Source organism: Octodon degus, unplaced genomic scaffold (assembly GCF_000260255.1).
Source record: "Octodon degus isolate 3935 unplaced genomic scaffold, OctDeg1.0 scaffold00004, whole genome shotgun sequence".
Lineage (NCBI taxonomy): Eukaryota > Metazoa > Chordata > Mammalia > Rodentia > Octodontidae > Octodon > Octodon degus.
Window position 1 is genome coordinate 30,235,356 of NW_004524580.1, and position 133,498 is coordinate 30,368,853.

Sequence of the window (133,498 nt, forward strand, 5' to 3'; positions counted from 1 at the left end):
ATCGCCTGACGTGGGCAATAGGCCAATAGTCAGCTGCCTCGCAGGGCTATGCGAACCAATCAAATCTTGCCAGCAGGGACCAAAAGCTATACAGGAAACAAGACTCGTAGCAGAAGCTCCAGCGGGAGGGTCAAGGCTGAGGAGCAGGGTGCCCCCGCCCGACACGTAGTTGGTCCTGAACTCTCTACGTAGCTCAGGCCAACCTTGAATTCACAGGGATCCTCCTGCTTTAGCCTCCCGAGCGCTGGGATTACAGGTGTGCGCCGCCAGGGCCAGCTCATATATTTCTGACTATGCTGGCACGCTTAACCTTGCCTTTCCTTCAGCTGTTCGGATCCCCGGCCTCACTCTGTTCTTTCTACTAGGTCCTGGTGACTGTCCCTGATGATTGTCCCCACTCTCCCCTACCCCAACAGCATTTTTCTTTCATTCAATCTTTTTTGATAAAATCCAAACATGGTATTTTCTTTTTTTCCCCCAAATGTATTTGGTATAGGGTCTCACTATGCAGCTTGGACTCAGTAATTTTCCTGTCCTCAGCCTCCCCAGTGCATGTGCCATCATGCCCAATTTTGGTGGCCAGTTCAGTGTGCCTGGGAGCAGGGCTGGCGTGGCACGTGGTGCTGGGGATCAAACTCTGGTCCCTGCATTTGCCTAAGCAGGTGCTTAGTCCACTGAGCTCCCTCGCCGGCCCCACACATGGTATTTTCATAACAAATATCAACTCCACTTCTTTAACTTCCCCCCAAAACTTCTCAAAAGATGGTCTACCTGCATGTCCTTGGCTCTCTTCTCTTGCTGACCTTCTCTGGTAAGTCCCACTTGCTGTAAAAGCTGGTGCTCTTCAAGCCCCCAGGAGCCTCCCTTGCCGTCTCAATCTACTTGTGGTCTCCCTGTCGTCACCCTGGCCCACCTTCCCGGTGTGTCTGCTGGGTCCTGCTCCTTTTTCCAGCATCTGCTTTTCCATATCGCTGTTGCTTAGCTACACACTGTGCGAGAAGCCGGCAAAGCACACAGTGGGAATGCTGCTGTCTAGAAGGCAGGTGAGGCCCTGTCACGCACAGCTTGGCTGGCTGTGGGAAGAAGTGGGGCTTTCCGGGGTGAGGTAGGAAACCTAGGAAGAGCTGCGGTGGAGGAGGGAAGCCACTGGAGAGCTCGAGTTCCTGGAGCCGTGTGCGAGTGTGTGGCCCACAGAGGGTTCTTTCCTTACCCGGAGCACTGTCCCACTGCTTTCTTGGTGACCTTGGGGGCAGGGTAGAAGCTGAAGTCTTATTTTTGTGACTTTGGTCTTTGTAGACCTGACAACTGATGCTACTGGCCAAGCCTCAGCTTCTTGCACCACAGGGGTCCCATGCCCTGCCTGTGCCTAGTCAGGCTCCTCTCTCCTATGACAGGGCGGTGTCACCCTCCCTTTTCATCCTTGCCCTCTGCCTGCAGCCACTGCTTTTCCAAGGCCCCAGGGAAAAGAGTTTTGTTTGCATGGATTTGTTGGGCTGCCTCTTACCTTTCCAGATTTTTTTTTTTTTTTTTTTTTTGCGGTACTGGGAATTGTACTCAGGACCTTGTGTTTGCCAGGCAGGCATTTATGCCACTGAACTATCTTCCCGGCCCATCCCTTGCACATTCTAACTAGGCCATCCTCAGTGCGTCCCCACATGCCACCCTCCTGCACACAGGCGCCCCGAGCACCCTGCGTGACCTCAGCAGGCATCTGTTGAATGACTGAGGCCCACTCACCCACAGGCCCCAGCTCGCCTTGTCTTGGTGAGCTCCTGAGTCAGGCTGGGTATCCAGGCCGACTTCTGGGACACAACGCCCATCTCATCCTGTCCAGAGCCAAGAGGCTCCTGGTCAGATGGCAGGCAAGTCCCGGTCATATGTAGGGAGCAGGTAGATTTACTTCTGTGCAGAGTATAGGACCACTAGAAATAAGTACTTCTCAACTGGCCAAAGGACAGACAAAACAGGCTTTAAAAAAGCGGTTTGGTTACTTCAAAATAGCATCCTAGCAGATGAGGGCTTGAGTGCAGGCCAGAGCCAGCTTTCCTCGCCCCCAGGGGCCTGGATTACTGCTGGTCCCAGCTCCCACCAAGGGGCTCCTGTCTGTCATGCATACAAAAAGAACTGAGCTTCTAGGAAGAACAGAGACAATCCATAGCTAAGAGTCTTGGTGAACTGCCAGAAATCCTCGCCAGCATAGACCCTCTCCATTAGGCTTTCTGTCACTGGTAAGCATGTGACCAGCTTTCACTAATTGTCGTGAGTTCCAGAGGCAAGAGGAGTGGATACGGAATACCGAATAATACATACTAGTAGCGCCCCTATGTGCCACTACATATACCCAGGAAAATACCTTAAAAGAGGTTTCCAATTATCTGCTTTTCTGACAATGACTAGAAAGCTGCTGTCATTGAATTCCGTTATGGGTAAGTTCAGAGGTGAGGACAGGAAGGAGAGGGGTGCTGTTTCTCTTGGGTTTCTCTCCTCCTCCTCCTCCCTGGCACAGTATTGGTTCCTAATAAGTACCCACTGATGTCCCTCATTCTTTTCTTTTCCCCCATAATTTTATTGAGAAACAAATAGCAATGAGACAGTTTCAAACCAAATTGTTAGGACAGTTTCAATAATTAACACATTGCATACATTCTTCCTAGTAGTTAGTTGCGGTACAAGATGCGGACTTGATATCCTATTTACAAACACCAGTGTCCCTCATTCTTATCCCTTCTCCAGTTACAGTCCCCTCAGTAGTGCTGGAAGTTGCTGAGATTGGTTAAATGCAGCAGCGGTAGCCAAAATAGTCCAGTATGTCAGGGATTCCCTGCTTCTGGCTGCTCCTTTCTGGCTTCTCTAAGCTCACAGAGACATCGGGTTGAAAGCTGCTATCCTGCAGGCGGAGACTCAGCTCCTCTCTAGAGTGCTAACCCTCACAAGACCCAGGGCTACTTCCATCAGGGGAGTTCCTCCAAAAGCAAGAGCGCCTCGTGGCTGCCCTTCCCTGCGGGGGCTGGGAAACGTGCCTCCCGGTACTCCTAGAGTTCCCGTGTAGGGCGATGACCGCACAGGGAAGGTGCTGGCTTTGAGGCCGTGTTTCTGCTTCCCACGCACAGATGCGGCTGACACCGGCTGTCCAGAGATAGAAACAGCAGCGCGGGGACGTCGAGGCTGGAGCCTTTGGGGTTCTTGCTGGGCAGGACTGGAGAGCAGGGTGAACAGCACAGGACTGGCTGCTCTGAACAGTTCTCATGGACTCAGGAATAAAAGGGCTGCTGTGCCTAGTTCTGGGCCCTGCGCTGATTTAGTGCTGGCCAGGCCTATTAACGCTGGCTTGTTTTTTTTATTCATTTTAATGAGGAAAAAAAAAATAAAATAGCAAAGAAACAGTTTCAAAACAAGTTTTTAGTAGGACAGTTACAATAACATGTAACACTGGCTTGTTTTTTCATAAGGTACCTGGGTCAGGTTTGATGGGCTTGCCTAGGAAAGGACTTGCTCCATAAGTAGTTACCACCTTTAGGATAGGCCAGCTCTGGGAGGGTCTGCAAGGCCACCGACGGCCAGGTGGGGCTTCATACATACACTCGGGGAGGCTGAGGCAAGAGGCTACCGAGTTCCGGCTCAGCTGGGAAACTTGGTGAGATCTTGCCTCTAAATAAAAAGCAGGTGAGGGATGCAGCTCAGGCCCTGGGTTCAACTTCCAGGACCACAGAACGAAAGCAAAACAAACAAAAGCCTCAAATGCCGGGATACCAAGACGAGAGAAAAGAGAAAACCACCGATACCATGGCCCCGTGAGGCGGGTGTCAGGCAGGCGGCTGTGGCATTGAGCGGGCGAGGCCCCCTTACTCTTGGGTCTGCGACTCATGAGGTGGCCCGTGGGATGCCACAAGGTACTCGCTCGAGTGGCAGCCCTGATCTCTCAGGAAGTGACGAGGGGAGGGTGCAGCAGGTGCCCGATTGGTCCTGATCTGCTGCCAGCCCTGAGTCACCGACCCAGAAGCCCTGCCCTGCCTGGGACTGGTCACCTGTGAGTCCAGCTGTCTCCACATCCTACCTGGGGGAGGACTAGGGAGCCTCGTCGCTGTCCTCTTCTGGCCTGTCCCTGTCCACAGCACCCCGGACACCGCACACAAGCTACCGCCGTCTTTCTGTGAACTCAGGGAATTGCCACGCTTCGCTTTGTAATGTGAGACCCGAAGTCAATATTCCTTTTGGATTCTTACACCCACAGTGGAGCCAGGTAGTAACCTGCTAATTTTAAAATTAAGGACTTATTACAAAAGTGAAATGTTTTGTGGAAAACGTAGCAAGAAAATGCATAGGAAGGAAACTGCTACACACTCCTCTTGGCAGCAGCAACATTAGTATTTTTGAGAGTTATGGTTCTGGATCTCAAATTCACTAAGATTTTCTTTTTCCCTTTGGTCGGAGGTAGAAAGGACATAGGCTTGGTCAGGCATGGAGGTGCACCTTTGTAACCCCAGCACTTGGGAGGCTGAGGCAGGAAGATCACTGCAAGTTCCAAGGCTGCCCTGAACTACAGTGAAACCCTGCCTCAAAAAACACTCCCAAAAAAGAAAAGAAAAACAAAAGAACTACAACTGCTATGAGTCTTTGCTTACCACTGTGTAACTTTTTTTTTCTGGTTCCCAGGGATCGACACTGAGATCCTGTGCTTGCTATGCAGGTGCTTATCCACTGAGCTATATCCTCGGCCCACCATGGTCTGGCTTTAATAGCATTGCCTTTTTTTTTTTTTCCTTTTTGAGACAGGATCTCATGATGTAGTTCAGGATGGTCTTGAGCTCACTTTGTAGACCAGGCTGGCCCTGAGCTCCCAGGGATCCTCCTGCCTCAGCCTCTCATGTGCTGAGATTACAGAAGTGTGCCATGACGCCTGACCTGCCCTCTTCGAGGAATGCCTTTCTCTACTTATTTAAAAGACAGTAAATGAGGTCTCTGTCAGCTGCTTCTAATTATCCCTGCCTGCCTGTTTCACTTAGAACTTGGACTTCTTAGTCAGGTTACCTTGAATCACAATCACATGAAATCATTAAACAGTATGCTAGGACTTTGACATCAGCGTTTCTTCCTGAAGCCTTGTTTCTGGGTGCCAAGATTATCTGCTATTACCTTTTAAAAAATGACCAGGGGGCCAGCCAAATAGCTCAGTGGATTAACACACCTCCAAACAGGTGCAGGGGCCAGTTCAATCCCTGGGCTTGCTGTGCTGGCCCCCCCCCAGGGCCCACCGAGATGGCAATTGAGACTGGGCGTGGTGGTGTGCGGCTGTAATCCCAGCTCTTGCGAGGCTATAAACAGGTGGGTCACTAGAGTCCATCTAGTAGTGAGACCCTGAATACCCTGTAGATCCTTCTCTAAAAAATACAAAGACCAGGACAACCAGACCTGGTGGCACCTATAGTCAGCACTATAGGAGGCTGAGGTGGAGGACGGCAAATCTGAGCTCAGGCTGGGCAACCTGGTGGCCTAGCAAGACCCTTGTCCAAATAAATACAAACAGTACACAAGGACTGGAGATGTAGTTCAGTGTAAAGGTCCCGGGCTCAATCCCCAGTGCCCCAAAAGAAAAAGAGAAGAAAAAAAGCTATGCCAGAAGTTATGAATGCTAAAGGAAATGGTTCAGTGTTTTTTAGCACGGAAAGCCCCCATCCCTCTTCTGTGATACAGATCAAAACCGAGGACTGTGGCCAGGGAGACAGCTTGGTGGTCTAGGCATCTGTCTGGCAAGTGCAAGAAAGGACCCAAGTTCGGTTCCTGGTACTGCATGCCATGAAGGCCACTGAAACCAGGCGTGATGGTGCACACCTGTAATCTCAGTGCTGGGGAGGCTAAAACAGGAGGATCGCTATGAATCCAAGTTGCGTAGTGAGTCCCTGGGCCAAATAAATAAAGACTAAGAAAAGCGACCCCCCAAACAAAACAAAACAAAAAAGAGAAAGCCAAACTGAGGCCCTTCTGCGTAAGCAATCTACCACTGGGCTCTAGCCGCAGTGCAAGAGGCCGATGTAGTGTGTGCCACACACACGTACACACACACACATAGTGCAGGGACTTCCTAACTGCTCCAGGCTTCTGCGTGGGCTCTGCAAAGGCCTCTGTCTGAGCTCCCAGCACTCATTTCCCCTCTGTTAAGGTCTTCTGGGGTAGGAAGCAGAGAGTGTCAGGTCACCTGAGGTCAGTGACTGGTAGAAACATGTCAACAAGTCTGACTTGGGGGTGTCTATATACGCTCAGGACCCCAGATTTTTAAGAAAGGAGGGCTCTGATGGTGGCAGTCTGGAGCAGCAGCCACTCCACACCTTTCCAGGCATTTGGCATCAATAGGCTCTGCAGATTCCCCACACACGTGGATGCAGTTTAGGTCAGTGGCAGTGGGTGACAGGGACAGGAACAGGTCAAGAACATGACATGACTGGGTTTGTTCTCCAGGCCTGGGGTCTGGCGTGCCTGTAGGTAGACGCAGGATGGGCTGAGGCCTTCTGGGCAGCGAGGTACACCGGCAGCTCCCAGACTTGCTCCCGAGTGTCAGGAAAGTCTTGGTCGGCAAGTCTAGCACCAGAGCTCCATGGTGTCCTCCAGGAGCGAGGCAATTTGGGGAAGCCACTGGCTAGTGACCAACTCGGAGAATCAGTCCTGTAAAACACTGGTTATGAGCTGAAACGCCCAGAAAATTTGAAATGCAGAGAGAAATGACTAATCTTTTGGGTAGTTTGGTTATCAAAATGATTATTCAGTACTTATAAGAAAATATGTATCAGGTATTGTCTTAAAGTAAGCACCTAGTGTTCATTAGCACTAGCAGAAGACAACAAACATCACATTAATAGAAAGATGTTCATTAGAAGGTAACAGAAAGGCCCAGCTGAAACTGTACATTAACGCCAAGCCTTCTCATAGCTGGAGTCAAGCACAAGTGAACCAGCATGAACTTATTTGGTTGCACAATCTGCATCTTCTTTAGCGCCGTGGTATAATTTATCATCAGTCGGCTCTGGCTAACCCTAAAGGTTAGTTGTCTGAGACTTATTTTCTTTGTACTCTGTCTGAAAAATAGAGATTTCCTAAAAGAGTATTAGAAAGCTTTTACTTGAGATAGCCGCAAAGATTATGCTTAATTCTGGCCAGAGTTGAAATCTTGTCCGGATTTGGCTCGATGACAGGATAACAGCTGTGTTTATAAGAAAGATCAAAGTTTTCCCTTAACCAGCATTAGAAGCAAAGAGGCCAGTGGTATTTTCTATCTCTTCTACAAAGAAGTACACACACAATGCGGCACTATAAATGCAGTGGTTAGAAATGAATATTTCATAGATCTTTAAGTCCATTTAGTTATTCAAAATTGTTTGGCAAGGCTGAGGAAACTGGTGACTTTTTTAAACTTAGCATTGTTCACGTGGATTTTGTGAGCTCTTGCAAGCATTACAGGACCCAAGGCACTCTGTTACAAGTAGGTGGAGAAGGCAAACAACCATGCCCCAAAGAGCAAAGTTGAATGGCAACCAGCAGATCCACAGAAATTCCCGGACAGATGTCACAAGGCTACCTGAGGGCAATAATTATTTTACTAATGTGGTTCAAAGAACAGCCAGGAAGGTCTCAAGGCAGGCTGCGTGCTTCGAGTTTCCCACGAAGTCTGTGTGCCCACATGCAGAGGCTGTGCTCGCTGCACCTGTGCCGTGGACGCATCCTGAATTGGGATGTGCTCTTGCTTTTATGAAATGACATCTGCAGAGCGCAGACCTGATTACTGCATGGATGTTTAGGTAACAAATTTCTACATTAAAGTCTTGGGAATAAAGCACGCATGGCTGGGAAGGGCTGCCACCTGGCTTGATTCGCTTTTCAGTTGTGTGCTGAAATGAACGGTTCTGCATCAGCGAGGTGTGATGAGCAAGGACAGACTGCCCTGCACTGGCCGGCACCTGAGCACACAGGAGGCCCGCGAGGGCGCACTGCGATGCTGCGCTGCTTTGCAGGGCCCCAGCCTTTCCTGAGGATCCCGTCCAGAGCAGTCACTTCACCCCTGCGGCTCTTAACTCGATGCTGAGCGCAGGCTGCCGGGCAGGCGGGAGAACTCAGGCTCCAGTCAGAGCTGCAGAGCCATGGACACGGCTCTGGCCCCACACCGCATGGTCCTGTCTCCCAGCTGTCTCATCCACATCCCTGGAAGGAGGTCAGATTGGAGATAATCCTAAAAACCTGACACAATTGTGCAAACTGTCTCTCCATTTCTTCTCCTCTGATAGGAGATTCAAAACCACACGGGACCATTTCTAGGGTGGTGGTAATATGCAGTCACAACTGACTGAAGAGAGGAAGCTGGAGTCGGTGGGCGTGGGCTCTGGGCCTTGACATGGGAGGGACATTGAGACATTTCTACACAGAGGCCAAGTCACAAAAATAAAATGGGACTTCTGAGCCTGTCATTCTGACAGGAGAGGAATTTGCCCCAAGATCTTGTGACTTTTGTTTCAACAACCTTAAATAATATACGTTTAAGCACATAAAAGCTTTTTTCTTTCCACAATGTTTGTGTGTGAAGTAATCCTGAGGAAAACGTAATTTCAACAGAAGAAAAACCTTCTTAGACATATTTATAAACAAAAATGAAAAAAAAAAACCACCCAGGAAACACAGTATTAGCACTTGTGTTATTTATCAGGAAACAGAAATGATGGCCAATAGCTAATTCCTCCTGTCTCAGTCTAACATAAACATATTTCAAAGAACAATTTACAAGGATGAGGAGTAGCCTTCATACTATCTGAAATTGAATACAGTAAAGTTTAACAGAGTAGATGTTGGGGAGCAGCCCTGTAGCCACATGTACAATCTGAAAAGGAACAAGCAGCCCTGGCTCCTGGCGCTAAGCGCTGTGGGGCTCTCGCGGAGGCCTCCTAGCAGCACTGCACAGTAACAAGTGCAGCCACAACTCCCTTCCCTTAGGTTAACACTCCCTGCCCTTTTGGGCATAACCATGTGTACAGGGACTCCATGCACCTGGGCCAGCTTCCCAAGGGGCTACCCTGGTGATCGATGGCAGTCCTACTGGGTGATGTTGTCAAACAGCTTTTATGTTCTGGACAAACCACATCCATCCCTGGATACCAAGCCCACGTCCTCACCTGCCCAGTCAGCCCTAGGCACAATCAGTTTCTCTATGTAGGAGACAACAATTTTCAAATGCACTGGGATAAGCGAAACCATGTTTTGGATACATCCTTAAGTGACAATTTACAGGAGTCACTCTTGATAATGTACCCCTTCTGGCCTAGCTGATGCCTGCAGAGGTCTCCGTCCCTTCAGAGACTGCTGGAAGGGACCATGTCAAGATGCCTGCCCTCTGCTTCTCCCCTGGTGAGCCCAGGTCGTCTCGTAGGCTTAGGGGTAGGGGCAGGGGCAGGGGTAGGTAAGGCTAGTGAAGGGGTACACTACCATGTTGGGTAACTACATTTTACTGTGGTAAATAAATATAAGAAATTGCTATGCAATATTTCACTGTATTCCAAAGCATGTACTTTACATCAAGCATCTATGATTACAAAAGTTCACTCACTTAATTTTAAATTGCCTTAACATTTTCCAATCCCTTAAAGGATAATTATCTTGATTGCACAAGATACTTTTACGATACTTTATGAATAGAAAAATTGAGTAAAAATATTTACTGACAATAAAAAAATCTTCAAAAAATAAAGTATACAACTCTGAAGTAAGTCACACACACACATATCTGGACTGTAGAAGAGAGATGCTGGTATTTTCACTTACCTTTCGACCGTGTCACCCAAGAAGACAGCAATCTCAGGCCCCATTTACAAAAGACAATGGCGCAACAGAAAAGGCACAGACTGTGGGACGTGTGCGCGCAAAGTTATTGGCGTCTCTGCCGGACGAGGACCTAGGCATCTTATTCTTTCTGAGCCCATCACGACGTGTCAGAGCAACACAGGGTGGAGCTGGGCTCTCAATGGGCGAAGCAGACCCCACTGCCTCCTGGAGGCAGCCCCAGCGCATGAAAGCCTCCTGCCAAGAACGGTGACCATCCGTGAGGGCGGCGTGGGCCCGAGCCGCTCTCTCAGGGCTTCTCCATCCTGACTTGGAGATGTTCCGGCAGGGGTGGAGGACGTAACCAGTCACTTTTGGGGAACAACCTTAATCTTTTTTTTGTGGTACTGGGGATCAAATTCAGGACCTTGTGCTTGTGAGGCAGGCACTTATGCCGCTGAGCTATCTCCCCAGCCCTCCACTCACTTTTTAGGGAAGCTGCCAATCCTTCCATTCTTTGTGTTAAACTGCGTAATAAATTCCTAAGGGTCTTACAAAGCCCTGTGCGTATAGACTGTTAGCACAGTGCGCACATGGACACAGCGTCAGCCACTTCCACATACACTGAGAACGTTCCATTCTCCCTTTTAAGTGTCTGTTTCCTGAAAATCAGGAAATCATCCTTTACTGAAAGAACAGAAGACAGAACACACTTGGAATAATCCTTTGGCAAAGTCGAAAGTACTGTCTTCCTCTCCATCTCTTCTCTGCAGGTGAGCTACATGAATTGCACAATCACGAGATGATTAACATCTATATACCCAACAGAGTAGGAAAGCAACTGTTCAAAACACCTACATTTTATTTAACAAAAGCAACAACAGAGATTTCTAAAATTTACAGTATACTTGATATAAAAATAAGGAATTCTCCAAAGTATGTTGTAGAAACACGAAGTTTAGGAACAGGAAATCCAGAGGCCGTTTGCGTCACACCTCAGTCACCCAGAAGGACAGCTTGCGGTCTCCTCCCAGCACGCACAGTGGGAGGGTCCTGTGCCAGGACAGGCCGGCTCCCACGGCGACCGAGCCTGCGAGGATGGGCTGCAAGACAGGGGCGGGAGCAGCTCGGTGAGCCTCGCAGCTCAGGAGGGAGACTTCAGGAACAACAGGTGCACTGACTGATAAATTATCTTTGTTTCCAGAAGAAGCACAATTTAAAAATGCGCGGGGTGTGTGTTGCATGCCTGTGGTCCCAGTGCTCAGAAGGCTGAGGCAGGAGGATCGCAGAGCTCAACGTCACACTGGCCTACATCGTGAGGCCTTGTCTCAAAAACAACAAAATGCACAGTGCCTGCCTGGCAAGTGCAAGGTCATGAGTTCAATTCCCAGTATCAAAAAAAGAGAAATGAACAAAATCCCTCTAAAGGACCCCAAAACAAAAATAAAACAAAAAATAAACAAAAGCAGTAGACTAGAGACATCTCGGTATGAATATTCTGCATTCAATCCCTAGCACCACAAAAAGAAAGGAAAACAAACAAACAAAAAGCAAGGGGCTCCAATAAATAAAATAAAAAATAAATGCTTCCTCAGAGATGAAATACACATCGTGTAGTTGTGCACGTAGATATAACTCTATAAATACGAATAAGATGGTCCAGACTGAAAACACAGAGGCAACAAAAGAAATAAGCGGGGCTGGAGAGATGGCTCAGTGGTCTAAAGCACCTACTTAGAACAAGCTTAGCAAAGCATCAGGGACCGCGGTTCAATCCCCCAGCACCACATGCCAGCCAGCCCCGCCCCCTGGTGGGCTGAGCTGGCCACACACACACACACCTCTCTCTCTCTCTCTCTCTCTCTCTCTCTCTCTCTCTCTCTCTCTCTCTCTCTCTCAAATAAATAAAAAAATTAAAAAAAAAAAAGAAATAAGCTTCTTACACAAATTTTGGCAAAGCAAAAAGTGCTGCCACAGGTGAGATAAACACCAAAGACACAAATCAAAAAGACACACAAGCCACCAAGGCAGCGCCGCTGCGTTACCTGAGGGTGCCCTAAGTGGTGAATCTGGAACTGGCTGGCCACTTTGCCCGGGTAACCCGTGGTTGCAAACAAGCTCTCACTGATCGCGGACCACCTGGGAATGAGCACGCTGAGTCAGCACGACGTCTCGCAGGTGGCGACAAGCTCGCCAAGGCGAGTCATTTCTTTTTGTACAAAAACCATAGCTTTTACTAGCCTGTATTTGTTCACATGGCTTAAACGTTAGACTGAGAAATCTGGATTAGTAAGTTATAAAATTTTCCCACTTTGTGAATATTCATTTAGTGCTCAGGCATCTATCATTGCATTGTTTCAAGTTAACACAAGGCTGACTCGGTCTCTTTCTTATAATCTCTTTCTTACAATCGAAGCATCGCGGGTGACACAAGCCACCAGACAGATATAAAGTATTTCACAGGGCAAAACACTATGCAGCCACATGGGATGCTTACTGACATCTCTTAGGAAGTGAGTGACACCCAGGTGTGTGTACATTTCTTGGATGAAAGGAACGCCTGGAAGCACCGTGGACTGTGGACACTGCAGCTCACCGAATTAGGAGTCCTGACAACGTGCCTGAGTGCAGTAAGTACAGTGGGGAAGACCTTAACCCAGGTGGGCTAGCAGCCACCCGCCCCTTCTCCAGCTGTGCCTGTCCCACACTGGGTGATAGACAAGGCACACTGGGAGTGCCTGCTACCAGGGATCGAACCTGGGACCTTGCACTTGCCAAGCAGGTGCTTATGCTGCTGAGCTATCTTCCTGGCTTCACCTACTCTTCTCTAAGCTCACGGAACATGTGGCATGAAGCTACGATGGCAGGCACTCCCATAGCCATCTCGCAACCATGAAGCAATAACCCTGGGCCCACAACCCTGGGCAAGGATGAAAGGGTCTGAGCGTCAGATGGCCCTGCAGAGCCCAGAAGCCAGCCTTGAGACAGCCCCTCTCCCTGACACCCAAGCACTGTCGAATCACTGACTTGAAAAAGTATTAGTTTAGAATCAATGGCACTATAATGTTCTATTAGTTTTAGCCTGTTATTTGTTTTTCTGGTTATTTAAAGCTGAAAGCAGCTTAATAACTTATACAATGGAATACTATAAAAAATAAACAGAAAAGAACAAAAAGTTAACTGAAGTGAAAAAGCCAGCATGTAGCAGATACGTGCTAAGTGCACATTCTCATCGAGAGGGAGGCAGATACATCAGTGGGGGCCTGCTGCAGCTGAAGTCCCTCCAGCCCGGGCCAGCAGGAAGCAGGTGTGCTCGGAACTGCTAAGGAGGTACTCGAGTGGGAATATTGCTTCTGTGAACTATGAAGTTTTGTAAAGAAAATATTTAGAAAACAAATTCACTCCTTGTTAACTCCAGAAAACAAAAGCAGAGACTTAGTTGAGAAAGTGAGTTAACCCTTAAAATAAATCTTATGAAACAATGAGGGAAAAAAAGAGGTCAAGTGTAGAAGTGAGGACTAGGAAACAGTTCAGTGGCGCAATGTAAAAAATGCAATGGAAACACCAACAAACACGTGCATTACCTGAACAAGTAAGCTCGGTCCATGTGCACGGGCCGCGTCTCTTGAGGATAACTGGAAAGCAGAGTTTTGTATATTGTGAATTACGTTTCAAGACTCAACGAGATACATTATTTCCAGGTTTTAAAGTCATTTTCTCTTTAGGGGCCCAATGACAAGGGTCTGAGTGTTTGGTGGCCCTGCAAAGCCGGCCTCAAGGCTGTTCCCGCCCCTTCACCACTGCTATTCATTGCTTTAAAAATGCATTTCTTGCTGACATCTATGTAATCAGGATGACAGTAGCAGCAACAGGATTCCAAGTCAAGCCTGGTGGTGCACGCCTGTGATCCCAATACTTGGTAGGCGGAAGCAGGGGGATTACTGCAAATCTGAGGTCAGCATGGACTACATAGAGCATTCAAGGCCTGCTCAAACTAGCTAGTGAAACCTTGACTCAAAAACCCTACGAAACAACAACATTCCAAGTGGTTCTCAATCAAAGCAGATGTAGTGTGAGACACACGTCTCTCCAGGGCACCAATGCTCAGTGGGCCAGTTCTGTTTCTAAAAGTGTAAGTAAGTGTTGCCCAGGGCTGGGGAGATGGCTCAGTAGAATAAGTGCTTCCCTGGTAAGCGCAAGGGCCTGAGTTCAATCCTTGGTTACACAAAAAAAAAAAAAAAAAAAAAAAAAAAGGTGTTGCTCAGGCCATGGCTCTTGCCCTGCGCTGCCCTTTCTGGGTCTCTCCTAAAGCAGTGGGTAATGCAGTCATGTCAAACCCCACAGCTCTGGCGCTTCTGCCCGAGACACTTATTTTCACTCTATGGGGCCCCGGTACATAAACATCCCCATGGATCATTTAGCAAGATTAAGTTAGAGAGACACTGAGAGGAAGTACCTGGACCGAGTGATATCCCATATCAGCCAATCATTTCCTGCAACTGCCCCAACCTTGAAGGTGTTTTTTAAACACCAGTGTGCTGACATTAAAGGTATCTGTTCTGATTCAAGAGACAAAACAGCCTGATGGGTCACAAGATCGTAAAACCGGATTGCTCCATTCTTCTCTGCCACCATTAGCTGTGAGACAGAAAAAGCAAAGAGAGCTTAGCTACTTATCTCATAACCCAACTTGAGAAGCAATACATTGCGTACTGTGCTTAACACGCGCAAGATCAAACACAGTGAAATAAGTGAAGGCTATGTACAAAGCTGCCACCAAAGGCGGCGTGGTGGCGCGTGCCTGTAATCCCAGCACTTGGGAGACTGTAAACAGGTGGATCACTACGAGTCCTGGACACCCCATAGACCCTTCCCTAAAATTAAAAAAACAAACAAACCCAAAACCTGCCACCAATTATAAACAAAATCATAGAGAACAGTGGCCAGAGGGGACTGAAGAGAGCTAAGCTCAAGAGTTAAGTGACGAGGGATGTGATATTGGGTCAAAGAGCTTGGCCCAAGCTTTGCTCCTGGGAGGAGGCAGTTACTGTGCCTACAAAGTAGAGGCAAGCACTCCACTTCTGTCACACCTCCCTACCCAGGAAATCTGTACCCAGTGGGAGGCAGATTGGCACAAGGAAGATCACAGGCGGGTCTGAGAGCAGACAGCTACTCCCATTTAAAAACAAAGAACTCCAGGGCTGGTGAGATAGCTCAGCGGACTAAGCACCTGCTTAGGCAAGTGCAGGGGCCGGGGTTCGATCCCTGGTACCACATGCTGTGCTAGCCCTGCTCCCACTGGCATGCTGAGCCAGTGTTTGAGTCTGGACGTGGTGGTGCATGCCTGTAATTCCAGCACTGGGGAGGTTGAGAACAGGAGGATCACTGAGTTCAAGCTGTGTAGCGAGACCCTGCACAAATAAACTAAACCAACCCTCCACCCCCCAAAAAAAAATCCAAAGGGCTCCGTCATATGACCGGCAGCTTCGTTCCTAGAATAGATGTGAACCACAGCCGCTGCAGGGGCTGTGGTGACGGACAGAGGTAGGTGAAGTGCCCAGTCAGCACCTGACCCAGAGTAGCCTCTCATGACTAATTCCTTTTTTTTTTTTTTTGATGAATTCCTTTATTTTAAGATCTTGCTAAGATGTTCAATAAATTAATCTATCTGTGAAATGTTATATCTAGTGCAAAAATTCCTAAGATAAATCTTGATTAATAAACTATGACAATATGAAAAAAGTGTTAGGGCAGCACGGCCTGGTGTATGCGGTGGTGGGAAGACTGGAACAGACCGCCTCAACGGAGTGTGTGAGCTGCTGATGCGCAGAGAAGGCTGTGAAAATTTCTCTCTTCTGTAGAGCTCTTGAATGATGACTCTTGGGGAAAGGGAGGATTAGGCTCCCCAGAGCCTCTTAGCAGGCTCCTACGGCAGAGCCCACACTGGCCTCAACTCATGCTCCTCCTGCCTCGGCTTCCTAATGCAGGGACTGCCGGCACGCGCCCCCCTGCCTGGCTCCTTACAGCACAGCTGCTACCTGTTCCATGTGTTGCTTTGTGTTTCTGTTGAGACAGCTGTGTAACACAAACAGGTGACAGCAGTGCAGGCCTGAAAACAGCTCAGCCAACTCCAGTATCTTCCCAGGCAGCACTTAAGGTGCTTGACAGACCCTGTGCATAGTGACATTACCAAGAAAAAGTGCAGCGATGTAAGCTGTGCTGCACTGAACAGATTGCAGCAACACTCTATTTTTAATGTATTTGGTTGTCACAAGGTTTCACTATACAGCTTGGACCCATAGTGATCCTCCTGCTTTCAACCTCCCCAGCGCTGCGATTACAGGCGTGGACCATTATGCCAGGACTCTGTGGCTGGCTCAGCCCACCCTTGGGTGGGGCTGGTGTGGCATGTGGTACTGGGAATAGAACAGTAGTCTCTGCGTTTGCCAAAGTAGGTGCTTTAGTCCATTAAGCTATCTCGCTAGCCCCATCTTATTGTTAGTGTAGGGCAGAATGTTGTTTTGTTCTGCCTCAGGCGGGGCTGACTGCACAGTACCTGCGGCACATCTAAAAAGTGGTGTGAATTCTGATTTTGGGCTACAGACAAATTTTAATGAGTAAATGAATTTGCAAATACATAATCTGCATTGGAAGCATCATATGAATCATGCCTAATTTCAAATCAAAAATAAAAGAACTAAAAATAAAAGATGGAACCAGGCATGGTGGCACAACTTTGTCATCCCAGTGCAAGGGAGGCTGAAGGAGGAGGACTGCCAGGAGTTTGAGGCCATCCTGGGCTACAGAGTGAGTTCAAGTCCATCCTAACTACATGACAAGACCCTGTCTAAAAAAAAGATACACCTTAAGCTGTTAGCTGACATTGTTTCATGCTTTCCAGATTATAAGGCTCCTCTGTACAGTTTGTGATTCAGGTGATTTCAAAGAACTGTAGGATGTAGGTAACAGGGATGTCTCCCTCCCTGTCTCACTCTCACCCAGACTGTGGTCAGAATGTGACTTCTGGGTTTGGTCTGCTGTGGCTGCCCGGTGAGGGCTGCGACGGCAACTGACAAGGTGAGGTACTTGGTGTTGGCTGCTCACCTCGTGCCTTTTAAAGGATCTGACAAATGAGAGCGCACTTCACAGTTACACACCATATACAATAAGGAAGTGAGAGTTTAGGTAACTTGCTGAGGGTCACCCTGAGGGTTCCAATGTCACTGTGCTCCAGGCAGGTAACCCCAGTCCACGTTCTTAGCCACTCCCTGTGTGCTGGTCTCTGAGGCTGCAGGCGACATAAGAAAGTAGAACTTTCAAGAGTATTAGTTGAGTAGGCAGGAGGAGCGAGCGCAGGATTTCAGAAACAAGCTGAGGTTTGTATGAGTTAGCTCTGAGAACAGGAAGGGGAAGACGGAGCTCAACGAAGAGAGGGACACCTAGAACACGTAACAATGAAGGGAAAATTAACAATGAGCAAAGTGTGTATGGGAAGGAAAGAACTAAAGGTAACTTCAGGTTTCTGAGTTTATATGATTCAGAACAGAGACTTCCAAACATTTGGAAGTCATGAAAATATAAAAAGGACATGGGAGAGGGGGGCATCTTTAGAGGAAAAATAAAAACTTAAAGCATATGGAAAAAAAGCTTGAAATAATAACAAGTTAAGCATTAATATATAAATGTGGGAATGGCAGTTCTTAATAAATGTTCTTGGGGCCAGCCAAATAGCTCAGTGGATTAGGGACGGGGGTTTGATGCCCAGGCCTGCCATGCTGGCCCTGTTCCCAGGGTGCCCTGAGAAGGGCAATCGAGACTGGGCGTGGTGGTGTGCACCTGTAATCCCAGCTCCTGGGAGGCTGTAAACAGGCGGATCACTATGAGTCTGATCTAGTGGTGAGACCCTGAACACCCTGTAGACAATTCCCTAAAATACAAACAAACAAACAAATAAATGTATGTTCTAATTTCTTATCTAGGTTAAAAACTAGCTTATTGTATTTAATGGGGTGATACTAACATTTTGGTAGAATTCTCCATTGTTTTAAGTAGACTCACTGCTTGAGTACAGAAATCTAGGCATAAAATAAAATTTAGGACCTGGATTCGTATAGGTATAATGGATGCCTATACATTTCATGTGAATAAATGAGAACATGTCATTCAGGTACAATGACAATAGATCCCATCTGGGCATCAGGTTTCACACTGGAACCTGCCCAGAGTCAGAATGCTTTTGCTTGAAGGCCAGAGCGTCTGCAGAGCAGTGACATGCACGGAATCCCAGGTTCGGAGAGCCCACTTCTGCTGTCTGAGGTGGGTCCTCCAGAAACACGGTGAGAACACCTGATTGGTCCTTCTCTGTGTCACTATTCTACTAAACACATTACTTTATTCCAACACTGTTATGGTTTGTGTCTGGATGCCCCCCCGCCCAGCCTCATGTGGTTATGGGGGACAGGCTTTTTGGAGGTATCTGAATCATTTTGTGATAGATTCTTGGTCTAATGCTGAGATTAGGCTTGAATGCCACACCTACCCTACAGTGGGTAGCCTGCATAAATATAAGGGACAGCAATTGTTTTTGTTGCTTTTGCTATCTTCTGATGCCATGAGCATTCTTCTGCCAAGTGCCACCCTGCTTTGGGTGAAATTATGGACTGAAAGCTCTACAAACTGTGAGGTAAATAAATCTTTTCCCCTTTAACTTTGGGTGCTGGAAATTTTGCCTCAGTAATTAGAAAAATACTAAATCAGAATTTGGAACCAGAGAAGTGGGGTTGTCGTCATTGTACCTGCCCATGTGGTTGAAGATCCTTTGGGAATGGTTTGTGGGAAGTTTTGAAAGGGGAGGGAGATGCTGGCTGAAAACGTAGAGCTGGAATGCCTTTGGCTGTTTCGTATGGGAGACTCTGGTCACAGCCCAAAAGACCAGAAGGCTGAATGAAACACTGCCAGGAAAGGTCGGGCTGTGGAGGTTTTTGCTGGGAAGGACTGCACTGGCTCTTGCACTCCAGATGATATGTGTTATGGTTTGGCAGAAAGTTTGTCTGCATTTTGCTCATGTCCAGACTTTGCCTGAGACTGAGATTAAGGGTGGCAGACTAATCCTGTAGAAATTTCAAGGAAGTTGAAGGTTGAGGTTATGGCCAGATCTATGTTGAGAAACAAGAGTGAAGAGCCCAGAAGAGTGACTTACAATGTTGTGAATTTGGCCAGAAAGGAAACTCCAGTAAAGCTGTGGACTGCAACAGCAGAGGAGAGATCTTGATTACTAAGAAAGAACAGAAGAATATAAAAGATGGCCTGAGGGCATCAGAGGAAGCAGCAGGATTCTACTCTCTGCAGCCTCAAAACTGTAAAACTGATAGATGAGAGACTGGGAGTGGTGACGCGCCTGTAATCCCAGCTCTCTGGACTGTAAACAGGCAGATCACTACGAGTCCGATCTAGTAGAGACCCTGAACACTCTACAGGCCTTCCCTAAAACCAACCAAAAATACAGGAAAAAAAAAAAAAAAGTAAATAAAATTCTGGAAAAGAAAATGCATTAAAAAAAAACCCCAACAAAAAAAAAACCCTGATAGACTTTGGTTTAAGGAGAAAGCCTCAGGCATCAGGTTCTAGAATGGCAGGGGCCTAAAGAATTTGTTCCTCAGAATTAGATTCAGAGTGCAAAGTAATCCAGGCACTCAACCCCTACAGCCCAGAGAGGGAAGCCTGGCTACTGCTCTAGCTGGCAGCAGACCGTGGCACCATCCACATGGGGCTGGTTTTAGGTGCATGCAGAATGGAAGAGCTGTGAGGTCAGGGAGGCTTCCACTCCAATTTCAGAAGGCCTGGGAGCCCTGGCGGTATGCCCGAGAGGACAATGCATGAAGCTGGGTGGGGTGGTGGGGTGTGGAGCCAACAGTGCAGTAGAGTCCTCAGAAATCTGGAGAAACCAGGAATGTGGATCATCTGAGAAAAACTACAAGGAGGGAGCAGAGTCAGCCCAAGAGGAGCCACGGGAGCTCCAACCACCAGAACTGCCACAGGAATGGAGGCACAAGCCCTTTGGAGTTCGCATCTTGGCACAGATTACCTCAGATGCCACACAGTGAACTACAAGACTTAATGCATGCCCTGTTGGATTCTGGACTTGCTTCGGTCCCATTCTTGTATATCCCTGTTTGTAACTTTTGCAATGGAAAAGCCTATCTTGAGCCACAGAACGTATGCGGAAGTGTTTAACTTTCATCTGCGTAAGGGCTCACAGATAAGAGTTCGCCTTAAAACTCAGAGGAGATGTGGGCCTTGGACTTTTTAGCAAAGAAAAGTTTGAAACTGGACATTGGGAACTCTTAGAGATAGACTAAATGTTTTTTTGCATAAAAGGATGTGCAAGAGTCTTCGGAGGGGCAGGCTTTTCAGAGGTGGCCAAATCTAGAGTTTGTGGGCGATTCTTGGTCCAATGTTAGGATTAAGGGTGTGCACCCCGGGGAAGGTGGCCTGCAAACTATGTAAGTGGCAGGAAGAGTCCTCTGTCTGTAGGTTGTTGCTTTTATAGTCTTCAGCCACCATAAACTGTGCCCCTCTGCCCTGTGCTACCCTGTCTTGGAGCCAGCTGAATATGGACTGAAACTTCTGTAAACTGTAAGCTAAATAAACCTCCCCTCTTTTAACTGTAGGTGTTTGTTATTTTGTATCAGCAACAAGCAAAGCAACTAAAACAAACCCTTAGTATCTGTGTTGTTGCATTTACATGGTTTTGTTCTTTAGAATTCAGTGTGAAACTTAAAAAAGTAGAGATCTTATTTAGTTCTTTATCCCCTATTACAGTAATAGTACAGTATCACCAGAACTAATCCTGGGAGCAACTCACAAATACACAGCCTGAAAAGAGCTTGCTATATAAAGAAACAAATTTGTTTAAGAACAGGGTAGTGTAGCTTGGAGTGGCAAGAAGTTTGACCAGTGATGTAAAGGGTTGGCCTGGGATTATGAAGGAAGTGAAAGGCCACTGCAAGTGTGGCCCAGTAATAGTACTAGTGGTCATGGAGTGAGATTATGGTTAGACCAAGGGCCAAGGAAAGCAGAACTAAAGTTTTGTAGGCAATGGAGCCAAAGATTTAGAAATAAAGGTGTGAAAAGGCTAGTTTCTATGTTTTTCCTTTTATGTGGGACAGTTGATCTTGAGCCTGTGGAGAACAAGCCATCTCTACATGTCTCCAATTCCCCATTTCTTTGGCTCCAATTCTTACATGTTCAAAGTTGGGGAGCAAAAGACACGCCTGTGTAGGAGGACAGAAGAACACAGTAGTTAAGAACAAGAGCTTCTTGGCTGGGGAGATGGCTTAGTAGAATAAGTGCTTGCCTGGCAAGCGCAAGGTCCTGAGTTCAATCCCTGGTACCAACAAACAAACAAACAAACAAACACCAACCAAAAAAGAACTCCTGAACCAGGCTGCATGGGTTCCAATACCAGCTCTTTCACTTCCTGGCCCTGGAGCTCTGGGCAGGGTGTTCAGCCGAACCTTGCTGTCCTTCTCTGTAAAGTGGGGATTATCAACCCAAGCGGTTGGAAGAAGATAGAAAATACTCTGGCCTGGCATACTTGAATACTGTATTTTTGCTTCAACAACACAAAATCAACTTTTATATCAACTTGAGGAAGGAATAGTCAGTGGAGGGCAAGGGCGGATGGACAATGTGAAGGGGGCTGTAAGAGTGAGGCACATGGCATGGGCAGGAGCTCTGGACAGCAGCTAGGGCGTAAGCTGAAGGTGAACATGGCATGTTTGGCTTTCTACAGAGGCTTAACACTCAGCAGTGCTCAAGCTCCTGGTAAATAAACCACTGTGAACAGCTACTGTTCTCCCAATGCAACAAACGTTAGGGCCAGCTGATGAGAACTCATGCTGGGTGATACTTTGCAAAGCTCTCTTCTGGATGGAAATGAACACCCCTGTGGCCAGGGCAAATTCTCCTTATGCAGCCAAAGTTCTCCCTTTATATGCATTTGGGGACACGGTGTAACGTTTTGTTTTCTTTTTAACTGTACACTGCTGCTACCAGACTACCTGGACATGAGTTTTAGACTATAATCTGCCCAAGGGTGAGGAAAAAATGAACTTTGAATAACTGCCATTTGCAGATGATGGCTGTCGAAAACTTTGCCAGTTTTAGAGAATCTTGTCTGGACCTCTAGACTAACACAAATGTATCGTGCCATTTGGACTCTGGGTAGGAAAGGGATGGGTTTCTCTCCTAGGTGGGTGTACATGCTGTATCTAGGTTTTCTTTTCAGTTGGATAAAAGTCATAAAGAATAACCTTAAAATTCTCCTCAGGATGCCAGCACACACTCATTCCAGGGGAATGAAGAACAAAATGAGCTGTTTGCCTTCCTTCCAAGTTCCAAATCCTATAAAAGAGTAGGATTATGTTAAATATGCTTGCCAAATCACTAGCAAAACATGACATGTCCATCATTGTATTCACAATTATTAGCACAGGTTGTAAGTAGGCATTTTTACATAATACATATCTTCTGAAGGAAATTACAACACTATGCTGGGAACCGGGAAAACAGCTCTAAGAACTCAAGCTTTACCAAACTTATTCTTGGCGAACGGAGAACTTATACACGTCTTTCCTCTGTGGGCTAAATCCGGAAGCTTTTAGGTCACTCCTCAGACAGCCTTCCTACCCCGGCAATCATCTAAGGATCATCCATCCACCAGGCCTGGGGCAACATGGCGCCAGTGGTGGCTTGGCTCTTTCCCAGTCAGAGGCAGCAGGATGTGAGGACCACCTCCTCTCCTAGGTACCCCTACTTGTGACTCTCCATCCCAATGGCTGGTTGCTGGCCATGTGACTTCTGTCTGGCTCCCTTCTTCAGCAGGACCTCGAGCAGCCATGGGGGACAGCTACAGACAGATGGGTGCCCTCCTTGGCAGCTACACTCAGCGAGCAGGACTCACTGATGAAATTCTGCTTGTCACCCTGCCTGGCGGCCACTGCTGTGTCAGCCCCGCTGTCTCCTGTGGCCACTGCATGGCATTCTGGCACAGTGAGACAGAAGGTGGCAAGGTATCCCTGGAATGTGGCTCTTAGGAACTGAACACCTTCAGGGTTGGGACACAGCACTGTGGGGTGCATGCTTCACGTATGAGGGCCTCAGCACAGCAGACTACGCTGTTACTGACTTTTCTTCTGTTTTACACGAGTCATTTTAGGACTGTAAAATTGTTTAAAAAAACTTCATATATATAAATTCAATAATACACATAGGCAGAAATTCATTTCAAAGAAAGTTGACATTAGATAATGGTGTGCTGTGTCAAGCTACGTCATTTTAACTATTTTTCTTTCAGGTAAAAATCACAGCATTTCATACTTTAAAATACTGTTACATACAATGTAATACAAATTTTTTCATAATTACCTATGTTAACTATCAGAAGTATACTCTTTTCAAATCAATAGTTTGCATCCAAATTTCCAATAAAAGGAAACACTTACAAGGGCTGGCAAGATAGCTCAGCGACCCAAGGACCAGGGTTTGATCTCCAGCATCACATGCTGTGCTGGCCCAACAGGCTGAACAAAGGAGGACCACTACGAGTCCGAGCTGCATAGTGAGACCCTGCACCAAATACATTAAACAAAAAGGAAACACAACTTAACTGAAGAAAGGATCACATACACTGAAGGGCTGGCAACCGCGTTTCTTCCCCTGCAGTGAGCGGGCAGATTAATGGCGCCGCGGCAAAGCCCTTCTTTCAGTGCCGTGTGCATGGTAATGCGCTCGCTGCCCACACTGGAGCACTACTGAGGTAAAACTAAATTTTTCTTCCAAATGCAGTGAATACCAGAAGCCTATTTTACTATGTATGGGTTTTTTGTTGGACATTATATAAACTGTGCAAATACATACAAGAACATTTTTATGATGTCCCTTCTTCAAATGAAGGAAACAAAATGGTACAAACGCGGGTAGTGATATATAAAATTAGGTCAACCAATGAAGTCTATTTGTGTGCAAAGATCCATGTTCTGTCTCATTTTCAAGCAGTATTTTATCCCAAATAGAACTGATGCTGTTTTAAAAACAAACTTAAACAAGAGCAGGGTAATCGAGAGCACTTTTCAGGGAGGTAGAATAAAGATGATTTATGGTTTATAATTAAATGGTTATCAATAATCCTCAGTGGTCGCATAAATCTAAGCATTAAGCATGCAAGATACAACAAACTGGGCCAAAAAGTTATCCTGACTAAATTAGCTACAGATGGTACAATTTAACTCATTAAGTCTTATCTCCCTTTTAATAGAATGCTTAATGAAACCTTTCTCAAGTATTTCTGTGGGGCTTGACTCAATTTGTGACTTTACTAGATGGTTCATCTTCCCACTAGTTCCATCAGATATAGTCACATTTCTATTATTTATTTAGGTATTTGGTACGGGGTCTTACTATGCAGTTCAGACTCATAGCAATCCTCCTGTCTCAGCCTCCCCAGTGCTAGGATTACAGGCATGTGCCACCACGTCCAGTTTCGGTGGCTGGCTCAGCATGGAGACTGGCAGGGCATGTGGTACAGGGATTGAACCCGGCCAGGTCCTTGTGCTTGCCAGGCAGGCGCTTAGAATGCTGAGCTATCTCCTCAGCCCTACAGCCACATTTCTAAAAAGTGTATCATGCACAATATAGTGTACGGAGCTGGAACACAAAAGCCAAACAGAATGTGCTCAGAGAGAGCAGCACCCACACCCGAGGTCTCTACAACCGTCAAGGGGCTCTGGGCTCTCCCTCCTTCCCAGGCGCTCCTTCCTTTGCTCTTTCACAAGAAGTGCCCACAACACTGACAGCAAAGCTGACTTTCGCCTGTTAGTTAATATCATATGCTATGTAGTTGTTTTGATGTCTTTTCTCATGAGGTTCTGTGTACATTATTCTGTGAGTCAAACACAGCATGATGTATTATCTACACTCCTACTGCTGACAGACATGGAGTGTTTCCAAGTTTTGAGCATTACCAGTAATGCCACTATAAACCTTCTTGTACACATATCTAATACTAGCAAATAACATCCTTTAGTCTACACACACACAGGCACACACCTGCCAGGTAGATACCCAGGGATGAGCTGCCAGCTCAATTTACCAATGTGTTCATCATTAGCACATAAATATGGTCAATCAGCTTTCCATATTAACTGCATCTCATATTCCCCTCCCATATTCCTTTTTCTGATTATACTAGAAAAAGCTCAAACTTTTTCTTATTTTTAGACAAAAACAATCTTGCAACAGTGACCTGTCCGAATGGCAAAGGGTACTATTTTTCAGTGTGTTTTCACTTTGTGAGATTAATTTCTTGAATTATCTTTTTCTCTTGCATTTTGTTGTTTTCAAGCACATAAGAATGGACATCTCACATATAATTTAAACTGCAGGGAGTACAGCACACAGAAGCCTTCTAAACTGACCTGGCCCCAGACTCTTCCTTCCCCCACAGCAGAGGCAAGAGCTGTTTCTCTAGTGTGCTCCCACGTGCGCTGTGCATACGCACGAGAGGGAGCAGGGTTCCACTTAGGGAGCTACTGTTAGCTCAGCAGTGTAACACAGTTCTTAGTGTGTAAGGTGACAAAATGTAAGTGTGCAAGAGTCTCAATGACAAGTTGCTGGCAAGTCAGGATAAATGTAACATAAGGGATGGCATCCAGCATCATAACCTATTCACTTTTACAAGTAGAAGAAACTGAGACAGAATCAATTTCATCTGACCCCTGCCTGAAGTATTTACATAGAAGGAGCCTTGTCTGAATTACCCCATTCCTCACTCCCCTGCACTGTCAGAACTTCACAAACAGGAGATCAGGAGGAGACAGGACCCATTTAGTTGGGGCAGTGAGAGACAGACTATTTGGCCACACTTAACCATAAATTCCTTCACTGAAGACCTCGCACCTATAGATACAGGGGCATCACATTCCTGCTGTGACCCCATAGCAACAAAGAAACTACAAAAGCAGGCGGAGAAAGAAAATTGGGCCTTTTGTGTTTTCCCAGATGGGGAGGGGAGCACAGTAGTCCTCGGCTAATTATTGAATTATTAATTGATTAATTATTAAAGGCTCTGTAATTCCCTTAATTTGGTCTCCTGTGGGCAATATATTTAATCCCAGCCATTACATTAAAACAAAACATCTCTCAATGTCACACAATTATAAAAGGTAAAACAAAAATCAACAAAATCTAGATGTACTCTGAATTTAGATGTTTTAAGAATACTGTTTTTATTGATGACTTTTTATTGTGGTTGCTACTCATGCGAAAAAGAACACAAGTAAAACAAAAAAAAGAGGTACAATACCCATAGTTGAACTTAAAACCTAAGGATAAAAACAGTCCAATGTCAAGATTGGCAAAGGAGTTTTTTTAAAAAAATTTTTTATTATGTGCGTGTGTGTGTGTGTGTGGCCAGCTCAGTCCACCAGGGGGCGGGGCTGGCTGGCATGTGGTGCTGGGGGATTGAACCGAGGTCCCTGTGCTTTGCTAAGCTTGTTCTAAGTAGGTGCTTTGGACCACTGAGCCATCTCACCAGCCCCTAAATTATTTAATTACTTATTTTTATTTTTTATTTATTTATTTATTTTTGTGGAACCAGGGCTTGAACTCAGGCCCTTGTGCTTGCCAGGCAAGCACTTATTCCACTGAGCCATCTCTACAGCCCGGCAAAGGAATTTTTATGTACTACGTATGTCACAAATTAAAATAAGATCCGCAGGTATGTCTATAGAACAATTTTATGAGTTAACTGACTTGTTTTTTAAAGAAATTACTAGTCCACATCAAGTCAGATAAGAGGTTCCTACTATAATAGAGAAATTCAAATTTGGAAATTCAGGTTTCAGTATTTCTAAATTTAGTTATTTATTGATAACTTTATTTGTAACAAATAAATTACATGAAAGTCAATTAGGGGCTGGTGAGATGGCTCAGTGGTCTAAAGCAGCTACCTAGAACAAGCTAAGCAAAGCACAGGGACCGCGGTTCAATCCCCCAGCACTACATGCCAGCCAGCCCCGCCCCCTGGTGGGCTGAGCTGGACACACACACACACACAGACACACACACACGCATAAATAAATAAAATAAAAAAAAAAAGAAAGTCAATTATGCAGACAAATGCATTTTTCAGGAAAATGGAACATCACAGATAGTATTCCTAACATAAACACATAAAGAGTTAACAGACCATTAATAAAAGTATGGTATAAATGTTACTAGGTTAAATTATGCTGGCCCCAAATTAGGAGCTATATGAACTGTACATGTGTGAGATGAGCATGGTGTAAACCCGAAATCCCAGCAGTTAGGATGCTGAGGTAGGAGGAAGCCCATGGGTTTGGGGCCATCCTGGGCTACATGAGAGTTCAGTCAGTCTGAGCTACGCAGCAAGACCCTGACTCAAAACAACAAAATATGAAACAAAACAAAAAATAGAAAAATAAATCAAATATACATGAGTACATATACAAGCTTTTTCTTTTTAAATATATTTGGTACAGGGTCTCACTACACAGCTCTCATTTGTAGTGATCCTCCCGTTTTCAGCCTCCCCAGTGCTGGGATTACAAGTGTGCACCACCAAACCTGGTCTTGGTGGCCAGCTCTGTGTGCCTGGGGGCAGGGCAGGCAAGGCATGTGGTGCTGGGGATCGAACCATGGTCCCTGTGTTTGCCTAAGCAGGCACTTAGTCCACTGAGCTATTTCATCAGCCCTATAAAAGCTTTTAAGGTGAAGTTCATCTGCGGCTATTTTGGAAGCCAACACTGAAGGAAAAAAGGTCACTGGATGACTGTAGCATCGTTCTCCAAGACAAATAAAATGATGTGAGTCAGCATTTTAATAAACAGCATGCTCATCCCAATGTTGGTCCTTAATAGAACTCTCAAAAATTTAGAGTTCTCATAAAATGGAGAAATGAAGAGCTAAATGGATCCCAGATTATGAATTATGCTTTAGTTTTAATAGTTTTATTGCTAAAACTAATTCCTCATTTCAAGATGAGTGATTTTTAGAACAGTAAGTATCTCCACCGTATGGTATTTAAGTGCTATTTGTTCCACCTAATTAATTATAAGGGCCCATAAATGTAGTACTGGTACAAGCCAGATATCCTAGTCTTTTAATTGACAACTAGTAGGGATAGACACTGAGAACTCCAAAGAAAACTTCCTAGGTGATACTCTGTTCTTCTTGTTTGTTCTTCATTTTTATTGGCAACTCATCATCTGCCAGGGAGGTCACTGCAAAAGGAAATTTCTGCTACCAAAATTGTTGACAACACAGACAAAAAGAGGAATGGATGACATTAAATGACACATCTATATCCATTTGGCCCTCTCTGAGGGATAAAGTGAAGCATAAACCATGATCTTTCTCAAACACATGACTAGATCCCAGGAATCAGTGTACTGATGACTAAACAGGAAAGCAAGACAAAATAACACTCGAGGGAGTTACCAGGACAAGAAAGGGCTTTCCGATTTGTCAGGGACAGGAAGGGGCCTCCAGTGTTTGGACAAGCAGCACATTCTGCACTGAACTTGTGATAGTAAAATGCAGATTTCCCCTCTCATTCCCAAAGAAGTGATCACAAGTCACTCATCCCATTAACAGGTGGCCTCATAAAATCTAAGCCATGGTGTATTTCCTTAGTAAGTGAACACACAATTACAAAAAAAAAAGTGAAAAGTCTCAAATCTAGGTGTTTGACTTGCTACAGATGACAGTGGGTTTGGCAGGTTGCAACAGTGAATCAACTGTGCAGTTTCAGTGTCAGTGTTCCAAATATATTCCGGAAATAAGGGTGGACTTTAAAGAAAAAATCCTCTATTGTGCAGTAACAATTTTAATATATTAGTGTGTTAATTATAGAACACATGGATTATTTTACTGAAGTCAGATTAGGTACTATGTGATGTGTACAGTGGGAACTAATGGCATATGCTTATCATTTTACCTTTCAATGGTCAAAAATGAGTCAAAACCAGAGGTGGTGGTCAAAGGCTGTATTTGAGGGTCTGACAGGGAAAGGAGTGGCCTGCCTCAAACTTCACGCTGACAAAACCAAAACAACCCCTCCAACCCTTTATTGCTTCTATCTTCATTGAACCATGAAGAGATAAAATTATTTAAGCTAACACAGTTACTTCATTGTAATTTCTTGAAATTATGACTAAGCAGCAACAACACACTTATCACCACAGAAGCGAGACACCAAGCCGCACCACCACAGAATTATTAACCTCTTACTTACCTTACATTGAGTTTTAAAGGATGGTAATTGGGGAAACTTTTGTTACATTTAAAAATAAATCTCACCCCTTCTCTGACGAAACTAACCAAAAAAGGGGGATATAAATGAACGACCATTTTGCATCTGTATATTTAAAATAGGATAGATATACAGCTGCATTCTCTTAATTCAATGAATAGAGATTTGTTCTAATAGTGTTTGTGGACAGGATATCATGTCTGTATCTTGTACAACGAATAATCACTAAGACAACAATATGCAATGTATTAATTACTGAAACTGTGCTAGTAATAGGTTTTGAAACTGTCTCATTGCTATTTGTTTCTTAATAAAATTATTAAAAAAATAAATCTCACAACCAAACTCTGAACTGCAAAGAAATACCATGTGGTAGTTTTCAAACAGGTCGTATATAATGATCTAATTTTTGGAGGAATTCAGAGTATAAGGACTTTTTCTTTAACACAAACACCTAGGAAATACTAGCATTTACTTCCAAGAAAAAAAAAATTTTAAGGGTAGAAAAATTTACCAGGGAAAACGAATGGGGAATAGGAATGGGGGAATGGGGACTAGGAATAGGTCCTGAGAGACAGGAGGGGTCCCAAACGGTGGCCAATGAGCCCCGCCTCTCAAAGGCAGTTTTATGGAGAAACATCATGAGGCGGGTACAACACGGAAGTACAATCAGCCAATAAGATGGCAAGCATAGTCTCTTAGATCATTGATCCAACGGTAGCAGGGGTAGAAGAGTGATATCATTAACTGTGGTCGATAATCTAGTCTTAGTCACATCTTTTAGTGTTAGCCAAGAAAAATTTCGACAAGCTTCATAATTTATCCTTTGACAAAGGGCTGAGTATTACAGCTATGAGAGAAAGTCCTTAGGCCACAAGCAATGGACTTTCAAAGTCAACTTGAAAAGTGTTTATGTGTGAGTTCCACCGATATAATTACTTGCTACACCCACACAGGGCCACATTACTGTAATCACTGATGTGCTGACATGCTTTATTATGCACTGGTTTTGTATTTCAGCTCCAAGGGCACAAGAGGAAGAACAAAGTGTTGACTATGCTTTGCGTTTGTTCCCTGAGAGTGGTGTTAGCAGAACACAATCACATGAAAATTTAGAAAATTATCATCACTACTCATTTTTCCTCTATTACAACCCTTTTATTACTATTCTGTTCATTCAATTAAAAAGTGTGTACAAATGGGATCAACAGGTTTTCATATACTTTTCAGTGCAGTCTTTTATTTTTTATTTATTTTTTATTTTTTGGCAGAACCGGGGATTGAACTCAGGCCCTTGTGCTTGCCAGGGAAGCGCTTATTCCACTGAGCCATCTCCTCGGCCCCAGTGCAGTCTTTAAACACATAGAATTCTTAAGTTATATTCATTGGAGGTAAAGTATTACCAACCTCAACACCAAATACCAATTTTATCCCATTATCAGGCTCTTCTAGAACTATGCAGTAATTGTCCCTGTTTTGTTGAGATGGTGTCTTACTCTGTCTCACAGGCTGACCACTGACTCTGGGTCTTCTTGTCCCACCTTCTGAGTGATGGAAATCACAATGTCATGTGTCACCATGCCAGCAGAGTAATTGCTCTCAATTAAATATGTTATAAATTAGAGGGAAGTTTAGAAGACAGTCAGAAAATTTTATTTCCTGAATTAGTTAAAATTACAATGAATAACAGGAATTAATTCTGATTTCCCTTTGTGCCTGTGTTACTTGGGCAAGGCTGACCTTCCAAGGACCTGCTCACTGGCCTACCTTCAGGAGGCTCTTGGTCCTCTTTTTTATGCTTTCCACAGGTATCTAAAATATAACACGTATTTTGTAACCTCAGTTGGAATGGGGGGGATGCTTTAGGGTAATTACGGTTCTGAGACTCTCAGATTTACATAAATAGGTGACATGGCCAGGATGCAGCTACTGTGCTACCCAGGCTATGTGATAAGCGTCACTTTCCTCTTGTAACAGTTTTCAAAAACATATATTGGCTTAATGAGCATCAAAAGGTAATATATGGGCTGGGGAGATGGCTCAGTAGAATCAGCGCTTCCCTGGCAAGGGCCTGAGTTTAATCCCTGATTCTGCAAAAAAAAAAAAAAAAAAGGTAATATAAAATTTCCCTTTCCACTGATTCGGTTACACTCCTAAAAAATAAACTTTATTCTTTGTTATAGCCTATTCTTTCTCCTGTTGTTGACAAAGAGTCCATGTTTTTATCAAGTCAGTGGCACATTATATGTCTTTAATATATTAGCCTTAAAATAAGAATTTCCTGGTTTTTAGAAGTTTTTCCTTTGCCATATTTTTTATTTAACATTTTAAAAGATTATTAAAGGTTACAGTGGAGGAGGAACGGGATCTTTTGTAGTTACAGCGAGTACTGGGTTGTCTATTTCTTTTGTATCTCCCAAGAACTAAATGTTGGCTATATTAAATGTGTTTAATAAATACTTGTTGATCCGACCTGTTCTTACAGAAAGGTACTGTTTCTAATATACAAGAACATCTGTTATTAGGCTTTTTCTGGGAATGAGATGTTCTGTATTTGTGAGTTTTTAAAATAATAAGCTTAAGCCATTAAATACTTAAAAACCACTTTTACCTTCTTTTAAAGGCAATAAATCTTTCTAAATGAAATGTACTTCTTTACCTCTCTAAGTTCATAATTATTTTAACTTTCTTTTGATGATACCAGGTCACAACTTCGAACACCAGTAGGTATATTTACTATATGTGTGCATATACAAACAAGCACACAGAGAGCAATGGCAGCATTCACAGCAGCCTGTGTGTGTGCCTGCGCACACACATCAGTACACATGTATGCATGTGTGTGTGTAGTTGGCATCTGCACATGGTAGAGACGATGAACCAGACAGGCAATAGCATAGAATGTGAAAGGGAACGGCAGCACTCCATATTACTTGGGAATTAATTTCCTTAAGAAAACACATCTGGGCAACACTTTTTTCTGCTGGGAATAGTACCTTTTTTCTAATAAAGGGGACAGATGACCTACGGTGTATCATCCATTCCTCTATGCTCTCCTTCCTGAGTGCCTACCCCAAGGGCAGACTCCCATGAGACAAACCTGACTGTGAGACCCCTGCTGGCGAGGGCTCAGAGTGGCTCCCCCAGGACAGCTTTCTTGTCTTTCCTGCGGAAGAGCCTGCTCCCAGCAACGCTCAGACCCTCTGCGCTGAGGCCTCTGCTGAGGCCACTTGGTCCTCTGTGGCAGCTCAGAACTTACTCTTCTTTATCTGAACTCTGGGTGGAAGAGCAGGAAGGAGTGATGGCGGCCTTTCTGGGCAGTAATCGGCCCTGGAGTGCTCTGGCAAAACTCTTTCAAAGAACTATAAATTCTTCACCAACAGAAGGTAACACTGCAGACATGACTAAACACAATTATTTTATTACACTAACTTAAAGTAGAAACAGTATACGTTAGAATTTAAGAACTGGATAAATTGGGTTTCTCCTCTAAAATGGGAACAACAAGCAAATCTATACAGTAAGACTTTTGAAGACTAAGTGAGTTAATACATATGAAATGCTTGGAGCAGTACCTGGTCACATGTTATGCCATAAAATCACAACCACTGACCCTCAGTAAGGGGCAGGTCCAACACTGAGGTCGCGGTGTTGGATGTCCTAATGGCTGAGCACCACAGGCATTCAGAGGCGATACCAGCAATACTCACTAGCCACGTTGTACGACCTCTGAGTGACAGACACATTTTAGAAACTCAGTCAAAGGGAAAATTGCAAGGAAGAAGTTTTATGCGGTGCTTGTTAATGATTCATTCCACAAAGAACAGAGAATTCTTTTATATACATACACCAGCTGGCTGATCTCCAAGAATATTCCATACTGTATGAACGTGAGAGCCTCTTGTTTGTTTTGACCTATTACGCCTATTTTAACATTACTTCACTCTTTCACCTTTCCTACTTAATTTCGTTCTACTGCTACAAATAAGCACTTTCACTGAGCTCTGCAGGTTTGCTCAGGGCTCTGATACTGCAGAACTCCAGATGGCACCATCTACACTATGCTCCACTCCAGCCTCGGAGCGACAGAAGCTTGGTCCCTCTCTGCCTTACATGGCCTGTTGTTTTCTTTCTTTCTTATTTATTTAGGAAGGGTATACAGGGTGTTCAGGGTCTCATTACTACATCGGACTCATAGTGATCCGCCTATTTACAGCCACCCAAGAGCTAGGATTACAGTGCCTGCACCACCACATCCAGTCTCAATTGCCCAGTCCCAATTTTGGTCTCAATGTGCCCTGGGGGAGAGGCTGGCATGGCAGGCCCTGGGATGGAATCCCTGGACCCTGTGCCCTCTTGCAGGTGCTTTAATCTGCTGAGCTACTTGGCCAGCCCTCCTGAACATTCTTACAAACACTATTTTGCACTTTTAAAATTACAGCTCTTAGTGAGTATAGGGTGGGGCTGCATTGTAGTTCTGACTTGCAGTTCCCTAACAATCAAGGGTGTTCCGTCTCTTTTCATGCACTGACTGGTCATTTGCAATTCTTTGTGGAATTGGTGATCCAAATCCTTTGCTCATTTTTTATTTGGTTTGTTTCTGTTGTCCAATTGTATGTTATATTATGAACACAATACTCTTACTAGAATAAGATTTGTGAGTTTCTTCTCTCCTTCTGTAAGTTCTTTTCACTGTCTTGACAGTTTCCTCTGATGTCAAAAGGTTTTTTCATTTTTTTGGGACAGGGTCTTGCTATGCAATTCAGGCTGGCCTTGAGCTCACTTGTACCTCAGGCTGGTCTCGAATTCCCAGCGATCCTTCTGCTTCAGCCTCCTGAGTGCTGGAATTACAGGAGTGCGCCACCATGCCTGGCCCAAACGATTTTTTTATGAGGTTAGCTAGGGGCTTATCGATTTTATTTAATCTTTCAAAGAATCAGCTTTTTGATTCGTTCTTTGAACTGTTTTCTTCGTCTCAATTAAATCCATTTCTGCTCTAATTTTTATGATTTCTTCCCATCTTTGGGCTCTGGGTTTGGGTTGCTCTTCCTTTTCTAGTTATTGGAGGTGCAGCATTAGGGTGTTTATTTGTTCCCGTTGTTTTCCTAATGTGTGAGTTCACAGCTATAAATTTGCCTCTGAGAACTGCTTTTATCACATCCCATGAATTCCGACAAGTTGTGCTTGAATTTTCATTGAATTGCAGATATTGTTGAATTTCTTGTTGAATTTCATCTGTGACCCATTGGTTGCTGAGTAGCGTGTCGTTTAATTTCCATGTATTTAGGTTTTTTTTTCTGGTTTCTTTTGTCATTTATTTCCAGTTTCATTGTACTGTGGTCAGATACAATATTTAAATAGCAATGGAATACCCATCTCTGACAAAACTAAATGAAAAAGGGGGATATAAATGAAGGACCATTTTGTATCTGTATATACAAAATAGGATAGGTATATAGCTAGTTTCTCTTAATTCCATGAGAAGTAAGATTTGCACTAATTGTGTTTGGACAGGATATCATGTCTGCATCTTGTACTATGAATAACAACTACGAAGACAACAATATGTAATGTACTAGTTATTGTAACTATCTTACTATCCTGTTTTGAAACTATCTCATTACTATTTCTCAATGAAATTAATAAAAAAAAAGACACACAAAAAAGGATTTTTTGATGCTTTCCAATTCTTTTTTCCTTTGATACATGTGTTTTTTTACTCTTATGTTTTTGAAGCCACTTTCAAATCCAAGATCATGAAGATCTGTTCTTATCTTTTTAAAAAAAATTAACTCATTAACTTTATTGAAAATCAATAATTATATAGCAAATTAAAAATTGTAGACAAATACTGAAATGTGAAAGATATAAGATGCAGACAGAGTGAATTTTAGAAAAATATTTCTGAAATGAATTTTATCCTTTCTTCTAAGAATTCCTTAGGAAGACTGCAAGGAAAACTGGTCTGGAGTTTTCTTGTGATGTCTTATCTAGCTTTGTGATCAGATTGATGCTGGCCTCATAATGAGGCAGAAAGGAATCCCTCCGTTTCTGTTTCTTCTGTTCTTGTTTGAGAAAGACTAGTGTTAACTCTTTACTTACTTGTTACAGGGTCTCCCTATGCAGCGCCACGGTGCCCGCGGCTGGCACAGCATGATGTAACAGGAACTGAACTTGGGTCCTTGTGCTTACCGGGCGGGTACTTAGACCACTGAGCTACTATCCCAGCCCTTTTGGTGTTAATTCTTTAAATGTATGGTTGAATGATTTTATGCTAGGTTTTTCTTTTGGCTGGGAATTTTTTAATTATAGATTCAAATTCTTGCCTTGACTAGTCATAAGTCTATTCAGATGTCAGTCACTATATTTCTGGGAATTTTTCCATTTTATTTGGTTTATCCAACTTGCTCGTATGTTAACAGTTTAAAGTATCATTCCAGAATCCTTTTCATTTCTATAAGGCTGGTAGTTAATATAGCTTATATCTAGATGACCCCCAAAGCCTCATGCACTCAGGGGTGGGCTTCTCAGAGCTGGCTGGGGTGAATGGCAGTGAGGTTAAGGGGCAAAGGGTGTGTGGCACTGTCTGGAATTAGCACAGTTCTGGGCGTGGCTGAAGGATTCAATGAAGACAGAAGCCCCACCCCGGGTATAGGTGGCACCACTCAAAAATCTTGTACCCTGCATGGAAAAGGGGGAAATGAAGATGGAAGGTGCAGAGGGCTCACCGTGTTGCTTCAGTGGGGCTCAAGTCTTCAGCTTCACCTTCGACGTCATCCCCTGGCTTCCAGCGCAGCCTCCTCAGCCTCCAGCACACAGCTTGCAGCCTTCTGATGTGGACACCTGGGTCTCCTGATAGGGACTGTCATGAGACTCCGAGGCGAGCTCCAGGCCTTTCACCTTTGACTGGACCCTTTCGATCTCCAGCACACCGATGACCTTTCGCCTTCTTCCACACTTGATTCTACAGGTGGCTACTATGAGTCTACATCGTAAATCTTTACATATTTGTGTTATTTGCATTACTCTTTCTCTAGTGGGCAATGACTGGTAACAGCAGTGATGCCCTTACTTCTGATTTTGCTAGGTGGAGCATGTTATCCTTTTCCTGTGTAAGCTAACAGTCTGTCAATTTTGTGGAGCTTTTCTAAGAACAAAGCTATTTTTATTGTGTTTATCTCTTCTCTGATCTTTACTTTCTTTGATAGTTTTGGGTTTTACTTGCTATTTTTTTTCCCTTAGTTCCTTAAGTTAAAAATTTGGAAACTGATTTGAGACCTTTTTTACACAAGTTACGGGTGTTCAGATATAAATTTCTTTCAGAGCAACGTTTTTGCTGCTTCTTTTCAGTTACGTATACCCTATTTGTTCTTATTCATCACAGGATATTTTCTAACTTCCCTCATGATTTATTCTTTCACTTATTGGATAAGAGGAAAATAGCTAATTTCTATTAATTTGTAGCGTTTGCAATATTTCTTGATTTCTGGTCTTATTCCATTGTAGTCCAGAAAGATACTTTGCATGATTTCAATTTTTCTAAATCTATTGGTTATTTGTTTTGAGGATTAACAAGTGGTTTACTCTAGAGAAAATTCCACATTCCCTTGAGATGACTATATCGTGCTGATACTGGAAACATTTGGAGTGTTCTGTCTATGTCTAGTAGGACTGCTTTATAGTTTTCTGTAAGTTCTCTGTCTGTCCTTGCTTTTATTTTGTTTCACATATTTTATAATAGTATGACCTGTATACAGAACTACTCCCAAGATGACAAAGGCTTTGACCAGGTGGGACAAGGACCTCACTAATGTCCCTGTATCACCAACACATAGACCGAGCACGGGTGGTGCCACTTCTGTAAAGTGGCAAGTCCCCTGCAGGATGCAAACAGCCCCAACAGTACAGTTCCCATTTGCTAGGTGTCTTTTCTTAAAGCCTGGCAATTCTACAATGAAGATTGTACATCCAGTGTTCTATTTTAGAACAGTCCTTCTTTCCTTTGTTGTGAAAGCACAGGATATTACTATTCTTTCCCTACTTTTTTTTTTTGCAGAACCAGGGATTGAACTCAGGCCTTTGAGCTTGCAAGGCAAGCGCTTATTCTACTGAGCTATCTCCCCAACCCCTTTCCCTACTTTTTACCCCCATCTCTGCTGCTTAGATTTGGGCCTGAGGGCTGGCTTTCATGTCACAGTTGAGCTTACTTCTGTCTAGTGACTGAGCTGATGAACTGTGTATCTACCTCCCCAGCTAGAGCTATTGTGATGCTGTGAATCCACTTCAAAACCCAATAGTGGCTTACAGAACTATACCTCTGCTTTCTGGGAAATGTTTTGTTATGTGGGTGGCCCACACCTACCCCATGTCTCACACCCTGGGGCCAGGCCAGCAGGGCTAGGACATGCTCCCTGTCATGCAGGTGGCAGAACACATGAGGTAAAGTCCAGAAAGGCACAGCTTCTGCTCAGGTCACCCCTGCCAGCATGAGACACACAGCTCAGGTCAGCGGGGTGGAAATCCTGCTCCACGGGAGGGACAGGAGCATGAAGAGCTGCCACAGGGGAACACGCCTCAGCAGGCTGAGGCGCTCGGGGCACGGGAAGGGGTTTCTCCAAAATGTTAAATTTATTTAAAGGACTTACTCTCTAGTTAAGCCCTATCTTCGAAAGTAATAAAGTCCTTTCTTAGTAAGATAAGTAGAAGGTAGTAAGACTTTTAAAAATGTTGGTGATTGCGGGGGAAATCGCTCAGCGGCACGGTGCCTGCCTGACAAGCGTGAGGTTCTTTTTTTTTGGTACTGGGGATTGAATTCAGGACCTTGCACTTGCCAGGCAAACGCTTATACCACTGAGCTATCTCCTCAGCCCTAGCATGAGGTTCTCAGTTTGACTCCTGGTACCAAAAAAAATGTTGACAACCTTGTGTTAATCTCCAATATTTTTTGGGAGAATATTACTAATTTGAAACAAAAAAAAAGAAAAAAGAAAAAAACGACACTCACTCCAACCCCTTTCAGCTTTCATTATTCCAAATGCTTATGATGTGGAAAGTTCTTGTTTTAGAGAATTGACATTCCATTGTTTATTCCCAGTGATCTAACTACCTTAAAATTGGTCCATTTAGTCTTCATGTCTCCACACAGATGTGGCTTTGTCAATACATGGGCCCTAGAATCTTAATATCATATAAGTCTGTCATATCTTTCACAGGAAAATTTTAACAGACAGCTCATAAAGATTAACTTCAACTTTAAGAAAGTGAGATATACAAAGACCAAAATTCTAAACAGTACCTGCCAGCTCTATTACCAATGTGAAGTGACACACATTTAATAGTCTTACAGGTATCTATATGAGTATAAGTAAATCTTAATGATTTTGACACAAATTCAGCAAACATTTGCACTGCACAAAACAGCAGAGATGCAGAATAGTTAGGAAAGATATACAGCTACTTTTGCTTAATTCAATGAGAAGAAAGATTTGTACTAATAGTGTTGGACAGGATATCCTGTCTGCATCTTGTACTATGGATAACCACTAAGAAGATAACAATGTACAATGTATTTATTATTGAAACTGGCTTATTAATCAGTTTTAAAACTGTCTCATTGCTACTTGTTTCTCAATAAAATAAAAAAAAAAATAACTTGTTGAACCATTTTATGGTTTGGTTTAATGTTCAGCAATTAGGCATGATACATATGTGTTTGTGTACCAATTCACCTAAATGAATGTAATTATTATGTATCTAGTATGTATCATGAACATATACCAACAAAATTAATTTTAAAAGCAATTAAATACACTATTAAAAAAATGTTAACTCAAAAAACAAACAAAAAACCACAACAAAACAGCAGAGGGATTCTTTTTGCTCCTAGAGTTACGGAAGGAGGCAAAGCGAGTGTCAGTGCTCTCAGCCCAACACCTAGCCTTGCTGAGCTCACTGCCCTCCCCTCTTGCTGCACTGCTTCTGCAGCCTGAGGCACCCTCAACCACACTCCTGAGGCCTCAGCCGTTCTGAATGGAAGCGGTGAGCAAGGACACAACACTCACCTGCACCTACAGAAAACCTCTCGAGAGGCCTCAGGCTGTCAAAGCTCTACAGTTCCCACATGTCTCATACTCATACCAAACACTAACTTACACAGGATCTGAGAAGTAACTTCAGAATATGGCTGTGGCCTTTTATTATGCTCCCCATCTTGCCCTACGTTAGAAAATTCAATCCAGTGTATAGTCAGATTTTATACATGTGCACCTCTACAATAAGAGGCACAGAGATTGTCAACAATCAGCAAGAGGAGATTCCATTACCTGGGATGTAAACTCAATTCACTAGTTTTGAAATTCATGTTTGTACCTTACCTGAACTTTTAACTAAAACATACTTCTTTTATAACATTTTGTGAACTTTATATAAAAGATATACTTTCTCTAATCTAAAAAATATAATTCTCATTAAAATAAAATGAAATTTCAAAAACGTGGTTGCGACCTCAGCAACATACCTGCAGGTATGGTCGTCGCTTACGCTTGCAATTTCCTGGCCTTCTTTGGGATCAAATGCCAAACTATTGATGAAATCTGAGTGGCCCTCTAGAACCTGACAGGAAAGAGAAAGTCAGTAAGAGGACAGAAAAATAATCAACAATATTCCCACCTAGTATTTCTCCTCTTCAGTCTCAAAAGCTTTTCCTGTATGCTTCTTTTTGCCTATAAATATTTTTGAAGCAATCTGCTATTTTTAAATTGCGATTTCCACACCCATTTTCTGGAAAGTTTACCTTGGAAAGAAGTTGATCACTCAACACACAACTATCAGCCTCGCTTTGCTTTTCTAGCATGTGCAGCTTGCAAAAGCACACTTCTTGACTCTACCCGTCCTCACATCACCTCCCTTCTCCCTCATGACAGAACTTACACAAGAAGTAAAGCAACCTCGTAAGACATGGAGGCAGCCACCTTGCTGGGTTTTTCACCCGCACCCCCTGCTTCACACACTGACTCCCTCATGCATGAACACGAGCCTCACCTCCTAACATCTTTATTCACACGCGCTCTGCAACTATCAGTGCTAGCAACAGGGACACAAGCCACAGCTGAAACAGAAAGCCCTCTGCTCCTAGAAGAAACAGATGGGCAGCTCGTCTCACAGTAGACGCGACTAGGACAGTAGGCAAGGGGTAGCTGGTCAAGATCTTTGTAGCTAAATCCTAAATGGGCCAGGGAGCTGTGGATCTCTCTTAATGGCTACCTTTCTTCCTTTCAAACACTTCAACTGGATCTCATTCAGATGTTAATAAGGTAGTTTCATATAACCATGTAGAAACGTGTGATGGGAAAAAAACCACAGGTTTGAACATTTCTGTGTAACTTTCACAAACCTACGGACTTGCAATAATTCTCCAGAGTATCTACAAGATAAACTAAATTAACATTAAGTGTGTACTATTATAACAAGCATAGTAACTTTCAAAAGCTAAAAATTTTATGTGCCATTTCTGTGTGTGGTTATTCATGAGTCAGTCTTACCCAGTATGGACCGCACTGCACGGTCACCACACAGAGGCTAGAGCACACTTACTACTACCTTCTAAGTAACTAGAAAGGTTAGCTTGTCTTTGCTTTTAACATACTTTTAGTTTATTAGGAAGTCAAGAAAGTGATCCTGTTCTATAAGCAAACACATTTCAGCCCAACCAGAGAGCTACTGCAGGAACAGAAAACACACAGGCAGGGTTCTTCATGTATGAAGCAGGGTCCTAAGTGTCTTAAATGAGTGCACTCAGTAAAAGGGGAAAGCCTCATGAGGCAGAGGCCAGGACTGTGCTGACCACACGGACAGGAAGAAGACATGAATCGTTAGGGCACGCGACCACGGCCACACTGCTCCTGCCCCGCAGGGCTAGACCAACTTGTGGGGCGTCCTGTGCCTACAAACGCTGAAGCCTGGCTTGCGTTCTGCGCTGACTCTGTTCCCTGGAGGTCAGCACTTCACGCGTGCATTTCTCATTGTACTGTTCTACCTAGCTGCAGATTTCTAGTTCTCTAATTTTCCTAGTATTTTAATAACAAGTTGTATTAGGTTTATAATCTGCAGCTGAGACTAAGAACCTAGCTTTTTTTTTATTTTTAAAATCACTAATTTATTTGCTTATTTATTTGGTACAGGGTCTTGCTATGCAGTTCAGACTTATAATGATCCTCTTGTCTCAGCCTCCCCAGCACTGGGATTATAGGTGTGCAACACCACACCCAGACTCAGTGGCCAGCATGGTGCAGCTGGGGTTCTGGGGTGGCATGGCATGTGGCACCAGGGATCAAACCCAGGTCCTTGGGCTTGCCAGGTAGGCACTTAGACCACCAAGCTATCTCTCCAGCCCAGAACCCAGCTATTAAGAGTACATGACATAGGAAATGACACCCTAAATTACATCTGGAAAGACGATCATGAAGTCATTTAAAGAGGGATAAAGACACCCAGGTGTGGTGGTGCACACCTATAATACTAGCATTCACAAGGCTGAGGCAGGAGGATCACTGTGACTCTGAGACAAGCCTGGGCTACACAGTGAACTCAAAAGCAGCCTGAATTTGCACAGTGAGACCCAGCCTCAAAAAACAAAAATGAGGAAGAAAAAACATGGGATAAATACAATAAAGCAGCAGATAATAATCAGATATTTTAAAATGAACTATGATTTATACCTACCAACATACCTTATATTCATTTTTATCTTGAAGATCTGAAGTAAATAATCTGATTTTCAGATCAGAAGCTGATGTACAAAATCTGGAAGCAAAAAACCCAAAGCAAACTTATTTTTAATCTGTACAAGTAAAAGACCTCCCCTATCACCGGCCTTCCCTCTAGGTTACCAAATCGCTTTACTGTAACTAATAATCATAACTAATAACCTTTGGAAGGGGGTTGTAGATCCACTGGGGGGGGGGGATAACCATTTAAAGAAGCAGGAAGCAAATTAAACATTTTATTCTGAGAACACACAAAACATAAGCACATCCTTGACGTGTCTCCTTGATGAATACAGCAAGCCCAATTCTAAGCCAGGACGCGAGCGCCAGGTGCTGCTGCGCTTTCCCCTGGATCTTTGCTCCTGCAGGGTTATCACCTCCTCACAGCACCGCAGTGAGGCGTGGCTTTCTCTCCAGCCACCAGGAGAGCAAAGCTGGCAGCAACACGAAGACCAGGCTGGCAGGGAAAGCGCAACACAAGGAAGCTCAGGCTGCGGACAGAGCAGCAGGCAAGGCTTCCTGCCAAGCGGAAGCTGACCGCTAGCGACGGCAGGACACTCAGTTAGACCTCAGCCGTCTTGCTCCACTGCGGTCATGAAGAAGATGCTACTGGTTATTCTGGAATACTATGGGCAAAATACAAAGCAAAGCAAAGTGTCTAGAAGTTGGATCACAATTATCTAGAATTCTGTGTAAACAATTAAAAGAGTACTGGATGTATTAGTGAACCTTTCTTTTCCTATTTCTTTTTCTAATTGTTTTTCTAAATTTTATGTAAGCGTGTGTTATTTTTAGAATAAAAATATATAACTTATTTGAAAACAACAAAATTACCCTATGAGCTTATTCTAAAAATACTGTCCTTTGGATAGAACCCAGGGCCTTGTATATGCTAGGCAAGCACTCTACTAGTAAGCTATACCCACAACCCCTTGTCTTTAAAATTAATGGCTGGTTAACATTTTCTGAATTTATTACTTATATTAGCATAGTTCCAGGAAGGATCTGAGGCAGCTTATTAAAAAAACCACAAAGCAAACAAATAAAAAAAAATCTCAAAATGATAAATTGCAGCAAATGCAATAAAAAAAGGTCAGGAAAACAAGCACCAAGCAATGAGGGAACTGTAGGACATACCAAGAGTACTTAGGTCAAAGCAGTGTCACAAAACTTAACTCAAAATCCAGGAAAGCCAGATGCAGGGCGCATACCTGTAATCCTAGCACTCTGGGAGGCTGAGGTAGGAGAGGTTCAAGTCTGAGCACAGATGGGGCAACTTAGAATCTTTCAGAGTAAAAAAGCTAGGCATGGTGGTGCATGCTTATAATCCCAGCACGCGGGAGACTTAGGCAGGAGGATGGCCTTGAGTTCAAAGCCAGCCTGGGCTACATAAGCAAGCTTAAGGCCAGCCTGAAATATAGAGCAAGACCCTGACTCAAAAAACAAGCAAAAAACCCTGCACAACAGTAACAACAAAAAAGGAAAAAACAAAAACAAAAACAAAAACAAAAAAACCCCCAAAAACTAGGAACAAGCTGGGCATGGTGGTGCACGCCTACAATCCCAGCACTCCAGAGGCAGGGGCCGAAGGAGCAGCATGAGTTCACGGGCAGCCCAGGCTATATACACAAGTTCAAGGGCAGCTTGTACTAAAGCATGAGACCCTATCTCAACAAACAAACAAATAAGCAGAGAAAAACAACAACAAAAAACCCAGGAAGACTGTTTCCTTCTCTTTTGAAATTGGCTAAAGAATGCAAAGAGAGTAATTGCTCTTGCTTATTTCCAGGTACTGTGAACACTTCCTTGTAATATAAAGGGAAACAAATGCCCCAGCAGCTGTTGGCAATGACACATGCATGCTGACAAAAGCTGTTACATCGATTATCCAAAATTAATACAACCTGCATAAGCCTCTAATAAAACTTTGTTGTAGACAAGACTTCTTAGAAGGAAACGATCTCAAACAGAATAATGCTCAGTGGCTAAAATCAAAAAGATTGGCAATAATAAATGCTGGAGAGTTGGTAGAGCAATCCAACAGCCCGGGATTACTGGTGGGCACAAGAAACAGTGAAATCACTTCAGAAACTGGCCGCTCCCTCCTCCCTACCTCCTGTTTTTGTAGTGTGTACTGAGAGTCAAACTCAGGGCTAAGCGTGCTTGGCCAGTGCTGCAGCACCAAGGGCAGTGTGGTCCACAGCCTCCAGTCCTCCAGAGCTGGTTGGAGGCACGCCCTAGCGGCCCAGCCCTAGCTACACACCGAGCGTTCTAGCATCCACTCACAGAACTGCAGGGATGGGCTGTGGGGCAGGCACACTGCATAATGGAATGCTGCTCAAAAATAAAAGCAGCCAAGCACAGGTACATAACCCAACACAATTAGATCTTACAAATAATAAGCAAGACCTTCTCACCCCCCCAAAAGCCCCACATTCTATATGATCTCATTTCTATGAAGTTCTACAATTTGCAAAACCAACTTCTGATCAGAGATATCAGATCAATGGCTCTTTGGCATGGAATGGAGTTCAGGGGTCAATGCTGAGGAATATGTGGAAATTTTCCAGGGTGATAAGTGAGGGGTTATAAAAGTATATGCCTTGTCAAAACTCACAGCATTTAACAGCTGAGAATTTCAGTGTTGGGTTGTCCCTTAATTAGAAAATTATCCCAATAGCTGGCTGTTTACTAAATGAAGATTTATCTTTCAGATGTGACATTTTTAAGAAACAAGATTTGTAACAAACCTTAAATGACCTAATATATTTTTGTACTTATGAAGGTCTAAGCAGGGTTCAAGATTTTTCTGAAAAAGTAATCATTATAAATGCTTTCCCAAAACTGAAGCCCAAAGAACTACAGATTTTGTGCTGTTAACACACGAAAATGCAAACTTACCCTAGGTGTGGGGTAGGAAGGGTCAAAAATATTTCAAACAAATCTAGTTCTTTTAGCAGAGCTGTATTTCAGTAATCAGTAAAGACTGAATTTCAGGTAAAGAGTTTTATAGCCTGGATCAAAACCAGTTAAGGTATCTCTGCAGATGCACACTGATGCCATGAAGACGGTGACTCCAGAGTGTCAGATACAGCAAATGTCACACATCTAATCATCTGCACTTGTGGGTATGGAAGAAAAAAAGCATCTATGATCACACCTGGGATCATTCAAACACTTGAAAATACTGCATTTCAAACTTTGAAACTTACTTGCTGAGGGCTGGGGGTATAGCTCAAAAGTACAGTGCCTGCCTGCTTGGCAAGTTCGAGATCCTGAGTTTGATTTCTGATACACACACACATAACTTACTTGATGACTGGTGGCAATGAATCAAGTCTAGTCTCTGGGCTCCAGGCTATGCCATCGACTCTTACTCCATGGTGAAATGTTCGTAGTGTTTTATACTGAATGCCTTCAATATCGGCTTCTTCTTCCTACACATGCACAGTAAATGCTGTTTTAGGGAGTCATGAGGATAATGTATTACTGTGGGTTACAGTATACTGAAGAAGCTATCAAGAAGTCACGTACCTGTATAAGCTTTTGAAGAGCTCAGAAGCAAATCAGAATTATAGTATACTTATGGTATAAGCCAATTTACTTCTAATACTAAACACATTTCATAACAAATTGAGTAAGCATGGGATGTTGTAACTCATCTATGCCCTTGTCTCTGGCCATGTAGACACTAACTGATGATGCTCTCCTACTACGACAACAATGCAAATATCCAGATCCCGAGAAACTGCTGAGCACAAGGGAACACAGCCATCCTGCGGGCACTGGCCTACGCCCAGGTATGGAGGACAAAGCTCAGGTCCTGCACAGGCGAGGAGGCGGCCTTACTAGAGACCTTGATCCATCCGGGGCCCTGAAGGGGGATGTGCATGGTAGGGGGTGGGAAGGTGCCTGCGTAGACCACCTAGACCTGGCATGAAAATGGGGCTTGAGTTCCTATTCACTACACAGTTCAGACAATGACAAAGATCTTATTTTAAAGTGGCTATATGTTGGTAGTGGCCTTAAGCACCTGACAGATACAGAGACAATACACCTCTAGGTGAACTTAGTACAACCCAGGCAGCAGAAGTCTCTAAAGATACAGTTAAGTACCACAAACCAAAACAATGCTTGATTAAATCAAACTTATGAAGACATCAAATTTCAAGAGTTATCAGATATGAAAAGACACAGGTTTAAGGGAATAAAAGAGGCAATTAAAAAGTATCAACAGGCCAGCAAGAGATTACTAAAACAACCAGACAAATTTAAAAAAGAACTATAATCAAATCAGCACAATACTAGCATAAAAGGACACACTAAGAGAAAAAAATAAAAACATTCAGAAATAAACCCATGCATTTATAGACACCTGATTCTGATAAAAGTTCCAAGAACACATATGGAGAAAGAAGTCTTTTCAATAAGTGGTGCTGGAAAAACTGGGCATTCCCATGTGCAAGAATGAAATTGAAACTTGACCTCATGCCACATATAAACATAGTGGTTAAAACAAAAAGAAAAGTGAAAGAGAAATAAGATATTGGACAGCAATAAATCTGGAGCAATGACATCTGAAATGGGAGAGTCCCTATCTCTTGCATGAAGATAGTACCTTTGATACTAATGACACGTGCATGCCCAAATGTCTTTGGTATCATCAAAAAAGAAGCAGCACATAAATCTTCCAAAGAGGAAGAAATGAAAGGAGTTACAGAATCATTAGTTGAAGACATGACAAGAATATACATATTGGCAATGTTTTTAACACTGGAAAACTTAGGATATCCCAATAATACACAGATGAATAAATGGCGACACAGGCCTATTACATCATACAGTGGCCCAAAAGGTAGGAATCTAACAATATATCATTGAGCAATGGTGCAAAGTATAGAACAAAGAACAGTATCATTGGTGTAAAATTTTAAACACAAAGAACAATAGTGTGATTTGGGATCCCTGCACATAATTTTAACACTTATAGACAGAGTCATGAACACAGAATTTCCTCACAGCTATTTCTGAGGGGTGCAAGAGGAAGGCAGTAAAGAAGAATCCCTAAGGTCTTATTTCTTAGACAAAGTGGTGGAAATATGGGGATTCATTGTATTATTTTGCACACCTCCCACATATCTTTTCTCATGTACCATACTTAAGCTACCCTTTGAAATTAATTTCAGATGAATTTACATCTAACAGTAAAAAAGTTCCATATATGAGATGAATCAGAAATACATCTATCGGGGCTGGTGAGATGGCTCAGTGGTCTAAAGCACCTACTTAGAACAAAGCTAAGCAAAGCACAGGGACCGCGGTTCAATCCCCCAGCACCACATGCCAGCCAGCCCCACCCCCTGGTGGGCTGAGCTGGCCACACACACAAAATAATGAATAAATAAGTAATAAAAAAAAATTAAAAAAAAAAAAAGAAATACATCTATCAAGGAAAACAACTGCCAATTTTTACTACTTCCCAATTTGTGTGCATAATAGCTCTGCACCTAATAGAGTGGTACCTTGGTTCATAACCTCAATTTGTTTTACAGTTTGGGGGAAGATGGCCATGGTGGTGTTTATCACCTTATTTGGTGTTAGTGAACACAAGCAAGTCTGCTGAATGCTTATTTGTACGTAGAAGTGTTTGTGAACCCAGGCATCACCCTGGCAGGCTACACCAACGCAGGAGCCATTCAGCCATTGTAGAACAAGCTGAGGAGGCTAAGAATAGCTGACTGGACAGTTAGGGTTATATCTATTTTTCTACACATTAATCGTGCAAAAATGGAGTTTTCACATAAAAAGACACGCTTTTATGCTACTGTAATAACAGTGGCAAAAATTAGCTTCTGCATTACTCAAATCATTTGTGGAATTCTTACTTGGTGATCACAGGGATAACAAAATCCCAGGAACTGTACAGCTTGAGCTTTGTGTACTGCTGAACCTTTTTTTCCTGGCAGTGCAGCCTGCCACTGCGCCAACGAAAAAGGCAGTGTGTGTGCAGCACAGGCAGTGATAAGTGCTGTTTCAGATTCAGGAGGGAGGCTGGGCAGAACTGTACAAAGAGGAATGCAGAGCCTTCGGAAAGCCTGCCTGTGCCAGGCTCCACTCAGCCAGCTGAAGGCAGGCTGCTCTATGGGTTCCACATGGCCCTCCCATCACACCCACTGAAGGCCAAAGGCAGAATTTCAATAGGACAGACCCAGGTTTATCTTTCACCCAAGGCTTTCACCTCTACTAGAACACTTGAGAAAAGGTTGCTCAACTCTTGCTCTCAATCATAGGACTTTTTATGATCCTTATCTGCTAGTCTAGTAGAAAACAGGACAAGGGTCAGACCTAGATTAGAAACACCTCTCCCTACCAAAACAGCATGGGATTGCCTAAGGGTTCTCACATTTACTCAGGCCAACAAACTAAATCCTTTCACTCATATTATTCCTTAGAATAAATATAAATAAACACTAATTTTCTGTAGCTTTATACATGGTATATTCTAAAATGCTAACTTGAATTTTGATGTTAAAATTAGCTCCTTTTTTTTTTCTTTTTGGTCTTTTCAAGACAAGGTTCCACTGCACAGTTCGGGCTAGCCTTGAACTCATTTCTGTAGCCTAGGCTGGCCTTGAATTTACAGTGATTCTCCTGTCTTAGCCTCCTAAGTGCTGGGATTGCAGACATGCACAACCACACCCAGCAAAGAATTACTATCTCCTAAGTAAATAAGCAAATCATGTTTCTAGTAACGTATCACTTTAATTCAGTAATAAAGTTTCTTCAAATTTTTGGTAAATTGTATCAATTACAATTTGAGAAATATGGTTACATGACCGATAGTCTAGTATAAATCGATTAACAAGAGACTGAGGAGAGTCAAATCATCATTGTTCAGTCTCTCACAAGCAGGATGGCTTTTCTGTAACAAAACCTGGCACGTGGAACAGTGGGCTGTGACTATCGCTCTGGCTAAAACACACTGATTATAATGTGCCAGATTCCTTCTAGGACCTTACGTATACTGACCCACCACAACCTCACAGAATCCCAGGGAGCATCATTCTTTCTGTATTTATAGAAGAAAGGCCAAGTACCTGTTCAAGGTTGTGCAGCCATTGAGAGGAAAGGCCTTGCAGAACTAAACTCCCATGCATTCTGTCCCCAGAATCCAAGGGCAATCCTGAACTTCCTGCCTAGCTCACGTGATTCCAGTTCATATGCTCTAGACATGTGCTTTAGGTGTGTAAAAAGAGTGACAGCAAATTGATAGGAAAGTTGAGTATCATTAAAGCAGAAATGTTCCTGAAGATCACGTTAGGGTCTCAGTATTACCTGCTTCCTACGTCAAAGCAGGAAATTTATGATTAATTGGATCTAATTGGTATTGTCCATATATACTGATGTGCAGGTATTCATAGCCTTTAGTTATCAGAATATTCTACTTTTAATCATGAAGCAAAAGAGTATTTTCACCATCTATGTTCTTTTCGCACATATCTCAAGGGTATGTTACTGGGTATGTCCTCCTCTGGGCCTTCACATAATATCCTTTCTTTTTTTTTAACAATCAAACTTAATATTTTCATGGTTAAGTTTTCAAATCAGTGCAATACCTTCACCGTCTTTCACTGCCATTTGTTGACTAACCTGAAATGTACATATGCCAATCACCACATAATTATTGCCACCATATGCAATTAGATTTCCTGAATCTCCACTTTCGAAGGGATTAAATTCTACCACATGCACAAAATCTTCACAATCCACAGTGTAGGCCGGATTCCTTGTGGCGTCTTGCTTCATTCTGATGTCAAATGATCAGTTCTAAGAATAATTCTTCCACTGGTTAACTTCAAGAAAACTGTGGATTACTGCAAATCCAACAGAAACGGGCATTAGTCATTTCACAAATGAATCAAAATAAATTCAGGTATTACAACGTTACCGAAAGTTCAAAATAAAACACCTCAAGTATCTATCAAGGGACAGAAGCTGCAGGAAAAAAATCAATCTGTTAATAATTCAGCATTTGCTCCATGGCTTTCTTCTTTTCCACATTTGAGATACCTGCAGATACAACACCACAAAATTCTGTTTTGATTAACTAAAGGATATAGCCAGCATTTCAAGGAGGCTCATCTCAATACAAAAGCATATTCACAAAAATTAACAACAGTTAATATACACATGTATATATGTATATATACACACACACACACATATATATATTTTGTTTGTTTTCGGCAGAACTGGGGATTGAATTTAGGCCTTGTGCTTATTCTATTGAGGCAAGCGCTTATTCTACTGAGCTATCTCTCCAGCCCCCAAAATTTAATATTTATGAAGTGTACACATTGTTAGGCCATTTACTGTCACACCAACACTTTGCAAAACTCTAAATGCAGGTGCTACTTATGTTATCCATTTTACAAATGAAACTGAGGCCTTAGGGAATTAATTTTCCAGATCATAAACAAGTTAGTATCTGGAAGGCTCTGTTACGTATTGGGCACCAGCCTCCTGCTGCCTTTAAAGAGATCACAATGGGGCATGGTTACACCTCAGCGAGAAAAGCACTACTACATAAACTGGTAGGAAACGTAGGACCTGGCTAGGTGTGGTAGTGCATACCTGTGATCCCAGCACGGGGGGTGGGGTGGGGAGGGCCGAGGCTAGAGGATGCCGGCCTGGACTACATAGTGAGTTCAAGGCCTGCAGTGAGATCCTGTGTCAAAAACAAGCACCCCAAAATACACGATCTGGAGGAATATTAAAATGTTATAATTAAAAGCAATACTCTGGGCCGGGGAGATAGCTCGGCAGTCTAAGCGCCTTCCTGGCAAGCGCAAGAATTGGAGTTCGATACCAGGTACTGCATGCAGTGCCAGCTCCCATGCCAAGCCAGTCACTGAAACCTGGCATGGTGGCGCACGCCCGTGATCCCAGCACTGGGGAGGCTGAGACAGGAGGATCACTACGAGTCCGAGCTGCGTAGTGAGACCCTGTACCAAATAAGTAAATAAAAGATTTTAAAAACAGTAATATTCCCCAAACCAGGTACACAAACCTGACTGTCAGGGCCTGGTGTGCCATCCCATGAGAATGCCAAATTTTATTAATTACTGTTATCGGCTAGGTGTATGCGCTGTCCTGGAAGCAGGTGGGCTTGGTGACAAACGTGCCCAAGTGGAGTCTTACTGAAAATTAGATGAGTCCCAGCTAAGGGGGCCTCTTAAACTAAACGCACCCGGGCTGGGCGGGGAGACGCCCACTTCCGCGGAGCGGCGCGGACGCGCAGGACACCCGACGAGGCCGCTCGGGGGCCAGCCCTCCCGGGTGCTCGGCGGCCCGGGGTCCTCGCACTCACAGGGCCGGGCTCGCCCCCTGAACCTGCCAGCGCAGGAAAGGTGGGTCCCCGAAGCGCGCCCCGACGCCTCTCCCCGAGCCCTCCCGCTCCCGCCTCCCGTGGCCGTAGGTCAACCGGCAGGACTGCGGCCTCCCGCGGACAGGGCACGGCCCGCAGGGCTCCCCGTGCAGTACGAACCCGAGGCGGCGAGAAAGCGACCCACGCGAGGCCCTCCGCGCGGCTACTGGGCGCGCGCCGGATCTACTTCCGGGTTGCAGGGCGCGAGCGGCGATTGGTTCCTGCGTCTTAGCGCGAGATTTGAAAAATCCTCCGCGGTCGCTCGAGCCGCCGTCGGACAGCTGCTGGCCTCGCCTCTGCTCGCTGGGCTCTGCGCCTCCCGGGTGTCCCGCAGCCAGGTGGGTCTCGCTTCCTCCTCTCCAGTCTGTCGCACTTTGAGCGTTGATCCAGGCTGCGGCTTGAAAAGGCGTTTCGGGGCCAGCTGGGTGCTGGGCGTCCGGCCGGGGTGTTACTGCTGCCGTGGCTCCGCGCCCGAGCCGATTTGGGTCTGGTGGCGTGGTACGGGGCGAGGCTGGCAGGCCTCACGGTCGTCTGTAGATGAAGCCCGAGGTCCACAGAGCCTGCTGGAGGTGCCGGGACAGGCAGGACACCGGGACTGACCCGGCCTGGGACTGATCCCGCAGCTTCGCCTCTTCAGTGTGTCCGCTGAGGGACGCTTGGGAGCTGCCCTTGTCACCTGACAGTGACAGCATCGATTGCCATTTTTTACTGAGCATTTACCCGCGCCAGGCGGGTTGTATACTTGTTTGACTAACGTCTCCTTTTTTTTGCTTTAGTTTTATTAGTTCATATTTACAGTACACCGTGATTCCGTTCCTCGTGGGGACTGGGGCCAGGTACATAACACACCTCAGTTCTTTCCTCCCTCATTTCCCTCCCACCTCTTCCAAAAGTCATCACTGTTATAGAAATTAGATAATTTATATAGGTGAAGGAGTGTATGTGCACCCGAGGTTTTGAATACCCAAGGACTTGCAGCTAATAGATTTGAATCCAAATCTGACACCAACGTGTTTTTTCAGGCACCTCACACTGCTTTCCGGGGACAGTTTTCTGTTTGACATTCTTTGTACCAGCGTAGCTTCTGTTTCCAATTTTGGACCCCAAACTGGCTCCTTTTTCCTCTTGGAATTGTGGAACCCGTGACAAGACTGAATGAGGTTGAGCCATGAAGGACAGTTTTATCATGGCCGGAAATAGGAAAAGTAGGAGATAAGTCACAAGTCAACTTCATAACGGTTGGGGGTCAGTATGTTATAGATACAGGAATAAGAAGTGAGAAAGATGAATCTCTAAAGGGGAGGACTTTTCATGCTTTTTCTAGGGGTGGCCTGAGGTTTTCTGGAAAATGAATGATGATCATTTTGTTCCTTGTATGGTTCCTGGCATGGGAGAGGGGGTGTTGCTTAGCTTGTGGGGCAGATGGAGTTTTTTCTTTTCAGATGGAATTATAGTGTAGTTAGAGTGTATCTGATAATCACTCTGATAGCCTAGGTTCACTTAGTAGCAGCCAGCTCAACTGAAGAGGGAGGCTGGCCTCCATGGTCCATGCTCGAGGTAAGAAGAGGTTGGGGTAGGCATTCAGCCATGCCATCTGGGGGGCAGTGCCAGGTTGAAAAGCGTGGAATCCAGTTTTGAAAAGCAAGTGTTTATTACTGTTTCTGCCTTCTATGGCTGCTTTTTATTTAGCTCAACCTGCCATTCAGAGTGCCTGCTTCTTCTGTGTCGCCTGGAGTTCTCCACTGCCTGGCAGGTAAGTACAGGGGATGCATAGTTTCTGGTTTTCTCTGTGATGGTGTCTCTCCCAGGGCAGCCAGCTGTCAAGTGTCTCTCACAACCACTGCAAGAATGGCTGGGAGAACTGGGCCTGGCTGGAGGTGTGCAGACCACCCGCACTGCCTGCTCTTGGGCAGCTAGCTCCTGAGCTCAGAATGGATTTCGCTGTACACAAATAGTTGTGGAAGAAATGAAACAAGAATATTTTTATGGCATATACAAATAATGTAAAATATAAACTTTGGTGTCCGCATGTAAAGTTTTATGGAAGCACAGCTGTCTGTGCTCACTTATATGTTGTTCCCAGCTATATTCATTCTACTGGGTCAAGTTGAGTAGTTATGACACGAATGGTATGGCCCACGTGTCTTTAAAAATTACCCTTTGTCACTTTCCCAAATGCTTGCTGAGCCCTACAGAAGATGCTTGGTTTTCTGTGTCTAGTAGCATACTCTTTGTACAGGTCGCTTTCCTGTGTATGGGTCAAGTAACCCAAGACTCACAATTAAAGAGGGGAGGTTTCATATGGCTCATGTGTCAGGGAATTCAGTCCATGACTGGCTGACCCCAAAGCGGAAATGACCTGGCAGAGGTGATGGCAGAGGAAAGCTGCAAACTGCACGGCAGCAGGACACAGAGGGAAGGAGGAACTGGCCTGGGAGATGAGCCTCCCCAAAGACACAACCCTGGTGACACACTTCTACCAGTTGGGTCCCAGCTGCTAACAGCATTTAGCAGTGAGGCCATTGGTTTATAGGATTAATCCACCAAAGAGGTTAGCACCTCAATAATCAGTCACTTCTAAAGACTCACTTTTTTTTTTTTTTTGCAGAACCTGGGGTTGAACTTAGACCCTTGGGCTTGCCAGGGAAGCGTTTATTCTACTGAGCCATCTCCCTGGCCCCAAGACTCACTTCTGAATAAGAGACTTTTGGAGACCTTTTAGATCTGAACCATAGCATACATTCAGTCTTAACTCAAGACATAGTGGGTGGTAACAGCTCATGTGCTACGGCATGCACTAAGTGCTGCATGCACTCAGATCTGCTTTAGCAGATCTTGTGTCTCTGTCATCCGCTCTTCCCAAACACTGTGACATAGACCGTGACTATTTTTATTTTCAGTATAAGAAAGCTGAGAAAGCAGCAAATGATAAAGCTTGGCCAAGATTTCATAGCTGGGATGGTGGAGCGAGGGTTTAAAATGATTAATTCTGGATGAGCTTTCATTAGTAGTGATCTAAACTCTTAATACCTTCAACTAATACCAGTAGATAATCTCCTGCTACAAATGGGTTTTAGGCAAACTAATCTCATCACGGAAGCTGATAATTTGCTTCTTTACTTCTTTTTTATTTCCTTTTTGAGAAATGAAGATAATATAGTAAAGAGAAATATAATGCTTAGCTGTATACAAGAATTACTATTTATGGTTTTCTCAGTGTACCTTTAAGTGGATATATTAGTGTAAATGACATATGTTCTTTTTCTTGAATAAACCCAAAATGCCTAGTGCACAGCTAGGATTCTGTTCAGGCTACATCAAAACAAAAGGATAACAAAAGGGGTGATTGTATATGGAACTGAGGCCTGGACATGTGACTATGTTGGAGACTCTAATAAAGAAAAAAGTGGAATGTAATGCTGCACACCAATAATTCCAGTGCTCAGGAGGCTGAGACAGGAGGATTGTTGTGAGTTTCAGACCAGTCTGAACTGCGTAGCAAGATCTTGTCTCAAACAGACCAAAAAAAAAAAAAAAAAAGAAAAGAAAAGAAAAGAAAAACTTGTATCAGGTTTGTTTATAAAATCAGAGAAAGGAATGGCTACCTTGTAGGGGTTTGTTATATAAAATGTTGACATTGGTGGGTGTGGTAGTGTGGGTCTGTAATCCCAGCACTCAGGAGATTGGGGCAGGAGGATCTTTATGAGTTTAAGGCTAACCTGGGCTACACTGCTAGAACCTGACTTTAAAAAAAAAAATTTATATATATATATAGACACTACATTAAATTATTTTGAAAATGCTTTTGTCTAAATCAGAAGTTATGAAATAGAGTGGTCTTCGAGTCCATTTTATGGGCTAAGAAATCTTGGATTAACCTCTGGCCATGTGTTAGTGGAATGACAGAGGATGTTACTTTATTCAGGTGCAAGATGGGGATAGTGATAGACTTGCCTCAATAGTATGGTTATTTTGTTAATACTTTTTTGAGGCAGAGTCTCACTACGTAGTTTAGGCTGCTCTTGAACTCACTGGTAGCCCAGGCTAGCCTTAAACTTGGAGCAATCCTGATGCCTCAGCCTTCTGAGTGCTGGGATTGCAGGTGTGTACATCACGTCCAGCTATTTTGCTTACTCTTTGCTGTGTAATGCACCACCTGAAAGCCTAGTAACTATTAAATAATAGGCAGTTTATTGCTTCCGATTCTGTAGGCACTGAGGCCCGGGCTTGGCTTGCTGATCCCACTGCTCCTGCCTGGGCTCAATGCATTGCTGACATTCACCTGGCAGGGTGAGTGGGGCAGGACAGCAAGGTGGCCTTCGTACAGGTCTGGGTTGCTGTCAGTTGCCATCTGAGTGCCCCCATTGTCCTTCAAGATCCTGCCCAGCAGTTTTGGAGCAGCAAGTGTGAGAGCCCATGCTTTAAGGCCTGGAGTTTGGAGGTTCCTAAGTCACCCCCAGATTATAGGATTTGCTAGAAGGATTCAGAGGTGTATTATAGTGGAAGAACCCAGAGCAGCATAAGCAGATGGCAAAGTCCACAAGAGGCCTCCTCGGTCACGCTTCTCAAGGTCATGTCCTGGTGATGTCATGCAGGGAAATCTCCCAGCAACAGGGTGTCATAATCCACATGAAGTGTTGTCTCCCAGGGAAGCATCTGAGACTTAATGCCAGCATTTTTATCCGAGGATGAACACACAACACGCAAGTCTGGTCTGTCTGGCATGTACCAGCATCCCAAACTCAAAAGGAAATCAGGTCAAGAACGGTCTAGGGTTTGTATAAACAGTTCCACCCTGGGAGCTATTCTTCTTAGAAACCTTCTGAATTTTCAATTCAGGATGCTTGCTTGAAAGGATGGTTTTTAGATCTTCTGCACAAATCTCCTGAAGCTTAGTTCAGAATTCTCTGCGTGTCATTCTTGCATCTGTTGGTCAAATCGAGTCACAAGACTGTCCTAGATTCAAAGGGTTGGAAAAGTGGACTGCTTTTGGCACAATATAGAGATGGAAAGAAACAGGCTTTTTTTTTTTTTTTTTTTTTAGCACTCTACTACAGATTTTATCATCTATCTCAAAACAAATGTGTTTTCAATCCAGCTTTAATCATTTGTGTATGTTTTATAATTACAAGCCTGCAGAATTTACATGTCTGTTTTGTGTGAAGTTTCATCATTGGAGGTTGGATTTTGTTATTTTAAAAGATTTGGCTTAAGAAAACTAAAGGAGAGGAAAATATGATTGGGCAGAAATTGTATTTTTCTGTTTTCCTAGATGTAATCAAAAGCAAGCTTGGTAAACATGACGTGACCTCTTGTTCACCATGTCTTTTTGCTGCTGGGGTCTGCACATGGCACGCGTTCCCGCGTGTCAGCTGCGCACTCACGCTGTGCTCTGTCCCACTCGCAGAGCATGGCTATACTCCACCAGAAGCCCGTGTTGGCCCTGACTAGAGTGTTCAGGAGGAACTGGCGCGCTCTGTGCAGCTCGGAAAGGACGACTCTCTGTGGAGCCGACTCCATGCTCCTGGCGCTGCAGCTGGCCATGGCAGAGAACAATCAGTTGGTGAGTAAACTGTGTTTAGGTTCACTTTTTTATTTTAGATCAAATTTTGCTTGCTGCCTTTTTGAATAAGCGTGAATATGTTGCTTTCAATATTGGCCTTTGTATAACACACTGTTTTCCGAAGTGTGTTTGTGTATCTGTGACCCATTATTGCAATTCCATTTGAAAGGGTTTGTTTCCAAACCAAGGCCTCGTGTGTCCAGCTGAACACAGTGCGCGCACATTTGGTGTCTCATGGGAAGTCTTAAGATAAACACACAACTACTCTGATGTCTATGGCTATTTTGCCTCTTTAGCAAGTATTCTTTCATTCTCTAAAGGAAGCCATAGAAGACACAGATAATTTTTATTTAAATGTAATCATAAAGTACCAGTCTAGCCTCATTATTCCCATGTCAGGCTGTGTATCAGTTCATGTGGGAAGGTTTCATCCAAACACCAGCTTCTGTGCACCAGTCCTACAAATTCTGGTTCTCCTCATCTGTACCGCCACACTAGAAAATGTCTTTTAGAAATCTCACCGTGTAGGGCTGGGATACAGTGTTTACCCTGCGTGTGTGAGTTTCCAGCGCTGTAAAACAACAAGCAAAACAAACAAACGCCCCAGTGTTTCTTTCATGGGTGGCTTGGGGCAAGCTAGCTAAGGGGTGAGAGGGTCTCATGAGAGAGAAAGATGAATGTAGGTCTGAGTGGCAGGAGAAGACTTCCTGATTTAAATGATCTAGAGGGATTAAAGGAGGGATTAAGGAAAGGGAAAGTCGGGTCAGAAGGGTCCAGAGCAGTTAGAACCCTGGCCTGAAGTTGATGAAGACACTGGCTTACCTGGTGAGCAGGACTTTCAAGGCATAGGATTAGTTTTATTGAGTCTGTTGGATCAAAGATATTCTAATAAATTATTTTATGTTCATAGTTAACAGATTAGTACAATTTCTGAAAGAAAATCAGACATAGATTTGATCTTTTCACATTTTGGCAACATAGCCATTGAGAAAAAATACCTATTGTGCATTATAAGCACCATTTTGAAGAAGCAGGAGTACTTAACACCTAAAAACTAAGAAGCATATAATCTGGAGACATGAGATAATCTTTCTTAGACATGGAGAGTTGAGAGTTCTGCATATTTGAAACAAGTAAGATAAAATTTTGGACATAGAAAAATGTGGCACATTTTTGGATCTAATTTTATATAGCAGACACTAAAATATTTATGGAGTTTTTGCTGTGTGTTAGACATCAGTCTACACAGCAAGTGGAGGCAGTAATGTGCTCAGGACATTGACCTCCTAGCGGGGAGAGACAGACATGCCCTAGTGCATCAGGTAGGTGGCACTTAGGTCTTCATAGATTCTTGAAGAAAGTGAAAAGATGCAGCCAAGGAGCATAGGAGTTTGAAGGGGAGGGCCTTGCAGCTTACGGTAGAGTCAGGAAAGGCATCACCTAGCAAGTACCATTCAAGCAAAGATTTGAAAAACAGGGAGGAAGTAGCTCTGGGGATTTTGGAAAGAAGAAGTATGACTAGGCCGAGAGGCCAGCAGAAGCAAGGTCCCTGAGATTGCAATGTGCCCGGCGTGTTCAGGGAGCAGCAGAGAGGCTGATAGAGTCATCTCTGTGTGTCAGCTTCCTCCTCGTCAGCTCTGCCCCTCACCCCCGTTTTAATTATGCAAGGCATTCATGTGAGCATGGGGGTAATGTGGTGAGCAGAACTGCTCTTGTCTCTGCCTTAAGGGAAGAGCTGATAGCAGATAGCGGAGAAGCCCACGGATAGGAGGAAGGATGGAGGGACACGATGCACAGGTCCCAAGAAGGGGCGGGTGATCGCATGCCTGTTCTGTATAGTCCTTGGTTTTAATCAGAGCTGTTGTTAGAAATCAATTTGGCATAGTATCTTGACAAAACTAATAAGTACATTTTTGACTTATTACTTTGAAAAAGTGTTTCCCACCGCAGTTGCAAGAATAAAAACACTGATTCCTGGGCACCTTTCGGTGGGATTCACCAGTTATTAATATCCTGCCACATTTGCATGTCAGTATCCTTTTTGTATTTATGTATATGTATGCCTAAATGCATATAAGTATGTGTTCTGCACAGATGCATGTGCATGCACACATGTTCTGTATGGCTGATTTGATAGCAGCAGACAGATTGAGCCTTTAAATCCCTTCACGCTTCAGCTTGTGTCTCTCACATTCAGTCCAACTGTTATGAAACCATAGTATTGCTGTCAAGTTCAGGAAATGTTAACAGTGGTGATAGTTCATGTTTTGTTTTTTTTTTTTTTTGCGGAACCAGGATTGAACTCAGGCCCTTGCACTTGCCACGGAAGCACTTATTCCACTGAGCCATCTCTCCGAATAGTTCATGTTTAACATAGGTCTGTAGTCAGATCTCACTCACTGTCCGGGTCCACAATCATGAGCTACTGTTAGTGGGCTTCTCCGTAGTCACATATGGGCAGTCTTTTTGTCTCTCATGCTGCTGTGGCTTGTATCTAGGTGTACTTCCAAAGCCTCATGCAGTCCTAGATGGGCTTTTCCATGCTGGCTGGCTCGAGCTTGTATGATGCTGGGATTATGGGTGTGTGGTGCTCAGTTAGTCCACTTACTGGGCCTGGGAGTGGAAAATGAAGCCCCACCCTGGGTGGCGGCAGCACCAAGCAGTAGGCTCTTCAGCCTGCATGGAACATAAAAGGACCTGAGGAAGGTAGGCTTGTTACTCAGCATGGTGCTTGGGGCTTGCTGCCTTCTGTTGGCCTGCGATGCCTCTGTGGTGCCGCCCTGCCTTGGACTGAAAGCTCCACAAACTGTGAGCCGCAGTAAGCCCTTCCTCCTTTAACTTTGGGTGTCCAGTATTTAGTCTCAGCAATGAGAAAAGTGGCTAAGGCAGTGACCTACATTTCCAAGAGTACAAATCACTGGTTTTATAGGGTGTCCCCTCAAGATGGATTATTCTGTTGTTACTTTGTGCATCCTATTAAGCATTTTTGGCAGAAACAACTTACAAAGGGTGTTTTCCTTTGGTCAGTTGCTTTGGAAGGCACATGGTGTCATTTTCCATTATCGATGACATTTGGCTCTTACTTGATTCAAGCCAGTGAAGTGATTTAAGTCTGCCTGATGTCTTCAGTAGAATGAAGTTGATTGGTTATTAATGAGAAAGTCCTAATTAGAAATAATGCTCTATATCACTTGAATGGCCTGGAGAATAGTTTGTCATAGAAACAAAATGAAGAAAGGAAAACTAGTTTCTTAGTTTGTGAGAGAGGACAATCAAGGGGATTGGGTAGAGAGATTAAATTTGAAACTGATAGAATTCGTGTAGGAATATTTGTGTCCTTTATTAGACTGCATTATTCCTGGATAATGTTCTAAGGACCAGCAGTCTTTATAAGCAGTGCTGTATCTTAGGTCTTTCTTCTCTGTTCTCACACTCACCATTAATTTCCTAAATCAGGAGTAACAAAGCTCAATTGTAAGATGGGTGCACTTAGCCATGGGAATGTAGGGAAAATTCTGAATTACTTAAAATGTAAACTTAAAGAAAAAAATCTGTCTCTAAACGAAGACTAAAACTAAAGCAAAGTGATGAAAAGTAGCTGAGAGGAGAAACGTTATTTGTTTTTAAATTCAGAGTCATGAAATGGCTCGTTCTATGTATCATCAATTATTTGGGTTACAAGAGTTAATTTTTATATTATATGTCAGCTTTTTCAAGTTGGGAATCTTGTCTACTGAAGAAACAATGATATGAGTGATTAGTTTCTCAATTTTAAAGCCGTAATTTGGATGCAGTAGAACATGCCTGTGATGAGCGATTACTAGAAACAACGCTGACACTATGCTGCTGATTTTCCAGAGTATTTGGATACACTAAGTTGTTTTTTAAAAATTACTTTGTGATCTGATGTTTGAGAAGATGCAGGTTTAGAGGAAGATGGCTTAGGTAAGACATTTGTAGGACTTTTGAGACAGATATTTGAGTACTTTAAAGCTGAAAGGCATTGACTCCTTTTTCTTTAAAAAATGTTAAAAGTATTGACAAGGTAAATGCACATGCAGTGTCAGAAGTCGTCTGTGAAGCTTGGCGTGAAAACCAGCAATTTCATGAACTCCTCCAGCCCCTCATTTCTCAACACTTGGAGGTGGACGCTGTCAGTGCTGAGCTGCCTCTTTTTGGTGTTTTCTCTCTTCCATGCACACGCTCACTACATGGTTAACTGGTCATGACTTTGTGATACACGGATTCTGCGTAGTGTGATCAGGAGGCTGAACCCTGAACGCGCCTCCTCTTACTCCCCTGCTCCTGTGCCTGCCGCAGTCTTCCTGCTTTCTGAGATCTCGCTCCCATCTGCTCGGGTACTCAGGTTGTGGTTCTGAGAAGCGCAGTTTTCATTGGATATGATCCATTACTGCTTAAATTCATTTCCTGACTCTCTTACAGTTAATAACTATTTTGTTTGCTTAGTAATTTGCATTTTAAGGTTCTTTTTATGTTTTTCAAGGCTTGATAGCTAATTTCTTTTTCTGGTTGAATGAGATTCTATTGTCAAGATGTGCCATTTTCCCCCACTCACCTGTTCTTTTTTTCTGGCTAGTGTTCAACAAAGTTTTCACTGTTTTAATAGTTTTGAAGTTTCATAGTTACTGTTTTGTTATGGAGAGCGCTTTTTTTTATTCTTCCCTTTCAAAATACTCTGTTCTTGCTTACAGCATTTTGGTGAGATTTCTTCACCTTGCACAATTGATTGTGTATTTCTTGTTGTGGTCAGGTTGTTTTTGGCGGGGGTGGGTTTCCTTTCTGCTCGTACAGGCCTTCCTCGCGATGACTAGGTGTCCACTGTGTTTAGACAGAGCTGCAGTGGCCCCTGAGCACGAGGGCCGGGCCTGAAGTGCCTGGCCGTGAGGGTGGGGACTTCCAGCCTGATCCGGCAGGCCCGCCTGGCTGGGAAGTCTCTGACGCTGACATTTTCATGATGCTTCTTTGGCAGACCATTTTCCCAAAAGGAGTCATCTTTCCTTTGTGAAACAGAACTGCTGGTGTATTTGTTTGTGACGGGTCTGCGCCCACACAGCAGTCCTCTGCGTCATCGTGGTGGCCAGTCAGCGTGGCGCACGGATCCACGACCAAGGGGGAGCCCCCCTAGATGCGCTTCTGGCTTCTTCGCGCTGGTTGACCTCGGCTTCCTCTTTCGCTTTTCGCGCCTGTGCGGAGCCTTCTCCGCTCATGTCTGCTATGACGCGGGTCTGCGCTTGCGAGCTCCACCCCCAGCCCAGCCAGTCAATGGTTTGCCTGCGTGCCTCCTCCCCGAGGGTTCTTGCTTCTCCTTGGCAGCCCTCTGCACGGAGCAATAAAGGATTTCTTCCTTCCTGCTTCTCTTTTATGCCAGAGGAGGGACTCTGAGAAACCAGAGGCCGCTGTCTTGCACGTCCTCACAGATTCCGCCAGCGTGAGCGCCCTCTGGGCCTGCCCTGCTGTGGCCGTCCCCACTGTCAGCCACGCAGGCGAGCCCTCTACGCCTCCACCCAGCGCTTGCTGTCTTCTGTCTCTCTAGGCTACCCGTGAAGCGCAGGGCTAAGAGAGGACTGTGGGCAGCACTGCGCTGAAGCCCCTGCTGGGGTGCTGCCCTGGGACGCTGTCCTCCTCCCCTCGGCCTGCTGGGGCTTTCCAGTGGACGTGGAGGAGGCTGGTGGCCTTCAGTCCTGGCTGCGTGGGCAGGGAGCATGGGCGGCCCTGGACCTGCCTCTCACCTCCCTTAGACCCCGCTTGGTCTCTGCACTTTGTGCTCGGCTTAGCTCAGGCGTAGGGCCCAGCTGCAGTGCCAGGCGGCCTGTGCTCCTGCCCAGGGGTTCCCCTCTCCCAGTGTCCTTTCTCTCATGGGCAATACAAAGTATGCTTCTAGACTGTTTCCTCTTTTGTCTAGTAGTTTTAGGTTAGGCTTCTGTACCAGCCAGCAGAGATCTCTCTGCTTGTTGAGTCGTCCAGATTGCCTCATTGTTGAGTCTTATCTATTTTAAAATGGTAACAGGTGGTACAAGCTCTCTCTGCGCCTTCTTTTCTTTTCTTTTTCCCACCAGCATTGTTTTCCAGACCTCTCCAGGTACTACTGTTAGAAAAGGTGAGCTAATTTATTCATCCTAGTGATGCCAAGTGTTCCTCTTTATGAGTGTAACATTTTATCCATTGAAGGATTTTTAGGTCCTGTGAAGTTTTTTGTGTTAAAAACATTTCTGCTTTTGCTGAACCTGTGATCCAAGTGCTTTGGGAGGCTGAGGCAGGACTACAAGGTCAGAAACCAGCCCCGACAACTTGGTGACACCTTAGACCCTGTCTTAAAGTGCAGCTTAGTGCTAAGGATCCAGGTATATTCCCCAGTAGCACCACCAAGGCAAAAGGGAACAAAAGAAAACAGTTTTATAGTGACTTGAAACACAGTTCTGCCTTGAGGTGAAATGTCTTGTGCTGAGCAAGAGGCTTCCCAGCCCTACCCAAGCGAGCATGTGGTAGGCGCACCTTTTGCTAGCACCTGATTGTTAGCATTTTGCTTTCTGTCGGCAGCGTAGAAGCGTACCACCCTCATATCTCTGTCTTTGTGTTAGATGATATAAAACTTCCTTGGAAAAGAGAACAAAGTAGCACTGTGAGAACAGTTTTTGGAGAGAGTTTTAACATTTTCAGAGATGCTTATTTGACTGTATCATTTAGGTATCTTCTTTTTTAAATTGCAGCATCATTTTTAATTAGGAATAACCTAGAAACAATCTAAGTGCACATCACTGTGGTTGAGTCTAGAACGCATTCTTACATCACTTGTGGAGGAGCGTGCAGGTATTAAAAACCCTGGCACGTGTCGTCTGTACCTTTGCCGGCTTGGGAAAACAGTGAAGGTTCATTGCTGACCAGAGAGGCAGGGGTGGGCAGAGAGGAAGGGGCTCTAGGCCCGCCTGGCTCACACCCACTGCAGCCTTTCGCTGAGGGGCCGCAGGGCAGTTTCTTTGACTTTTTTAACATTTGTTTTTTAGTTCACAGAAATGTATATATTTATCAGCCATGACAGGTTTTGAAAGGTGTAAACATGGAATGGCTGCCTAGAGCTGACTGACAGAGGAGTGGCCACACGTCTGCGAATCCCTTTCTGTGGTAAGATCTTCTAAAACCTATTCTAGTAATTTTCAGACATAGAAGACATCTTTATTACCTAGACATCATTTCGTACAGTAGTCTCCTCAGAGTCTTCCTGTCTGACTGAAGTTTTTATTTTGAATTTTATTTATTTATTTGGTATGGGGTCTCACCACGTAGCTCAGACTTCTAAGTGATCCTCCTGTCTCAGTCTCCCCAGCACTGGGATTATAGGTGTGTGCCACCACTCCCGGTTTTGGGACAGCAGGGCATGTAGTACCGGGGATTGAACTTGGAACACTGGACTTGCCAGGCAGGTGTTTTAGAGTGTGGAGCTGTCTCCCCAGCTCTCTACCCTCTTTTCTTGCCATACCCAGGATTGAACTTGGGACCTTGTGCTTGCCAGGCAGGTGCTTATGCCATTGAGGCATCTCTCCAGCGCTCTAACTGAAGTTTTATAACTTTTGACCAGTGTCCTCCTTTCTTTCCCTTCAGCTCCAGGTCACTGTTGTGCTTCTCGTCTGTCTGTTCAACCTTTCCTGCACCTCGTACAAGCAGGAGCGTGGTACCTGACTTGATTAGATTAACGTCCTTTAGATTTGCCCATGTTGTCACGAGTATATTTCCTCCTTTTAAAGACTGTATTCCATTGCCAACATATACCATGTTTTATCTCTTTTTTAATCTTTTTTTTGGCCAGCTCAGCCCACCCTGAGGGCGGGGCCGGCATGGTGTGTGGTACGAGGGATCTAGCTGCAGTCCCCAGCACCCGCCTAAGCTTGCCTAAGCAGGCGCTTTAGACAGCGGAACTATCTCACCAGCTCCATCGCTCGCGCTCACACTCGCTCTCCCTTTTCCCCTCCTCTTCCCCTCCCCCTCCCCCTCCCCCTCTCCCTCTCCCCCCTTTTCCCTCCCTCTCTCCCTCCCTCCCTTCCTCCTTTCCTTTTGTGCTGACATTTGGATTCAGGACCTCTTACTTGCCAGGCAGTGGTGTGCTGCTGAGCTGTATCTCCGGCTCACCCGTTTACTTCTTGACGGACACCTGAATTGTGGTGTTCTAGCTATTATGAACAATGCCTCGGTGAATCTGGAGGCACAAATATGTCTTCAGCCAAGCACTCTGCTCCTCTGAAGATGTACCTAGCAGTGGACAGCTGGGTTGCAGTAGTTCTGTATTTCCTATTTTGAGGAACTTCCATGGTGTTTTTCATAATGGCTCGTCATGCAAATGAGTGTGGAAGGAGTCCCTCTTTAATTTTTTTTTTTTTTTTTTTTGTACTGGGATTTGAATTCAGGATCTTCTTCTTGCCAGGCAGGCGCTTAAGCCACTGAAATATCTTCCTGGCCCCTAAATCTTTGGGAAAGTTCTTAAGTGTACAGGAAATATTCTGCAGGATAGCTCTTGTATTAGGCTATAAAAATTAGTCTTAACAAGTTAAAGAAAACTGATTTTTTTTTCTTTTTGAGATAGCATTTTACTATGTAGTTCAGATTGGCCTTGAGGCCAAGCTGACCTCAACTCTCAGCAGTCCTCCTGCCTCAACCTCCTGAGTGCTGGGATATAGGTGTGCAGCACCACATCTGGCCAGAAAACTGAAATTTTATCAAGTATCTTTTCTAATCAAATGGTATGAAACCAGAAACCAGTGGCAGGAAGGATTTTGGGCAATTCATAAACACATGGAAATTTACATACATACTCTTGAAAAGGCAAGGAGTAAAGAAAAAAACTAAAAACATTTAAAAAATATCTTGAGACAAATGAAAATGGGAATATCATATAATTTACAGACATTCTAAGAGAGGCATTTGTAGCAAAGTACCAAATCAAAAAAGTCTCAAGTAAGCAAGTGACCTTGTATCTTATACAGTTAGAAAATAAAGAACAAAGTAAGCCCCCAGGTAGCAGAAGGGAGGAAAAAACAAAGGGCAGAGCTGAGACACTTGAGACAAAGATGACGGAAGGACAGAAGGGCTCAGTGGACCCAAAGGTTGGCTCTTCCAGAAGGTTAAGCAAAATCGCTAGACCTTTTGATAGGCTTTTCAGCAGCACCAAGAGCCAGGAAAGATAAACGAGGCCTTTATCGAGGCCTTTATTGACTTTGCAGGCGTGGAGAGAACCCGAGGGCAGGGGGTCCTCTGACTGGGACAATGGAAGGCTGAGACTTTGTGAACTTTACTAGGGGCAGCGTTTGAGGGGCAGCCGCGGGATAGGTGAACAGAAATTGTGTCCAGGGCTGGGGTGGGGGAGAAGGAGGAAGTGGGAAGATCAGCTGTTGTTTTGGGCTTCATCTGCGTTAGATGACCACCATAATAATTCAGCAATTTATACCCAAGCTGGACCCTATCACCTTTAGCTAGACAGGAATAAAGGAGAGATGATGTCAATAAATAAGACTCGAAGCGGGAACAGTGTAGCTGATGCCATAGAAGAGTGAAGGATCACAAGCAATTTGAATGAGCACAGTGGATGACGTAGGTGGACCGGCTCCCAGATACAGTCCACCAATAAGAAATGGAACTGTAGAGCACGTGAGCAGTGCGGCAGAGCTGGAGCAGTGAGGACAGTTTCCCAACAAGGAGCAGCCCCGCACCTGATGGCTTCACTGAGGAATACTACCAGACATTCAAGGGAAACCCCGAAACACCAAGGGAAGGAGTATTGCTCCATTAACTTTATGAGGCTCATATAGTGATATTTTCTTAAATGTGTTCATATGTGCTTGTACCATGGAATTGTTTTTATCTAATTGTTATTCTTTGAGATAGTTCTCTGAGTATTTCAGAAACTTCTTATTCTACACTTTACTTCAATTGAGGCAACATTTTACAACTGCTTTTCTAGAGTTTTTCATTGAGGCCTGAGAATTAAATTGGGATTAGACTTCTATGCATTCTATTAATAGAATGAATACATGCACATTTATTGAATGCAAGTTTTATGTGCCTTCATAGGCAGTGAAAGCCCAGTGATGAGCTGGACTTGAACAGTTAAATTCTGAACTGTACACAGTACTAAAATGTGGTAAGACAAAGGTAGTTAACTGGATGAAGAGGAGGCTGGCAAGGTGAGAGATTAACAAGGGTTTTTGTACAGATTTCCCTTGCCCTCAACTTGTTTTTTTGAGACAGGGTCTCACTGTGTAGTCTCGGCTGGTCTTGAGCTCATGTGTAGCGTAGGCTGGCCTTGAGGTTGCTGTGACCCTCCTGCCTCAGCCTCCTGAATGCTGGGATTACCTGTTTACCCTGCCACACCTGGCAACCTCAGCCTGAATTTTTCTTCTTGATAAGAAGAAATGTTACTTTCCAGGGGGCTGGGGAGATAGCTCACTGGCTTAAGTACCTTGCTGGCAAGCACACAGTCCTGAGTTCAGTTCCGTGGTACCAAAAAAGAAAGAAAGAAAAGTGGATTCCAGGGAGATAGCTCAGTGGAATAAATGCTTGCCTGGCAAGCGCAAGGTCCTGAGTTCAATCCCTAGTACCACAAAAAAAAAAAAAAAAAGAATGAATGAATGAATGTTACTTTCTTTTTCGTATAGGCAGGGCGTTTTTCACCTAGCAGTTTCAATCTACTTTTAAGAAGCAGAAAGGCCTTGGCCTGCTGCCTGTGGAGTCCTTTCTATCCACAATCTGAACGCGCCAGAGCCGACATCAGGATGCTGTCTCCCTGTGCTTTTGCTTTCCCACGTTGCCCGGTCGCGGCCTTTCCAGGTTTATCGGCATCTGGGCTCTGTATGGCCCCTGAGTTCGTCCGGTGTGTCCAGTACTCCTAGACATTTTCCAAGGTCCCCACATCGGCCCCCAAAGTGGTGCGCTCTCCTGCCTCTTCCTCTTCACACCCTCCTCGGCCCTGGGAGCCCCTGCTGTCCAGACGGTCACCACTGCAGCAGTCTCTTTCCTCTTCGCCCACTGCGACCCATAGCCGGGTCTGGCCAGTTTTCCTACCTGAAGGGTTTTTTTGTCCCTCTTTAGTAATCGGAAGGAATGACTCTAAGGATACTGTGTAAAGAGAGTATTGCCGCCGGGTTCCGCCCTGGCGATCATTCCCTGAAAAGGAGAGAGAAAGGGAGGTGTCACAAATCCGTAGCTTCCACGATTGGAGGCTGTTATTCTGGAGTCAGAACATCCTCAAGTCACCTTGTGTCCGTAGAGTATGAATTGCTTTTAAAGAAATGACCTATTTTATTAAGTAGAGAAAAATATGCCCTGACAAAATTGGGTTTCCACCATAAACGTCTGATACAGTCAGCATGTGCGCCTAAGCCAGTTTGTATTCAGGGCTGGTTCACGTTGCCGGCAGTTGTGGCCTTTTCCTGCTCACAGGGTTTCCCGTGCAGTTCACCTCATGCACTGTGGGTGCTCAGCCGCGGGTGGGTGGGGGAGGGAAGGACACCGAGGGGGCAAGGAGGGGCGGAGGAGGGGAGGCCCTGGCTGAGCGTGCGGACCACACGTGTGCGCATGGCCGCAGCTGCGCTGCGCTTTTACTCCGTTCTCTGGGCGGAGCTCGAGGGGATGGCGAAGCCCTGCGCGCTCATGCCTCTACCTGGAAGCACTCAGAAATGGGGGAGGGGAGGACAAGGGTGGAGTGGGCCGTGTGTGCCGGTTGCCTGTTCTTCATCCTTTGGGGAGCTCTGGGCTTTTTGTTTGTTTTTGTCATTTTAAGACAGGGTCTTGCTCTGCAGCGCAGGCTACCCTTGAGCTCACTTTGTAGCCCAGGCTGGTCTCGCACTCACAGTGATCCTCCTGCCTCAGCCTCCTTGGTGCTGGGACTGCACGTCTGCCGCTCCATGCGCCGGCCAGAGCTCTGAGCCTGCGTCCCTATTCTTGCGTTTGTGTGGGCTATAATAAAGCTCGGGAGTGCCTAGTAGACCCTTTCCTGTCGTAGTGAGTTTGTCGGTGTTTGTTTTCATAACTGGGTTTGAAGTTTTTCTCGAACATTTTGAGGGGAAATCCTTGCCCTTTGGCCCCCGTACATATTGGTATGCATAGCAGAACACATGTTCAGCTGGGAGAATTGGCGCATGTGTGCATCTCCATCCTTCCTACTTCCCGTTCAGGGGAGATGTTTTAAACCGCTTCCTTAGCAGCTTTATACCACTAAACAGTAAGCTACTGTGTGCTTTTTAGGACCATTGACTTCATTATGTGACAAAGTGTGTGACTTCATTGGGCGGCGAATCCTATTTTGGCCTTTTTTTTATTTGGGAAGAGCTTCATGGTTTAATTCTGACAGTGATTTACATAGTCTGAAAGACTACAAGTTGGCATAGGTGTCTTCCGTGGCCTGATGCACAGGTTTCGGTGCGATAGTGACGTGGAAGGCACAGCAGTGCCTGTGTGGACCCAGATTCGACAGCTGCTAGATGTTGACAAGTGGAGAAGAGACAGCCTTTTGTAGTGGTATTGTGTTTATCCGCCTGCCCTCCCCCAAAAGTTATTTTTCTTTGAGCAGGGGAAGAGAAGGGAAATGGATGAGGCCGATGACCTCCCAGGCATCAGGTGCTGTGGAAGCTGTACAGTGCCACTCAGCAACCAAGGAGACCAAGGCTCTTGGCATCTTAACTAACCGCAGCCATCTGTGATAGACCCGCTACCTCTCCTCCACTGTGAACAACAAAACATCTAATTTAAAAATCTACACATTATTAAAAAATTTGAATTGTTATGAAGAAACTTTGCTGTTATATACAAAGTACAAGGGCTCTGCAAAGTGAGTGACGCTTGCTTTTCTCTTTTCATTCTTGCGAAATACAATCTCTCTTAGGTCCAACGGAGGATTAAAGAGTTGAACATTTTGAACTTCTTTCCTCTGTCAGCCAGCTGGCGTGTCTTCCTAGCAAAACATTTTCTGATTTGAGCACAGACCTTCAATCAGTCGTTACTGGTTTGAATAATAGAAAGAGCTGTCACAGTGGGCACCTGATCATGAAAACTGATAGCAGGAGTGCATTTTTATTTGGATTTAAAATGTTTTTACAATCCCAGTATAAACACTCTTTAATCTAGGGAAAACCTTTTCTCACAAGATCAAGGGCTTGCATACTTTTACATTAACTACTTATAGTCCACAGAATATGGATAAATTGTATATTTACACGTGGCAGGATCTTTATTTTAAATGGGAAGGCTAAAAACACTCGTAGGAATTCTTGAGATAAAACTGTAGTTCTGAGACTGCGACCAACTGGCTTCGGTTAGTACCACTTGGACGTTTTCTGGAGCGTGACCTTTGTGGGACTGGAAAGGAACATATCCAGCTTCGATGCAGTGCTGGGAAATGACAAATTTGCCTTAATGTTTGAGTTATGGATTCAGGGTTTTATAGTCACTGATTTTTTCTTGGTTGTTCGTTGAAGTAGTTTTCTAGACTATAGTTAATTTTTGGGTTCATGATGTAGCAGGGTCCTATCTTACAGAGACGGGAAGATTTTCATAGTTGTCTTCATAAGATGAGTAAGGAGCCTGTTATTTTGAGACAGTCTGGACACCTTGTCATAAACTGGAATAGTGAGTATCAAACGTGGCAGATTATCATGAAAGACATATCTGAAGGGTCAAAGGTATAGAAAATGACATGTAGTTTGTGTGTGTGGGTTTCGTTATGTTCTTCCCTGGGTGATGATGACATTCCAGTTTCATTCCTGTGAATTATGGCTCTTCTTCACTCCGACTCACCTTCAGGTGCAGTTAATAGGAAGATCTTGGTGTCAGCAGAACTAACATATTGAAGAGGCAGAGCTAGAGGACCGCTGTGGTGTATTTCATAGAACCACGCATGCACACTTAAGCATGTATTTTATTCATACTCCACTGGAAGGGAGTAGTTAGAATTTTTTACTGAGTTAAGGCTGGAAGTTTTGGAAGTCACCATTCTTAGTGTCCAGGGTAGGAATGTGGGAGAAGAATGCAGTAGTAAATAACAAGCAAGCAAACAGCCCCAACCACGTCTACAGAATGTATCCTGCAGAAATTAAGAAACTTAAAGATTTATGGGTAAGGTGTTGACCATAAGCCCTGATTGTTGGCTTTGGCTATGCCAGCAATGAAACATAATTTTAAAAAATTAATCTCTGTGACCATATTTTAAGACCAGTATTTGGCATATTTTGATATGTGGGAATTCTTTTATTTTATTTATTTGTGTGTGTGTGTGTGTGTGTGTGTGTGTGGCCAGCTCAGCCCACCAGGGGGCGGGGCTGGCTGGCATGTGGTGCTGGGGGATTGAACCGCGGTCCCTGTGCTTTGCTAAGCTTGTTCTAAGTAGGTGCTTTAGACCACTGAGCCATCTGACCAGCCCCTGGAATTCTTGATGGTAGTAACCATTTTAAATATTTTAAGGGATGAAAGATGCATTAGCTAAGAGGAAGTACCGTATTAACACTTTCCCAGTTTCCCGTTTAAATATTAAATGGGGGCCTGGCAGATGGCTCAGTAGAATAAGCGCTTGCCTGGCAAGTGCAGGGTCCTGAGTTCAATCCCTGGTACCACGAAATAAATGAATAAATAAAAATAAAATAAAATAAAAAATTTTAAAAATAAATAAATAAATATTAAGTGGTTCCCAGTCAGTAGTATTTCAATGCGTGGACTGCCCACCCATTCCTCCTCTCTGGGTAGAAGAAACAGCACAGATTGGGAGCTAAGACAGTGGCTATAGGAACATGACTGCCTGCCAGTTTCGTCTTGTGTAAATTTTCCTAATTGATCGTGTTTTCCAATATCATTGCTTTCTTAGACTGTACTGTAACACACTTGTCTTTGTATTCGCAGGGCAGTGCTACTCAATGAATATTCTGGCGCCCACTTTTATCCTTTTGTTTTTGTTTACTTTGGCATCATCTCTTTAGCACTACGGAGAATTTGCAGTCTTGCTCAGCGATGTCCTGATGACGTGGAAATACTTCCTGCATGAGAAACTGGACTTACCTGTTGAAAATATGGTAGTGGTTGACCGTTATGAGGACATTAAGAAGACTTATGAAGACTTCTTGAGGAATAGTAATATGCTAGATCTGATTGATGTTTATAAAAAATGTAGGATTTTGACTTCTAATTCTGAAAATAAAGACATTATAGGCCCTGTAAGTATTTTCTAAAGAAATTTTATATTTTAATGAAATGGAAGTTCAGCTAGATTTACTTTGATTTGAAACTATAGTATTACCAGGTTATTAATTTGATGCAGGTTATAGAGGGAGGGTAGAGATTATAGACTTTATTCTGTGTAGTAATGTGAAGGGATAGAAACCAGAACTCTAGTAATTTGATAATGTTTTTGCCTTTAGGATCATGTTGAGAATGGAAAATTTAGTTATCTGGAGCTTGTTATTACTTGAAAGAAATATTTTAGTGAGAATTTTTTTGGCATTGTGTTCGTACATTTGGAGGATGGAAGGATTGTCTCCATCCTTATTTAACTGCAGTTCATTATTTAGTTAATTTTAATTGTCATCTAAATGCTAATTTAACAACATCTAAGTAGTATGTCCCAAAAGAGTAGAACGTAAGAATCTCAAAAGGAATGTAATTGTTTTATCAGTGAAATGAAAGGCGGATTTATGAGAACCTGGCAGGGGATCATGGTAACCTGTAGGTTTTAGCAGCAGACATAGGCAGGAGGAGGAAGGGAAACGGCTTTGCTGTCTTCGAGGACACGGAGAGAATCTGGGGAAGAGAAGGGATTCTGTGAGTCAAAACAAAGGGCCGAGGCTTTTATGGCCTTTTGGCAGGGGTGGAGTTTGAGGGGGATGTTTAGATATACCTGAGGAGCCGATTGGCGGCTCCCCTGAGGCAGCCGGAAGGGCGAGAGGAAATTGCACCCTGGGCTGAGTTGGAGCAGAAGTGGGAGGTGGTCTCAGGGAAGATAAGCTGTTGACCAACATAATAATTCAGCAGTTCACACTAGGGCCAGAACCTATCAGTGACATCTCTTATGAAGCGCTCTGCATATACTTAAGGACGTAGTGTCGGGGAATGTCTACTCTGGGCACTGGAGCAGTGTAGAGTCGACGGAGCTTGGTTGAGTAATACCCTGTGTCCCACAGATTCATCTGCGTGATTTCCTGTCGGGCGGAGAGTGTGAAGGAGATGAGGAAGCCCGTCTTTCTACCCCAGCATCACCCCTGAACTGCAGGCAGGAGGATGCCAAGGTATTGATGAGTTATGAGCAGATTAAAGCAGGCTGTGGTCCCCTTCAGATCATCAGGAATCGAGCGAGTAGTTTAGTAGAATTGTTCAAGCTTTGTTCTTTTAAAATTTTTGCAGGTTTTAAAACTTTTAAAGTAAAACTGCTTATAAAGATGAATACTTGACTGGGAAGAGTGTGACAATAACAGGGTGTTCATGATTTTTTTTTGTATTTTAGTAAGGGCCTACAGGGTCTTACTATGTAGATCGACTTGTAGTGATCTGCCTGTGTTCAGCCTCCCAAGAGCTGGGATTACAGGCTTGTGCCACCATGCCCAGTCTTTCTTTGGTCTTTTTGAGACAGTCTTGCTGTGTAGTCCAAACTGACCTGAACTCTGGTAGCCCAGGCTGGCCCAAACCTCGCAGCAGTCCCCCTGCCTCAGTGTCCTGAGTGCTGGATTACAAGTGTGCAGCGCCACACCTCCCGGCACTCAGGACTCCTGAGCCACAGTGACTGGCATGAGCAAAACAGGCATTGTTCAGAATACTGGAGAAGCGATTGAAAGTCAAGTTCTCAGGTCTCTGCGTCTTTCTACTTAGTAAGCTTGGGTTTACTGTTCTAGATGCTTGAGTCTTGGGTGACAGCATTCATTTAAGCAGTCAGGTCTGTGCCCTTTGCAGAAGTACCACGGATGCACCGAGGGGGGTGTTACCAGGCTTTATGTGCCGGCAACCGCAGGAAAGTGGTGTTGCTTTCAGGTTTAACTGTAATCTACTTCCCACTTACTGTGTGCTGGGCATCTAATTACACACGGTAAACCTCACTAACCGTGGAATTATGCTTATGAACGTTTTGTGATTCAACCACCATTGATAGGATATGAGTGTAAGAGTTTCAGAAAAAGAACAGTACAACTATATTCAATATATTTTTAAAATAGCAGTAGTCTCTCACTATTTCACGGTTCAACTTTCACAGACTCACTATTTCATAGGTTTTAAAAAAATGTTACTCTAAATTATTTATCGTGAATATTTTACTACATCATGGGATATTGCAGTGCTGTACAGTATATATATATATATATATGTATATATATATATTTATTTAAAACTATATAGATTTACGAGTTCAGAAAATGGTTAAGAACTTTTTAAGTGTTTTTAAAAGTGTGGGAAAGGTTTATAAGAGTGTGGGAAGGGTGTATAAAGCCTTAAAATATATATTAAATACTAAAATAAATATAACATCACTACTTGGCTGGTCCTCACTTGTCGCGGGGGTGTCTGGCGCGCAGCCTCCGCTCTAAGTGAGGACCGCTGTATCATACCGCTGTGTAAAAGCTCTAGAATGCACTTATTCTTTATAATGAACACACTGCATACCTTCTTCCTAGTGGATAATTGCTGTACAAGATGCCGACATGATATCCTATTTACAAACTCTTATTAGAACAAATTCCTCTATTCATTAAGAGAATGTAACTATGTATCTATCTTAACCATTTTGAATACACAGACACAAAATGGTCATTCATCTGTATCCCTTTTTTTGTTTAGTTCCATCATTTGAATATTATGGCTCTGTTAACTCAGCAAAATATTCTAAAAAAGTCCAGTAGTCCATAATAGTATTGGGTCTTCTGCTTCACTGACAGTGTCAGAAATTGTTGACCTGAGTCCCCTACAGCTCAACATAACAGCATGGCTTTACTTCTTATACTTTGTTTTTATACTTTTCTGTTGGATGGTTAAGACGAAGGTAAAGCAGGACCTATGCAACAAGAGTTGTAGTTTTTGGGTCTGATAAGGTCAGTGAAGTCCCCTCAGGATTTATCCTGAGATCCTGTACCTCAGATTGCAGAACCTTTGTCAGTGTCAGCCCTGTGGATGAGTCACGGCCATTGCTTGGCCAATGTAGAATGCACTTATTTTTAATAACGCCAGCTACTCTAGAATGTGAACACATTTGGTAAGTTACCATTTTGATTTTTTAGGAAACATTACTGGGATAGAGTCTCCTCTAAATCCATGTTGTTTTGATTGTACTTCTTTTATCACTGCTTTCAAATAAATATTCATGCTCCCACTTCTTGGATTTTTGTTGTTGTTGTCTGGCCCAACCCACCCTGAGGGCGGGCCTGGCGCAGCATGTGGTGTCAGGGATCGAACTATGGTCCCTGTGGTTGCCTAAGCTTTGCCTACACAGGTGCTTTAGACCACTGAGCTATCTCACTGGCCCAATTGTTGGATTTAATAATGTGACTTTTGTCTGTATCTAATTTTTCTCTGTGTTCTTTGAAAGTAAATTGCCAACATGCTTAGGAGGCTGAAAACAGGAGGATCATTATGAGTCCAGTCTGTGTAGTGAAACCTGATAGGCCCTGTACTAAAATATAACAACAAAAAAAATTCACATTTGGTTTTCTTGTCTCTTTAGATACTTTTTGTGTGTAAAATTCTTTTTTTTTTCCTCTCTTTGTCTGATGCATACTCTACATTTTTTTGTTTTGTTTTGCTTTTGTCTTTTTTTTTTTTTTTTTTTTGTGGTCCTGGGGACTGTAGACCTACAACCTTTGCCCAGAGCAACAACTCCATCCCCGTTTTGTTTTTTATTTGGAGACAAGATCTCGCTAAATTATCAGACTACCTGCAGTGGGCTCAAACTTGTGATCCTCCTGGCTCCTCCCAGAGGCTGAGTCATAGGCCTGAGCCAACATGCTGGTCATCTGGTGTTATTGAACTTGCTTCACTGGTTGCTACAAGAAGCTGAAAATTAAAAGTTTGGATTTGGCTTCACAATTTTTAAGAAGTCCTGCATAATGGATGGTGAGCGCCTTGTGGTGTGGCAGGAGGAGGCGCAGACCTAGGCCGTCCTGGGCTCTGAGCTCTCCCCGCTGCACGGGGTGGCTGGCCCTCCTCTCTCTGTGCACCTCTGCAAGGGGCACTCTAGTGGCCTGACTGTCCTCTTCTCCGCTGGCCTTTCCCCTCATGCCTCCGTGTGCATGCCCATGACCCCTGCCTGCACCCAATACTGGGCATCTAGAATGGTGAGTTCCTGATTCCGTCACCTCTCCATGACTTACTTGCTAGTTCTTAGTGAAGGAAAGCTTTATTCTGTCAAGTAGGATCAAGAACAGTTCTCTAAAACTGTCATGGTCACTACCTAATTCTTGTTACTAATTTAGGAGTTGGTACAATAGACATAAGCAAGAGACAAATTACGTTTTTGTCTAGCTTTCTCCTTTGTGTGTGTGTAAATTGCTAAGGATCGTGAGTTTTTGTTCAGTCAGTGTTTTGCAGTTGGTCCCTATCTTGTGATGCTGAAGTAGAGGGAGCACTGTAAGGGACTCGCTGGGTCTCTTTTAGTGCATCTTGTTAGACTTCTCAGTTAATTTGGTTGGTGCGCTTTTGGTATTCCTACTGGTCACGTTCATGGCGGGGAGCTTGTACCTGCACACGATGCCTCTTTTTTCCCCATTTCACTCTCCTGACCTGGCATTTCTTTTCTTCTTTCTGGTATAAGCGAATATCCCAAACCCATCTTGCCTGTGTCCTGCCCAGGCCTCTAGGCCCCTTTTTTACCTTCCTAGTATACCTGTCTGAAACAGTCATCTCCTTTGACGTTTGGGAGAAGTGACAGTTTTCTAAGAACCAAAGCAGACAAAAAGGGATGTTTACGTTGTGATGAGGAGCCTTCTTCAGTTTCTAATAGTTAAACACACTGTTCACTGTATTTCTGCTCTTCAAAAATAAGGACTTCCTGCATAGCACGTATATACCCGATCCTAGCGGGACAAAACCCGAGCTTGTGCGACCTCGTCTCCAGCTTGCTCTTCAGGGCCAGCAGAGGCTCCTGCCCTGATCTGGGTGAACGTCGGGGAAGCATCGCGGCGTCCTCACGGGTGGGGCGGCCCCGAACTCAGGGCTGCCAGTGGGCTCTGTCCCAGTAATTGTGGTCGGATAACATGGCACTTATGGTTTCCCCGCTCTTGTGTGTGCAAGTGGGTTTTAAAGAGGCTGTCTGGGGACACAGTGCACATAACTAAGGTCACATCTAGAAGCGAGGGCCTAGGCTGGAAAAATCCACCAAACTGATATAACCAGGATACCAGAAGAAGGGCGCTGTCATGTGTAATAAACTGATTCTGTCTGTACCACAAAGTGGTCTTGGTGTTTGTTTAGAGACTGGACAATTATATTAAGCTTTCTGTAGTTCCAAGTTTCTTTTCCTACCCCTAATTCTTACTGAGATATAAATATTTAATCTCAGCTTGAAGAAAGTCAGTTTTTTTGCTTTTTGTGGTCGGCTCAGCCCACCCTGGGGACGGGGCTGGCATAGCATGTGGTGCTGGGGATTGAACTGTGGTCGCTGCGCTTTGCCTAAGCTTGCCTAAGCAGGCGCTTTAGACTGCTGAGCTATCTCACAGCTCTAAGAAAGTCAGTTTTCTAAACTGAAAAAGCTTATAATTTGTATAACTATTTTTTACTTAATATATAATGATCCCTAGAAATTGAACTCTCTTCCTATTCTTGCTCTTCAGTTGAAATGGTAAGAGCAGGAGATTTCCATACAAGGAATTTAAAATTTTAATGAAATCAAGTTTATCCATTTTTTCTTTCCTGGATTTTGCTTTACGTATAGGAACTTTTTGCCTAATTCTAGGACTTGAAAATCTTTCATATCGTCTCCTATATTTTGTTGTGTTTTATAGCCTCACATGGTACAACTGTGATCCACTTGGAGTTCCTTTTTATTAGTGGTGTGTGAAGTTTTGGCTGAGGTTTGTTTTGCATATGTACAGCCAGTTTGTCCTATATTAATTATTTTTGTCCAACATTAATTATTAAAACATTTTTCTGTTTCTTTTACACTGCTGTCTAAAAATTACATCACCTCATCTGTATCCGTCTGTTTCGGATCTCTGTTCTGTAGCGTTGCACCGGTGTGTAGTTTCATAAATGTCCCTCTCTCTTGATTATTTTAGTTGAGCACTCGCTCTCGAGGCCATTTGCCAGCGTATCATCGTGTGTCCAGCGTCTCTTGTTGTGTCGGCTTTCTCCTTCCTCCCGCAGGTAACACGGTGTTGCTCTGACTGCTCTCACAGTGTGCTGACATCTTTCTTGTTAGGGTTGGATGCCAGTGTGCGCAGGAATGATTCTCCCTGCATTTTTCCTATAGGAGTAGCTTCTAGGTTACCGTTTGCAGTTTTGGATATGTTGAGGTATAATTTCATCTCCACTTTTTTTCTAGTCCTCTCATACCTCTTCAGGGATTCCAATTATCTGAATATTGGACTTGCTTAAATTGTCTCTTGGATCGCTTTGGTTTTTTAAAAATCATTTTTGTTCTTGATTTTTCAGATTTGGCGATTTCTTTTGATGTATCCTGTCCAACATGCTTTCTTTCATTCTCTCCAGATTGCTATAGAGTCTGTACAGCAAGGTTTTACTTATTGTACTTTTTAGCCCTAAAATTTACTTCTATATGGCATCTACTTTTCTGATCACATATCTTTTGTTATTTTTATTTTTTGTGAGACAGAATCTCACTATGTTGTTTAGGCTGACCTTGAACTCACAGTGATCCTCCCGCCTCGGTCTCCTACGTTTATTACAGGCGGATGCTCCCACCCCTGGGTTCTGTTACTTTATTGATAGCATACATACTTTAATTCATTGAACATTTTCTTGTGTAACTCCTTGGCGTAATTTGTAATGGTTGTCTTGATGTGATGTTTGCCCACCCAGTGTCTAGGTCTCCTTGGTGACAGTTTCTGTTGAGTGTTTTTTATCCTGGATTGGGTGATATGTTTGTTTTTCTTTGGTGAGTTTTGGATGAAACATTACAGATAACAGTTTATAATGACTCTGAATTCTGCTGTTTCTCCTGAGAAATACCTTCTTCTGTTCTAGCAGACAATTTGCTTGCCCAGATGCCAGTGTCTTGTCTCGTCTCGTCTGCCTGTTGCTGTGGAGCTGCTGGTATCCATTCTCGCGGCTCCCTTTGTTGCTTTTTTAACCTGGCTTTTGTAGGTCACCCTTTTGCTTACTAAACTTGGTGGTCTGCAAGGATGGCACTTATTCTCTCAGCAGCTTCCTTTTTCCCTAAGAATCTGCCGTTTCTCCCTCGTGTGGGCTCTGACCCTGGCATGTCAGGCCTGCTCGACTTCAGGTTTTGCTACTTCAGCTCTGCAGTTGTGTGACGCACTGGGCCAAGCAAACCCTCAGGCTCACGTCTCTGGCTCTTTGTAGCTCAGTCTTCGCAGAACAGATTTCTTTCTGATTCGTGCCCATGTTTGATGGACCCCCAGGGTGTCTTCCCTGCTGTGTAGGTTGGCTGCCAGCCATTTGAGCTGTTTATGTTCTGAATTGTGCCCGAGATTTCCCCGTGTGTTTCTCCCTACTTTTCCAGCCCTGAACCCTGATCTCTGGCCCCTCCCCTGTGTTCTGTCACCATAGCACGGGCTTGGGCAGACTCTCGGGTCAGTAAACCACAAACTTAATTCAGACCCTTCTTGTTGAAGTTATTTTAAAATTGAAATTTCCTCCAGCTTTGTCTGCCTTTTGAACACTTTCCAGTGTCATTAAATTGTATTTTGAAATGTTTATTTACTATTTCAAAATTGTTATCTCCAGAATCCACATGATTACTTACTTCCCAATTACTGGAAGTTGCAGGGCCTCAAATAATCATAAAATTACAATTTTTAATTCTCATTGTTGGCTACTTTCAAATCCCCATCTTGTGTCTGCTTTTTGGGTATTTTCCGGTGTTTTTATTGGTTACGTTTTTAAAAATTTCCCAATAATTTGTAGTAGTTATCTGTGGGGTTCACATAATAGCTTTCCTTTAATACTGGAAGTTGCTATAAATAGTTAATTTTAAGAAAAAGATCATTAAATGTCTTGGTGTATCACCTGACGCTGAAGAATACGCGCAGTCTGTGTGGGAGGCCCAGGTCCTCCAAGCCTGCTGCGCGACTGTGGTGCGTAGTTCGGCTTAAGCCGCCCTGTCACCCTCGGTGCACGATGGTGCTTCCTCAGCGTTGGGCTGATTCCCTTCATTTTGATCTTTGGGCAATTATTTGACATTATCAAAGTCAGAATGTAGTAGTTCTCACAAGTTTAAATGTTTAACTTTAGCCCTTATACCTGGCATTGTAAGGGATGTGGATTTTGGGATAGAGCCGGTTGGCTCATGCTGTTAGCTATTGGGAACTTTATCAAAAATGCAGATTTGAATGGTATTGTTTGTATCATTTGCTAAGAATAGCTTTCTAACAGTTAGGCTAGCTGTTACTTACTCATGGTGTCTTATTGGCGCTGAGTTGATGAGAAAGAATGTGCTGATTGTCTGATCTAAGTTTCAATCTATGTGACAATTTTTTTTTTTACAATTTTCTTAAAGAACTGTAAAGTATTGTTCTTTTTGTTTTGTGTTTTGTGTATTTGGTACAGGGCTTCACTGTGCAGCATGGACACATAGGGGTCTTCCTATTTTCAGCCTCCCCAGTGGATTATGGGCATGCACTATGATGCCTGCTCCTGGTGGCTAGCTTGGCACGCATGGGGCGGGGCTGGTGCCACATGTGGTGCTGGGATTGAACCCCAGTCCCTGTGCCTGCGTGAACAGGCGCTTAGTTGGCTGAGCTATCTTGCTGGCCCAAGAGCTGTAAAGCATTGTGATGGAATGATTATGTATTTTTTTACAGCTTATAAAATTGATTATGGATTTAGTACTGCTTATAAAATTGATTATGGATTTAAAACAACTTCAAGAAGGAAAATAACTAGATACTTTGTTGTGCAGGAGAAGCTACTAGCAAGGACAGTTTTCTTTTCATATTTAAACCTGCTGGTGAACTCCAAGAATGACCTGGCACTGGCTCATATTCTCAATATTCCCGACAGAGGGCTGGGGAGAGATGCCTTCACTGACTTGAAGCACGCTGCTCGAGAGAAGCAGATGTCTATCTTTTTGGTATGGATGTATTGTTTATTTATTTTCTGGCTGTGTTATATTTTTGAGATTAAGAGTCCTTAAGCAGCAGGCCTACATATCTTAAAAAAGACTTCCTGTAACTATGGTGAAACACTAAGTGATTAATCTATGTTCCGTGTATAAAAAACCACATTATTATTATCATTAGTATTGCTATTTTTACTGTATTCTTGAAGCTCACAAGGGAAGATATCCCTAAAGCAGTATTCCCACATGTGTCCTATAGGGTGCCACCTCGGTAAATTCTCCTTGCCCCAGACCCAGTGTTTCCAGAGGCAGAAGTCTGGCTGTGGTTTGTATCTTGTTGCTCGTCCATAGCGTGTGTTTGCTCTCTGGAGTGCCAAGACAGCCTGCTGTAGAGAAGTCTGCTTGCTCAGGAACCAGGCAGGATGTCTGTGCCAAAGGATGCCAACAGGAAAGGAAAGTCAGATTATCCTTGTTTGTGGATGTTATCCTGTGCTTAGAGGACCCTAAAGATTATATCAAAAGACTTTTAGAGCTGATAAATGAAGTCAGCAGAGTAGAAAGATGTAAAAGTCAACGCTTTTAATCTACACTCAAAATGAACAGAGATAGAAATCAGGAAAGCAGTTCCATTCACAATCACTTGAAATAAAATAAAATCTTAGGGATTGGTCTAACCGAGGAGAAGGACCTCTGCACTGAAAATTTCAAAATAGTGAAGAAGGAATGGAAGACCCTAGAAGTTGGAAAACCACCCATATTCATGATTGGTAGACTTAGTATTGTTAACCTGGCCATTTTGCCAAAAGCAATCTACATATTCAATGCATTTTTCATCAAAATACCGATAACATTCTTTGCCTAATTAAACACTAAAATTCCTATAGAAGCACCCCAAAGCAAAAAGAGCAAAGCTGAGGGCTTCACATTTCTGATTTCTAAAGGTACTACAAAGCCATGGTGACAAAAACCACATGGTAAGGCACAAAAAGAGATACATAGACTAATAGAATAGAAAGAGGACACAGAAACACAGTTATAGCTATGTGATTCTCGAAAAAATGACCAAAGGGAGGTGTTAGAGAGGAGACATGCTCTTCAAAACATGCTGGGAAAACTGGATGTCCACCTGAGGGAGACTGAGCTAGATCCTTATTGCTCACCTGCTACGAAATGCAGTTCAAATGGCCTGGGTATAGGACCGGAAACTTTGGAACAGCTGAAAGGAAGGGTAGGAAGCACTTGCAGCCTAGGTTCGGGCAAGGACTTCCAGGGAATTGCTTATTCCACTGAGCCATCTCCCCAGCCCCTGGGCAAGGACTTCCTAGCTAGGAAGCCTGGAGAGTGTGGGAAGTAATAGGAAGAATAAAAAGTGGGGCTGCGTCAGATGGAAGGAAGAGGCCTCTTGTCTTCCAACTGAAGGTTGATATTTAAAATATATAAAGAACTAAAAAAACAAATAGTGCACTTCATAAATAGGCAAGTGGATTGAACAGATCCATCTCAGAAGTACAAATGACCAATAAGTATATGAAAAAAGTGTTCAGCATCTTTAGCCAATAGCAGTAGGATTTTTACATTTTTTTGATGATAGCAGGAATTGAACTCAAGACCTTGTACTTGCCAGGCAGATACTGCGCGGCTGAGCTAACTCCCTGGCTCCTCCATTAGCAGAATACAAATCAAAACTATGTTGTGATTCCATCTCACCCTAGTCTGATTGGCTAACAAAAAAATACAGAATATAATGACTACCGGTGAGGAGGTGGGGAAAAGGAATTGTTCTACATGCTGGTAGAAAGTAAATTAGTACAGCCACTGTGGAAATCTGTGTGGATTCCTCAAAGGACTAAAACTAGAGCTCCCCTGTAGGTACCTGTATGGGGGGTTAAGGCCAGCTTTGTATAGGGTAGCTGAATGCCCATGTTTACTGTGGCACAGTGCACAGTGGCCAAGATAGGGGACATCTGTGCCTGTGAGCAGATGAGTGGGTGGGGAACATGTGCACAGTGGGCGCACACAGCGGAGCTTCGTTCAGCCATGAGCAGCACGGGCTCTGTCATTCATAGGCAAGTAAATGGACCTGCGGACATCGTGTTGGGTAAAACAGCGGACACAGAATGAGGCTTACATGCTTTCCATAGCATGTGGAATCTAAGATGGAGGGGAGAGAGTACAAGGGAAGCTGCTATTCGGCGGGAGGAAGGAATGGTGGGGAGAAGGGTGTGTGGTGGAGGGGCTGAGCAGCACACACCCTCTGTACCCCGGGAACAGCCGGCGCGCCGGGCGAGTGAAGACAATCGCAGCAGGCTGTGTGCATGTGGGGAGCTGCCGAGAGGAAACCCGCTGGGCTGTGACCACTGAGAATGTGAAAGACTTTGAGAACAAAAAATAGATGAAAAAGAAATCTGCTTATAACTTATAAGAAGTTTACCTTGTTATTGAGCGTTGTTTGTTAAGATCTTTGACCATGGAACTTTCCCCCAAGTTTTTGACATTTTGTAGTCTGTGTTAGGATAACACTTTGGAAAACACTGCTTTAGATCACTGGATCTTTGAGACAGACAGGGCCTTTTAACGTGCGTGATCCCGCAGTCTGGGGCGGGAGCTGATGGACTTATCTACTGTACCTCTGCGTTTTACAAGAAAGGTAAAATAAGAGTTTGGGAGTGTTGGATCCATTCACCCATTTAACACTAGTGATCAGCTGACACTGAAGACGACTTTGTCCTGAATGGCAGTCCCCGAAGTCAGCAGCCTGAGCGAGAAGACGTCCGTAACAAGTTCTTCGCGGTCAGTGATCCAGGCTGACGAGTACGGATCTTTCCGTTTGTGCTTCGTTTCTTCCCTCACTTGCCCCCTCAGCCCGGGCCTTGGTGCATTGTTGCCGCCACCCTTGCTGGGGTGGGTTCCACGGGGTGCTTGTTTCTGTGGCTCTTTGCCCTGCAGTCAAAGCTGCCTCAGCTTTGCAGAGAACATGGTTGTTTTCACTTGCTATGCCGCTGACCACGACTAAACCATGTGCGTTCACTCACAGGTGGCCACGTCTTTTATTAGAAGTATCGAGCTTGGAGGGAAAGGCTATGCACCCTCGCCTTCTGACCCGCTCAGGACGCATGTGAAGGGATTGTCTAATTTTATTAATTTAATTGACAAACTACATGAGATTCTTGGAGAAGAGCCAAACCCAAGGTAATACCCTTTCATGAACTACTGATGTGTTACTGTTCTGTCTTGGAATGTCACAGAAGCACAGGTAAGAATGAGAGAGACCTTGTAATGGCTATGCAGCAGCTAGAATGGTAGGGAGAAGAAACAAACTATTGGGATGAATACATTTTATTTTAGTTTTTTTTTAATTAAAAGATTTTTTTGAAAAATGTATTTGGTACAGGGTCTCACTATACAGCTGGGACCTGTAGTAATCCTCCTGTTTTCAGCCTCTCCAGGGCTGGGATTACAGGTGTGTGATACCACGCCTGGACTCCGTGGCAGGCTCAGTGTGCCCGAGGCTGGGGCTAGCGTGGCATGTGGTGTGGGGGATCAAAGCCCGGTCCCTACACTTGCCTAAGTAGGTGCTTAGTCTGCTGAGCTCTCTCGCTGGGCCCTGGATGAATAAATTGTAATTGTCTGATTTTCCCCCTAAGTTTTTGCCTTGCCATGGTCCTAAGTTGTTTCCCAAATTCAAAAGGCATGTCTTAACTAATCTGGGCTAGCAAAGACCCTTAGCATATACCTTTATCTGGAAGAAGCAGATTTTTGAGGACTGGAGATTACCGAACAGATAATTTTTAAAAATTTTTTATTTTGTAATTTTAAAAAAAGCCAAGAATGAATAAGTAATATCTATTTTCTGCAAGTATTTTCATATGGGCAAATCTTTGGTTCATCTGTGATTTTTATTATATCTATATTGGAGATGAGCGTTTTGTTTTAAATTTCATAGACTTCCAGGCTGGGGAGATAGCTCGGTAGCATAAGCTCGTGCCTGGCAAGTGCAAGATCCTGAGTTGGATTCCCAGTCCTCCCCTCCAAAAATAAATTGATACACTTCCACTTACAGGTATATGGGATGGTAAGTTGTAGATGAATTTTAGGGGCCAGAATTGTCTTGTATAAGCCAGTAATGGTGGTGGATTGCTGTCTGTGGGATTAATTTGTCACTGAGCAGTTCTGATGAAAGTAGCTCATGGTGAGTGTACACCGCGTCAGACCGTTAGGCTGTTTTTGTGGGTCCAACAACTTTACGGAGAAACGCTGTTACTGCCCCAGTGTGGAGATCAAGGACGCAAAGAACTGGGATCTAGTGGCTTGCCGGGCTTGCATTGTTATTGGTGGCAGAGCTGGGCCCTGAGCTGCAGCAGTCCTGACTCTGACACCTGCTGTCTTAGCTTATTCTGTGACGCTTCTTTCTTTTCATAAGACCAAAAATAATTTTTTCAGGATTTTATTTGAATTGGATCGTTGTCTTAGATGTGTACCCATTACAAAGGCACACATTTGGGAGCTGCTTTTGGAGATAACTGATAGCCCGTGTCAGTGGCGCCTTCGGCACTCCAGACAGCATGGTGGCTGCCCATTTATTCTTTGTTTTTGCTTTGGTTTTGTTTTTTGAGACAGGGTCTTGCTTTGTGTTGTGGGCTGGCCTTGAACTCACCGTGCAGCCCAGGCTGGCCTCGAGCTTACGGCAGTCCTCCTGCCTCAGCCTCATGAGTACTGAGATTATGGGCATGCACCACTGTGCCTAGGTATTTATTCTGACACAACAGATACTTTAAAAATATTTTTGTAGTACAATGTAGGTTTACCCCGATCTTAGAAGTACCTCGCTTTAGAATTAAAGTCTTCTTTTAGGAAGACTTGATTTTTATAAATGTGTTTGCTTTTATATAAATCTCCATTTACATGAAGGTTTTTCACAGCTGATTTTGATTTTTTAGTTCTGCACAATGCCTGTTCCTTTCTACCACGATTAGGAGGATGTGCAACCTATCTTCCAAGTCCCTCGCAGTCCGACAGACGCCCTGCTCGTCACACACTCTTCCCCATCCTCTTATGGGAGGAATACTGGATTCTGGGGTATCTTGCATGTTGGAACTTACATTGCCGTGACCCTCGAGGTTGCCCACAGCTAAGTGCCGTGCCGTGGCGTGCCGTGCCGTGGCGTGCCGTGCCGTGGCGTGCCGTGCCGTGCCGTGCCGTGGCGTGCCCCCTTGCTTAGACAAACGTTTATTGTCCTACAGTTACTACTGCTCTTCTTTCCGCTTGTTTCCTGTGTTTCTCATCAGGTTGTTATCAAGCTGGGCAGTAAATCTGTAAGCTCCTGGTTGATCCTGAACCCCTGCAGCCCACACGCGGCTTAGACTGCAGTTCAGACTGCACTTCCCTTTTATTTTATTTTTATTTTTTTATTTTTTGGCAGAACCAGGGATTGAACTCCGGTCCTTGCGCTTGCCAGGGAAACACTTATTCTACTGAGCCATCTCCCCGGCCCCCTGGGTTTTTTTTTTTTTTTTTAATGCTTTTCATGTGTTTATTTATTTCAAACCAAATTGGTAGGACAGTTTCAATAATTAACACATTGCATACATTCTTCCTAGTGGTTATTTGCTGTACAAGATGCGGACATGATATCCTATGTACAAACACTATTAGAACAAATACTTCTATTCATTAAGAGAATGTAACTGTATATCTATCCTAATCATTTTGAATACACAGATACAAAATGGACATTCATCTGTATCCCCTTTCTTGTTTAGTTCCGTTATTTGAATATTATAGGTGTGTTAACTCAGCAAAATATTCTAAAAGAGTCCAGTAATCCATAATAGTATTGGGTCTTCCGCTTCACTGACAGTGTCAGAAATTGTTGACCTGAGTCCCCTACAGCTCAACATAACAGCATGGCTTTAATTCTTATACTTTGTTTTTATACTTTTCTGCTGGATGGTTAAGACCAAGGTAAAGCAGGACCTATGCAACAAGAGTTGTAGCTTTTGGGTCTGATAAGGTCAGTGAAATCCCCCCAGGATTTATCCTGAGACCCTGTACCTCAGATTGTAGATCCTTTGTCAGTGTCAGCCATGTGGATGAGTCACGGCCACTGCTTGGCCAATGTGCTCTCTGTGTAAGCCTGAGAGAGTGTCTTCTCCCCATGTGACTCTCCTTAGGCACACTCTACATCATTGATCACTTTCCTCTTTGGCCCCATAATCTCCTTGATCAGAAAATTTGGGACACTACCGAGTTACATGACGTTACAGTACAAGTTCTCCTATGTCCTGAGTCTTAATTGACCTTGGAAGGCGGAGTGCCCTCACTCCTTCCCCCGCTCCTTCCTTGCGGGCCTGGCCAGGCTGCTGTCTGCTCGCTGGAGGCCTCACATTTTCCTGGGAGGTCTTTCTCTGCCTCTGCTTGCTGCCTTAGGTCTCACAGCCTTGTCTTTAATTGTATGCCTCTGATATTGCTCAAACAGCCTTCTTATAAAAAGCAAGCAAGAAGCAAATGTCTTTATTCTGTTCTTACATTTGATTATTTATGATCATTTATGTAAGATTACTAATTATATTAGTTAAAAATGCTTTTATCTTCTTCCCAGAGGAAGACGTCTTTTGTTTTTAAACTAGATTGTTTTTCGGCCTGTCGGTTTTGGTTGGCTCTTTCTCATGTGAGAGCTGTTAGCAAGTCCTGTGAACATGATTAGCCACTTTGTATAGTGGCCTCAATTATTTATTTATTGTTTGTGTGTCTCGAGACAGACTCTTCAGGCTGGCCTTGAGCTCACTTTATAATCCAGGCTGGTCTCGCACTTGTATGTATCTTCCTGCCTCAGCCTCCCAAGTGCTGGGATTGCAGGTGTGTGCCACCACTCTCACCAGTGGCCTGAATTATAGCATGGTGGCCGGTTGGCTTTTATGTTGGGGACTGCCTCTCCAAATGTCACTAACTGTAGGTCTTTTTTGGGGGACTTCCCCCAAAATTTTTGCAGAGTTGTCCTTTAATCTGTGAAAATCATCAGCCTGGCCGCATGCTCTGGCACTTTAGGTGGGGCAGCTGTGGTGACTCCCATGGTTCTGTTTGTTTGCTCTGCATTGCCGCCTCTGGGTGTGGACCTTTCTGGCTTGGTCTCCATGGTAACCCTGCTTCCTATGCTGTCTTGCAGAGTCCCCTGGCTGCTCCTGGGAGAAAGGGCGCTGAGAATACCCCTGTCTGCACGTAGACACCAGCAGCCCTCTTGCAGGCCGCCCCACTGTTACTGGGCCTTCCCATGGTCTTTAGCTCTTGAGCCTTCTCCCCTGTTTTGCTCCCTCTCGACAGCTCCTTGGGGTTTAGCTTTCTCTGTTCTGGGCAGGCAGTTAGTCCCTGTCTCCTGTCATCTCTCTGTACCTGGGGGATGTCTCTGCTCGTGTCTGTTGTGGTGACCTCTCCCATTCTTCTTTATACTTCTTTCTGTCCCCATCCCTTTCCCCTCTCTTCAACCCCTCTTCCTCTCTTTATTTACAAAGCTTTGTTTCTATTATCACTTTTTCTCATTTTTTTCTTTTTCCTTCTACCCCCATTTCCCTTCCCTAATTTTTTCCTATTTTACAGTATCTGTTGCACGTTTTGGTTCTTACTGACAGTGTCAGAAAGACAATGTGATATGTATGTGTCTGATTTATTTCACTTACGTGTATGATGCTCTCAAGGTGCATCCTTTTAGGTAGAAATGTCTCAAGTTTATCCTTCATTATGGCTGAATAGTATGCCACTGATTAGAAAAACTCACAACTGTTGGTGGGGCTGTGGGGAAAAGAAGCCTTCTCCACTGTTGGTGAGAATGGGAGCCGGTCCAACCACTGTGGAAATCAATGTAGAGACTCCTCAAAAAATCAGGCGCAGAGGTCTCTCTGACCCAGCTCTTCGCCTTCGTGGTGTCGTCCTGGAAGTGTGGAAGGCATCGTCCTGCAGCGATGTGTGTGCAGCCGTGTTTACATCGCCACCGTTCATACTGGAAGAGCTAAGGCTTGGGAACAGCCAAAATGCCCATTGGCCAAGGAGTGAAGAAAAAAGTTAGAATCCGGTTTTTGCCATTTTGTTGTACATTAGATTTTGGGCAGGAGCCAATATAAATGTATACATTCAATGCGATGTAATTTCTTATAATTTGAGAAGGATTCCTGTTTGGGAAAATGATTGAAAGTGTAGAAAGAAACGCATTTGTTTTGGAAGCATCAAAGGAACATACTTGGGCTGGGGAGATGGCTCAGTAGAATAAGCGCTTCCCTGGCAAGTGAAAGGGCCTAAGTTCAATCCCTGGTTCTGCAAAAAAACCCCTGAAGGAACAGACTTCTTCAACTAAGAAGCCACTCATTCCGAGTATCTTGCCTGGTATAATGAGACAGGAATTACGTACGTCATCTTCTGGGCAGACCCTGAGACGTGGGTATTAGATGGCTGGTGTCTTTGATGGGCATCTCTATAGTTGATGTGGATGATCCTAATTTTCTTGCTTGTGGTTTGGATTTTTTACTGTAGATAAGTATTAATGTTATTCATTAATTTTTTTTTTTTTTTGAGACAGGGTCTTACTATGTAGTTCACACTGGCCTTGAATTTGCTTTGTAGCTCAGGCTGCCCTGGAACTCACAGTGATCCTCCTGCTTCAGCCTCTCAAATGCTGGGATTACAGGTGTGCAACACCACACAAGACAAAAAAGCAAAGTGGTTCCACATTGAAACATAGCTGCTGCAGCAAGGACTGACAAGGTGGTGTGTGGCGGGAGAGACACAGAGCGTCAGAGCATGCTTCTGGAAGCCTGGGGTACGGGCTTCGGGCTTGCTCACTGGCATGGGCGTCTTCGTGGAGTTTACTTTTGAAGGCTACACTTGAACAGCCAGCCAAGCTTGGAATTTTCAGACAAGCCCATATTAAGTGGCTCAGTTGCCTGGGCTGGGCTCGAAGCTATGATCCGTCTACTCCATGTATTTTTTTTTTTTTTTTTTAATGGGACCAGTGATGAGCTACTCCTGTTTGTTTTCAGGTTCCCAGTGAATGGAATTTTTTTTTTTTTTTTTTTTTTTTTTTTTTTGTGGAACCGGGGATTGAACTCAGGCCTTTGCACTTGCCAGGGAAGCGCTTATCCTCTGAGCCATCTCTCCGCCCCTCAGGCTTGGGAGGGGTGTATAGCCTCCTCAGCCAGTGCCCCGTCATTAGTCATTCTAATAACTGCAACCACTATGTCTACATGGAATTTAGCTGCAGTTTATTAAGATTATAAGTTTAAAAAAAGTTTATTTTCCCTCCATTTCCTTCTTTTATAGTTTAAATTGTTGTTTTGGTTTGTTTATTTTTGTTTTCTGTTGTTGAGGAGGGCCTCACTGTGCAGTGCAGGCAGGCTGGCCTTGAGCTCGCTGCACAGTCCAGGCTGGCCTCAAACTCACCTCCATGCTCCTGCCTCAGCCTCCTGTGTGTGGAGATCACGGCTTAGGCCACCATGCTCAGCTGCTGTTCAATTCCTGAAGAATACAACGCTAGTTTTTCCCACTTTCCTAGTTGTTTAGTGTGTTCTTGTCTGGGCAGAAGGCCGCAAGGGCGTGTCGGTTTTCCCAACCGTGGTCCCTGGCCCAGCTGTGTCCGACGCAGCCGTGTCCGATGCAGAGTGGACGCGCAGTGTATATGCACCCGAGTGTGCTCGGCTCGTGCGCACCTTGGCGTCTCAGCTGACAGCCACATCGGCCCTTGCTCACCACGCTGCATTTCCCTGTAACTTGTGGGTAGGTGGGGGAGATGGCTCGGTAGAATAAGCGCTTCCCTGGCAAGAGCAAGGGCCTGAGTTCAATCCCTGGTTCGCCTGGACCACCGCAGCTGTCTCCGAAGTTCTGCCCAGAACTGGGACGATTCGAGTGCCCAGGCGAACCTTCTTCCCTCCGGAGCTGCCTCCTACAGCAAGGGCCTCTTCCTTCCGCTGGCAGAAACCTGGAGCGAACCCCAGCGTCCCGCTCGCCCCTTCTGCGTGCCCTGGCTTCCCTGAGCACTGGATGTTCTTTCTCTTCATCTCGGTCCCTGCAGCTGCTGTCTTATTTCCAGCCTTCACACTGCCTGGTGACCCTGTGTAGGTGCAGACTGCATCCTCGGGAGGCTCAGTGCAGTATAACGGTATAACGAGGGATCCAGCGTAACTCCTGCCCCCTCTCTCTGGCCTTTTCCTGCATTGTGTCTCCAGACCTTTGAGGGTAGAGTGTTTGGAGTCCAGGGAAGTCAGAGGAGGCAGGTAGGGATGGAAGGGAAAGGAACTGCCTCTAACTCCCCAACAGCTTTTCCTGAGGCTGGCAGCCTGGCCGGCTGCAGTGCTACGCTCTGCCAGTAGGTGCCGCCAGAAGGCACACACTCTGCTCTCATCTGAAACCTGCCTAAGACCCTTTCGGATGTGTAGGTTAGTTGGTCACAAGTTCCAAATGCTGTACTTTCAGTTTCTGATACAGCACTATATTGGTGGGTTAAGTATACATGTACAGAACTTAAAACTCAGTTGAAATTTTCCAGTGTAATCTCATGTGAACTGTCTTTTTGAGAGGGGTCTCTCTATATAGCCCAGGCTGGCCTCAAACTTGCAGCCATCCTCCTGCCTCAGCCTCCTGAGAACTGAAATTCAGGCATGTGCCACCATGCCTGGCCTGATATTAACATATTTTTGCATTTAAAACACTTCAGAATCATTTCTGAAATGCTCTATGGTGTATCTTTAATCACATTCAGTTTTTAAAGACTGAATGTGATTAAAGCTGTCAGGTTGTCAAGCTGTTAAATGTGGTGCAGAAAGCCCAACGCTTGAAGTCACAAAGAATGAACAAGAGGCAGCGGAAGACGTTTCTGGTCAGCTGTTTGCACCAGTGCGCTGTATTCTCGCTCGGGGTCTCTCTGTGCGCTCTTTGGGCACACCCAGGGCTTCAGTTTCCTTTCCCTGCTCCTACACGTGCAGTGAGGAGGCGGGCTGCCAGTGTTCTGCTCATCTGCAGCCTCCTCTTTCTGTCTAGAATTGAGTCAAGTGTGGGAGTGCACACCTGCAACCCCAACACTTGGGAGGCTGAGGCAGGAGGGTTGCTGTGAGTTTGAGGCCAGCCTGGGCTGCGTAGTGAGACTCCAGCTCCCTGAAAATCCCCAGATGCTGGTAATACTGGGTAACTTTATGTGTACCACTAAAGTCTGAGGGGACAAAACACAAGGAAGGCCTGAGATGGGGTCTGATAGGAGCACATAACCACGCTGCAGGGCTGCGCCCAAGTGTAAAGATGAACTGAGAGTGAGGGCTTTGTCTTGGGGGAAAGGGTCTCCAGAAAAGCCTAGCTTATAAAGTAAAGTGTTTTAGCATTCAGTGTAAAATTAAGTTTCTGCTGTCATTCTTTTTTCTGCACAGTATTTGATGACTAATTCAGATCATTGAGGCAAGAAAGAGAAATGAGGTATAAGAATTTAAAGGGAAGAAATAACTTATTTGATCATAGAGCTTATATATGTAGAAAACTACAAAAATTTAAAAACAAATTATTAAAATTAGCCTTGCAGCACCGTACTGTTTCAGAGTACATGGTCAGCAAACAAAAAGCAGTTGTGTTTGTGTTACCGCTAACCAGGACGAGGTGCAGGAAAGCAGCTTCACACACGTGCAGTGTGCAGCCCCGTCTAGTGAAAGCTGATGCAGCCCTCCCGACTCCTGGAGGTCCTGCCCGGACTGCGAGGTCCAGTTGTGCTCTGCGACCTCTGCCTCTGGGGATTTGTCTCCCAATGCAGGCGCCAGGTGCCAGCGCTCAGAAAACCCTGCTCAAACTGCTCACTGGCCTCCCAGCTTCCTGCCCATCACCCTGCCTGTGTCTGTGCCTCTGAGGAAGGGAGACCCCAGGGATATGAGAGACTTCTGTTCTTCCATGCCTGTTCCCCAAGTGATCCCCTAACTACTATGGGACGGCAAGCCATAACTGCATTAGTAAACCATGTATCTTTTTGTTTTACTGTGAAATGCTTCCCACTGAATAGTGTTCATTTATGCAGCAAATACATATGGCATCTATCACCTTTTGTGTGTATCAAGCGTAAGGTGCATAGGAAGATTGTTAAGCGTGGCTCCTCTACCACAGTGCTCATTTTTGCATGGAATTTTTCCCACCTTGCCCTCCGAGCTCACCGGTGATACTTTGGAAGTGAAACAAGTCCTTGGTGCCCTGGTTAGAGATACTGAGTCAGTAGGAGAAGAGTTGGTGTTTGAACAAAGCTGTGCATGACTGATGGTTAGGGAGCCTGGGACCAGCCCACTGAGCGTGTGACTGTCACACATGGCCTTTCTTGGGTGCGTCTTAGGACTCCCCTCGCTGTTCAGATGTAAAGAGCTGGATTCCCCATTTCTCTTGGGCAACCCGACTGTTCTCTTACTCAGTAAGGCAGCAAAGTGCTTGTGTCAGTTGATTGAGTTCCTGATGCCACTGTGGAAGAGCCATTTAGTAGAAGTGTAGCAGCGTGCCCAGGCAGCGAGACCCCCCTCGGACCAGGCCCCTTCTCCCGGGGTGCCGTGACTTCAAAGAGAGCTGTCTCCTCTTGGTGGACACCTCCAGCTGGGCCACTGCTAACTCACATAACTCCCTCTCCTGTGTACAACTGCCCTGCACAGGGAGGGTCTGACAGCACGTGTTCTGGGTGAGTTTCCCCACCTCCCTGCAGCCCGTAGCATCCTGTGGTCTTGGTCACGCCCTGCAACTTATGGGACACTCAAGTCCTCTCTCTGTGACTTAGGGTTCCTAACTTGGGGTTATAACTTGTTGAATTGGCTTTAAGATTCAATGAGAGGTCGATGTTTTTATTGTCTTTGTAGTATCCAAAGGTACAAATTTTATGTGTGTAAATGACTGGGGCTGACCTGTTATAGTTCATACATAATTAAATCATCTCCCTTCAGCTTGAAATAAAGTGTAACTAACTTTGAAATTACTTGCTTTTAGGAAAACGTTAAACATTTTGTTTCTGGTGGTCCTCATCTTTTTCTTAAACGCTTCACTGTTTGCTTTATAAGATCAAAGCTATGTGGTTTGAAAGGTGTTGATTAGTGCCGAAAGTTTTTTCTTCAGGCTCTAAACCGATTGTCATTTGCACGGGTATTATAAAAGCATCTTCTTTCCCTTCATAGCATCGCAGGGGGGCGGTTACTGTCGGTAATAAAGACGCAGCTGATTAAAGGCCGAAGCAGCGAGGCTTCATTCTGCAAAGCGGTAGAAGAAGTTGCTCAGGATTTGGATTTGAAGATTAAAAATATTGTCAGTTCTCAACAAGAGGGCGGCGCTCTGGGCCCCACTGACATAAGCCCTGCACGGGTAATGAGCTTTTTACTTCTGTTGTCATCTGTACAAAACATTATTGCTCTGATGTTCCTCGTGTCTGTGGCTTGTTGATGCCACTTAAGTCAGATTATCTCTTTCCTGTGTTTGAAGATGATGTTGAAATTTAATTTTCTCAATAGGATTATGTTGTGCTTGGGTAAATCATAACATCTTTGGTCCAAACTGTATTCATTAAAGTAAGGCATTGGATAATCTCCTTATCCCTTTTAGCACTAAAAACTTAATTCTTGATGGGCATTAAGATATTTGTGGTATTTTTCAGCAAATATTCTTGTAGAGCAATTATTTCCTCTTTATTCAGCTGTAGGAGCCTAGTTTCTTTTTCTTTTTTCTCTTTTTCTTTCTTTTTTTTGGCAGAACCGGGGATTGAACTCAGGCCCTGGCGCTTGCCAGGCAAGCACTTAATCTACTGAGCCATCTCCCCAGCCTCAGGAGCCTAGTTTCTGAGACCAGTGCTGAGCTGTCTGCGGTGGCGACGGGCCTGCTAGCGGTGCTTTCTGTTCAGCAGTTGCGTGTCTCTTCTCGGTCCCCGCAGACTCTCCTTTTGCACACCTGCGCCTGCCCTGGCCTCGGTTTCCACACACCTGGCAGTCTTTTCATTGTCTGTCCCGGAACATTCACTTTCTTCTTGATTTTCTTACATGGTCAAATATAATCTATGGCAGCCTGCAGTATTGTAGGAGAAGCTGAGCACTGTGCTTCGGCTTCAGAGCAGGGTTTGGGAGCATGTGCTATGGTCTGCTCATGGCCACGTGGTCAGCTAACAGGACCCCCTCCAGTGGGGCGGCTTATGGCACCCAGGGAAGGCTGGGACGTTTGCTTACTGATTGCAAATAATGGTCTGTTATAACTCATTCATTCATGCCTCTCAGTGACCAGTATTAGCCATTCTTCTGTAGCGATACATATGTTCAGCTTTACTTTGAAACCCCATCCAGGGGGCTATCCTGGGTGGTACCCCACTATTTTATGTGTGGTAACATTTCCACTGACTAGCTGGGCTCAAACAACAACCAGATTATTATTATAAATAAAAATCAGAAACTGCTGCAATCTCAGGTAATTAAGAGCACCACTCTGTCTCATTTTCTGACAAAAGAAAAGTGCAAACAACCTGGTTCTTAATTTTGTTTCCCATCAAATCACTGGTTTTTGAAAAATGTATTCAAATAATGTTCAGTGGAGTTAGGAGTGAAGGGTGTGGAGATCTCTGGGTCTGACTGCAGCAGGCAGGTTGATCCTGGCACAGGGGTGCATTCGAGTTTATGTGGTGGCCCAAGTCTGTCGGGTAGAGGAAGGAGACCAAGCTCAGCTTGACAGGAGCTGAGGACAGTGGCTCAGCCACTGTAGCTGGCCCAGCAGACGGCCACTTTGTCCCTTAGGCACAAGGAGGACCAGCCCGACAGGGAGGGAGCGGCCGTGCCCTGGTTGCCAGTGAGTTCAACTTCAGCAGCTTCCTCGGTTCTGGAGAGCGAGGCCCGTCTTGCGCGCAGCTGTGAGCAATAGCGTGGTGTCATGTTTTCCCCCTTTTCCCTGTCTAGTTGCTAATGTTTTGTGCTCTCGCTGCTTTCTCTATCTCTAGTGCTGCTGTCTTAGTTCAGACCTGGACTTTTATGTCCTTTTAATTTGTAGCCTTGTCTCCAGGATTTGATAACATTCTTACACTGAAATACACTTCATTTTACACTTGCTATTGGTGACTTCTCTAAAGGGTAAATAGGGTCTCTGTCCCTGCTTGCCAGGCAGGACTTGGCCTTTGTTGTCGATTGTCCTAACCTCTTGGTGTGTACACAGCTTTTCCAGCACATTTCACTGCCCTCCTCCTTTTACTGTGCTCCCCACCTTGCTGTCCCCCCCGGCTCCTGAAGGTGCTGTGTCCTGCCTCCATGCCCCCTCTGTGACATCATCCTGGACGCCACAGTGCCTTGCTCTGTCCGTTGTGTGTGCTGGGCCTAAGGTGATCAGAAACCAACGCACGCTGCATAGATTCTGTGCTAGCATCCTAGGCAGTGTCAGCGCTCCTCAGTTATCAGGAGATCTGGGTTCCTACAGGGCGGGGGTGTTTGCCTTCAGATCTGATGCTCAGACATAAGGCTCGGGACACACGCACTGACCAGTGACCACGGAATAAACGAATGTCAGCTGGCTTTCCTTTGCACATTTGTTGAGGCCTTAACAACAGTCTGTGCAGTAAGTATTCAGGTAGCCAGAAGTTCAGCTTCCTTTAGAATAACAGACAACACCAAGATTTTCATGACTGAAAGCCTAACGTTATTTTGACCAGAAAATAATGTCTTCCTTTGATGTTGCCATTCTTGTGCATCTGAAAATTGATAAGATTGCTCATCTGTACCTTACAGGAGAAGTGTCCTGTGCCTCACAGCTGCTTTCCTCAGGTTATTTGGTGTAACTTCAAAATGCAGTGGGGAGAAGAGTGGCACGGGCAGTGGACCAGTGTGGCAGACTCCCACAGCCAGGGTGGTTGTTACATAGACTTAATTTTTTTTCCTTCAGTGTATGTTTTCTTTTTCTTTTTTTTTTTTAAATATATTTTTTAAAAAATTTTTTTTATTTGTGTGTGTGTGTGTGTGTGTGTGTGGCCAGCTCAGCCCACCAGGGGGCAGGGCTGCCCGGCATGTGGTGCTGGGGACTGAACCGCCGTCCCTGCGCTTCGCCAAGCTTGTTCTAAGTAGGTGCTTTAGACCACTGAGCCATCTCACCAGCCCCTCAGTGTATGTTTTCAATACACAGTATTTACATTTGTTTGGGGATTGATGCTTTTTGTTCTAGCCGAAAGCTCATGCCATCAACCACGGCACTGCCTACTGCGGCAGGGACACTGTGAAAGCCTTACTGGTTCTTCTGGATGAAGCAGCAGCCAGCGTGCCTGCCGGAAACAAAGCGGAGCTTTTGTACGGCGACGGGAGCACAGCCCGCTGCGACGGGATGTCTGTCCTCACACTCTTCAGGTAAGTGACGTGGACGCCATGTGTACATGGATGTGAACACCAGAGAAGGTCTGGGAAAATATTTACTGACTGCAAAAGAAACACTTGCTTATGGTGGGAAATTTGGAAACTAGCAGAGTGTAAAGGAAGCAAAAGTTAGTTAGAGATTACCCACTGAGGTGCAAAGGCGTTCTAGGTGGAACAAGTAACATTTAGGTGTTTCTGGTTTTATTTTTTAAAATTCTTTTTGTTTGTTTCTAGTTTTAGTGGCTTTTCTTTTATTCTTTGCTTTTGGCTTTGAGAAAATATTTATTTACAGTACATGAAGAACTTTGCTAAGTGCTTTCACTTAAATTATACACACCAGACTTACCTTGGGATTGACATTTACTGGTTTTCATCTTCCCATCATGAGAAAAAATATTTGCTCAATTATGCTGGTGTGGTGTGTACGATCTTGACACCATCCTGGCTGCTGCAGTAGGAAGAGCCCCAGTGGGGACTCAGCTTCCTGTAGGACAGGAAGCGTGAGGTGAGGTGAGGGGCCAGGAGAGACGGCTGCTGGTGAGGGTCTCACTGCGGGTGTGGTGACGTCTTTGTGCCCAGGTGGCCTTTCCTTGATGCCGGTGTCCCCTGATAAGGTCACCTCTCATCAGAGTGGGTGGGGTCCTGCTGTGATAACCTCTATTTTTTTTTTTTTTTTTTTTTGGTGGAACCGGGGATTGAACTCAGACCCTTGCGCTTGCCATGGAAGCGCTTATTCCACTGAGCCATCTCCCCGGCACCTACTGTGATAACCTCTTTTTTTTGGTTCCTCGAATGCCTTCAGGGTACTTTTGGCCAGTGGGAGAGTTGTGAGGTTCGAACTCCAGCAACCTGAGGCTGACAGCTTTGTGGAAGCAGCCACTTAAAGGACTGAGCTAGGGCCAGGCCCTTGTGATAACCTCTTTAAGGGCAAGTGATAACCCAAAAAGCCCTGTCTCCAAAAGAAGTTACATTTAAGGGTTGAGGCTTGAACACTGTGTTTGCGGGGGTGTGCACAGCTCAGCCTGCAGCAGGGACTCCCTAGTTTTAACTCAGATAAGCCAGTCACCTAACAGGGGGGGTGCTACTTTTCAGTGGATGTTTGCTTCTGGGAAGATGGGCAGTTTTACACTTGGTCTTAGCCAGAAGGCTGAGAAGCGACAGGAACACTGAACAGTTTCAGAAGAATTATTTTACATGGTATGCAGTACATCTTGGAGAATTTTCATAAAACTCTCCCACTATTTGTTGTTTTCTGCATCCTTCTGGAGCTGCTGCTCAGAAAACTGGTCTGAAGCCTAAAACAATAAAGAGATTAATTTAATTGGCAATATAGGCTGATGTGATCAACTCCAGGAATCTTTTGCATTGTGCCTTTTCGGACTTGCAGCTTTTCTTGTTCTCTTTGGAGGGCCCCTGTTTTGAGTTCTAGCTGCGCAGATGTCTATCCCTTTTCTGAGGCCTCGCGCTGCGTGACCACGGGCCAAGGAGCAGATCAGCTCTGTCCATCCCAGCACCTCGTGCAGCCCCTTACAAATAAAGTACAGGACATGGTTACTGTATTGACTGAGCAAATTGTTGGTATTTAGGGGAACTGGTCTAAAAGCCCCTTAAATTTCTGGGCGTCTTGGTGCACTGTAGCTGCTGGGGTGCACTCACTTGGCTGTGCAATCTGAAAGTGACAGAGGTTTGTGTCTCACGCTTGGGGAGGTGCAGGACCCGGTGCCAGCGGACCCACTGCTACTGCTCCATGCTGCCTTCCTCGTGGGCAGCACGCTCCCTTGAGCTCGTTTTTTGGGCGCTGATCCCATCCGTGAGGGCCAAGCGCCCACCCGCTGATCGCCTGCCAGGGGTCCCACCTCGTCGTAGCATTTGGGCTACAGCAGTACATTTTTACCTTTATTTATTTATTTTTTTAACATAGCTCTCCTACACGAGTGGATAATTCATTGATGAAACCCCTAAGAGAACGCATCAGTAAGTCTGTGCAAGAGAAGAAAATCAAGGTACGATTTAATGTAAAGTGAATGATGACAAACATTACTAATGTCATGAATATGATAAACATGTATATTTAGAAGAAATAAATATGGCAATCTGAGCTGCAGAATGCAAATATACATCACATATCACATGATGAGAATGAAATGGAAAGCAAATAATGACTGTTGATGCATAGAAACTTTCCTTAGTGCAGTCTTGACTGATCTGCTTTTGGCTACTTAATCTACTAGACTGAAAAGAAGAAAAGAAAAAGCAGTTGCTATTGTAAATATTGAATAAGTACTTGTTGAATGAATGAAGGGGAACATCATGGCCCTCTTGATTACATTTCTAATGTATATCTTTTTCTAATATTTTAAATGGAGCTGTGAGTGGCTGTATGTGGCAGCTTCCCAGTGCTATAGCAGATCCCCGAGTAGATCCTACCGAACTGTAGGTTACACAAGGGAAGGTCTGTCTTGGGGCCAGATTGCCATGGCTCTGTGTGCAGGACAGAGCAGAGCCACTCACTGCCTGGCTGTGCAGCAACGCGGTTTCCACGCCTGCCAATAATGCCAAGCTGCAACCATGGCCTTTTGGAGCACGCCGTGCCCAGGCTGTGGTACAGCATCATGTAAAACCTGCTCCTGTTGGAAGACATGGCGGTGGAATATAATCAATTGTACAGTGAGATAGGGTGAACATTTTACATTGTTTTGACTAGAGTGGCACCTTATATTTTCATTTAGTTTGAAGTAAAATTTCTTGTTTTTAATCTATTTATTTGGTACAGGGTCTCACTATGCAGCTTGGACTCATAGTGATCTCCTGTCTCAGTCTCCCTAGTGCTGAGATTACAGGTGTGCACCACCGCGCCTGGTTTTGGTGGCCAGCATGGTGCACCCAGAGTTCCAGGGCTACCACAGCATGCGGTACTGGGGATGGAACCCGGGTCCTTGCACTTGCCAGGGAGGTGCCTTGACCACTGAGCTATCTCCCCCCAGCCCTAGTCTCTTGTTTTTAATCCTAATTGTCAATTTGATGAGATTGAGAGAAGCCTTGGGAATTAGAGAAACACACTGTATCTGTGAGGGTGTTTCCAGTGCTGGTTGGCCTGTGAGATGGCGAATGGAGGTGGGACCCGCCCTGAATGTGGGCGGCACAAAGCAGCAGGCTGCTCCGCAGGAGCAGGAGCAGCAGGGTGAGGGCAGCTGTCACCTGCCGTGCCTTCCTCTGTGATATTTCTGCCTCACCGTAGGCCTGAAGGCAATGGAGCCAGCACATGGTGGGCTGGATCCTCCGTCACCGTGAGCCCAAGTCAGTCTGTCCTCCGAGTTGGTTTTCTCAGGTGTCACCGAGTCTGGCAGCTCACAAGCTGTCTCAGGAAATGTTAGTGCTAGGGTAAGTCCTAGTGTCTTTCTTCAGGCACGTGAAACCTTCATGACTTTAGTGTTCAGAAAGAACCTACATCTAATTCGTTCAGTTATTCAACATTTAAACATACTTAGGTGTTGTTATATATATTGTTATATATAGATAAGGAAAATCATGGAGAGAATGTATATTATGTATTTAAAAGTGTCATCTTGGAGAGAGCATTTCAGAAACAAGAGTGTACTAGAGTTTTACTAGAGGAACAGATATAATGCAAGAAACAGATATAACCCAAGATGTATAAAGGTATGAGAAAGTACAAGAATGGCTTACAACGGCCAGCCTCAGAGTCCGATGCAGAAGCGTGCAGAGGGTGTCTGCACACCCGAGACTGAAGGAATCAGTCCCAAGGTCTGAAGCTCACTGCAGTGTTCCGTGCAAGTCTCTTATCAGTTGGCCGGACGGCCTCCGTGGAAGGCTGAAGAGGGACAGAAGCTGAAGGATCCAAGCGGAGGTGGAAGAGGCTGTGCTGCAAGCCGGGAGATGAAGCGCAAGCCGACCGAGAAGACTGAAGTTCCTCTGAGCAAGTGGAATGCCAACTCCTTCCTCAACCCCTTTTTTGATCCCCTTTTTGTGCTGAGTCACTCTGAGGCAGGCCCAGTGTCTCGTCTTAGGGTGGGCCTTCCTCCCGCCCATGAGGCCCCCAGGGTGTGGAATTGCCCAGGATCCAGCCAAGTTGACACAATGTATCAGCCACTACAAGCAGGCACTAGTGAATTGAGGATTTTGATGTGCTTGATTGTGAAATCTCCATGTCCCTATTAGGCAGAGCTTTCCTGTCCATAAGTAGCCATAGATGCTCCTCTGCTCACAGAATCCTGTGAGACTACCTTGGTAACCATTCTTTGAACACTCACTTTAGCTCCTCAGCTTTTGTTACTTATTGCAGTTTGTTAGGAAACGTGTTTATGGCAATCAAATAAGATTCCTTGTGAAGAAAATCAGGTTCTTACTAACTCTTCCTGCATTTGCTGGGAGCCTTTAGAGATTGTAAGGACTTCACCGAGCCTATGAGGAAGGCCCTAGGTCTTCAGCAGACAGCACCTGGGACTGTGAGGGTGAGCATGTGGCAGCCAGCGGGGCACGGCTGGCTGTGTTCTGCCGCCCCCTACCCCCGGCATCCAGGCAGTCCTGTGCTTAGGGTCTGCGGGTTTTGGTTCAGTGTCCAGATCTAGCCCCATGGTTAGGAACCCCAGTACAGCTCTATTTGAAATGGTAGTTTGAATTACACAGTATTTCCCTTCCCTCTACTCAAAATGAATACAAAATAATGAAGACTAACAAAACAATTGCCAAGCGCAAATGACAACTAATGATGTCATCAGGTGGCAGCAAACTCTCCAAAGTGCTGGCCATGGAGAGAAAATGTTCAGAGATAAGAGGCCAAGCAGCTTCCTCTTGTCCTTGCGCCCTGCAAAAGCCTCCCTGGTCTTTCCGAAGCTGAAGCTGACAGCTCATTGTGCCCCCACCCCTTCCTCAGCAAAGAGCCAGAAGTGGCCACTGGATGGCACCATGGCCGAAGTGTGGGAAGTGAGCTCAGGTCTACACCGACCCCCCCCCCCCCATGATCTAGTGCGAGTGGAGTTCGAGTCCTGGCACTGACTAGAGGGAGAAGCCCTCAGAGAGTGCTTGCCAGGTATCATAGAGGGGTGTGGGGACACGGGGAATTCTTTATGCTGCTGCCTGGTGCTACTGTCCCTCAGGCTGCAGAAAAACGAGGGACAGAAAATATGCAGTCTCCAAAACATAGTTCTCAAGAGAAAGTGAAGTACTCTCAAACAAGGAGGGAATTGTAGGAAGTGGGCACTTGGGGGCTTGGGACCTCTCACACATTGCAGGTCATGCGGAACACCATTTCTGCTGTAATAGCAAGACAATAAAAAGCAGATGAGGTTAGGGAAGTGGGTTTTAAAGGCATGGAAGAGCTATGTAGGCAAAGTGTAGATGACCCAAGCCTGGCAGAGCAGAGACCCTCTGAGATGAACAGTCCAATTGCCAGCTGTCTACTTCCCTGGATTTTGCCAATCTGGATCCAAGCTGAAAAGTGATGTTGGCCAAGGTAAAGGAACTCACCCGAAGGAAAGAGAAAAAGATTTTGGGTGCCTCGAGAGGCTGGCACACGCAGAGACTTGAGGAGGCCTGCGTGTCGTTATTTCTGGTTGCCGTGTAGGAGGTGGCGGCCTCATCTGGTGGGTGAGGCCGTGTCCTGGCTGCTGGAGCAGTGGGGCTGCACAGGCCTCAGGCACTCGCTGGCCTCCTTCCCTGAGCCACCTTCCTGAGGGGAAGTGGGGCACCATGTGAGCCCAGAGAGGCCGGTGGAGCCGCAGGCCTGGAAGCCAGACAGCAGAGGTCTGAAGGCTCCCAACTGTGAGGCCAGGGACATAGAGCTGAGATTGGTTGAGCAGTAGAGAGGACTGCACCATGGGTGTGCCCCTGGGGTGGCTTCTGCTAGTGTGGTCCCCGCTGCGCATCACTTTCTACCCCCAGGTTTTGCTTCCCTCATGGCTGCTTCTGACACGAATTTGTTAGAACTTCTGTGAATTCATTCACTGCCAGGTGTTGGGGCACCCTGCATGTCAGGCTGTGTGCCAGGCACTGCTGGGAGTGAAGCAGACAGAGGCCCTGCTCCCCACACTCATATGCAGCTGAGCTGCACCAGTAGACCCCGGTGATCGGAAAATACGAGTGTTTAAACTGTACTCAGTGAACACGCGCTGTTGCTGACTGCCTGCATCCTCCTGGCTTCAGACCCACGAATCTTTCGGTCACTTTCTGCTGCGGCTCTAGAGTTCTCCTGTCTTTGGTTGTGTTGCCCTGGGGGGCTCACTGTACCAAATCAATTCAAAACATTGACCTCTCATGGTCATTTTGACTTGGGGAAGAGCCAGAAGTCACACAGTGCTAGACTTGGTGAGTCAGGTAGGCAGCATGCCTTCCCCTGGGGTGGCTCTCGAGCAGCCGGCTGTGTACTTTTTACCACACCTTGTAAAGATCCTCCTGGAGGATTCCCAGCAAGTGGTGAGAATGATAAGTGCTTTCAGAATGAGGTGGGGCATTAGAGGGGGATTGATGACAAGGCATCTTTGGCTATAATCACTTTCTAAATAATTTCAATATTCACCGTACATGGTCATCACTCCACATCACGGATGCCTGGCCTTGGCCTACTCCTGTACCCCTTCTACCCTACTTTCATTTCCTACCTGGAGGGTCACCCCATCTAGAGGTGTGTGTGACCCAGGCCTTCGGAGCCAGAGCCCAAGGGAGCAGCTCCAGGACAGGGTCAGGTTCTCCCAGCAAGCAAGTCTGTGCCCCCTGGACTCCTTGCCCTGTGGGCTGGAGAGGCCAGAGCCGGCCACCAGCTGCCACACGCTCATGGTTTTGCTATTTGTGCAGTTTACATTTCTTCTGAGAGAAGCAGACAGCAGTGAAACAAGTGGATTATATGGTGCATTAGAAGGTTAGCAGTTACGCAAAAGAAAATAAAGCAGGGAGAGAGAAAGGGCATGCTTTCTTTGTGTGTTTTGATTTGAAGTAGGATAAGTAGAGGTCTCCTTGAGGTGACGCGAAGCAAGGACTTTTATTAGAATAACGGACCATATTAGACTGACGTCAGATAGAACCCATAACGGACCATATTAGACTGACGTCAGATAGAACCCACTGTGGCTGAAGCCCTGGGCTTGGGCACGTTCAGTACCTCGAGTGCTGCGTGTGTCCAATGGACGTCTGTACTCCCCATCCCAGCTACCCTGGGCCCGTCTCCAGGCTGCAGGCGTTCGAAAGTCATGGAGCAGGAGCTTGTATTCAGGCAGCAGACTGTGAAGTTTATGTTATCTCCCAAAAGTGAAGGAGGGCCTAGCCCTACATGAGGGGTCGTGAAAAGACACAGGTCAGAAGTAGTATACTTTTCTGTCATTTAGCAAGGTAAATGGCATTTCACTGTTAAAGCAATGGGTCATTTGACATATGTGCAAATTCATATGCCATTAGAGGTACAAGTGCCTATTCTTTTCCAAATGTGATCATGTAAGAATAAAAAGATAAATGTAGAACATTTATTTTTAGTTTGATTTCTTTTTTCAAAATTGTTAATGTACTGATGGGGTGGAGCTTTGGAGTTTTCCTTTTCTGATTAATGCAGCAAGCTCAGAGTATCTGTGACTTTCCAGTGTTTTGACTCATTCATCTTAATTTAGCTGGAGTCAGGCTTTCCTATGTGAAGTACTATTTTCCTCAAACCGGGAACCTACTAATAGTTTCAATTTTAAAAAGAGCTTGTGGCAAAAGGACTTTTCTAATTCTTGGCAAGTTTGAAGTTCATTGCAATTTTACTGTGGATAGAAATCTTTCCAAAGGGGGGAAATCACTCTACAAAGGAAAACTTTCAATCTGTTTTTCTCATGTGATTTGAACATAAAATGATTTTAACAGCCATGTATGAATCTGGACATTATTCTTAGTTGTTTAGTACTTCAAAAGCACTTTCAGGAGGGAATTGTTTTGCTTATTTGTGATTCCAAATCAAATAAATACACAGAGAGATTTGGAAGATTTGCAACAGGAAGTAATCTCAATTCTATGTAGCCACAAATCTTGTGCAGAAAAATTCAACTTTTATGAACAAAGGAAAAGCAAGCCCTTTTATGTTGTAAATACAAGTTAATGTAGCTTGCATTTAAAAAAAGTCAAAATGAAGAATTAAGTTCATTTTTTTTCGAGCTACATTCCTAGAATCCTCTTAGAATTGGCCTGGCCCTGAGGGATCTAATTCAGCAGATCTTATTTTATAGTAATACAGATTTCATATTTGCAGTTACAACTATCCAGTGTCTACTTTAGATCTCTAGAACCTATATAGACTATCCATATTTTTTCATTTCTTACAGTTCTGACAATGTTTGAGGTAGACATTGTTCCTTATGTGTGGATAAGTGCAATATACAGTGGTTTCTCGAAGATTATCTAGACAATAAGTCTTAGGGCCTATATTAGAGGCTGCATCTTTTTATAACACTGACGCTTTCCCCATCATAACCTCTTGTGTTTCTGTGTCACTTATGTCAGCTGGACATCACCCTGGTGGCCTCAGTGAAGCTCATGATCAATCATAATCTCCAGGTCTTTTTTAAGTGAGGTTCTCCTCATCCTGTACATCTGTAATTGATATTTTTGAATGTAAATATAAGTCTTTGTTTATCCCCATTCATTTCCATCTTATTTTCTACTTATGGTTCCAGCCTTCTGAAATCTTTTCAATCTTGATTCTGTTATACAGTTTATTTATTATTCCTTCCAGCTGTGTGTCAACAGCAAAATTTATAAATAGAACAACTTTTAACTGTAAGAGTCATTCTAGTTATCTCTTGTGTACACACAGTTGGAACTCAAAAGTAGTAATTGATGAAAACAAAAAAGAAGTTTCTGTACAGGGAAAAGGAAAGAAAAACCATGTATAATCTTTCATAAATATATTAACTCTCCTCAATTCTTTTGGACATAACTATTGCAAGATCACCATGGATCATGATTATCTTTCTCATTTTGGTATGTTTATGAATAATATTTTTTTCATGGTAGATAAAGAAGTTATTTTTTCTTCCGTGTTTCAACCATTAGGAATCCATTGCTTTGTAACTTTGCTTTTCTGAAATTGTCCTGTGGTCATTCAGGGTGCTGGAATTTCTGTCTAGTAGGCCTGAAGAGAGGAAATCAAGCCATAGGGCGAGCTGGGGTGCACTTTGTGAAGGTATATATGGAAAAGGAAAGTTTTTACTTAGATTACATGAAAACCAATAAAAAGTAACATCTTTCTAAAGAAATACTTTTGCTAGATGCAAGATTGAGAAGACAAGTTTTCTGTACCATGTTGTGTAATTACTGTATTTTTACATAGCGTGCTTCATAGAGTGCCGATGGAGATGGTGGCGTGGGCAGGAGTCACCCACAGGTGCCGTCCCTCCTGGGCACTGTGGGAGTGACCCACGCCAGGCCCCAGCCCCTGGCTGCACTGTCTTAACGCACGCTTTGTCTTTCTTTATAAGCAGTAAGTTTATAATTTTCTGTGAACAGTTACTGCTGAAGTGAAAGAAATATATGAGGGGTAATGTCAGTAATGGAAGTAGGAGATCACGGGCTGCTGCGGCAGTGATAGGCCGTCATAAACTGTAGTTTATCCTCTTAATAAGATTTCTCTTAATAGATTTATAAATTGCTCTAATTCTGTATTTATAGGATAAAGTCCAGGAAGAGCTACCTAGAGCTTTCAGTTCTACCACAGGAAATCTTGTGGTTGAGATTGAGTATGGGAACTGTGCTCTTAGAATTCTTGGAGTTGTTATGAGTTGTAGCCTCATGAACAGCCTACTGTATTCCACTTTTTCCAAAAGCTAGTTTTTTGATGTGCAATAGATAATTTATCTTGCTAATGGAGTTTACTTGGATGCCACAGCTGCCCAACGTGCTGCTCTGCTTCCTTAGGAATCACTGTTGGGGAACTCAAGTCCATGTCCTTTGCAAGCATCTGAGTGGATGTTTAATGCACTGATCTCTGGTTATGTAACCCAGGACAAAATGACTGAATTATTAGTAATATGTAACAAAGTCTTTTGTTCTGTCATCAATTAATACTCCAAGTAATACTCAGCATAATGTAAGTAATTCGAAGTGTGAGAGGATTTGAGGTGACTTCTAATTATTTGGAGAAATCTCCCTACTATACCTGAATGACTAAAGACCTGTATAATTGTTGAAGTTTGCATTCTCATACAATTAATTCCATCTGTAAGGCACTTAGTGGTTATTATGTTTGCCCAAAATATTTCCAAAACTATCCTTTTGCTGTGCTTTTTCTTAAATTTAAAATTTAATTCTTCTGCCTTTTGCCATCATGACTGGCAAATTCCTTGTTCCTAAATTTTTAACTTCATCTCTCTTGTTTTCTTCCTACATTTATGCAAAAAGATAAATACAAGAGTATATTTTTATGTTTTGACTGTTTAAACACTTGGTAGAGGGGTTGGCAAGATAGTCAGTGGACTAAAGTGCCTGCTTAGGCAAGCGCAAGGACTGCGGTTCGATCCCCAGCACCACATCCTGTACCAGGTGCGCTTAGCCGGCCACAGAGTTGGGCATGGTGGCGCACACCTGTGATCCCAGCACTGGGGAGGCTGAAAACAGGAGGATCACTATGAGCCTGAGCTGCGTAGTGAGACCGTGTAACAACCAAATACATTAAAAACAAACAAACAAACACTGGGTAGAATCTTCCTCAAATGATAGATTTGAATGATCTTTCTTTTCTCTTTTTGAATGATCTTTCTTGTTTTCTAAATTTTCAAGTTTTAACCGAGAAATAATAGCTTCTGAATATTGTTGTTTCTCTTCTTATTTCTTTCCTAGTTTTGTTTCTGCTTATTTTGACCTATTTTTAAAAAATTCTTTTTTTCCCCCCAAAGAGTTGTGCTCAGTGTATTTCTTATAATGAAAAACTTGTATTTTCCTATGGTTGGGATATCACACATGTTATGATTTCACTTATAATAAAACTCACTCCCAAAGCACCCAAACACTGAAGTAACCTTTGAAGAGTCTTTGAAGAGTCTAACATTCATGTTTTATAACTGTTACAAAATACATAAAAAATATACAGAAAACTAGTATTGCGGGCAAGAGCAGAAGTGCCACCCACAGCCTGGAGCAAGCTGGTGAGGTGGAAGGCAGGGAAAGAGTTTCCTGTGAAAAGTGGAATTTGTAAGGAGCTTTTTAATGACACTTCGATTACTACTGAGTATATAAGAATGAAAAAACTCAAGTATAAATTGCATATTTTTCTTTCTGTTACCAGATGAAGCAAACCTTAATTAGATCCCAGTTTTCTTGTACTTATAAGGATGATTGCTTGATAAGCAAGGATAAGCAGAATAACATTAAGTCAGCAGTGAAGCCTTTGTGTGTTCTTCACGGGAAAAACGGCCCTTCTGGTAAATGATTTCATTCCAGTCTACTCAGTGTTTTGTTTTTTTAATTATGTATGTGTATATGTATTTGGTACATGGTTTTGCCACACAGCTCAGACTTATAGTGGTCCTCTGGTCTCCGCTTCTCTAGCACTGTGATTACAAGCATGCACCACCACACCTGGTTTCAGTGGCTAGCTCAGCACACCTGGGGCTCCAGGGCTGGCACAGCATATGGTACCAGGGATCAAACCCAAGTCTTTGCGCTTGCCAGGCAGGTGCTTAGACCACTAAGCTATCTCCCCAGCCTCACATACTGGTTTTAAGTAAAATTAGATTATTTTTGCAAAGTGCTATTAAATACAAAGTCATATTTTTAAAGAATTGGTTCTTTTGAATAGTTACATCTAAGTACAAATTTATGGATAATAATAGGGAAAGTTTGATTTAACTAAGTGGATTTAAGGAACAATTCCTAACATATATATGTATATAATGATTAATAACCTATATTCAAGCAAATATTCATTGATAGGAAAGAGAAGTGATACGGTAAAATGAAAACTAATGTGACAGTGTAACTGTATGTGTTAATCATTTAACCAGCTAGTAGCTTATTATAAATCATAGATTTTTAAAAAATACTTTGCCTTTTTTACTGGCATGTTTGCAATGCATGAAATTTACACCCATTTGGAGGAATTGGTATATGTGTATTTATCATATGATCATTTTTGATCCCTTTTTCTCTCATTTAAAGTTTTAAAATTTTCATGAGTAGCAATACTAGGTATAAATATGATTTCTGTTCCCTTTTTATTTTGCGTAACAGAGGGTGTAGATTCCTCTCTTGGAAGACCAACAATTGGAACACATTCTGGAAATGTGCATCTGGACAGAAGTAAAAATGACCAAGGATCAGGAAAATCAAATAGTCAGGCAGGAAATAAAAGCTCCAAAAGGAAGCAGGTGGATTTCAACGGTGAAAACATTTTCTGTGATGATGGCAATCAGCCACCTCGACATAAAAGTGTTAAGATGCCTGAAATGTCAGGGGACTTGCGGAAGAAGCCTTTAGCCAGAGCAGCGAAAGGCGGCGCGCGTGCTCCCAGGACCAAGCTGATCAGCGGCCAGACAAGGCTAACGCAGTTTTTTATGCTGTGATTCTGTCTTTGATGTGCTTTAGATGGATACATCTATGAAGCCTTGTTCACCAAAATTATATCTTTAACTTTTAAAACATCAAGTGTAAATAGTGATACTTTATTTTGCCACAAAGTTGTATGTAAAGTTTATCTATTGTTCAAAAATACCACTTAGTCATCATTATGCAGAATTTTCACAGAGTTTAATGCACAGGGGATAAAAAAAACATATCGTTTGGATTATGGGTACATTGTCTTAACACAGCTTTGTTTTAAAAGAGATGTTTAAAATAAGAACACAAACTATAGTAACATGAAGGACTTTTCTCTCCATTGGCAATGAAATGATTTCGTTTTCTTCTGAGAAGATGGTGTAGACCAGCCGGGATCAGGCTTGCCAGCAAGGCCGGTAGACTCTGCCCAGCATACATCTGAGCACTGAAAGAAACAGGGTAAGCTGTTAAAGGAGTAGCATTGCCACACAAAACTAAGGAAAAATTGGCTCCGTATGCTACTGAATAACCACAATTACAGTAACTAGAAGCTTTTCTAGTTCATATTTCTGACAGGGGCCACTTAATATCAACTAGAATTGAACCATGGTCATATTTAATTGTGTTATGATTATATCCAGGCTCATTTAAACTCAGAGTTCTTGTATGGTATTGAGATAATAAGAATTGAGTTTTCAAAAGATTACTCACTGTCAAAATCTCTCCTTCCTATTGGAAATTTAGCTGAGTTTTCTTCATCCCCAATTTCTCTCTTTTCTTGTGTTGATTCAGTATTCTGCACTCCATTTTCAGCCGGAAGAGCTACAGCTCCTTTCAGTGCAAGATAAGGCTTTAGAGCCAGGTTCAGTGGCAGACCATGGTTCATGAAATTATGGTTGGAGCCTGTGTTCTGTGAAGAGAAAATTAATTCATGTTTTAGCTGTCTTCTTTGGAGTGGGTCTGTGATACTGTTGTGCGACATCCTTATTGATCAGTTTAGACATGCTCTGGACTGCTTCTGACTCTTTAAAGATACCTTAGATAAAAGTTTATTGCAAGTAAACCCTTGGATAAGAAGCATTCTTTAGGATGGGTAAACCACCCAGTCTGCATGAAATTTCATCAGTTGTCCTAATGCAGAGTATGATTATTTGTATATATTCCTTTTTATAAAACAAACAAATGCCAATTTTCCCTTTTTTTGAGGATTTACATAAACCATTTCCACTGCAATAAAGACAAGCTGCACTTCCACTTACCTTTGAATTTTTGTTGTCCTCATCATTCACGAAACCACTCTCATCATTTTTGTATTGATCCAGAGAAGGAGCGACAACCGATCTTTCAGCAGTATCTTCCTTCTGAAAGGTCTTCCCCATCCTAAATGTATTAAATACCATGTCATCTTCCAAATTCTTTATGGACTTGGAAGCTGAAAGTAGAATACCTTGAGAAAACAAAGAAAAAATTAGTATTAATGTGTAGGAAGAGAGACTCATCTTTGCCATTCGTAGCTCAATATTTGTGTAAAACTGAACAAGTATTTATAAATTGAAGAAAAATTTTGCAGTCAGCTTGCTTGCTATGTGATTCCCTTTATATATTTTCCAGCTTGAATAGAAAACACTTCAAAGACTTATCCTTTCATCATTTTAGAAGTGACTCACCCGACAAAGGCTGACTTTTGTATAGCTGCTAATACCCGCATTGTCTTGGTTTTAGTGGCATAGTGTTTATTTCCAGTGCGTTTTCTCAGCCTCTGATTATGACCCTTGAGAGAAGGCTGGCTGCTGAGCAGATTATGGTCTCTTGAATACAGGTTGTTATTAAGGAAGTCCACAGGACTGCAGGCTTGCTTGGTGCTACTGTTTCCTTCTGTGTATTTTCTGAGTAAGTTATTAAAACTCAAGTGTCTTCACTCAAAGATGATAAGGATGAAAGTTTTATTTCCTTTTAATCCTGATTACATTGAAATAATCTTCAGAAAGGATTTCATTATATAAATACTTGTTAGTCTTTGGTGATTAAAGTACATGCACTTGTCAGTGTGTACAAAAGACCATTCATTCTTCATCCAAGGCAACCCATCAGATGTGTTCATCTCTGTGTTTATAGAAGGGCAGCGCTCATATTTACTAGTGAAGTTAGCATTTAATGAGTAAGAAGCCCATGAAAAGAATACCTGTGTGCTCTGGGAAAAAAAAATATATATATATCTGATGTGCATATCAGATATATATATATATATATATATATATATATATATATCTGTATGTGCATATATATGTATATATATATTTTTTTTTTAATTTAGTAAAGGGTCTATGGGGTACAGGGTCTGTAGGGTCTCACTATGTAGATCCAACTCGTAGTGATTCTCCTGTTTTCAGCCTCCCGAGTGCTGGGATTACAGGTGGGTGCCACCACGCCCAGTCTCAATCGCCTTCTCAGTGCACCCTGGGGGTGGGGCCAGCACAGCATGCCGGGGATTGAACCCCGGCCGTTGTGCTCTGCCTAAGCAGGTGCTTTTAGTCCACTGAGCTATTTGTCTGGCCTTCTATAAATATTAATGTTGGATGTTGTATGGTATTTAATAACCCACTTCAGAGTTAATTTCTAATTTTGATCCTAATGAGTCAGAGTGTATATCATAGCACGAACTATTTTCATAGGGTATCTTCCTAACTGGAGTTGCTGGGTCGTGGAGGATGTATGTCGTTAGCGCTGCTGGTGCCGAGATGTGTGGCAGAATTCCATAGCCAGTTCATGCTCCTGCCCTGCCAACACGGATGAGAATTCCTCTTGCTCCATACTGACCAATGTGAGGCTACCTCATTGTCCTTTCATTTCTGTTTCCCAGATTATCAAAGAGATTGAATGTCTTTTCATATTCTTATAAGCCTTTTATTTTGCTTCTTAATAAATTCCTTCTCTTCCTTTATCCATTTTTCTATGGGGTTGACCTTTTCTAATTGATTTATAGGAGTTCTTTATATAATATCCCAAATATTAATTACTTGTTAGCTGTATGTGTTGCAGATATTTTCTCTCCATGTTTGGCTTGTCTTTTCAACCTCCTGATGATTTCAGTGAACAAAGTGCTTAATTTTAACGTTTAACCTTTCTTTCATGGTTAGTACTTCTAAAATATTCTGTTTTAGAAATTCTTCCCAACTCTGAGGGTACTTACATACTTTCATGTTTTTTTCTTTAAGAGCTTAAATGTTTTGATTTTTCACACTGAAATTCTTGATTCATCTTGAGGCTGTGTGTGATGTTGGACAGAGAGTTTTTTGCCAGTGTCCTCACAGATTTCTTGGGTAGTTCATCCTTCCCAGTGAGCTCCAGAGCCACCTGGGACTTCTCTGGTTCCCTCATCTGTGTGGGTCCCTTTCGGGACTCTTGATTCCATGCTCATTTCTGCAGTCTTCATAGTGACTTTATGCCTTCATAAGGAAGGAGGTAAGGTTTCCTGGGCTTCTACTCACCTGACAGTGTTTCTTGGACAGCAGTTTCATTGTGCTATAGTCAGGGTTTACAAGGGAAAGGACTGACTGCAGGACACGTGATTCATAGGATAATAGATAATATTCACCCAAAATGCCAAATGCAGAAGAATGTAGGAGGATCTGTCCACACTCTAGAGACCAGAAAATCCAGCTGAGGGCATGGGTCCTATGACAATGTTCTGTATGAGTCCAACTGAAGACCTGGAGTCCATGGCAACATCCTCCACGAGTCCAGCTAAAGGCCTAGAGCCTGTGATAACATCTCTTGTACATATGTGTCATTTGTTAATCTTTTGGGGTTTTTTGAGACAAAGTCTTATGCAATGCATGCTGGTCTTGAACTCACTTGTAGCCCAGACTGGCCTCAAACTTGTGGTGATCCTGCTGTTTCAGCCTCCCATGTGCTGGATTTACAGGTGTGTGCAACAATGCCCCACTTAAATTTGTTGTAAATGGTAACTTTTTTTTGGTGGTACCAAGGATTGAACTCAGGATGTTGTGCTTGCCAGGCAAGCTCTTATTCTACTGAGCTATCTCCCTGGCCCAGTAAATGGTAACTTTTAAAAAAATGATTCTTTTTTTTTTTTTTTAAAAACATTACTGCTGGTGTGTACAAATGCAGGCATTTACATAAATGACCTGTCATAGAAAAACTTTTTATACAATATTTTTTTCCTATGAAGTCAGTTGATTTAAACAATAAAGTAATGGCATTGTATTTCTTCCTTGTAAGTTTGTTTGATGGGTGTGTGTGTGTGTGTGTGTGTGTGTGTATGTATGTTCTCACTAGCCAACACCTGAAGGAGGGCTTGGAAAGGGAGATAACAGACATCCTTGCAGTATGAGGGATTGCACAGAGAATGAGTTTAGTATTTCACCATCGCAGTGCGGTATTTGCCAAAGGTTTCTCATGGACGCTACGGTGTAGAATACTCTATTTCTGACTTGCTAGTACTTTTGTAATGAATAGTTGAATCTTACTTAATGCTTTTACTGTATTATGTTCTTGATCTAATTATGTCATTTTCTCCTTTAATCTTTAGTAAATTAATAATTTTTCTAATGTTAAACCAACTACGTGTTCATGAAACAGCTTCACTTACACTCAATTTGGCAGTATTTGATTTGACACATTTTGTATTAAGAGTGAGATTGATTTGTAATTTCCCTTATATTGATTTGGTTTGGGTTTGACATGGTTTTACTAAATTCATAAAATGAAGAGAGTGACAAGCTTATTCTTTTTCTTCTATTATTAAACTATTTGGGCTCGTGTTTTCTTTGATTAATTTAAATGATTGGCTTGTTTTCCTCAGAAGCTGTAGAAATATTTTGCTTCCCTGCTTCTTTATAAAGAATTTACATTTTTCTATAGTTTGTCCATTTCACTCAACACAGATTTTATCAGAGGTAGATATAATTAGCTGTTGATTCACTTGGGGACTATTTAAATCTTAGTGGCAAACATTTTCTATGTCTGCTTGTAAACAAAAGACTGGAAATGTCTGGAATCTTCACTCTTCGGGTCCCCTTGTCTGTATAATGTGGGTGGTATCCTCGTTTGTTTTTGAGACCTGAAACCTGCTTTGGAGACTCCTGTTTAACCTACAGATGTGCTTGTTAATGGTCCCCTTTTTTTCTTAGCTGCTGTGCTGGGACTGTAATAAATATTAATAATTATGTGTTTTAAGTTTCCACTGGATAAATTGGTTTGGCTGGTCTTCACTCAAAATTGGGATCAAATCCAAGCCATTTTGACGGTTTAGAGAAATTAGTTAATGTTTTCCTTTATTTTGCTGAAATTGTCATATCCTCTGAGCACTATGAGGGTTTCCCGTAACCATTTAATTATGGAGATAGTGTCCAATTTTCTTAAATGATAACTTTTTTTCACCATTGGTTACTCTGATGTGCAATGAAGCGTGCATTTCTTTTTCATTGATGCTGAAGATGAAATGTCCCCAAGTGATAGAAAGAGACTTTGAAGGAGAAAAACTTTTGCCAGGTGGGCTTGGGTGGCTTAGGAAGCCGTGGGAAGTCGCAAGGTCCGTGTCACATGTGATCATTGTTTTCTGATTGCTACACTTTGGCACCATATATTTATAAAGCATTTTATTGAACTTCTTTTTCTTCCGATTAACTTATCTTTGCTATATACTGCTAATAAATTTGCTGTAAATCAAATGCCAATGGCTAAAGGCCAAATTTTTTGATGGCCAGATTTAGGAGTAAAAGCCAAGATTGTTCACCTCCGTGACCCAAAGCCACAAGGAAACTTAGCTCTTTCTGTAGCTTCATGAACAGCCCATATGCCTTCCCCGGGTTCCACCATTAACTTTTCATGTTTCCATTCCTACCAGGTGTGATGGCACACACCTCTGTTCCTTCTGCCCTGCCGTTGATCATAATTTTATTTTATTTTGTATTTTAAGGAAGAGCCTACAGGTGTTCAGGGTCTCACTACTAGATCAGACTCCTAGTGATCTACCTGTTTACAGCCTCCCAAGAGCTGAATTACAGGCATGCGCCACCACACCCAGTCTCAGTGTGCCCCGGGGGCAAGGCCAGCGTGGCAGGCCTGGGGATGGAACCCCTGGCCCCTGGGCCTGCTTGCAGGCGCTTTAATCTGCTGAGCTATTTGGCCGGCCCTCATTCATCATGATTTTAAATGGATTTCAAAGTAGGTTGCGTAGATCAGTGTGCTTCCCATGAAACTGGGATTTAATACTTGTTGACAGTTTTTCTAGTGAGGTTAATTTTACAGAAAGTGAAATGCCTCCACTTTGTGCATGTATTCTCTGAGTTCTGGCAAATGTGTGCACCTGTATAACCTGAACATTTTTACAAAATACAGGGTATTGCCATTACCTGGTAATTTTTGGCTTACCTTTCATAGTTTTTCTGTAACAGTATCCCGCACTGTCCCTCACTCTAACCCTCTGCTCCGGAGCAATAGCTGCTCTAACTTTTTCACTGCAAATTCTGTGTTCTGTGAAAGCTTTACTTATCCCCAACACATGAAGATGGTTTCTTACACTTTATCTAAAAGCTTTTATGTTTTGGCCTTTCAGTCTGTGTTCTGCTTCACATTAATTTCTGTGTATGCATGGGGTGAGGTCCAGGTTCCTTTGTTCAGTAGAAATCAAACCATTTCTACATGTTTGCTGGAAAGATTTTTCCTTCTTCCATGTCCAGGTCAAAAATTAAATGACAAAATTAAAGAAACTCTATCTTGAGGCTGTGTAATTAATATTTTTTACCATGTTTTTTGGCATACTTGAAAATTACAAAAAGTAGATTTTAAGTTTTTTGAGGTAGGTTTTTTAAATATCAACTTGTCTGGTTTTATATAATCTTGAAGTCAAGAGTGTAAATGGCTTAACTTGGTTTATTTTCAGGACTGCATTGACGCCCTACTTCTCAACATGCTCATCTCTGGGGTCACAGATTATAATTTGCGATCCAGTTGGAATTAAAATCGCAGTCAGTAACAGAAAAATAATAGAAAGGCTATAAACATTTAGAAATTAAGCAGTATATTTTTGGATAATGTTTGCCTTAATAGGGCTGAGGAGATAGTTTGGTGGTCTAAGTGCCTGCCTGGCAAACTCAGGGAACTGGGTCAATCCCTGGAACTGCATGCCATCCTGGCCTTGGAACCCCGGGCACGCCACGCCTCCCTCCCCTGAAACCAGGTGTGGTGGTGCGTGCCTGTAATCCCGGCACTGGGGAAGCTGAGACAGGAGAATCACTGTGAGTCTGAGCTGTAGCCAGACCCTGTACCAAATAAATAAATAAATAAATGATTAAAAATAAATTTTAAAAAATCACAATAGAAATCCGAGAATGTGCTTAGATGAAGCTGGAGACTGACAAGGCATTCTGAACCTAATTGGCGGCACAGCTGGGTTCAGGGAACGTGCTGCAAAGGAACTTTATAGCTCTAGCCATGAATCTGAGAAAAGATCGGAAAACTCAGCTTGCATTTTAAGGAATTAGGAAAGGCACAGCAAAACAGCTCCAGGGAAATGGAAGGAAGGAATTACTGAATATAAGAGCAGGAGTTAATAAACTAGATATCAATCATATATAGAAAATTTCAACAAAGCCAAAAGATAAATTAGTGACTCATTGCAGGACTGATTAATAAAGAAAACACATTAATACTGGGAATGAAAATGGGCACATTAATACAAATGTGAAAGACAATAAAAGATGAAAATTATGAACAACTTTTTGCAAATAAATTTGAGAATTTAGATGAAATGAGTCAAGAGTTGGCAGCTTTTTGCCTATGAAGAGCCAGATAATAAATATTGTGAGCTTTCTCTACCACAAAATCCCATCTACTCAGCTCTTCCACTGTAGCACAAAAGCAGCCATGCACAACAATGAACAAACCTAGCTGTGTCCCAAGAAAACTTCGGGTACAGACAGCTCAAAGATGATAGTTTGCTGGCCCCAAAATAGATAGATGCTGTAGAAAAAAGGCAAGATTGGTGCAAGAAAAAAATTCAATATCCATTAAAGAAATGCAATCTATAAGTTTGTCACACACACACACACACACACACACACACACACACACACACGTGCAAAACTAGGCCCAGATGGTTTCTCTGATCTGACAATAGTACTATCCTTGTAAAAGCTCAATTAGGAAGTAGGAAAGGAGAAAATGCTTTGGCTATCTGTGGGGGAGGAGGACCGGAGAGACAGTGGCACTATTGTGAAGTAGGGTGAGCTCAGATCTGCTGTACAACACGGTGACTTTCATAGCGGTGTAGTGTGTACTTGAAAATGCCTAAGGGTGTAGATTTGGGGTGTACTGTGATAGCTTTGTGATGTATCGGCTGCCTAGATGGAATTGCTTCCCAGAACTTGGGTTTCTTTGTCTGTGTGTTAGTGGACTGAGCCACATGAAACTATACTGTAGATGGTAAAACTACAGCAGGGTTGCTGAGTTCACACACAGGGCCGCTGGTCCTCTAGCTTACCTTTTCTTTCCTTCTTTCTTTTTTTTTTTTTTTTTTTTTTGTGGCAGAACCGGAGATTGAACTCAGGCCCTTGCACTTGCCAGACAAGTGCTTGTTCGAGCCATCTCCCCTGCAATGGCTCAGCTTGTTGCCTGGAGCAACAGGCCTGTGGCTGCTCTGCTTTCCCCTGGAGCTACTTTGAGTTCCTCTGACAAAAATGCCCCACATGCATGGCTTAAGGAAAGGGAAGTTTACTCTGTCCCACCCTTGCAGTCCGTGGTCAGCAGCTCACAGGCAGAAAGCACAGCAGAGGGGCATCGTGGAGCAGAGCTGCTCAAGTGGTGTCCAGAAGCAGAAAGAGAAGGGCAAGGCCTGGAGGGAGACCCATCCTTCCCTCATGCACACCGCCCCCAGCCGCTCCCCACTCCTACCAGCGCTTCAGCTAGGAGCCCCGAGGTACCACCCGCCCAAGCGGTGGCAGCCCCACCATGTGATCAGCTTCCAAACACACGAGGTTCAGGGGGCACTTAAACTCCAAACCATAATAAGATCTGAGTTTTACTCTGCTCATTGGTGTCAGCTCCCTGTGGTGGATGCGTCTGTCTCGTCTTTTCCTATTTACATCCATCTTTCTGCCCAAATGTCTGTCCTGTGGACTCCAGCATGGCAGCCTCACTGGCGCCACTTCCTGTTTGCATGCGACCAAACCTCTGTACTGTATATGTGTTTTGGTAAATGTGCATTTATGTGTGTTGGTCTGCTTCTCTGACTGAATCCTGCCTGATGAACATTTCCCTGTTCTTTTTCTGAGTCTAGCATAAACTTAGTTCCAAAGCCTGAGATGAATTAGTACAAGAAGGAAAAATTGCAGACCAATTTTTCTTGTGAACATAGCTATAAAAATTCAAAACAAAAACTCATGCCGAATCCAGTAATGAGGAAAGGATCATATTTCATGACTAGGTGAGATTTATGTCAAGCATCTAGAAGTTTAACTTTCAAAAAAGTCAATGAAATTCATCACTTTAAATGAATAAAGGAGAAAAAAATGATCATTTCAATAGACACAGAGAAGCACAACACTCAGCTCTACCAAGTTCTTTTGGGTTTGTATGGTGATAAGAATTTATCTTTGGTGGGTTTTGCCATCTTGTAGTCATTGATGACCTTGGAGCAGTTTCAGTGACACTGGTGGGGTTGAATCTGTGTGTGTGTGTGTGTGTGTGTGTGTGTGTGTTGACACAGGGCTCTCACTATGCAGCTCAGGCTGGCCTTGAGCTTGCTTTGTAGCCCAGGCTGGCCTCAAACTCACAGTGGTCCTCCTGCCGCAGCCTCCGAGCGCTGGGATTATGGGCATGCGCCAGTCTGACCAGTGGGTCTTAATAGAAGATTTAACAAGAAGTGGGGACAGTGCATATACACAACATCACGACAGTTTATGCTGAGGAATGCAGAAAAAGCCAGCTGTGGACAGACGAGGTGTGGTATCAAAGGAAGATTCCGTTCAAAGATGGACGGTCTCAGAGCATGAGGACAAAAGCGGTGGCACTGATGCATGGGTGAGACACAAGTAGGTTTTCCACACTCGCTATGTGCAGTGGTGAGAGTGTGGTACAGGAGGTGGAAGTGTGTTACCCAGAAGGCACAGCACCTAGGTGGGAGAGGAAAAGCGTGCACAGGGCCATCCAGAGTTGCAGAGCTGAGGAAGAGATGCCCGGGGCTGAGCCTGGGATGCAGAGCGAGCGTGCTCACCTGTGCAGTGAGGGCTCTGGCTGCCCAGGGGCTCTCCTGATAGGGGTCACAGAGGAGGCAGAGAGAGGCAGTTCCTGGGGGCAGTCAGGCCTCTCCCAAGTGAGCCATGGAAGGGGGAGATGGTGTTTCTGAAGGGCTTGAGTCCGGTTGAGAAGGGGGCTAGCTTTTTCAGCAGAGAGCCCCCTTGAGTCTGTTTTTAACTCAGAAGTTCAGGGAGAGTTGGAAGGGTTGCAGTGTAGGCCTAGGAGTTCTGAGAGACTTAGCAGAGGTAAGGGGTCCGCTGAGTGGAGGGGAGTGGGAGAACTTTGTCATTTGGCTCCACGCGTGGGGACAGGGTAGTGGTCAGTGGGGCGGAGGCCGGGGAGCCAGGGTAGAGCTGGGCACACTCCTCTGCTGTCGGCCCAGGGCACAGCTGGGTAAGCTTCGTGCAGTGGTTACAGGAGCCCGGTACACACTGATGTATACTTCCGGTGCAGCGTACGCGAATGGTGAGCCCAGTGTTCTCTTTTTAGTAAAGTGTACCAGGATCTAAATTCATCTCAAAGGATGCGTCTCTTGGTTGCTCTCCCAAGTCTCGTTACTGGGTGGTGGTGCATTGCGCTTAGACTCCCATGCAAGCAGAACTCATAAAATACTTTTAAAAGCCAAGTGGAAGCCAGTTCTAGCTCTTGTGAGTTCTATCTCCTTCCTCTTCCGAGTTTTTGACTCACAGTTTTGAGAAGTGCCTCACCACCTTGTTGGTACAGAGACAGAAGTAGAATGAGGAGTCACACGAATCTGCCCGAGTTTATTCTATGGCTGTGTTTTGTAGTTGCCTTATAAAGATAATTCTTGGGTTTTGTTTTGATTCTTAGCATTTTTTTGAGTTATCTGAAAGCATGCTTCCAGAATAACTGATGATAGCTTTCAGCACGGGGTTACCAACAAGGATTGGTGTATATGTACATTCATAATTTCAGGTTTCTTCGCTGTTATTTATGATAAATCCTTCACTGAGTAGTATTGCGCATGCTCGGAATCTTATGTTTGTTCTGACTTTAGCCCTCAGACATTCCTACTTATTACACCGAGAACTCCAGACACCCCAAACATTTCCAAATGCGTGGTTTCTTCCCTGTAGGATGAATGTGTGATTCATTTGTTCTTTGTTTTCCTCCGCTGGTGACAGAGGTTGGATCAGATAAAAGCACCGTGATACTGGTTTTCTTGCCAGTGTTCCTGTTCCACGTACACCGCGTGCTCTTTACAGCCACCAGAACCTTGTTCACATTGCTGCTCTTAAATTCCTCTCATCTTCTCTGTCCACCCACCTAAGTTGGAAAGCTCCTTTAGTACCCTTCTCCTGGTGGTGCTCTCTGAGTCCATTACAAAATCGAGGCCTCGGTTCTGCATTCCTGCATTTGTAGCACATTCTCATCCCGTTGAAAAATAATTGTACCCGATCCCTATGGCTGTGTGCGGAATCTTGCCTTTGCATCCTCCCTGTCCATGCTGGGGACCTGTGTAACGCCCACCTGGTCTTTGACTTTGTCCTGGATGAGACCTGCTCTGATTTTGCACTGTCTGATCCTGCACAAGGACAGGCTGCAGGGACGCTGCACCTTGGCAAGGCCTTCCTAAGCCTCTCCCACCCCAGGAGAACGTTCTGCTGTGGGCTGCTGGAGGGAGCCCAGCGGAGCAGAGCGTGGCAGAGGACACCCTGACCAGCAGATGAGCGCTCAGTCCCCAGACACCGTAGCAAGTTTGTTCCAGGTCAGCACAGCAGTCCCAGAGCAGAAGCCACATACACTGACGGCCATGCACCTCCCAGAGGTCGTGTATGTGTTCCAGGGAGGGAGGATTGAAGCCTGCCTGCTCCTGGAGGCATCATTGGAACCATAATCAGCTCAAATGTCCTAGGTGGCCCGACCCGTGCCTCTCTTCCTCCCAGCGTCACCCCTCTCTAACCACCTTGGCCTTCCTGGCTCTTGATAAGCCAACATCTTTCTGGCTGCAGACTCCATCCCCTCTGCTGTCCCCTCCATGCTGGACATCTTCCCTTATTATCTGAGCTCTTACTGCTCTACGTCTGGCTCAGCCAAAGCAGCGGCTTCCTCAACCACACCTGCTGCACGATGCCCCTGCCCGGCCATTCCCTGTCCTGGTTCCTTATTTTTTCTACAGTACTTTTCTTCCAAACTCTCTCATTTATTTCTGTGCTTATTGTCTATTCCTCTGCCACCCACAAGGGCAGGGATTCCATTTGCCCTTTTCTCCCCTCTATCAAGAACAGTGAAGGGCTGGCCAAATAGCTCAACGGATTAAAGCTGCAAGCAGACGCAGGGGCTGGGGGTTTGATCCCCATGCCTACTGTGCCAGCTCTGCCCCTGGGGCATGCTGAGATGGCACTTGAGACTGGGCATGGTGGTGCACGCCTGTAATCCCAGCACTTGGGAGGCTGTAAACAGGAGAATCACTGAGTCTGATTTAGTAGTGAGACCCTGAAAACCCTGTGGACCCTTCCCTAAAATATAGGAAAAAAAAAAAAAAACCAGTGAAACCTATAATATTAATTGTCAATAAATGTGTGATGATGTTTGTATAATTTTTTGCTAAGAAAAGAAAGGGTACAAAGTATTATGGGTCTGGATTATGATTTATTAATTATTAATTAATTATTAATTATTAATTTAGTATTTATTAATTTCTTAGATTTGGAGTAACAAATTATGACAAACTTGGAGGCCCAAGACAACAGGAATTGATGTCATAGTTCTGGAAGCCAGTGTGTGGACAGGGCTGGGCCCTGCTTCTGCTAGACGCTCTTCACTGTGCTGATGTGGGATGACCATGGGCACCCACTGCTCTGCATCCACATCTCTCTCAGCTCTGCTCTTCATGGCCTTTTTTGTGTCTGTCCCTAATGTTCCTCCATCTCTGTCTTCCATGCAGTGGCATAGAGGCCTGCTAGGGTAACCCAAAATTATCCCATCCTCTTGTGATTCTGGGCTTTGTCGCATTTGCAAAGACCTCTCTTCCAGAACAGGCTATATTTGGAGGTTTCAGGCATTTGATGTGAATTCATGGGGAGGAGATAATTTGGGGCCCACCACAAGTATAGATAGATGTGATCAAGTCTAGCGAACGAGAGGCGAAATAGCTTTATTTAAGAGCATGTTTCCAGGGGCTGGGGAGATAGCTTGGTGGTCTAAGTACCTGCTTGGCAAGCACAAGGACTGGGGTTTGACCCCTGGCATGACATGCCATGCTGGCCCTGGATCCTTGGATGTACTGTGCTGGCCACCAAAACCGGACATGGTGCATACCTGTAATCCCAGCCCTGGGGAGGCTGAGACAGGAGGAGCACTGCAAGTCCGAGCTGCATAGTGAGACCCTGTGCCAAATAAATACATAGATAGATAAATAAATAAATAAATAAATAAATAAATAAATAAATAAGAGCACATGTCCAGAAGCTGGAGCACTTGGGTTTGAATCGCAGTTTTGCCGCTTCGGTGACCGGGGCTGTGCCGCAGGGCCTGTCTGTTTGTTTCCTCTGCTGCGAAGCACAGATAGTAGGAATATTAATTGCACAAGGCTGTTGTGCAGACCATGTATGAAGGCACAGCCTGTTCCTGTGACACAGCACGTGGCCAACATGCATCACGCGCTTGCCTTTTCTATGCGATAGCCAGCATAGGTCTCACCACAGGCCTGTGAGATGGAGGCCAACTCACTTGTCGCAGGTCCCACTTCTGGGTGTGGGGGAGGTGGGCTTCAACCAGAGAGTCTGCTTTAGGAGTCTCTGCTCTTGACCACTGTGACGTAGTCACTGGATGCTTCTGCTGCTGCTTTCAAATAATTGCTGGGAGATTTCTTTTGGCACCGAACATTTCCAGGAATACTAGAGGCTTCTGGGTGACATCACAGAACAAAAATCATGGATCTCTGTGGCATTGTGTTAAACTGATCTTTTGGTTATGTTGTGGTTTCTTAGACTTAGTATCTTTCGTGTGAATGCCCAGAGTGATTGCTGAGATGTCCACTCCTTTAGAGATTTCATGCTCAAAAGTATACTTGACGCGTGTGCCAGTTGGGAGCCCCTTCTCTGCTGCTGCTGATGGTAGATGCGGGTGTCTGAGATCAGCTCTCAGCAAGCTGAACGAACTGTAGAATTATGTATGCAAATTAAGCAGTGCGCTTTGTAAGCTTGCAAAGGCCCTGCCTATGGTGATTGGCAAGGGAACTTAGAATGGAAGGTCCCTGAGGGCAGGGAGTTTTTTGTTTTGTTTCCTTTCCCACTTATCTCAATGCCACCCAGTCTCCAGAGTCCCTCTTAGGGCCGGGGGGATGGCTCAGTGGAATAAGCGCTTCCCTGGCAAGCACAAGGGCCTGAGTTCAATCCCCGGTTCTGCCAAAAAAAAAAAAAAAAAAAAAAAGAGTCCTTCTTTAGGTTTAGCATCCAGAGGAGGCCTTGAAAGCACAAGTCCTCTCACTTCACCTGTCCATCCAAAACCTCCGGGGGTTGCATTTAAGGGCCTCACAAGGGCCCCCAAGCCTCACCTTGGCCTAGTTCCTGCTCTGACTTCTCCCACTTGCGAATTGCTTTCCGTGCTGCTGGTGCATGGCCTTTTGCGGTTCCTTACATTTGCTGTTCTCGCGACTACAGCTACGTGGCTCAGATAATCTGGCTGACTTTCTCTCCTTCAAGTCTTCTCTAGAATATAATTTATTTCAGGGAGATCTTTTCTGGCTACCAGTCTCCCTCACTTCCTAGATATATCTTTCTTCCCAGAATTTATTACCACCTGACATGCTAGTTATTTATGTCTTTGGTTATTGGTTATCTCAATCCTCAAAAATATAAGCTTCATGAAGAGGAATTTTATCAGTCTTTTTTATTGCTGTACTTGTAATGCTTTAATGTTTGGCACGTAATAAACAGTCAGTGAATTTAGATGGAGTAACTGAGTGCACGTTTTGCACTCCATGGTGCAGTTAACCATATGTGATGGGCTATGGTCTGCTCCTTAGTAGTATGTAGAGATGTGATTTCTATGGACCTGCTTTTTAAAATGAATGTTTGATTTTATTCTAACTTATCGGATAGGTCTTTTTTTTTTTCCTTTTTTTTGGTACCAGGGTTCAAACTCAGGACCTTGCACTTGCCAGGCAAGCACTTGTGCCGCTGAGCTCTCTCCCCGCCCTTCTCCCAGCTTAATATTAGGTACTTGTTCTATTCGTTCTGTGTATAGTTACTGGTAGCCAAGCTCTTTTCTAACCTTTCAGTAAATCAACTTTGAAAATTGGGATTCCCGTGAAAACAATGTATTGACCATCTTTCCAGAATTCCTTTTGGTTGTATATATTTTGGGGGTTGAGGTAGAGGGAGGAAAAGGACATTTAATGGCAAAACATATGGCAGGTCTTCCCGTTCTCCACTTGCAATGCCAAGAAATTCTTACATAAATGTTTGGTAAACGCTAACAGAGCCTACAGAAAACGAGAGTGAGAGTGCAGCAGTGTGGCGCTCGTCACATTTCAGTGATCAGTCACTGCGTGCGGTCAGTGGCCCCCATCGGGGGACGCTGTCATCATTGTAGCAGGTTCTGTCGAAAGGCGCAGATCAAGCTGGATGCAGTTGTTTTACGTGTTGTCTCCCCGTTAGGGAAGTGAAGGAAACTGTGCTTTGCAATTCTCTTATACCTTTAGGCATTTAACAAATGTTCATCATGTATCTAATAATATATGGCAACTATTTTAACTAGGCACTAAGAATTCAGTGGTAGACAAGAGAGCCCCAGGCCATTCTGGAAGGAGCAAGCATTCCAGGGAGAAAGCGGTCATTAAATAAATAACCATTCAAAGAACTAAAGTTCTAAAGCATCAGGGTCTCCGGGCTGTTTTCATAACTCTAGGTTCCCTGACTACTGGATACTGTCCCACCAACTTCTTAGCTGATGACAAATCAGAGGTGCAAAAAGCTGCATCGTAATTTACGGTCCAGGTCTACAGGTACCATCAATATTTCAGTGGGGTCAATAAATTTAGTATTGTTCAGGCTACTTTCTGTATTTTTCTTATTTCTGACATGCAGCAAAAATTTTATCAGTTGCCCTGTGGTTTAAAGCCACAGTTATTCTGGGAGCACACGGCTGCCATCACCAAGCCATAGCCGATCCAAGAGAATTCCAGCCAGTGGCGGAAAGAAATAATGGATCCCGGCAGCTGCCACGAGTGATGTTTTTCTTGTGCAAGGCCATCTTTGTGTCCCAAAGCCCTTTATATGCTGTGACGTGTGCACACAGGAACACTCACTAGGAGGTAGGAACCGTGCTGTCAGATTCATTCAAACATAACTCACCCCTGTATACTGTGCATTTATACAGAGGCCTAATGCATGCTTTTGATGCTGTGGTTGTCAAGGGTTCCCATAGAAAGTCGTAGAAGATAAACCATGCAGATGGGCACTTTACCATTGTTACTGTCATTTCACTCCTCTCCACATCATCAAGCTGCACGGTGCTACAAGGTTCTAGCGTTCTTTCCTATGAAAGGGGCTGTGAAGAATAATTTCCATCTCTGAGAACTGTTTTCTTCTTTGCTGATGTTTGCAGCTTCCTCCAGACTTCTCTAAAATGGGATGTCAGTATGTGCTTTTTATTCTCAGACACCGATGCATAATATCCATGAGAATCAGAGTGATGATTGTATCAGTTAATAATTAAGAGACAGAAGTTCCCCACAGAGATGCTTAAACTGAGAATTTAATTTTCCTGTGCAAAGAGGGATGTGGACACTATCAGTGTAAGGCCAGAGTATGGTGACACTGCAGCGTTAGCAGAGACGGGGTTCCCTTCTTCTTGGCCGTGCTCGCTACTGGACTGCTTCCTCCAGCTGGTTGCACCTGCGGCCTCCCTGACTGACGTCCCCTTAGGAGGGCCAGTTAGGGGCACAGAAATGGTGTCTGGGGCTTACGGTCTTCCCTCCTGCTCAGCGGCTGCTAGTGTTGATGAACAGTGGACAAGTGGGAGAACTGCCCTTCTGAAGAGAGGGGCCGACGGGAAATTCCTGACAAGCCAGCCATCCTGACTGTGAGCTCAGCGTGGCTCTACTGGATGCTGGTGAAATGTACTTCCAACTGGGTAAAGAGTGTGTTTTTGTTCCTATAACCTGAGTTAGTACTCAGTCAGGAAAGGAAAAACAGGCACAGTATAGATACCAAATAAATATTACTGAAATGAATCAGAAACCATCAAATGATTTTCTGACTAATCCAAGATGCCATTTAATACTAATGTAGATGAGTAAAGTCATTCGATGAACAGTGTCATCACTTCTTTGTAGTTCTGTGTTCTCACTTTTTTTTTTTGGTGGTATCAGGGATTGAACTCAGGAGCTTGTGCTTGCCAGGCAAGCACTTATTCCACTGAGCTATTTCCCTAGCCCCCCTGTCCTCACTTTAAAACATGACAGCAACATTTGCTAAGAGTCAGTATTCAAAATCAACTGATCACAATAATTCATAAACAAATGATAAAATATATGCAGATATTTAGTGAGAGTTTTGCCAATTTTATTGTAGAATAACACAGAACTATAGAAAAATACATATAGCATTATAAGATAAAAGAACCACTACTCAAATGAAGAAATGGAACTTTTTCAGAAACCTTTCTTCATGTCACTGTCCCCAAAGTAACTACGGTTTTTATTTATTTATATTTATTTATTTATTTAATGAACAGAATATATTTATTGAGAGAAAGAAAGCTCCTGTCCAAGAGAGGGACAGGAGGGGGACCCGAGCGGGTAGTTCCCCGGGAAGCTGTCTCTTCCAGGGACTTTTATAGTGTAAAACCATGTGAGGCTAAGGTAGAGAGAATGGGAACTCGCTTAGGTGGCCAGGAGGTGGGACAAAACTATGGTCAACCAATGGGATTACATATGGGACAGGGTCTTTTCCTATTGGGGGTTGGAATGCGGGATAGGGTCTCTTTCTGTTGGGGGTTGGGCTAGTGACTCACTTGGGTCTTTCCAGGTGATTGATACCTATTTAGAATATCAATCCCAGGTGCTACTCCTTTAGCATGTTTGGCCTTTAGGTCTTTAGGTCTGGTTCACAGCAGGAGCATCCGCCCCTCCCACAGTTGTAAGACATCTCATCTTCGGTGTTGTCTCCTTTGAAGGCCTGGCCCTGTCTGACTGCCTATAATATTTTTTATCTAACTCGGCTGCCTACAATATTCCCCCCATCTGAAGAAGTAACCTGAACTGCTGTGAAGGGAAATATGGGCAAAGACCGCTCTGGCTTCTTCATGCTGAAATGGGTTGTTGTTGTTGACTGGCAGTCAGATATATTCTTCAGAGGTTTTAGCTAAAGGCCCTCGATAGATGACAAGCATTTTTCTCTTGGGTAGACATATAGCTTTGAGCCTAGAGGAGACAAAGCCAAAGAAACAAGTCAATCGCAACAGGATAATTATGAAAAAGATGAGTTAGAACTTTTTGTAGGTCTATTAGCAAATATCTGTTAAATGTGAGGTTTAATCCCTTTTATCTTTATTGGCCATTGGGTACTGTCTCAAACAAATTGGTCTTTCCTATTAGTATTGGGGAACATGAATTACCAGGCATAGGAAAAACAGTATTTTCCCATTTGCAAGTGGGCCACTGGCTGGGTAACTACTGACAAATCTGTATAAGCAATCTATTGAAAGTTTAACAGGATTTCTTCTTATATTGGCAGTTAACATGGGTTCTCTCAGACTGAGAGGGAAGACACATGAGCACCTCAATCTGAAACTTCCTCTGACTCCATCATAAACACTTTTTTTTTCTTCTCTAGTAGCTGTGGACATTTACCTTTTTTCCTATAGGCTGCTAGTATCCCCGTTCTTATTTTCCATCTATAATTTTATTTTGTATCCTTATTACTATGAAACACCTCAACTGAGACCAATTTATTCCTGAAAACTCTTCTTACTTTTACAGCTTGTGTCAGATATCTGGGGCCCGCTGAGCAACATATAACCTTTCGGTTTTAGATTTTACCTGTATGGTTACCTGGGTTTTGGTATCTTCTAGAAATAACAAATTATCTGAGAGATTAGAACATATATAATCAAAGCATGAACATTCAAGATAACAGGTACATTTATAAACCTTTTTGAGATCTAGCAATCATAGCTCACTAGCTCTTAGATCCTTTTATTTATGGAGTCTTGACAATTTGCTCTAAGTCCTTCTAGCTTTAGTTAAGAGAGGTCACATGTGTATTAACTATGAGCATGAAATACTGGAGTTATATTAAAAATCAACCAGGCTTACATACTCATCATGAAATACAAAGCATTTAGTTGTATTAAACTAATGTCCCATTCAGTGTTTTGGATATGGCCCCCATGGTAAGCAAGGGTTTTTATTTTTATAGTCATTTGCTGATTGAATTTCTACATATATACTTTTATTACTCACGTGTATTTGCCTAGATGCCATAAGTTAGTTTTGCCCATTAAAAATCTGATGGTTCTTTTAAGTGTCTTTTAATATTAGAAGACTCCGTCTTTTTTTGTTTCTTATAATTTACCCAGTGAAGAACCCAAAATATTTGACCTGTAGGATTTTCCACAGCCAGGATTTTGCCAATTATATATTCATGATAAAGTTCGAACTGTGCATTTTCCTTTCTTATTTCATGCACATTGGTTATAGTGTCCAGAAAATAAGAGTCATGTTTGTACCCTTTGATAAGAGCCTGCGTGAAGGGTTTTTTCCCCCTTATCAGGAAGCATATGTTATTTGTTATTGGCTGTTGACACTTAATTGGGGATTTAAATTGGTGATAGTCTGACTTTTATCATTTCTTTTTCACGTATCTTTTGGGATACTTTTCTAAAGGATTCTTTTCCTATCTGATACTTTGTGTCTGTATCCTAGGAATAGTGCCATAGAAAATAAAATCCTATTATTGGAATAATGCAGTAGAATACCTAATTATATATTCTGCCAGTAGGAAAACATTAAAATGACAAAAATAAACTTGATTTATTTATTTTTTGGCAGAGCTGGGGATTGAACTCAGGCCCTTGTGCTTGCCAGGGAAGCACTTATTCCATTGAGCCATCTCCCCAGCCCTCAACAATAAACTTTAAACACCTGCCTGGCATCGTCCCCACCCCCCAGGTGCGCTGAGCCAGCCACTGAGACTGGGTGTGGTGGTGCATGCCTATAATCCCAGCGCTGGGGAGGCTGAGACAGGAGGATCACTATGAGTACTAACTGCATAGTGAGACCCTGTTGTACAAACTGCATAGTGAGACCTTGGGCCAAACACATAAAAAAGAATAAATGTTAAATAAATAAAAGTCAAAAATTTTATTAAGAAACGTAAGAAGACTGGGCATGGCCACACATGCCTGTAATCCCAGCACTTGGAAGGCTGTAAACAGGGGGATCACTGTGAGTCCAATCTGTGTAGTGAGACCCTATAGACCTTTTACTAAATACATAAAAAAATGTAAGAGTTGAATAAATGGGGAGATGATTTAGAAAAAATACCAACTCTTTTATATATTTAACATTTAAATATACAATTTTAATTAAAAGTATGATTTAAAAACACTTGATAATCTGATCAAATAGCTTGTACAACAGGGGTAAAATAATTCTGAATAGTGTGTTCTGCATACTAAAAATTTTTAAAAGCTAGAGTAATTAAAATAGGAGGAGTATGTACTGAAGTGGGAATAAGTAGGTAGATGAGAGAACTGAGTGGCACATCAGGAGTACACTGAAAAGGGGCTGGGGGCTTGGCTCAGTGGTGGAAGGCTTGCCTAGCAAGCTGGAAGCTCTGGGTTCGGTCCTTGGTACCAAAACCAAGAAATAAACCTCTCCTAAAAAGGAATTCAACCCAAACAAACAAACAAGCAAACAAACAAAAAACAGTAAAATTAAAAAAGCAGTACATTCAATAGTAATTAGAATCTAGAATCAGCTGAAGATTACATTTGAATCTCTGAGGAAAGGTCTTACTCAATGGCTATTTTTGAAGTAATACTCAAACGATTGAGGGAAAAATAAAGGTGAATATAGAGCTCCTAGAGTGTCATTATAAAAAGTAAAGTTCAGTTTAACCAAATATTTGCATTATGTTTTCTAGTTTTCTGGGACTGTTTTCTACTTAGATACTCTAGTAACTGATGTGTTTTGTTTTCGTTTGTTACCATGAAGTGAACATATAGTTGCTCTTTGGTAAACATTTATAATTCATACAAATTTTGCATTATAAAAAACCTAAAATAAAAAGGCTATAACATTAAAAATTGTTAATCTTATCCTAGGAAAAGATCTAAATGTAATCCGAAAGGTACACTTATAAATACTGAAATCTAATAGAAAAGCAACAAAACTACATAAACTAGACACTGTGCTAATAAACGGTATGAAACTCCAGTTTCTGTAGTTTGCTTCTTAGCTTGATTGAAAGTCATGAAAAATGCTCGCGCTGGTGGATATCTGAATAAGTAAGCGTTGATGTTGCTGGCAGAAGTACAGATTGGTAGAATCCTTTCCTAAGCCAATCTGGAAATTTGTATGAATGTATGCTTCACCAAGTAATTCCTTATCTAGAAATGCTTTGTAAGGGAAAAATCTGAGAATGTGCCACGAGGAAAGACTACAAACTATTTCAATGAATTTCAGAAGGGGATTTACTAAATGTATTGTGGTATAGTCATAATCCGTGGTCACTGAGAATGATGATGTTGATATGTATTTGTTTACATGGAAAGATTTTAAAGTTTATTTTTTAATGAGAAATACAAGACCATCTTAGGTTTAAAAAGCATGCCCAAGGGCCAACCAAATAGCTCAGCAGATTAAAGCACCTACAAGCAGGCGCAGGGGTCAGGGGTTCAATCCCTGGGCCTGCCATGCCAGCCCTGTCCCCAGGGCACACTGAGATGGCAATTGAGACTGGACGTGGTGGTGTGTGCCTATAATCCCAGCTCTTGGGAGGCTGTAAACAGGCGGATCACTATGAGTCCGATCTAGTAGTGTGACCCTGAACACCCCGTAGACCCTTCCCTAAAATACAAAAAACAAACAAACAAAAAAAATTGAATGGCAATGGAATACCCATCTCTGACAAAACTAAAAAGAAAAGGGTGATATAAATGAAGGACCATTTTGTAGTGAAAAAAACCCATATATCTGTATATGCAAATAAGATAGATATACAGCTACTTTCTCTTAGTTCAATGAGAAGAGAGATTTGTACTAATAGTGTTTAGATAAGATATCATGCCTGCATTTTATACTATGTATGAATACTATGAAGATAACAATATGCAGTGTATTAATTATTGTAACTGCCCTACTAACCTGTTTTGAAACTGTCTCATTGCTATTTCTTTCTCAATAAAATTAACTTTAAAAAAGCATGCCCATTTGTTGATGTGTATGTGTTTATTTCTCCAACACCATATACTAAGATATCTGTAGTGTTATTTGTGTGCAGTAGGATTCGAGGTAGTTAAAATGCGTATTATCTGCATTCTGAGTTTTATACACACTTGACTATTTTTCAATTATAACTTAATAATACTAAGCCATTTTTCAAAATAAATAATATAAACTCAGTTTGTAAGTACTCATTAAAAAAAAAAAAACCAGAAAGGTAGATATAAAGATAAAAAGCAAGGAAAATTAGCCACAGTCCCATAATTCTCCTCCTTATTCAAGTCTTTGTGTATCCTGATTTTTTGTAGTAAACTCTTTTATCAAAAAATAGGAACTAAAAAGAATCTTTAGCACTTCAGGGGAGAATTCATATGGGAAATATGCTTTGTTGCAAGAATGGCCCTGGAAAATTTACTTACAGCTTACATAATTTATTGTATCCCTGGCTGTCCCATACTGACTCGTGCTGATTCCGTAGCTGTGCAGTGAGACTCCTTTTCCCTGCGTGCTTTGAGCTAGTTCCTTCATTTTCAGCGTTCCTCCTTGGTCTGTGACTAGACACTTCCCTTTAGTCCTGACCCTTGAGCTCCTCACTCCTGATGACGGGCTTCTGGTTTATTTTGTTTGAACATGCTCCTATCTAGAAAGTAGCTGTGAATAGTTGTAACAGTTCAAAATAACATTTTATTTTATTTTTTAATAGATTGCAAATTGAAAATAAATTAATCAGAAACATAAATGAATATAACAATAAAAACTGTCCAAAATAAAAATGAAAGAATTTACAGATCAGTCATAATAGTTCACTGTGTCAAAACCAAGAAACTTATATTCATATAATTAGAATTCTCAAAGTAGAAAGGAGTAGGCA

At 43.8% G+C, this 133,498-nt stretch overlaps 3 protein-coding genes and 1 non-coding gene across 4 annotated transcripts; 1 reads left to right on the forward strand and 3 right to left on the reverse strand.

The window, feature by feature from the left end:
* Positions 1-10,634: 10,634 nt before the first annotated feature.
* Nup37 (nucleoporin 37) lies at positions 10,635-51,508 on the reverse strand. Its single transcript, XM_004623845.2, has 10 exons — positions 51,437-51,508; positions 49,540-49,763; positions 45,202-45,326; positions 41,854-41,926; positions 39,642-39,736; positions 22,107-22,197; positions 14,249-14,430; positions 13,377-13,427; positions 11,838-11,931; positions 10,635-10,895 (listed from the first exon to the last, which is right to left on the reverse strand). Exons 2-10 carry the CDS (start codon positions 49,693-49,695, stop codon positions 10,782-10,784), a joined length of 981 nt encoding a protein of 326 aa, XP_004623902.1. The 5' UTR covers positions 49,696-49,763; positions 51,437-51,508; the 3' UTR covers positions 10,635-10,781.
* On the reverse strand, positions 20,948-21,078 carry LOC111817440. The gene has a single exon (XR_002821644.1). It is a non-coding gene; the product is annotated as a small nucleolar RNA SNORA38 (small nucleolar RNA).
* A 79-nt stretch (positions 51,509-51,587) lies between the features above and the next one.
* Positions 51,588-109,990, forward strand: Parpbp (PARP1 binding protein). The gene is made up of 11 exons (XM_023717487.1): positions 51,588-51,654; positions 56,724-56,879; positions 71,849-72,082; positions 73,046-73,150; positions 80,941-81,111; positions 84,134-84,288; positions 94,254-94,437; positions 97,255-97,433; positions 99,361-99,442; positions 108,700-108,835; positions 109,644-109,990. Exons 2-11 carry the CDS (start codon positions 56,727-56,729, stop codon positions 109,973-109,975), a joined length of 1,731 nt encoding a protein of 576 aa, XP_023573255.1. The 5' UTR covers positions 51,588-51,654; positions 56,724-56,726; the 3' UTR covers positions 109,976-109,990.
* A 657-nt stretch (positions 109,991-110,647) lies between these two features.
* On the reverse strand, positions 110,648-112,043 carry Pmch (pro-melanin concentrating hormone). The gene is made up of 2 exons (XM_023717492.1): positions 111,209-112,043; positions 110,648-110,859 (listed from the first exon to the last, which is right to left on the reverse strand). The coding sequence occupies exons 1-2, from the start codon at positions 111,455-111,457 to the stop codon at positions 110,653-110,655; spliced, it is 456 nt and encodes a 151-aa protein (XP_023573260.1). The 5' UTR covers positions 111,458-112,043; the 3' UTR covers positions 110,648-110,652.
* Between the last annotated feature and the right edge of the window lie 21,455 nt (positions 112,044-133,498).

What these genes read in the sequence shown, in the direction of transcription:
- Nup37 (XM_004623845.2), bottom strand. Translation starts at nt 49,695, where the DNA reads ATGAAGCAAGACGCCACAAGGAATCCGGCCTACACTGTGGATTGTGAA. An exon ending in AAGATAAAAATGAATATAAG is followed by an intron (nt 39,737 to 41,853) that starts GTATGTTGGTAG and finishes CTTTCCTGTCAG; the next exon opens with GTTCTAGAGGGCCACTCAGA. An exon ending in GACCGAGCTTACTTGTTCAG is followed by an intron (nt 11,932 to 13,376) that starts GTAATGCACGTG and finishes GCTCATTCCCAG; the next exon opens with GTGGTCCGCGATCAGTGAGA.
- Parpbp (XM_023717487.1), top strand. Translation starts at nt 56,727, where the DNA reads ATGGCTATACTCCACCAGAAGCCCGTGTTGGCCCTGACTAGAGTGTTC. An exon ending in TCTGTCCTCACACTCTTCAG is followed by an intron (nt 97,434 to 99,360) that starts GTAAGTGACGTG and finishes TTTTTAACATAG; the next exon opens with CTCTCCTACACGAGTGGATA. An exon ending in CGGGAAAAACGGCCCTTCTG is followed by an intron (nt 108,836 to 109,643) that starts GTAAATGATTTC and finishes TTTGCGTAACAG; the next exon opens with AGGGTGTAGATTCCTCTCTT.
- Pmch (XM_023717492.1), bottom strand. Translation starts at nt 111,457, where the DNA reads ATGGCAAAGATGAGTCTCTCTTCCTACACATTAATACTAATTTTTTCT. An exon ending in AGGACAACAAAAATTCAAAG is followed by an intron (nt 110,860 to 111,208) that starts GTAAGTGGAAGT and finishes TTCTCTTCACAG; the next exon opens with AACACAGGCTCCAACCATAA.